We start from the raw sequence: 144179 nt of genomic DNA, 5'->3' as shown, positions 1-144179 counted from the left end.
CACAACACATGTGTGTGCGCTATTTGATGTCCAACAGGTGTGCTTCTGTTTGTGCGCCGGCTGCAAAGGTTGTAGAGACATAAAGCGATGTTTGCTTGGGGGCGCGCCTTAGCTTTTGGGGATTGGTAGGGGGAGTCGGCATCTGAAATACATGCGAAGTCGTGACGTCTCAAGGCGACTGGTGGATTTACAGTTTGAGCACAGTGACAGTTACGGTTAATAGTCTACACAATGACAGGTTAAATGAGTTGAACAAACAGCGCCGTGTGTGTCTTGGCATGGGGAAAGGTTTTAATGCTGCTTTTGAGCCACTTAACGTTGTCACGGGAGGTTAATCCCACAAGCATTCATTTTGTGTATTACGCCTCGATTATGAGGGCATCGTGAATGCACGAAAAGCATAATGAGCGAGCAATTAGTCAAATGAACACTTCAGACAAAACAAGGGTTCTTGATACTGGCTGTTGTCAGTCATACAATCGTCACTAAAAGACTATGAGCCTTTTTTGGTATAGTCACTATTGGAGAATGTGTCAAAATATTGCAGCATAAGTGGGAATCGCCTCATTTCACATTATTTTTGCCAGGGTATATTTAATGTGACACAACAATAGAGCTACAACTCATGATTGTTTTGATAACGGTTTGATGTGTCTTTTTGTTGTCTCTTTATCAGCAAACAACTAACTATCTATCTAGCTAACTAGCTATCTAAGTAGCTAGATAACTAACTAACCAACTTCCAGAATGACCGAAAGAATGACGAACTAGCTAGCTAACTATCTACCTAACTAACTGGCTAACTAGTTAGAAAACTAACTAACAAAACAAATAACTAAAAAAATCAATCATCTAAATAAATAGATAAATAGATACATACTGTATATAGATGTATACTGTAGATATCTAGATAAATAAAATAAAATAGACCGTAAAGCAAATGCACAAGGAGAAACTGATAATGATTTGGGTACTGGTTTTGGCCGTAATATAAAACATGTCGCGTGAATATATTAATATTAAAATATAATTACGTATAAATAAAATTAAAATATTAAAGATACTTAAATTCAAAGGAAAAACTAGTCAGCTGCGATTTTGAACCCATTTATACTGATTCATCCCTGGATGTGGATTTCCAACAGAAGAAGATTCGATATGTATCTCAATATTTTTTAAAGTTACATTTTAAAACCTAACCAGCCGATTGCAATTCAATCTTCTTCCCATTCTCACCGAATTTCCCGATCCGAGGCCACCGTGTGATCTTGACATTTTCCAAAACGTGGCCTTTTGACTTGTTGCACAAACAAACATAATTTCAGTGCAATACAAAAGCACTGTCAAAGGCGCTCTAATCTCATCAACCGTCAGTCTCAAGACTGGGGGATCCCCCCGACCCAATTAAACGTTGCTCGTTCCGAGATAATGACAACTTGAATAGAGCCGTCACTCTAGATCAGACAGACGTGTTGCCTCGGCAACAAGGGGGTCAGTGGGTTTGCTGCGGATGGGGTAGATGAGGATAAAAATACAGTTGCGTAACAAGAGTCATCCCATGTCACTCGTGTTTGACGTGTCAAAAAAAATATGAAAACAAGACACACTTGTCCCGAGAAGCACTACTCGCAATCGTTCACCTCGGTTTCCCCACTCGCTATATATAACTCCCCATTCGCTAAACCGGTTTGGCTTTGATATGGTGAGTCATTTAAGGCCTTTCAGCTCAATTCATTTGTCACACTGCTTCAAGGGAAACTGCATGTTGTCAGAATGGAATGAATACTGTCTCAAAATCTTACTTTGAAATAAACATGCTTGTATCTTCTGAGAAAAGGAAAAAAGGCCAAAATCCAGCAGACATTTAAACAGCTTCTTCCCCCAAGCCATTAACTCTTTGAACTCTTTCAACAGTAGCCAAAATGGAACTGTATAGTGCCACTTAGCAGTTTTTTTTGACAACGATACTAGTGCAGCGTGTTCTACCGGAAACAAATTCCTTGTGTGTTCTACATACTTGGCAATAAAGATGATTCTGATTCTGAGGGTATGGAAGCATGAGTTCGCCGGCTGGGGTGAAAAAAGCTCACCGTGTGCGTGTGGTAGTCACAGCACTCAAGCGGAACTTTTTTTTTGTTTGTTTTTTGTTTATCCTGCATGACACGTTTTGGCTTTCGCTTTCAAAATACAAATGTGGTGCCAGTTTTTACGATAATAAGATCTCGACAGCAAAGTGAAGAATGCAGCGTATCATAGTGCAATATTCAAAGATAAGGCTACAGGCTAACTTAAATTTGAAGAGGAGTAATGGTCGAACACGTGGTGTGAAATTGATATATATTAGCAGTCTTATACATAACTAGCCATTACAGAAAGAATCTGCACGAAAAGTTACACTTCAACACCAATTGGGTGGATCATAACAGTATAGTCTCAAAGATCCATGTTTGGAAAGTCGGCCATTTTTTGTTTGTAGCAGCCATTTTGGACGCGGTCTGGGCCTTTGACAAAGTCTGACAGCAAAGCATTGTCATAACCGTGGCTAATGAAAGATAAAATTAGGTCAAAGGCAACCCCCAGGGACCATTTTGACTGATTTCCCAAAATCTTAGTCTTAGAGTTTATTATTTTACTCGTTTGAGTCGAGTAAGCTTCATTCTAGTACTTGACTTTTGCTTTCAAACGTCTTGAACTACTTTCTATTTAAATGTGCTTACAGTATATTTATTGACTCTTAAATTTGTGAAGCGCATTGAGTTACCTGGTGTATGCAATCCGTTAAATCCATAAAACTCCCTTGCATGCCTAGAAATAGAACCCGCTTCTTCTTTGTCCTCTTTGTTTTGTCACAATAAATAAATAAATAAATAAATAAATACATATTAACAATAATTAAATACACAAATGAATAAATAAATCAACAATTCCTTAATAAAGAAGGACAATATAAAAAAATAGATGAATAAATACATTAATTAACCAACAATAAATAAATAAATAAATACAGAACGACATAGATCACATATTACAAATAAATAATTACATGGCTAAAAAATTAATTAAAAAAATTAACAAATATATAAATAAATAAATATAAGATATTAAAAAAATTAAATTGACAAATAAATACATTAATTAATACATTAATTAATCAACAAATAAAAAAAATAACAGATAAATAAATAAAATATTACAAATAAATAATTACATGGATAAAAGATAATGTAATAAATAATTAATTAAATAAATAAATAAAAGCACTAATAGGGAGCAAAGCCATTTTGTGCGTGTGGGTACCATGCGGGTGGAAAAGCATGCAACTGGCATGTTTTAGTGGATCACAATAGACTGTACAGTTGCAGTGATACAGCGGTGGAGTGGTGCCATGATACACCTTGGCACGAGTCCACAGCCATCGTTTTCCTCTGTGCGCACAGTGATCGCAGTCTTCATTGTGCTCAGATATCATATCGGAAAGCCGAACAGCTGCTGCTAAGCCACTACGGCTGCACTCAAATCGACTCCCAGCAGAGTCGTACAACTCTTGGTGTCTTTCATGACCTTCATCCCGCTGTCTCCTGACCCATCTTTGTTGCCTCTTTGGTGACTGTTTTAAGAAATTAAATTAGTCCCTGTCAAGTTGCAGAGAGGCAACGAGGTTGTGCAAACAAGAAACCCGGACAAAGAAGGCTCCTTTAGTATTTGGCCGTGCATTAAGTGCATTGACTACAGTTGTGTTAAAAACACACACAAAGACACACACAGAGGCGCATGCATTGCACCCCACCCCTTCAACCCTCTAATCTGCACGGTTCCACCCCGAGGGCTTGGGGCCAGGGCAGCTGCCACTGATGGAGCCACAGAGCCAGCTGTCCTCGCATACTGGAGCCCTCATCACGCACACACTCACGCCCCTCGACTCATTCATTTGGGACAATGGAGCCCGGGTTGTGGGCGCGTGCGAGGCTCATGATTTTGGAGTGTGCCGTTGTCAAAGGGAGGCGGCAGGGGCGGGTGGTTGACACAGTATGGCGGGGGTGGGGCATGGGGGTGGTCTGTGGTTTGGCAGGGCTTCACAGTCACTAAAATGGCTTTTTTTTTTAACGTTAGCTTTGTGTCACGGCAACAGTTGGCAGCACGTGTGCCGATGACACACCTCTCTGCTTTATTGTCCGTGCAGGCCGAGGGTTTAGCCCCGGTGACCCGGTATCAAGATACTGACAGGTTTACAGGAACCTAAAGAGGCTGGCAACAAACAAAAAAACACACAAGAAGCTGAAAGATGGGCGCATCTTTTTGCATCATTGATTGTCACGCCAGCATTTTGGGAGGAAATGAACTTCTGTGTTCAACTGTTGCAAAGCAATGCAAATTGATTTTCTTTTAGAAATGACTCCAGCTATTAACATCACACTCTGGATCATTTTTTATATCAAGGTCACAAAACCACATGGCGGTGAGCAGATTCCACTGCGATTTGAGATGGAGCTTTGGTCTGACCCATGATCCAACTGAGTTAATTTGGGTTAAAACAAAGATGAATGTACTGTCTTTTCTGCACTATACGGCACATCTAAAAGCCTTCTTTTTTTTCAAAAGCTGACCATTCAACTTATATTACAGTGTGCCTTATACATGGGAAATGTTTTTAAACATGTGATTCATTGAATGTGCGCTTTATAATCCGGTGCGCCTTATATATGGATTTTTTTTAATATGTCATTCATTGAAAATGTGCTTTATAATCCGGATATTACGGTACATACCAGTGACAATATGAGGATGTACCTATGACACATTTGGTTCCAACAGATCACAGAAAATCTGGTCTATGTCCAAAGCGTCATAACTTTATAGCAAAGCTTCATAGTCCTTTGTCCATATCTCGGTAATCTGGTGTCGTGGTTTGGGACGGTACTCCCGGAATTACTTTTTTTTGCACCTTGAACATTTTATTTTCTAATTTGAGTATGCACCTGTAGATTTTCAGCCCCTAAAACACGACACAAAATTAGCATGGTTTTAATTACCCTATATTGTTGACGACTGTAGTCCACAACGTCAATCGTTTGGCAGTGGAGGAACAGGGTGGTTCAAAAATGCAACCCAAAAAGATTTATTCCAACCAAGAAAAAAAGTCAAAGGAGCATAAAATTTAATGAGGGATTCCACAAAAGTAACCCAAACCTGAAGATGTCAAGACAAAATGACGGATTAGGAGGGAAGAGACAGCTGGCTCTGACACGAGGGCAGCAAAGTAACTGACTGAATGCAGTGGCGGGCATGTTACTACCTTGGCCTTCAATCATGCTATGTCTGAATCAATCTGCAGCTACCACTGTAAAAAAGTGCGGTGTGATTTACTACACGTCCTGTACTGTACTAGAGGGTAGAGTTAGCCAGGAAATAACCTGTGAAGAAAGGAATACTGTCATTAAACTGTTCAAGTTTTTACCATCAACGTGTGGATTCATGATAGAGTCAGAAGTCGCTCTTTCACACCACAGAGAAGACCATTGCCGATAGATGGCAAAGCCTCGATAAGAACCTCATAAAATTGCAGCATTATTTGCTATTTTTGCTAGTCCGACCTTTCTTAATGATCTCCAATTTTTCTTGAAAAGTCAGTCTTGAAAATGGCTTTAACAGTAAATCTGCAACCAAATCCATTTCTTCTCTTCCTTCAGACATTGTGGGTTGACATAACCTCTATTAAATATACACAACATATTTGCTTATGCAGCTCACGACCGATAAGGCTAGCTCTGGCCAATATTGGCTAGTGACCAGACAATCATTATTTGCGAAAACTCTGACGTTGACCAGCGCCTTCAAGAAGGCGTTGGTACCGCTTTTGGGTTGCCAACTCAAAATCTGATTGGTCGGAGCAACAGTTTGATTGACACATTGGATGCCACAGGGCCTGCTGAACTGATTGTGAAGGCGCCCAGGTAGATTTCTGACCCTGATAACAAATGATGGCTCAAATGTGATTGGTTCAATGTTTAAATTTGTAAACACACATCTGGAAGCAGCGCAACAGGGGGAAAGTATTGAAAGGAAGCTGAAAGACAATTTTGAATTATTTAATAATAATTCATGGACAAAATATAATTAACATCAGTCTGTTATGCTGATATTTTTAGGCCAGCAGAGAAGTCCTTGACGGTCTGCCACTGACTGAACGTGTGGAGGATACCTACTTTGATCACGAAAACGCTAAAAGACACTCTAAAGCTACTTCAGTCAAACCGGCACCTTTTGAGACAACCCTCATTCTTAACGTCCCCAGCTGCTTCGGCAGGTCCCAACCGAGTCTTTCAACTCTCGCCCGCCTTTTTATCAACTTTATCAACTTCCAGAAAGGCAACGATTCATGTTTTGATTGCTTTATCTGTCATCACCGACTGCTTTGCCAACACCGCCACCGGCCTCAAGCTCCATTCTTATCCCTAATTGGCTGAGCTGCTTTCAGCCCTCGCCACTTTGATTCGTTTGCCGTTAAGACGCCAAACGCTGCCATTCGCCGAGTGGAGCGTGGTTTCCCAATTGTGCAGCTGCTTAGGGGTGAAAGTGTGTGACGGGGAGGGGGTAGGTGTGTAGTTAGCAACTAAAAGGGACCATATGGCCGATGACACACTCAGGCACACCTGACGGCCGCCACACACCTGCTGTTCTTGTATATGGCTGAGTGAGATCCACATCAAAAGGAAACAAGCCCTCAGGGGATTGCGGGGGGCGTACGTGTTTGAAGAGGCATCCACTGACTCTTTGCCAACAAACAGAATTGTCTTTGAATGAGAGGCGACTCGTGTCTGCCGTGAAAGGACGTAGTAGAGAGAATATGCAACACACCACACTCGAACACAGCCCGCAAATACAGTCATGCACACCTACTCTTGCGGGGAGGTGGCGAGAGGGAGGGGGTGCAAGAAAGCATAGTAAGTAAGCAAGCTGTCATCGTGGCCCGCAAACACCTACGGACCGACGCACACGCAGCCAAGGAACGACGCTGCCAACACCCACACAGGCAACAAAGTGCGTCTTTGTCGTTCCTCTCTTGTTCAGAGTCAGACGTCAATGAGCGTTGCCGCTAGGTTCGGCGTGCAAAAGTCATTCACTGTGCATCCGTCAGCACGTTAGTAACCTCCCACGCTTTGGTTGTGTGCATAGTGGAAGCGACTGTAGTGGGAAGGGTTATTTAAGAACATTCCAAACAAAGACCAGCGGCTCATTGGTGCCGACAAAGATTTCAATGTTTTGATTACTGAGTGCGCACAGGGTCGCAGTTGCTGGGTAGAGCTGAGGAATCTCCAAGGGGAAGGGAGGGGGTGGGGTGTTATGGTTGGCTGAATCCTTCTTTGTTTACCCCACATTCCGAATTAGATCTTACACAAGAGTTTGGACAAAATCCGGACACGGATGTTGGTTGACCTACCTACCTTCTATGGCTTTTTTTTCAATAATTCTGAAATGAAAATACAGTGATACCTGGGCTTATGAACTTAATTGGTTCCCAGACAGTGTGTAAGGCCAAAAGTATGTATACCAAAAATTAATTTCCATTCTCAGATCCCTGTAAAACATAATTTTATACTTTCAAATGTTCCCTTGGAGGTGCTTTCTCTGAGATAATGTTACCTAGTTCCTCATCAATTGTGTTCTGTTTAGCTGGGTTGATAGCTTTTTGCATCAAGTGTACAGATGGCTTGTGCAGGTTATTTGTGGAGCCTGATTGATGGGAATTTTAACCTTGCAGTCGACACTCTGCATTTCAACTATCAAAGTTGAAACTCTCTCATTGTTGTCTGCCTGTGTCTTTAATATTTTAATTAATGCATAGATAAAAAATGAAATAATTATGTAAGATAAATAATTATAAAGAAATAAATAAAAATAAAAACATATATATTAAATAAATAAATTAATAAATACACAGATAAATAAACAAAAAATATATAATAATTATAAAAATAAATAACTAAATAAATAAATGGACACATAAACAAATGAAATAATTATGTAAAATAGATACAGTAAAGTCTCATTATATCGATATTCAAGGGAGTCCGAAAAAATATCGATATAACCGGGACTATCGATATATCCGACCCTGTTTGCATGTAATTTTCTCCCTGCGTGCATAGAAATAGTATCGATATAACCGGGACTATCGATATAACCGATATCGATATAACGAGACTTTACTGTAATTATAAAATATAAATAAATTGATCGATAAAAAATAAAACAATTATGTAAAATAAATAATTACAAAAAATAAACAACAAATATATATTAAATAATTACATAAATAAATAAACAGACAGATAAACAAATAAAATACTCATAAAAATTAATAATTACAACTAAATAAATAAATGGATGATGAAATCTCTGAGGGGTGAGGTGACCAGTAATTAATCAAATGGGGATTGCCTCCGATGCTCAGTGGGGGAAAATAAAGAAACCACTGATTGGATTAAGTCTCTCCCGTCGTTTTAGAAGTACAGCAAAGCGGATCGCGAAAGCTGATGACCGAGGCTGAAACTACAGTGCGCACGTTAGCGTGCACAAAAACGAAACCTGACGCATGAGGCACGGCCATAGATCCAAAATTTGATGAAAATGAAAAAAAACGTCAAAAAGAGCGCCCACTTTGCTTGTCGATATACATTTGTCGAACAATGTGTTTACAATATATGACAAAAAAATATGACAAAAAGTGACACATTTCACTTATTGTCAAATTCCCCAATGCTGCCTGTATTGAGCAATGCGTTGCTATCGTTTTATTTTCCTGATTCCTTTTTTTAAATCTTTTATTGAACTTTCCGGTTATTATCTAATCTAGCATGCAAACACTACGGTTATTCCTGTCCAGTGGGCTACCCGTGGAAAGTTTCTTTGACCTTTCCCAGGATTTTGCAAACCACTGGTCAAGATAAAAAAGTGAGTAGACAATACGCGCACAATGTTCCGTTCTAGTCAGAACAACATGGGAGACAACACGGCCGCTGCTATGTTCTTATGAATGATTTTACAACTGGTGGTAGTAAAACAACAACAACCCAACTGGCGGGTGTCGAACTTTGCCTCGATAACAAAAAAAAAAAAAAAAACAATAAAAACAGCATCGCGCGCAAAGAGCACATGTGCTGCCACTCTTCCCGCCAAGTGCACAAAACAAAACCGCACAAGAAAATGATTCGAGAAGCCGCATGTTAGCGAGCGCGCGTGCACTTTTCATAAAGGAGATTACACTGTTGTTTTTTAATTGGATTAGCGGTGTGTGCTTGTTTGATCCCGGTATTACAGAACAGTGTGTTTTCTTCCTTTAGTGAGCTGATTAAAAAAAAAAATCTCCTCCTGTCAACACATGGACAGATAGGCTGTTTGATTAATTCAAAAGCACATGTGATAACTCCCCCCCACCCCCCACCTTCTCATTGGCTGCCACTCTGGCACAGTCTCCAAAGCAAAATAGAAATGCCTAGCGTGTGTAGCGCCGCCTCTTTCAGGAAGGAGTCGAGTGTCAACAAAGAGCAGCATGTGAGGCGGCGGTGAGCTCCGCCTGACTCGGCGGTAAACAGACTTCAGCTACTACGATGCAACATGTTGTTGTAGTGCCGTTCAGAACACATTGTTGACCTCGTCTTGAATGGCCAAAACAAGGGGTGGGAGGAAATGTCATGTTTCACTCATTGGGGGGGGGACCTCATCTGACAATTATTTTGATTAGGTTGAAAGTCTTTTATATGCGCAAAGGTATATCTCCAAAGAAGAAGGAAGAACTTATAAGTAATATGACTTAAATGTTTTAAGGCAAATGAATACATTTTTGAAGTCAATGAATAAAAAAAATAAATAGGTTACCTATTAACACATAAATACATTAATAAATTAAAAATAAAGACAAATTATAAATGCATAAATAAATTAATCAATGTTTTAAGTGAATAAATAGCTAAATAAATACATATATAAATAACCAGGTATATAAATGAATAAATAAATAAATATACAGTCAAACCTCGGTTTTCGAACGTCTCGGTTCTCATCCCATTCGGTTTTCAACCAAAAATGTCATATTTTTTATGCCCCGGTATCTGCATAGATCACTCGACTACCCTGTGCTTCCTTATACGTCACTTCCTTATGTCACGTCTTCCTCATCTCCTGAATAGTATGATTCTAAAGCAAGCAGAGGATGGTTTGAAAAGTTAGTGTGCTCTGTGTTTGCCCAAGGACAGCTGGGATAGGTGCCAACACGCCCCATGGCAGAAAGATAGAGAGATTTTTATGTACAGATGTTAATGTTGATGTTAAAAATTGGTGAAAATAAGTTTGTTTTTATAGAATTTTATACATGACCTGCTCTATTATTACGTTTTTATCCGGTTTATGCGATGAAATAGTTAACAAGTTGTTTTTTAGACTCTGAACGGATTAAGATTTTTTACATTGATTTTAATGGAAAGTGCTGTTTCGGTTTTTGAACAAATCGGTTTTCGAACAGGTTTCTGAAACGGATTGTGGTCGAAAACCGAGGTATCACTGTATAGATAAACAGAAATATATATATTTTTTAACTGAATAAATAAACAGACAAATAAATAAGTTACCGATTGACACACAGATATGAAAAAATAAAAAAGGAAAAAATAAAAATATATATAAATATTGTAAATACATAAATAAATACATAAATAATGAATAATCTAGAGCGTATGGCGCACTTTTCCCATGACTGTAACGTGTCCTTGAGAGGTTTCAAAGGCGCTTAGAAATAAAATGTATTATTATTATTATTATTATTATTAATGTTTGAACAATAACAATCAGCTTTTACAAGAACAGTGTCATCAGTTGGGAAAAAAAAGACGCAACATGATAAGAGTGAAGTCATAGAGCCAAAATAAAGTTATTTGCAAAAATGCATTCCAAAAAAAGCAACGTATTATGAAAACAAAGCCATGTTTGTAAATGAATGTGTAATGTTGGGCAAAAAAAATAAATAAATACAAGAATGCATTTGTATGTTGCCAAGATAAGGTATGAAGTCATTATTAAGTGTTCCCGGAAACAAGTCACCATTACCGAAACAAAGAAAACAATGCGAGACGGAAAATGGAATCCTAAGTGAAAAGAAAATGTGTAAAATGAAACCTGGGAAAATAAACATGTTATGTTCCAAGAGTAAGTAATTTTGCAAGAATAGGCATTATAGAAGGGTGGGCTTGGGATGGGGGCTGCAGGATTAAAGTCGAGAGTGACGTTGTCCGAAGGCTGAGAAAACAGTGCAGGTGCGTCACGAACCGTGCGATGGTAACAACGACCTTTGCACTGATGCCACATCGTAACTCTTGCATGTGCGCGTTTGTGTTTTCACTGTACCGCCGCATTTTCCCTCTGCACTTTGGGTTACTTAAGTTCACAAATGGACACACTTTGTCGTGACGGATATTGGATGCAGGCCTGAGAAAATATGCCTTTTGGTGGCAGATGACAACAACAAAAGGGGATGGCAGCATAGGAGACAGGGGGCGGGGGGGTGTTTAACAAGGTTATTAAAGATCACAGCATCAAATAAACACATGGAAAACATCACCGGAGTGGCCCCTTACTCCGAGACACCTATCCCATTGAGCAAACCCGGCCGCGAGCCAATCACAATTCTGTTACCAGCAGCAACAGCTCCTGTTTATCCTTTCCTCAGCTTAATCCGGCGCTACCATTGGCTGGCGGTCGGGACCTGTGAGCGCTGTCCTCCCCTCAACCCACCCCCGCTTTCCTTCTCTGCCTGCTTTTCCATAGCTACAGATTAAGTAACACCGGCAAAAACAAAAAGGGCTTATTTTTGTTTTTCATCACATCAGGGTGAAGCCGGGCAAATAGGCGGGTTTATTCGGATCCAAACGTATTTGCCAGAATTGAGGGGAGAAATTGGTGCACAAAGTGAAAGATGATGACAGAAAGGGGAGCAGTAAAGGGAGAGTATACGCCTGTTGCCATGTACCTTCAGTGTGTTACTAGGTTAAGTATGGCGTGTTGCTAAGAAAAAAAAAGCATGTGCAAGAAAGAGGGGCAATTGCATCAGATCCCCTCCTTGCAAAGTCCTTGAAAAACATCTTGCGCTATGCAAATGTATATCGTCACTTCACGGAATTTCAACATGAAAGGCAGCAGCATGAAAAATAAATGTTCCCCTTGCGTGTGGCAAGTTCTGGGCAATAAGTTTTTCGGGAAGGGTCTTACAAGGCGCCCGAGGGTTTAAAAAGATTGGAGCATTTTATATTCATAGCCCAAATGTTTTGAATCTAAATATTTGCTGTCATTATGATTCCACATTTGCGCTAGTAAGGTTTAGCGCTGGAAAATTTGGATGTGCACAATCAGAATTTGGGAGCTGATCATGTTAAGCATGTTTAACTCATTCATTGCCATTCATGAATTGACTCAGTAATTGAAAATATGACATACAGCGCCATTCCCGAATTTATTGTTTGGGTGCCGATAAAGCAGTGGACTTGGCCTCTGGCAATGTTTTTCCCCTTCCACAAGTGGGCACCATGTCCCTTTTTTACATGTTAGTGCTTTGTTCCAGTATCTACTGTTGTTAAATTGCTATATAAACCAATATTTATGTATTGCATTGTATTATGGACAGCCGCACTCACTTCAAACTCATATAACTGTAGCCCATATCATTTAGGAATTAACTTTTTTTTCTAATGCAAGAAGAGAGTCTAAGGTTTCTTACGCAGCATTGAATGTATATGTAGCCCTTCAACTCAATATTTTGTGGGTCCTGGGTGATGATGACAAAAACCCTGGCACTGAATTGGACACATTTTTGCACATCTGGCCGTCAATTAGTTAATAAATAAATATGTAAAAAAATATAATAAATAAATATGAAATTATAATAAATAAATAAATAAATTGTCATAAATAAGTACATAGGTATGTTAATGAAATTAATAAATAAAAATAAAAAATACAATTCTATCAATGAATAAATACATACATAAATACCTAAATACACAAATATTTAAATACATTTGTAAATAAATAAATGGTCAGAAATAAATACTTAGAATTGATTAATAAAATAACAAATAAACTTTTATAAATAAATAAATACATAAATACTTAAATACACAAATATTTACATATATAAATCTTTAAATAAATACTTGCATACATGCACAAATAAATAAATAAATAAATAAATAAATAAATAAATAAATACATACATAAATAAATAAATAAATACATAAAAATAAATAAATAAATGATCTAGCTGGATAAATATTTATGGTAAATTTAATAAATGCATAGATGTTGATAAAATTAATAAATAAAAAATTGAGTTTTATAAATAAATACATGAATACCTAAATAAACAATTATGACATTAATAAATAAATACATACATAAACAAATAAATAAATAAATAAATAAATAAATAATAAATAAATAAATAAATAAATAAATAATCTAGCTAGATAAATAAATGGTAAATGTAATAAATGCATAGATATGTTGATAAAATTAATGAATAAAAAATTACGTTTTATAAATAAATACATGAATACCTAAATAAACAATTATGACATTAATAAATATTTAAATAAATACATACATAAACAAATAAATAAATACATACATAAATAACCATGGCACATTTTATTTGTTATTGAACATTGGGACTGGCCACGTTCATGAATGGGTATTGGAGAAAAAAATAGCTTGAATAGACGGAGAAACATTGAATTGAAAAAAAAAGCAGCACAGAACGTCCCTGAAGCAAAGTGAGACTATTTTTGCTTTCATCGTTTATTTTGCAGAACTGATCAATTACGTAACTGACTGATCAGCATATGATGACAATACTGCACGCCGACTGCAAGTTGGTTTCATCTGATCTGTCTGACATAACCAAAACTGCATCCGAGACTCGAAAGAGGTGGGACGGCGCCGAGGCGTGTAAAAGTATGAAGCAGTTATGTGACAGGGGTGTGCCTTTTAACAGCCGATACTCACGTCGCGCGCCGTGTTGTCATTGTGACGGTCTGACAAATATATTGTACTTCAGAACAAAAGCTAATTATTATATCGCAGGATTCGCTTGGTGTGGCCAATATCCCGTTCAACTGGTTTCCTAAGTTGAAGGTATTCATGTTGAATATTCACAGCAGATTTAAAAAGTTGTGTTTTTTTATTGTGTGTGTGTGAGGTTGATTTTTTTTCAGGGGGAAAAATGTTTTCACATGCCCGATATTTTTTTTTTAAATGATGGCTGTTTATTACAATGTAAAATTCAAGTAACACATTTAATGTGGCTGATATGATGTGAACTCAGGAAATAAGTTGCATGCACATTCCCACACTGGCTGTAAATGTTATCATCATAGCATCAATACCCGCCAGCGTCATAATATGAGAAAGCATTTTAACGCATTTAAAATTATGCAAATTGTTTTTGGGGTTGAAAATTGTCTTTGTGGAAAAAAGATTGATATTCAAATTATCTCAATCTAACTGCAAAATAAATAAATAAATAAATAAATAAACAAACAAATACCTAAATGATCTAGATAAATAAATAGTCGTAAATAAATACATGAAATTAATAAATAAAAATAAAAAATACAATTCTATCAATGAATAAATAAATACCTTAATACACAAATATTTAAATACATTTGTAAATAAATAAATGGTCATAAATAAATACTTAGAACTGTTCGATTAATAAAAATAAAAAATAAACTTCTATAAATACATAAATACACAAATATTTACGTATATAAATCTTTAAATAATTAAATACATGCATACGTACATGCCTACATGCAAACATGCATGCATACATACATACACAAATAAATAATTTTGATAGATAAATAAATGGTAAATTTAATAAATGCATATATATATATATATATATATATATATTATAAAATTAAATAAGAAAATAAACTTTTATAAATAAATAAATAAATGGTGTCAGTAATAATAATAATATAATCTGACATTTAATTTCTAAGCGCCTTTCAAAGCTCTCAAGGACACTTTACAGTCACTGGAATTTTTTTTCTGTGCGGGTGAGCAGCGGCAGCCATTTGCGCCAGCGTTCACTCTCCGTCAACCCGGAAGTAATAGTATTGGGTAGGTACAATTTTTCACGCAATTGTTTTGCAATAAGATGCTTGTTTGTATCTTTGGTTGCTGTTTGTTGAGTTAGAGTCATGGCACACTGAGATAAGATACCGTACGTCGCAACGAGGGTGGACACTCGGTCCAGGTCGAGTTGCTGTTATGTGACACCTGAGCTCGTTCAAGGAGGGTGTTTTGGAAATGATACTTGAAAACAAGCTGTGTATTCAATGTAATCTTTAACTTGTTATAATGGTTGGCTACTTTTGGACGTTGAGGGAGTTGAAGCATTTGTGCATGGACAGCAAAATGCAAGATTCTTTTAAGCAGGACAAAAACACAATATTGCGATAGGTGGCAGATGATGCATTGTTTAGTCGCATGGAGTTTTTGCAGAGAATTTAGCAAAGAGGCTATCTCACGCTAATGTATATTAGCATCTGGTGTGGTGTGTAAAATCTCCAAGCCACAGGTGTCAAAGTCAAGGCCCAGTGGCCAAATCTGGCCCGCCACATCATATTATTCGGCCCGCGAAAGCCAATCTCGCATAGCAAGTGCCATGATGCTTGCTCAAATCCGAACCAAAATTTCAAATTGTGGTATGTAAACGAGAAGAGGAGTCATTATTCTTGACTTCAAATTCGAAAAGTAGTTATTTATTAATTTTTTGTGCAGTCTATATGTAATATATGGAAGGGATTAAACATTCTAATGGCTTCCCCAAATTCATATCGGCCCCCGAGAGCAAACCGTAACTCCAACGTGGCCTGCAGCAAAAAAATAACTGACACACTTGCTCCACGCCATTCACCTCTCATTATCAAAAAAAAAAGTGCAGTTTTGGCAAAGTAACCACTCCGAAACAAACGGTAAAGACAAAACATCCACACAAAACCATCGCCCACAGAACTAACTCCTGAGTTCACTCCCACATCAGCGCAAATGCCTTTTTCGACCTTCATTTACACGAATCAAGTTATCCTACTAACACAGTCACACCGCTGGGAAACTGCTCAACCCTCCCCTCTCTGCTCGTAAAATAAAATAAATAAAAACACTGACCCCATTTAACTTCAAAGAGGCGACTCAACTCTGCAAGAAACATATTTGGCCCCGATTAGAAGCCCCTTCGGCTCATTACTGGTGACAGCCAGTCTTAGCGGTTATTGAAACTGTGACTTTTTAAAGCAACGCAAAACGGTTAAACTGATAATTGGCCCATGCCCGGTGGCAAAATCCTACTTTGCTGGATCGTGTGTCATATGACAAGGTGGTAAATTTGAGCTGTTACAATTTTTTTTCTGTTGCCGTTTTGCTGGAGCACTGTGTGAAAAAAAGCTTTCGGCTGTTTACGTCAAATTAAGTTCTGTACGTCGACTAACCCCGTTAACCCTGACCTGCGCACGCATGACGACAAACGGCGAGAAAACATGGCCTTCACATGCCCTCCCCATTTCGCTATTTTCTTCACTTTTCTGTCCCTTTTTACGGTCTCATTGGCTCCTCCTCGCAATCAGTCACTGACTGCTCTTCGCCTCAGGTCGCTTGACCTCTTTCGAGGTTTCGGCTGCAAGAGAGAGCCGTAAGCAGATAAATGCAGTGTGGAAGTCACGTGGTTGCTCAGCAGCCCCGCCTCCCCCCCCGCCACTCTCCCACCTTGCCTGACTTGCTCTCGAAGAAAAACGAGTCAGGCTGCTTTGATATATTTTTGTTGGCTCTGCAAAAATCACGACAAGCCTTAAGCAGGATTTTCACTGCACGTCCGAGTGCACAATTTCAATTGAATGCCTTTATTATATGTCATTAGACTGTCATTAGATTAACGGCCAGGGCACATCTACTTTTGATAGTGAAATGCATAGCGCACTGTGAACACGGCTAGCTAGCAATAAGCAACAGTTGAGTTCTGTTGAGCGTTCTGTTTTAAAAGGTTTCTCAGTCGATGAAGATACAGTATATGTGGAAAGTACCGTATTTTCCCGTGCACCCAAAAGCCGTAAAGGACAACCGACGGCTCCGGAAAAGTTGTGTCCATAATTTGTAAAATCACTTCAAATGACTTCTACTGAGCGTATTTTACAAAGATTCCACGGCATATAGCTATAGTTTACGTTTTAAGACTTGCGCTGAATATTCAGGAAGTCTTGTGTGACTATTCCTGACGTGACATCACATCAGGAACGCCCCTGACCGAGAAAGCAACACACAATGCATTTTGGGTACTTTGTTTGGTCTGAAAACTTCGTGTTGATCCGTGTTGATGGCGAAATTAGAAGGAAAACACATAAATAACGCGATGATGAATCGTGTGTTGCACCAAGACTACTATTTGATACTAGTTGACACAAATTCCCATCAGACAAATCAGCCCATTTCCAACGGAGCTTGGGTGCCATCTTGGCCATTTTCAGGGACGCTACATTGGAGTACTGATGGCTCAAATTGATACAGAAGGACTTCTTTAATCGATTGCAAACATTTATGCTTTTCTCTTTAGAACTACAGTAAAGTCTCGTTATATCGATATTCAAGGGAGTCCGAAAAAATATCGATATAACCGGGACTATCGATATATCCGACCCTGTTTGTATGTAATTTTCTCCGTGCGTGCATAGAAATAGTATCGATATAACCGGGACTATCGATATATCCGATATCGATATAACGAGACTTTATTGTATTTGAATCATATTCATAAGTGGATAACTAACAAGAAACCATCTTCTCCGAATCGGAAGCCATTGTTTTGATTCTAGAGCAAGGCAAGGCGTCCTGGCGTGACGTCACGAACAAGGGGGCGGGACCTTCTGAAACTCGCCATTTCCGAGGTCATTTTGAAGTAGTTTTGGGACACTAACTCATTTTTATTGATGTTTTGCATTTGACTAAAAATATCAGCCTGCGTGTTTTGGGTATTTTAGATGATATAAAACGTTTTTCTGATGTCAGTTAGAAAACAAAAAATGGTGTTGGTTGTCCTTTATTATTCTTCAAAGATATCTTATACGCAAGTGTGCTGATTTTCTACTGGCCCTCATGCATGTTCTTGAATTAATCTCTAAAAGGTAAAAAAAAAAAAACGAGTGTGACTATTGCAACTCCCCCACTTTGCAAGGCTGCAAATAACTGGCGTGATTGCATTAGGAATTTTACTGCAGCCATGCAAAGTGCGCTGGCATTTATTCCAAACACTTTCCAGCCTGTCCTTGAATTCATTCAATCAAGGCTCAGCATCTGTCCACATGCCAGGGTAGCAAAGTGCTTTTTGTTTCTATACGTCTGCACACAACAACGGCGAGTTAGTCCACGTCGCCTTCCTTCAAGTGTGTACCTTGTGTTCCGGGAATTCCAAGCGTGGCTCAGAGTCCATGTGCCCGTGGAACGATAAGCTCAGCTATGCCAGTAATGTGTCAGCCCTCTCAGAGGTTGCAGGCTACTCCCCATATTTGGCGAATCACTTAGCGTCGCTCCACCTCAGCCGGTCTGGTCTCTGTGCACTAACCACAAAAATATGAAAAGAATGTCAGAGCCCAAGCCGGAATGCGTGCACGGGAAAGAACATGCATTCATTAAATACTTTGCGGTTAATGATTGGAAACGTTCAAACGGTTTTTCTACCGGGCTCATCTTCTCATGTTACTTCTCTCATCTTGCATGTAAGTTTCATTTGCTCAAGTGCGCGACATGTTTACACACCTCGGTGGGATTCGGATCTCATTTCCTGTAATGTCCCTGCGTTTCACGCGAAACACAGAGGGGAGGGGCGGAAATGAGAACTCTTCAAACAGACTCACGTGATATTTTCTATGTATGAAACGAAGCGGGGAGGGAAACACACACTCACACACACACACACATACTCACACACACACACAATGTCCGCCAACAGTTTGCAAAACAGTCTCCTTTTCCAAAACAGAGCGATTGCACTGTAGTCGTCACACGTTACAATCCACTGGATTTATCCAGATGCCAGAGAACAAACAAGCGTGATGCAATCGCAAGACATAGCCAGCTTTTCCAAGTGAGATCAAGCAAAACACCTTCCACATATGCTGGCCCTGACCAGAATTTACTAGACAGTGAAACAAAAAAAAACACAAGGCACAAAAATTAGGACAGCAAACCCCCGAGACACCATATAAACATTTTCATAGTTGTGCACCTTCAACTTGCTTGAAGCATATTTTAACTAATTAAAACACCTGAAAACATATCCAAATCTTTTTTCTAATCATTTCTCTGTGCCCGTTTTCACTCCAACAACTGGTCAACAATTGTATCACATTAATTGGTAAAATTAATTACTGTCGCGGCTTGGAATTGAAGCGGATTTACATGGGACAGGAGATGTGAATCAATCTCTTATCGTCAATGGATGCTAAAGCTGCGTGTATGCTTTCAACATTTAGCTTGTAGTAGATGTGCACATTTCATCATGACGTCCCTGATCCACTGCTGAAAAGGATTTCAAAGGACTCGCTACCTGTCTCGCCATCTAGTTAGCTCGCTACTTTTCTCGCTATCTAGTTAGCTCGCTACCTGTCTGGTTAGCTAGTTAGCTCGCTAGCTGTCTGGCTATCTAGTTAGCTCGCTAGCTGTCTCGCTATCTAGTTAGCTCGCTAGCTGGATCGCTATCTAGATAGCTCGATATCTGTCTCGCTATCTAGTTAGCTCGCTTGCTGTCTCGCTATCGAGTTAGCTCTCTAGCTGTCTCGCTATCTAGTTAGATCGCTTGCCGTCTTGCTATCAAGTTAGCTCGCTAGCTGTCTCACTATCGAGTTAGCTCGCTAGCTGGATCGCTATCTAGATAGCTCGATATCTGTCTCGCTATCTAGTTAGCTCGCTAGCTGTCTCGCTATCTAGTTAGCTCACTAGCTTTCTCGCTATCTAGTTAGCTCGCTTGCTGTCTCGCTACCGAGTTAGCTCGCTAGCTGTCTCACTATCGAGTTTGCTCGCTAGCTGTCTTGGTATCTAGTTAGCTCGCTTGCTGTCTCGCTATGTAGTTAGCTCGCTATCAAGGTTAGCTCGCTAGCTCTCTTGCTATCCAGTTAGCTCACTAACAGTCTCACTATCTAGTTAGGTTGCAAGCTGTCTCGCTATCCAGTTACCTAGCTAGCACATAATATAGCATACAGCGATATTCAATAAACTTTGTTGTACTAAATTCATCCTGTCTACTTGATAACTAATGTTAAGCAGGCGAAGCCGGAAGTAGTCGCCGAAACATGTCAGGTATTTGAACACCTACAATACACTGTCTGTAAGTAAGGAATCTGCTTAACATCAATAAACTTTGGTTTACTTGGCTGACTTTATCTCCTTATCCATCTAAAAAAAAGCATCTCATTGCAAGATCAGTGTGTATCATGCCCTCATCGGCAATGACCTGCTGTGTGTATGTCACCTTATACCCTTCCAGGTACACAGTGGATCTCAGAGTGTAGGTCAGGTGTGTGTGTGTGGGTGTCTGTGTGTGTTTAACCGGGTCACCCTCTCCTCACAGCTGTTTAGCAGTGATTGTATGCTGTACCAAAACGAGTGTGATCATTTCCTTTGAATTCAGGTGTACGTCATGTGACCTCACCACACACAGTGTGGTGCAGTCATACCAGGTGCGTTGGAGGTGACGGGGGTCGCCATGCTCTGTCACGCTATAAGCACAACAAGAATTGCAAAACAAAAAAAAGAGGGAAAAAGAAAGAAGAATATGTCATGCTGACAAATGTGTGTACATCATTTATGGTACTTATGTCATTTATGATTGATGATTGGCTTTTACTCCTCATGCTTGCAAAAAGCTATCTGCACTTTCTTGAAACTGATTTGGCAAAACACGTTTGTTTTTTGCCCCCGAGGAATCAACCTCCTTCCTTCCACTATGGCCATGAGAGTGCAGGCTGGGTTAGAGTGGGGTCGGGGTGATTTGGGTTTAGGGGCGTGGGTCCGCTAGGTGGTTCTGCCTGTCCTGTAATCTCATCTCCCATGCGGTTACTCAAACTGATTTGCAGAAGTGGCAATGGGTCGCGGGGACCGCAGGAGAGCGAGGAGTCGGGGTAGGGCCGTGTATCGCCATAGCAACACACCACATAAGTGCGCCCCATTTACAGTCCAACCCCGACGTCTGGGAATCGGAGGTTTTCCCCAATAAAGAAGGAGCAGAAAATAGCACACATTCAGGGGTCCGTGGTGTGAGGCTGCGATGAATTAGATATAAATAAATCACTTTGATCTCATGAAGCACACAGCACGTCTAAGAAATTGCAACTACAATTCAGAACACAAATAAGACTATAAGGAATTCTATTCCAACTACCCGTCCATTCAGCTATCTGCTAGCTTTATTAGCTAGCTAGCTATAACTATGTACTGTATTTCGTTAGCGAGCTAGCGCACTAGCTCGCTCGCCGTCTCGCTATCCAGTTAGCTCGCTAGCCGTGGCGCTATCCAGTTGGCTCGCTAGCCGTCTCGCTATCCAGTTGGCTCGCTAGCCGTCGCGCTATCCAGTTATCTCACTAGCCGTCGCGCTATCCAGTTATCTCGCTAGCCGCCGCGCTATCCAGTTAGCTCGCTAGCCATCTCGCTATCCAGTTAGCTCGCTCGCCGTCTCGCTATGCAGTTTGCTCGCTAGCCATCTCGCTATCTAGTTAGCTCGCTAGCCGTCTCGCTATCCAGTTAGCTCGCTAGCCGTCTCGCTATCTAGTTTGCTCGCTGACAGAAAAACTAAGCGTGTGACTCTAAAATGACCTTGAGAGTTTTGAAAGGCAGGTATAAATGAAATGTATTATTATTATTAGCCGTCTCGCTATCGAATTTGCTCACGAGCTGTCTCGCTGTCTAGTTAGCTTGCTATCTGTCTCACTATCTAGCTAGCTATACTTTCACCATTCTATCACTTGATCCATCTTTCCTTCCTCCTTCCCTCTCACCCCTGTCCTTTCAGCCTTCCATTCTTCCATTCATCCACCCACATCCGTCTTTTGTTCCACTTTTGATTCATTCATTCCACAAATTTAGCCATCTATCCATCTAACAAGAAGCCCACAATCATCTACGATGTGGCTTCAGTCACTTTACCAGTTAACTCAGCCCTCCAGAAAGAGGTCTGCTTGCAATATTCTATTTCTAGCGGTGTTGAAGTCATCACCAAACAGGTCCAAATGGCCCAGTGGGCATTGTGTGCGTTTTTTTTAAGCCCTTGTGCTTTTTCTGCTTATTTCTACTTCTGAGAGTGTCAGTTGTTATGTGTGCTTTCTTCATTTGTGTAAGATGAATGTTGGTTTTGTTGACTTCCTCTTTGTGGAAAAAGAGAGCAGGCCCTCTCCCACCTGATGTTTACCATCTTTCTGGTCGCACTTAATAGAAAATGAGGTGTCTGCTGCATGGCTCACGCAGACGTCTAAGCCCGTCTCGCTGCAAGCTTTGGGATGCAAGCCATCAGAGGAGAAAAAAATGTTGGATTTGTATAAATCGCACTGGTTGTTTTTCGTCTCTGCTCGTCGAGCCAAAAGAACAAGGCCGGAGAATAACAGACAGCGGTGTTTACTCGTCTTGCGTCATGCTTGAGTTGTTCCCACACAAGTCAAATTGAGAGTGGTGCCAAGTTGAACCGTTAAATAAAACATGGGGCTGTCGTTGCATTTGTATGTCATAATGTAACATACAGTGATACCACGGTTTACAAACCCCTTGTCTTACGAACCTTTCGGTTTACGAACATTAAATTTATAAAAAAATTACCTTGGCATACAAACTATTTTTCGGGATACACACGGAGCTGCCACAATGAGTGATGTGTCGTTCGCGAACGAGCCCGTTCTCCTAAAAGAAAATGGCAGCCGGCTTGTTTTGGTCCTCTATTCCCCGCCCCCAGTCGTCGGTTAAAGCCACGTGATTGGTCAAGAACGCAGCAGTGAGGGGAGGTGGTTTAAACATTAAAGAGACAGGCAGACAACAGAAAGAGAGTGACAAAATGGATAGAAAACAGTGAAATTTGGACTCGTTTCAACTTTGATAGTTCAAAGGCAGAGTATAGACTGGAAGGTTAAAATTCCCATCAATCAGGCAAATAACCCGCACAAGCCATCTGTACAGTTGATGCAAAAAGCTATTAACCCAGCTAAACAGAACACAATTGATGAGAAACAAGGTAAAATTAGAAAGAAAGAAGAAGGCTACGTTGCTCATCAAGTGTTTAATGCTGATGAAAGCGGCCACTCTATTCAATCAAGCCATCAACGACCATCACAAAGGTAAATAAAACGACTTTATTATACAGTTCAGTTTATTTCTTTAATTAAAATTTTATTATACATAAAATTAGGTATATTTTGTGTAGTTTTAAGTCTTAAAAAGTAGAGAGTGATGTTTTATGGGGACCCGAAAACGGATTATTTTCATTTTAATGGTTTCCAATGGGAAATTGATTTTTGGGATACACACTTTTCGCCTTACACACTCTGTCTGGGAACCAATTAAGTTCGAAAGCTAAGGTATCACTGTAATTGAAAGCAGCAATTTCTGCAACCGTCAGCCAACGCTCTGATAAAAGTGAGGCAGGAGTCATGAAAGGCAGACGTGCAAAGGCAACATAATTTATAAAAATGACAATATCATGAGGATTACTGAATTGATTGTTTTAATACAATTTTGTCAAATATATGTACATGTATAGATAATTTTTTGCTGATGCCCCTTCAAACAAGATCTCTTCTGGAACTAGCTAGAAAGCTTTATCTAGCTTGATAGCTAGCTGTCGAGCTATATCTGCCTATCTCGAACAGCCTAGCTAGCTAGCTAGCTGTTGAGCTCGATCTGTCTAGCTAGCTAGCTGTCGAGCTCGATCTGTCTAGCTAGCTAGCTAGCTGTCGAGCTCGCTCTGCCTAGCTAGCTAGCTGTCGCAAGAGTATTCCAAAAAGCCCAACTGAAGCCCACATGAAATGTACACGGAAAGCCCCTTACTGCATGGTGGCACACTTTTTTCCCCTCATCTCCCCTTCAACAACCCCCCCAAGGAAAGTTTTTTTGTTGTTCTTAGAATATGACCTCAGTCTTGGTGAGGAGAAAGTGCTCCGTTTGCTAGTCGCAGCTTGCACATACAGGTGTGCATGAGTGTGTGTGACTGTATGTATGCACACACGGATAGCACGTGGCCAAGTGATTGGCTGGAGAGTGAGTACCTGCCAAGAAGAAAGTCAAGTTCCTGTGAATTGTGTTTTTTTTTTTCTTTGATGGGGCCGCTTTTTAGAGTCAACCACAACAAGCACCCACGCACACACACCCCTCACCTGCCCACTGTTCTGCCGTTAAACTTGAATCACCTTATATTTATGCACAGGGAGGTGTTTACCAGAAAAAGAACATACTCAAGAGTATTTGAAGTATGTTACTTTCCACTAATATTTGTCATTTCGCATGTGTCCAGTACAATCGTATCTACAAAATCACATTTCAACCCCCAACCCCCCTCCGATATATGTATCTAAATAAATAAATATCGCTGGCTAGCTAGCTAGACAGATCGAGCTCGACAGCTACCGAGCTAGATCAACCTCGACACCTAGCTAGATCGACCTCGACGACTAGCTAGCTCGATCTCGACACCTAGCTAGCTAGATCGGGCTCGACACCTAGCTAGCGAGATCGGGCTCGACAGCTAGCTACCTAGGCAGATCGAGCTCAACAGCAAGCTAGCTAGACAGACAGATCAAGCTCGACAGCTAGCTAGGCAGACAGGTCGAGCTCGACAGCGAGCTAGCTAGACAGATCGAGCTCTACAGAAAGCTAGCTAGACAGACAGATCGAGCTCAACAGCTAGCTAGACAGACAGACAGACAGATCGAACTCGACAGCCAACTAACTAGACAGAAAGATCGAGCTTGACAGCCAGCTAGCTAGACAGACAGATCGAGCTCGGCAGCCAGCTAGCAAGATAGGTAGAACTAGCTCTATATACCTAGCTAGCTAGAGCTGGCTCTAGCTAGCTCAATAGCTAGCTAGGTATATTGAGCTAGCTATAGCTAGTTCGATAGCTACCTCGCTCTACCCATCTAGCTCGATAGCTATTCAGCTAGATAGTTCTAACTAGCTGGATAGCTAGTTAGCTAGCTCGATATCTAGCTAGCTAGCTCTAGCAAGCTCGATAGCTATCTAGCTAGTTCAATAGCTAGCTAGGTAGATAGAGCTATATCTAGCTAGCTCTACCTATCTAGCTCGATAGCTATTTAGCTAGATAGTTGTATTTAGCTGAATAGCTAGCTAGCTTGTTCAATCTAGCTAGATAGCGAGATAGATCTCGCCTGATAGCTACATAAATAGATAAATAAATAAACACACAAACAGACCATGTTAAAAGATTGACAAATTGCATAGATTTTGTGAGGGGATTTTTTGGGGGATATTGATCAAATTGTAACAAAAGGGAGGTTGTGGCCCAAAGCCTGGAAGCTAAAGGCCTTGTGCTAAGACTAAAAATGGCTTATAAAAGATACAACAGATGCTCATTTCCACTTGGGTGCACAAGATCTCAGCTAAACACACAAAAAAGGCTTCTCGTGCCCACTCCGAACGTGCATTTAAATAACAACCACCTACTCAAAGTGCACTTTGCCACAAGCAGCACACCCTCCAACCGTATTGTTTTGAGAGCTGTTTTTCAAGGGGCAAAGTCTATTTTATATACAATGAGACAATTCCAACGTTATTTCGGGGCATTTTACACATTGCACGGCGAACCTCATACCCATTACATTTTATATAGAAGACCATCACGTGAGCGGCATTTTAAGCTAGCTCCTGTTTGACGGATGGTTGACGAGCTAAAGCAAAGGAGGACAGTGGAAAATAAAAAACATGATAACAGTGTAGAAGTGTTAATTCAAAGTGACAAAGTCGTCTACGGAGGAAAACCGCTAAGCCAGGTTGGTTGGAATTAATGAAAAAGACAATTAAAATATTACGCACCAAAATTCAAAATGGCAGGCATGTGCAGTCGTAATGGGTGTCATGTGGAAACCTCTTGCAGATCAGCAGAGGTCTTCTACACTTATACGGTGGCGATCGCTGATTAACTGCAGGTGTGGAAGCACCCTCTGGAAACCAACCCCGCCCTGCCTGATAAATTAAAGGACAACCGACACCATTTTTTTTGTTTCCTAACTGACATCAGAAAAACGTTTTATAGCATCTAAAATACCCAAAATACGCAGGGTGATTTTTTTTGTCGAATTCCCTGAATTTGCAGTGTAGTGTAAACAACAATAATCGTGCAAAAAAACTACCCCCCCCCCCCCCCCACCCCCCCCAAAAAAAATGCTCTTCCAGCATGACTGGCAACTTTTCGACTATGCAAGTTGCCTCGAAAGAGCACACGTCACAAGCACTGGTGCTGCTGTAACTCATGATCAATCACGTTGCTAAAATCTTGTATTTTTTTAAGACAGAGAAGGAAGAATGATGCCACGCCAACTTCCGGATTCATCAAAGTGAAACTCCCACGCTCCAAAACTCTTACTTGCTAAGTGAAAAGGAAGTAGATTGTTGGGTGGCATTTTATTGTCAAAACAAGCAATTATTTAGTCACTGTCCTACTCTTGCTGTATGTGTTCATAATATATTTTATTTCCTCATATAATCATGTCATCTATAATAAATGCCACACCCCAATTTGTCTCTTTTTTTCTCACAATTGCTTGCGGAAGAGTCTTTTATTCTGTCTTTTGTAATATCACTTGATCACATATTTCCTCAAATAATGACCTCGGTTTTCTTCAACGCCATACCTCAATAAGTCTTTTTTTTTTGCAGTACTGACAACAGCCAACATTATATTGCTTGACGAAAAGGTTTCTTCAGACGTCATCTGTACTTCTTTGAAGGTGTCAGACGTTTCGCTTCTTATCCAAGAGGCTTCGTCAGCAATTTTTTTTGCTGGTAGCTCTGGCGCTATATATATGTATCCCTACTGTCCAGGGGTGGTGGTGCCAGACCTCTGCTATGATAGGTCCCTGCACTAAGGTTGTGGGGGGAGCAGAGGACTATTTTCTGAGGCTACCCTGATTACTACTGTTGTCCTGACAGATTGCCTCTATTGTCCTAACAGATTATAGTCTACGACTGGCCTGATTGTCCCATTTGTCCTGGTATCACCTCATCAGCATAACTAAGCCTATGTGGTAACGATCTCAAAAGTGTGTTGTAAGCACGATCCGAATTAAACCTCACACCACCATGGCGATTTAGTGAAGGGTTTTGCTGTTTTATGAAAATAGCTTCTTTTACTCCCCTTTCAAACCATCTACTTTCTTTCGCTAATATTATAACTTCATTGTCATCAAATGAGTGGTTGCTAGCTTTTAGGTGCATATATACTGCAGATTGAGGCCCACTAGTATTTTCACTGCGATGTTGCTTGTGAATTTTTTGTAGTCTTTCAAAGACTACCCAAAATTTTAGGACTTATAGCCATGATGTCACTGATCCACTGGTGAAGAGACACTTTGATCCTCTCCTCTTTCATCTGGAACTGCTTCGTGTAACAAAGAGGGTACAGAAAGTGCTTAAGAATGAATGACTTTCTGTGCCTTTGTGTTGTCATGTTATTTGTTATTTCATATTGTTTTGTTCTTTTGACTTCAAGACGGCGCTGCGAGAGTGGCTGCCTTTTCAGCAGCTCCTGTATTTTGTTTTCTACTTTCATTCCTTTCATCACTTTACTACTGTCAAATGTAAATTTCTCAACTGCGAGACGAATAAAGGCAAATCCAATCCAATCCAAAGGCCATAAATTATAAATTACTAGCATTGCATAGCTTGCAGCTAATCCTTTTTTGACTATCTTAGGTGAATGCACAAGTGCATGTAACATCTTTTGCAATCGATGCCACACCTCAATTTGTATTTTCGTTAGACAAGAGAAAAAAGGAGCGTCAGTGCAACGCATATGTGGAATTGTCGTAGCTCGGAATTGAAGCGGATTTACATGGGACAGAAGATGTGAGACAATCTTTATTTGTCAATGAGTGCTCCAGCTTCGTGCTTGCTTTTAACATTTAGCTTGTAGCAGACGTGCATATTTCACCATGACGTCCCTGATCCACTGGTTAAAAGGAGGCTTTGCATTTGTGTTCGTTATTGTCATGGCATGTGTGACGGGTGTCACAACAGTGACTGTCTTCATCTCCACGATGCTGCCGTCTTAATAAGACCAGACGCGTGGATGTGTCTTTTTATTTTTTATTTCTGCAACACAGTATGGCATTATGGATGGGTGAAGTCGCATGGGTTTCGTCTTGTGATTGACCTAAATCTTGTCCAGATTGTTCTCAATATGCAAAACATTGTAGATAAAAAAACAGAATGAACAACGTGTGATCGTATAGTGGTTATTTACAGAAAAAGAGAATACATCACAAGTACTCTGTTATTTACATGATGTCCCTGAACTGTCCCTGTATGCGGAGACGCGGTGCGCTTGTAATGGTGCACAGTACAAACCGTCACGAACACTCACGTCCAAATGAAACACGACACAAGAAACTAAATATTATACAATAAAAACGAAATGAAGCAATTATTACCTGCAACACAGTATGGCAGAAGGGATGGATGAAATCGCATGGGTTTCGTCTGGTGATTAACTGTGCAACAGAAAAGCACTATGAAGCCACTGTGCTTCAAAATTCCACTCGACAAAACGTGAATTAAATAATGACACAAAAAGTAATCTGGACTCGAAATGAATAATAATAACTAAATAGATAACACTAGACAGTACAAAAGGGGGAACAAAATAAGATATTGTCATGAAAATTCGCGTTAATCCAGACCATCAGAGAAATGCGACTCACCCTAAATCTCTTCCAGATTCTTCTGGAAACTATGGGCGGGACCTGGTGCCACATTATAATAATAATAATAATAATACATTTAATTTCTTGCGCCGTTGCGTCACTTCCTTCATAATTTAATATAATCTTGTGCACAACTTCGTTACACGTGTTGCTTGCAAACCGCTACAGAATGAATGTCTGCATGTCCGTGTCCTCATATTCTGTACTCCTACAAATCCCCTGCAAAAATAGATGCCTTACCTCAATTTCTTTGTTCACAGGGCAAGTAATTAATGTAGTCTTGTGGTCTTACTCCGGGTGAATTTTTGCATATTGTCAGCACCACTTTCACCGGAATACACTTTAGTGTATATTATGCTTCCTTTGCTCAATTAGAAGCCGTACCTCAATTGGGCCCTTTGCATTTGGAGTCATGAGCACCACCATGGCGTTGCTTCCTGTGAAATTTTGCATACCGTCTGCCTTACTCTCTTTAGAATACGCTTTGATGTATAAATCTTTCTTCCGACAAGTTTTCTCTGCTCAAAATAAACACCACGCCTCCATTAAGGCAAATAATGAGCGTGTTGCATGTAGGTGCCCTTTTGCAAAGCATCTTGTTCATAATTTTTAGAGTAAACTGAATTTAATGCAATAGAGAGCTATGTTGTAAATGACACCACAGATAATATCAGTTTTGTGTCCTGCTCTAATCAAAGAGTTTCCTCACCTATTGTAATTTTTTTCTTGCATGAGTACTAATGACCAATTTGGTGTTGCTTCTTCCCGAGAGGATTTGCATTCCTCTCCGTAGGAGGCCGTTGGTGTGTATTCTTGCTCAAATAAACGTCACACCTCAGTTAGTCACATTGCATGACTAATAAGTGATTTGGTTACTTTTGTGTAGCCCTTTGTTATATTTTCTTATGAAGCTGCAGAAGAAAAAAAGAATAAAAAAAATATTCGGAAACAAGAAGTCATTTGATTTCAAACATTTATTCACAGATCAGGAACAAAATGTGTGCAAATTCAAATTATCGTCGCAGCGTTTTGCTTGCACAATTACCAAAAGAGTCATAAGTTACTAAAATGTCATTTTAGTGCAGCTCAAAGATTTTCCACAAGTCTTTCGCTCTTGATGTCTGCACATAAAGAAAATGTTCAGTCTTTGTTTGTTTTTCAGCCACTCTATTCTTGGATCAGCATCACTCCCATCTGATGAGCTCCCATTCGGCCTCCGCACGTTCTCACATCCACCTCTGCACAGTCTGATGCAGTCGTGCCCACACACCGCCGACGTCTTCTTGCTAATCATCGAGTGGGCCGTCACTGGCTTTTTGCAACGCCTCTCTTAGTGTCCGTTGTGGTGTCCTCACAGCACACCACCAAGCCGCCCCACATTACTGGCTTCTGAGCGCTTTTCCCCTCAGGGTATAATCCACAACGTCCTGACCCCAAAATGCACTGACTGGAAGGTTGCTTCAGAGGGGTGAGGGGGGGTAGAATAAGATGGTGAGTTTCCACCCCGGCCACGCAGCTCTTCTAATCCAGACAAACGTGAGGCAGAAAGGCCCGGAACACTTTCAAGTGAAGCCTTGGACTTTCTTTCTTTCTTTTATCATCATCGTCATCTTCACCGATGCGTTTTTCAAGGGACTGATGGAGGAATGGCTGACTCAGCGTTCCGGGAAAGTAATGGTGGGAACCCAGTCACACATGTTGCGGCTCTGCTCGCAGAAAAGACTCAGCTTGTCCAGTGCGGGATCTTTCCATGGATTGGCACTGGGGCTCTGGAATTGCAATACAGATGGAAATTGAATTAGAATACCAGCAGGCTATGAATTAAACAGAACTAGAAAGTGGGGAAATTTGCATTATATATTAGACATATATATTAAATATATATCGAAATGTATATTGAATCATCTGTTGCACTTTATATGGCAAGAAACTATTTTGGGTTACTGAAAGATAGTAGAACCACGTGATTTCCAGGTAGTGTATTGAAAGGGCATTTCCAATTGAGTGACGTCATCCATGTGACCAGTTTCGGTTTTCTTTTTTTTTTTAATCGCAATCAACTTGTGCCAAGCTCTTACCGTGACAAGGATGCAGTGGGCGTCCTTGGGCTCGCCGCCCTCGTCTGCACCCACGAGATCTGCGAGGCGTTCGATGTCGGTGACGCGCACCACGTTGATGTCGTTATCAAAGCAGAACGCCTGGATGAGCGTAAAGTGGATCTGCAAGGCGATGTCGCATGCGTGTTCCTGGTCGGTGGCGAGCACGCAGAATGCGACGCTATCAGGGTCGCTGTTGGGAAGACGAAGTGGACGGTTAGTTAAAAGCTGCATGACGATTTGTGTGCAAAAAAAAAATACGACAAAATTCATTAAAAAAAAAAAGGTCCAATGCGTGCAAAATACTTACACATTCATGACTTTAGCTGACTCGTAAACGCCGACTGTCAGGTAGTCTTGCTTCTTAGCGGCGAGCAGCAGTTCTTCTAGTGCCGTGCCTGCACTTTGCACCCTTTTCCAGCAGAAAATTAAAACACATTTAGACGACTGCACGCTTCCGGAAAAGAAAATCATCCATTAAGTTGGTTCCAAACTCACCTCTCATTGTGTTCCATCGTGTTTTCCTGTCCGCGAATCTCCTCAAGAGTCATAATTATAATCCACGCAAGTTGCGAATAAGCAAGGGTTCAAAAAAAGACAAGGCAAGTGGAGCTCAAATATTCCAGTGTGGTGTAGTCAGTTTGCTTCTCTGGCGTCATTCTGAGCTCAGAAAGAGCAGTTGGGGGATTTTATAGCCAGCCCGGCGTCGTTTCTCGGCAAGGGGCGGTCTTTTCCGCTCACGCTTTGCCCCGATTGGTGAACAGAAAGCCGGCCACGAGAAAAGCAAAAGTCCCCCCCTCCCTCCCTCCACCCTCGGCATTTACTGCTCAAGGTTTGTTGACAAGCCCACTCAGGGGAGGATTATGAACTTTCAAGAAATCACCCCCACCTCCTTTTGCCTTTGTCAACATAACCACCGTGTACAAAAAAAACGGGACAGTGAGGTTTGAACTCTACTTGGCTGATTACTCAGTAAAATCGATCAAAAGTGTCGTGTTGTCTCTGTGGGGGATTCGAAAGTTAAAAGGCAATGCGTTTGCAAAACATGTTTACGATCGACGTCTTAATTGTGTTTTTCCAAGAATTCCCTTAGACGTGTTTTTAACAGCCTATTTACACAACCTCACATCACAAAAGAAAAAAAGATAAAGTGTTACGGGTAATGTCCTTTGCTCTTGTTCTTTAAGGGGGTTATATAATTATCACGCATATCTTTCCCAAGACTTGTTGAGATTTTGAATGCACGAGAGAAGCAGAGAAAGGTTCACAGAGGTGATCTCAGTGCAACCTCCAAAGTGCAGGACTTTCCCAGCTCAGGGAATTAACAGTCTATAAATAGTGCATTTTTTAAAATAAAACTCACAGGCATCCAACAGAAGGTCAATAAATGAGTTATCTTGCATGAAAGTGGATTAGAAATGCGCGTGCAGTCCGGCTCGTCGCCTTTTTATGTTTTAATTGACCGGAGAGACAACGACTCTCACTTCCGGGTAGAAGCTCGACTTCCATCTGGGCGATTTGTGTACTCTCAATTCGTTAACAACCATCCAATTTTTAAAAAGTGTAATCATATTAAAATAGTAAATTAACAATATTTAAAATTGAGAAGTCGTTTTATTTAATTAACGAACGCTTAGTTAAAATTAATTACAAATAAAAACAATGGGAGAAAGAATGAGTATTCTGTACGTATTTTTATTCACCTCGTGTATGAAGCCTGGTTTAAAAACAAATAAAAAACAAAAGTTATATTGTTATATAGGGCACGTGCAGTGTAATGTTTTTTTTTATTGTTTGTTTGAAAGCACCTTCAACTCAAACTTGTTATTGCGAGGACTCCATTCTTTGTGTCGAATAGCCAGCCTTATATCCCCACCTTCAGGCGACTTAGAGAATGACATTTCATCCACACAAACAAGTCCAGGCTTGTTGCTTCGTAATAATGAGTCATGACTGCTGATGAGTCACCTGCCTTTATTTCCCCCTTCAAAAAAGGGCTGATGTCATGTCGAATGTATTACAAATTGTTTGCCGAGCACGGGACAGAGCAGAAATGTGCACGTGGCAAAGCAAACTTGGACCATTGGATTGAACATATTTTTTCCTGTCATTTGATTAGAGTCAGCAACATGCTCAATTGTTGGCCGTCTCTAAAAGATAATCACGAGCAATCATCCTGGGGTGTGAGATCAATAATGAGTTGTTTTTTTTCCTCATATGTCTGCTCAGAAAACAATTGGTGATGTTAGCTTATGTGGTAATTACAGTCTGGGTGAGATTTATAATTGTTGGTGGTAATATTGTGTGTTGTTATACAGAGTACATAATGTCTGAAAAGTTTGTTAATATCAAAATACAACCAAAGACAACACTTTGGTACATAAAAAAACTTTATTACCATACACGTAAAGATGTACAGAAAAGCTTACAATCATTTGAATTTATTTACATGCTATTCTTCTTGAATCAGTGCCTTTTCCCCTCCTCACATTTAAAATCTCATTTTATCACAATGCAGGGCAGTCACCCTTTATATGGCATTTCTATTCAAAGTAACATGGAAATACATTAAAAATGCCTCACTGACAGAACAGGTCATTACATCTTTGGGTACAGTTAACACATTTTTATTTTAGAGCATCATTATAGTTTGGATACATTTAAGAATAATCTGGATAGACATACAAAAAAAAGTTTCCTTATTTGAGACAAAAAAATGTATCACTGGGAATTGCGAGTTTATCACTTGACTGCCCAGACAAGGGGACGGAAACCCTTGTTACAAGGGAAACGCTGAACAAGTCATCTATGTACAAGGCCAAATGTCCTGCAATGGCTTCATGGTGCAAATGATCCAAAACACTCAAGTTAGGCGGCCTACCCTTCTATCAAAGCTATGAATGATGGAAGCTGATTCGCTATCATGCAGCTTTGTGTCATTTATCGACGAAATACAGTGATACCTTGGCTTATGAACTTAATTGGTTCCCAGACATAGTGTGTGAGGTGAAAAGTGTGTATCCCAAAAAATAATTTCCCATAGGAAACCATTAAAATGAGAATAATCAGTTCCCAGCTCGCCATAAAACATACTTTTCTACTTCATAATTTTCTAAGCCTTAAAACTACACAAAATATACCTTATTTTATGTATAATAAATGTGGTATGATATTATAAGTAAAGAAATGAACTGTACTATATAATAAAGTTGTTTTATTGACCTTTGTGATGGTCGTTGATGGCTTGATGGAATGGAGTGGCCGGTTTCATCGGCATTAAACACTTGATGAGGAACGTAACCTTCTTTCACCATCTTGAGGAATGGTCCCTTGTAGGTGATTTCTCTGTGATAATTCTATCTAGTTCGTCATGAATTGTGTTGTTTAGCTGGGTTGATAGCTTTTTGCATCAAGTGTACAGATGGCTTGTGCGGGTTGTTTGTGGAGCCTGATTGATGGGATATTTTAACCTTACAGTCTACACTCTGCCTTTGAACTATCAAAATTGAAACTGTGTCACTGTCGTCTGCCTGTCTCTTTAATATTGACCAATCACGTGGCTTTAACCGAAGACTGGGGGCGTGGAATAGAGGACAAAAAAAGTCGGCTGCCATTTTGTTGTTAGAAGAATGAGCTCATTCGCGAACGACACATCACTCATTGAGGCAGCTCCGTGTATGAAAAAAGTTCGTATGCCAAGGTAAAATTTTCATATATTTAACATTCGTAAACCGAAAAGTTCATGAGCCAAGGCGTTCGTAAACCGAGGTATCACTGTATTTCAATATTTTTATGACTGCGCAAGTCATTTTTGTCCTTTACGTGTTTAGAAAAGTGCAAATAAAGTAACAGTAGTATATCAAAAGGTCTCTAATATGACAGAAAATCCACCTCCTTTTCAAAGTCCAGCCAAATTTCAACATGACAGACTACATGACACTGTTTTACCGTATTTTCTGGTGTATAAGGCGCACCCAAAAGCCTTCATTTCTTTCAAAAGATGACCCTGCGTCTTATACTGTACGCCGGTATGCCTTATATGTGAAGTCATATTGAGCCGCAACAGGCCTCGCAACTACTGTCAGCAGCCACCGACTCCATTTGCCCCTGTAGAAGTAGGCATAACCCAAGCCTCTACTGTATAGCCTTATAACGTTGTGTGCCTTATATTTGGAAAACATTTATATATTTATAGATTATATTTGGTATTTTTTTTTTATTCATTGAGGGTGTAGTTTATAGTCCAGTGTGCTTTATATATGGAAAAAGTTTGAAAATACACCATTGATTGGGGGTGCACTTTATACTCCGGTGCGGTTTATACACTGGAAAATACTGATGCTTAAAATTAGCTTCAATTTCCCATTTTTTAAAAACATCGGAATATAAAGTGAAGTAATTTGAGGACACAAACTAAGTACAAACTACTACGCCACCGTGGAGACGTTCCAACTGTAGATATTCCGCCGTATTGAGAGCGGTACACAATATTTTCCACCATCAGATTATCGAATAGTCTCAAAAAAATAATCCCGAGAGATTATCCTGTGCAGTTTTTTCTTTCTTCCCAGCTAGGGTCAACAAAAGTAATATTAAACCAGTTTACAATAGCAAATCCCTTTTACAGTTAAGATTACAGTAATCCCCCAAATATTCACTAAAGGACACGTTTTTTTGTGCTTTATCAACATAAAAGACCATTATAAACATTTTTTGGGGAGGAAGGGAACAATTCTTTGCATTGTTCCACTGTGTGTGACCCATGATAGAAAAAAAATGAATCAAAATGTATACAGATGGATTCCAAGATCACGGTTCGGTCGGTCAGAAACTTCACCTCTGATTGATTAAATTAAAGGACAACCGACACCACCGGACAAGTTGTGTCCATAATTTGTAAAATCACTTCAAATGATTTCTACTGAGCGTATTTTACAAAGATTCCCTGGCATATAGCTATATTTTACATTTGAAGATTCGCGCTGATTAATCAGGAAGTCTTGTTTTCGAGTTGATGACGATGCCTGACGTGACGTCACGTCAGGAACGCCCCTGACCGAGAAAGCGACAATGCATTTTGGGTACTTTGGTCTGAAAACTTCGTGTTGAACTGTTGATGGCGAAATTAGAAGGGAAACACATAAATAACGCGATGATGAATCGTGTGTTGCACCAAGACTACTATTTGATACTAGCTGACACAAATTCCCAGCCGACAAATTAGCCCATTTACAACGTAGCTTGGGCGCCATCTTGTGCATTTTCTTGGACGCTACATTTCAGTCCTCAAAATGACACAGAAGGACTTCTTTAATCGATTGCAAACATTTATGCTTTCCTCTTCAGAACTATTTGAATCATATTCATAACTGGATGAGTAACAAGAAAGTATCTTCTCCGAATCTGAAGCCATTGTTTTGATTCTCGAGCAAGGCAAGACGTCATGGCGTGACGTCGAGAACGAGGGGGCGGGACCTTCTGAAACTCTAACTCATTTTTATTGGTGTCTTGCATTTGACCAAAAATATCAGCCTGCTTGTTTTGGGTATCTTAGATGCTATAAAATGTTTTTCTGATGTCAGTTAGGAAACAAAAAAATGGTGTCGGTTGTCCTTTAAGCAGTGAGCTCATTATGAGGAAGGGGCTGATTACCGTTTTGAATATGGTTTTAAAAAGTCATGATTTGAATTACTACAATTCAAATAGTGGGTGGGGTTATTCAATGTGTGACTGCATGTACCCTGTTTCAGCTTTCCTGTGCTACAAAATAAAATTATTATCTCGTCTTTAGCGCATCTGCAAAGTATTCACAGCGTTTTCACTTTTCCCCCACTTATTGCAGCCGCAACCCCATGACGGTCTGAGAGTCCGTTAGGTGCATTTCGGCTAATTCTACTGGATTTTACGTTAAAAAAAAAGCTGAATATTTTCTGTCACCTTTTACCTAGATTTCTTGCTTGAGATAATTTAATCTTGGAGCTCTTGATACATGACTTCATGCTTGGTTTGTGCTTCTGACATGTGCTGCCAACTCTAAGGAACTTATCTATATCGGTATGTGCCTTTCCAAATCATGTCCAATCAAGTGAATTATAACACAGGTAAACCTCAACTAAGCTTTTGGAAACCTGATCAGCGGAACCATGATGCATACCTGTGAATTTATACCTTATGCCCGTATTTTATACATTTTTTTATCATTTCAAATAATGTAGTAATACTTTTATACGGGGAAAAAACATTGTGAACCGATCTTACAAAGACCATTTTGGCTCAAATCCAGTTCGTCTCAACTGCTGGTAGCCAATGACAACGCTGCTGCCGATCGCTAGTATTGTCTCGTCAAACTAGCAAAAGTCATCCTCAATCGTATATATTTTTTTTAGCGCTGCGTAGTACGTATTTATAAAAGCATAACGTGCACATGCGCGGTAAGATGTCTGCATTTCCGCTTGTGTTAGCGCTGGTATTAGCGCTTGTGTTATAGCGCTTGTGTTATAGCGCCTGTGTTAGCGCCAGTGTTAGCACCTGCGTTAATGCCTGTGTTAGCGCCTGTGTTAGCACCTATGTTAGCGTTTCTTTATCAAATACTGTACAGCGTACTCCAACTTTTATACGGGGATTGTCATCATTTATAAGGGCAGCTCTTAGCGAAGGTTGTCAGGTATGATGATGCAGCTAAGATCAATGTTGAGCTTGGTGGCAAAAGCTGTGAATCCATATGTATAGGTGATTTTTTTTTCTAAAACAAGGTGGTAAGGGGGCGTTAGATTTGCAGTGATGTACACATTTTTGTCATGTTGTTATGACCAAGTGTGGAAAAAGTCAAGCACCGTGAATACCCGTGGAGGTGCTGTGTATACGTAACCACGCTACATCTCATCTGAACGGTGCTGCTGTAATATAACAGACGGGGGGTTCCGGTCTATCCAGTTCTCCTTGGATCCGGGGACCTCATACGCCACAGAGGCCACCACCACGGAGTCTAAAGAGCCTTCCTGTAACTCCCCGGCCCCCGTGCCCACCACCCCCGGCGTCACATCCGCCCCCTGTGGGGCGGCGGGGTAGTCGGCCGAAGAGTTGCCGTTGACGGCTGTCTCAGAGTCGGGCTGCTCCACGCGCTGGTAGTCGGGGGTGTGATTTTTCTTACCGCCCGCGAAGATGGCGTCCATGTTTTCGAGTTCAGCTTGGGGAAGCAGGTGAAGGTCTGGATCGTCATCCTCGAGTTCTAGGGAGGCCAAGGCGTCGGTGCTCTCTGACGGCAGTGAGCGCAAAGTTCGGGAAATGACTGTGAATGCAAAACAAAACACAAAGGACGATTATGGGAATGTTGAAGAATGGGTGATAACGTGACTAAAAAGTGAAGCCTGCTGAATTCAAGTTTCCCTTTTCATTGTTTTGATAACAATATGCATCATTTTTCCCCCACACATCAGTAATCAGTTACATTTGTAGATGAATGACATGTACACTGTCACAAAAAGTGCTGAGAGGAAAACAAAGGGCAATGAAATGAGGGAGTTTATGTCTCTATGTTAAATACGGCGTTAGAAAAAAATATTTTGAGGCATCTTGGTGCTACAGAACTATTTTGAAGTGACTGTAGGAGTTTCAATTTTCATCTTTTGGTAATGATTTTTTTTTCAGTGCAGGTATCTGTTACGCTTCATCCCAGGAAGCTATTTCATCAAATGGCCATGATTTTGCCATTCTCTCTTGCCCAATAAAAGTAATCCTTTCTTTATCACGGTTAATGCAGACCGGGACCACCCGCGATAAACAAAAAACTGCGATGTAGTGAACTGTACATGTATTGGTAAATTTACATGTGTATGAGTACAAAAAATATTTATAAGGCCAAATTTAGTGGAACACAGTATAGGACGTGCATAATGAAGGAGAGTAAATGTTTGTAGTACAGTACAAAACCTTAATGCAATAATGTAAACAGTCGACTATCAATACACAGTATATACAGTCTAATATTTGCAGGTACACTACTCGTCTTTCTTGACGTAACGGCCCGTAGATTCATGGATGTAGTAATGGCGTGCAAGAAAATGCACAGTACGCAAGTTGAACTAACGTGATGCAAGAACAGAAGGAGGGATAAGCATTCAGGTAGGTTGAATGCTGTCCAGTAGTGTCGTCCCTCGGCCAGTCGGTCGCAGCTTGGAATTGAAGCGGATTTACGTGGGACAAGAGATGTGAGACAATCTCTTTTCGTCAATGCATGGTACAGCTTCGTGTTTGCTTTCACCATTTAGCTTGAGACCTGTTGTGCCTCAATATTACTTGACATATAAGGCGTACCAGTGTATAAGGCGCAGGGTCATCTTTGGAAGAAAACCAAGGCTTTTGGGTGCGCCTTATACACTGGAAAATACGGTATCTATATCATTAACTTGGGGACAGAAGTAAATAAAAGCAAATGGGAGTTTGCAAAATGCCACTTTCTGACTATTAAGGATGAGATCTGCTTCTCGGTGTGGTGCGCAACACAAAAATATACATCGATTGCGATGCATATGTGGAACTGTCGCGGGTTGGAATTGAAGTGGATTTACGTGGGACAGGAGATGTGAGACAATCTCTTTCCGTCAATGGATGGTACTGCTATGTGTTTGCATTCAACGTTTAGATTGTAGCAGACGTGCACATTCCACCATGATCTCCCTGATCCACTGGTGAAAATGACACTTTGATCCTCTCATTTTTTATCTAGAACTTCTTCATGCGGAAAAGAGGGTGCAGAAACTGCTTAAGATTGATTGAATGACTGTGTGTCTTTTGCGTTGTGTCACATTATTTGTTATCTAATTTTTATTTTTTTAACTTCAAGATGGCGTCGCGAGAGTAGCTACGTTTACAGCAGCTCCTGTATTTGTTTATACTTCTTTTCCTTTCCCCTTACTTTCATCACTTTGCTGCTGTGAAATGTAAATGTCTCCACTGCGAGACTAATAAAGGCTAATCTAATCCAATCCAATCAGTTTTGGCCCGAGTCAGCACAAAAAAAAAAAAAAAAACTCGAGTTGACAGCGACGACATCACATGAATGTAAACAAGACGATTAACATAACAGCAAGCAAAGTGATGAAGATTTTGTTTACATTCATTGTCGACTCCTTGTCAGGTGTGACCAAATGAAACCGATGTTCTTGGTGACTGAACTTATGTTCGGTTTTGTGCGTTTAGAGCACAGTAATGCCTCAAAATGGATGACTAAATTCTAAAATAACAACAGTAAATCTACTGAATGCTGTACACTGCTCTCTGTGACCCGCTGTTGTTTTATAGTACTGCACTGCAGTTACTTTCGCTGCTATTTGCGACTTAAAAAAAAGGTTAAAAAAAATTCTGCGATGCATCAAGGGCCGCGATAATCAAACCGCACAGTAGGGATTACTGTACAACAGAAAGCGGGCGCAGTTGGGAAAACGCTTACTGGATGAAGGATGGTAGAGTTCCTTCTTCTCCGTGTTGCTGCCGAAAGGGTTCACCGACGGGAAGACAATCAGACAAAAGGAGAGCAGGAACACCTGGAAGAGTACAAAGCACATTGCATGAAGAAAAAAAAAAATCAAATCAAATAAATAAGGGATTTTTTTTTCTCCTCACCATGACACACGTGCTGGTCGTGCTGGCTTTCAGGGTGGACATTTTCACCACGGCCTGCAGTCTCCTTAGCTGCTCTATTAAAGACCTGCGAGGACGACCATGTTAATTTTATGCAAATCTTTGCTTGGGCGTCACCGAATCTTCTTACATGTTTTGTTTTTGGAGCATTTGGACTTTCTTCTGCAGTTCCACGTTGTGTGCGGTGCAGACGGCGACCCTAAAAGGGGGCAAGGGGCAAGACGAGTTTCAGTCACTTCATCATGATCACGTCGCTAATTAGCACTAGCGCTCTTTAATTTAGGATAATGGGATTTACGTATGGATGAACCCTCTTTCATGAGAGTTTTTTTTTTTTGCATTTGAATGGAAACTAAAGAGTGAGGTGGCTGTAAAACAATCAGCTCACATGAGTGGCTTTCATTGTTTAGGCCAGGCGGGAATGGGGGTTTTTGGTGCTACAAGGTTTTCAGTCTCCTGTCTGGCTCTCATTCCAAAGTACAAACAGAGCAAACAAAGAAGGAATTCATCTCACCTGCTCTCTAAGCCGTCGACGTACACCTTTTTCTTCTTGCGACTCTCTTGTGCTGATTGCTTGTTGCGGATCTTCCTCCGAACCCTCTTCAGGGTCCTCTCCTCAGCCTGCGTCCGCAGAAACAGCATGATATGCAAATTGAGGTTGTGGCGTTTGTTAGGCAGCGACTAACAATCGTCAAGTTGTTAAAGAAATCTGTCGCACAGCGATGACTTTATCATACAGTTCCATATATCAAATGGTTTTTATACTTTGAAATATTTTTATTCTTTGCAGTATGTACAGTTCTTTTTATGATTTTTTTGTGCAGTTGTACATTTCAGTCTCCTGACATTTTCTTTTGTGCATAGAATACTTTGTTTTATCTCTTTCAATTTTGCTGCTGTAGATTGCACATTTCCCTATTGTGGGACTATTAAAGTCTTTCTGATTCTGATCCGTACGACTTTCAATGACATGACACACTAAACCAACAACATGAGGTAGAACCCAAACTGGCAAAATTCAAAAATTAACTCATTCACTGCCATTCATAAATGTATTCAAGAATTGAAAATATGACAGAGCGCCATTCCCGAATTTGTTCGGGTTTTGGTTTTTCTTGCTGGGGGTGCCGATAAAGCGCTGGCTATGGCCTCTGGAAATCGTTTTCCCTTCCACAAGGGGTTAGCATTTCCCCTTTTCTCCATGTTAGCGCTTTGTTCCAGCTTCAGCTGTTGTTAAAGCGCTATGTAAACCAATATGTATTGCATTGTATTTTGTACAGCCGCCCCCGTTTCAAACTCAGATAACTCCAAACCACATAACTTAAGAATTAACTCTTTTCCTGATGAAAGAAGAGAGTCTAAGCTTTCTGACGCTGTATTGAATGTTTATGTGGTCCTAAAACTCAAAATTCTGTGGGTCCTGCAATTTGAGTGAAAAATGACAAAAACCCTGGCACTGCAGTGGACACATTCTTGCACATCTGGCAGTGAATGAGCTATATGACATTAATCCCGAGTTTGTAACCATCTCGCATGTCAGTGAGATTCATGTCGTGTGTTTATTACCGTTGTGGGTGTCGTGTGCCTTGATTGGTGCGTGTGATGCTGACATTGTTGCTAATCCGACCCTTGTTAGTTATTATGTTTTTTTTCTCCACTGGGTGTGGTTACCTTCGTAAGAGGCATATGAGAAGGAATAGTTGCTCCTTCTTTCGCCAAAAGCCGTTTTTCCTCCTCGGACAGCACAATCTCCTTGAACTGAAACTGTAAAAGGAAAAAAAAGGCCAAAGAGCAGTTTATGAGTACCGTCCTGCAAATTGCGATGAAGATGGAAATTGGAAATTGGATTTGCCTTTATTAGTCTCACAATGGAGAAATTTCACAGCAGCAAAGTGATGAAAGGAATGAAAGTAGAAAAAACAAATACATGAGCTAAAAGATCACGAATGGCATCTGAATGAACTGACCTGTTCCATGTAGTCGTGCTGCGTGGTTTCCAGTGGCGAGTCCTCGATGGCCAGTGTGCATGGCAGCTCGCCGTCATAATCATTGGCAAAATTCTCCTCCATTTCCTCAGTCACCAGATTATCTGTGGCCGTGATTGAAGGTAGGTCAGTTTTGCAGCTTTATACTATATAAATGTATTGGGCACATACTGACACATACCCAGATCGATGAAGACATCCATGTCAGGCTTCTCGGCCCACACACTTTGCAGGGCATCCACGTCTTCACATCTGGCCCCGAGCAACGAGTAACTATGATCCGCATGGACTTGCAAGGCCTCGGGGTTCTCTGCTTGCAGCTCCTCAGCAACCAAGGGGGGTTCAGAGCACACTGGGCTTGAAGTGGAGTTAGTGTGGCTGCAAAAGACGTCGACGTCAACGTCCTCGGGGCTTAGGCAACCCACGGGGGTGCCGTTGTGGATGCGGCAGGTGTTGCTGCTAGAGTCGGAGATTCCGCTGTCGCTGCCCATTGGGGAATGGGAGGGGCTGTGAGTCCCTATTTTTTCCTCTTCCTGAAACAAGCTGAGCACCTGAGTGGGGAAAACAAAGACCAATGACAAACGTATACAACGGACACATGTCAAGTAAATCAATCACTCATGCATCCTGTATTTTGTTTTCTACTTCTTTCTTTCCTTTCATCACTTTGCTGCTGTGAAATGTAAATTTCTCCACTGCGAGACAAATATAGGTAATTCCAATCCAATCCAATGCTTGAGTTAATGATACAATGTTTATGCATGTGACACAGAGTTCATAACCCTCATATTATGTTGAAAAAAACCATGTTAATTATGTTGTGGGTCATTTTTACCAGTATGTAAAAATCCACACAAGACAGTCAAATAACTGTTTTTTTTGTTTCTGAGATGTTGTAAACATACTTGAAAAGAGAGAAATCAGATTTTATATCCCATTGGGATAATTTAGAACTGTTTTGAAGAAAGGAAAAAGAAAGGATATCCAGTGCTTTAGTCAACACAAAAACAGAAATGGGTAAAATTGACCCGTAACATCATATGAGGGTGAAGAATTTGATGATGTGAAATAGCAATCAACAACAGTTATGGCAACGTTTCAACAATTGAAATATCTGTAACGTCATGTAAGAGAAATCAATCAATGCCACATAAAATGAGATGAATAAATCGCAATATGTAAAACCAGTTTGACTTTAGTGGAGTCAAAAGGAGTGTTTGTAAAGTAATACTGTCACCTAGTGGCGCTTTACAGGTATTACAGGCAGTCATACGAGTAGTAAATACAATAATTACATTGCCATCTACCTAATGAAATGAATTTGTAATTGTAATTAAAATTGCATGAGTCCTAATTACCATATTGTATTGAACAATCAATTTATTTTGAGTGCCACACAAGTGCCATTTCTGGCTTGGTTTCCCATCATGAACACACATTTTCAAATGAATAAACAAATCATTTGTTTTTAGCGTGCAAAAGATACATTGTTTATAAATATTCAAAGTGAATCACAACCCTCTGAGTTATAATGAAATCGTGAGGTGGCTACTGGCAAAATAAAAAGCAACATTTGTGCCGTGCCTCAGCATTTTTTTCCATTTTTAGATGTCAGTTCATACATAAAAAAGCCATTTCGGAAGCCTTACATCCTGTTCGGAGTGCCAAGAATCAATGAGCGTACTGACAAAGTCAAATAACTGCCCCTCAGATGTTCCATCCAGGCCGTCATCAAACTCCAACCCAAGCAGGTCATCCAGGTTTGTGTGGTCTCCTGTGATGGCCATCTGTAAAGGACATATTTCAAATTAGGTATTGTCACAAAATAAGGCATAATTCACCTGCAATGTGAGGGGAATTAAGTATGGAATGTTGCAGGAATCAAAACTTTACACACGATATAGTGAACGAAGACGTTTCTTCATGTTGCATCACTCTGAGAATGATCTCATCTACTAGTGTGCCACGCCCCCTCCCGCCTCTCCTGATGTGCAAGCAATGTCAACACAAAGGCGACATTCATCATAACATGCAGATAATTATGATTTCACGACCGAATGCTTTTCACCTTAGATTTACGTTGTTAAATAGCGGATGACAAGTGTCGTGGAAAACAAACTCTTACGTTTTTGGTATTGTAATGTCTATATGATGGTCTGGTGACGGCAGACGGGTGGGTCAAAATTATGAAAGTGACACGCATTATTTGCACTCTTAATTAATGGCTTAGATTTAAAAAAAACACCTTATTATAAGGACGATTGGAATGCTAAAGCAATATCTGTAAGCCATTGGAGCTAATTAGCATTAGCTTGATAAGCAAGGTACGATAATCAGTTCAATGTTCGAAAGCAATACGCCGCAAACTTCCTTCAGGACACTGACTTTGTATGAGAATCAGGTTTCTTACCACAGAATATAAAATTCCACTTCAAACGTATCTGGGTTTCGCCGTCTTTGTTCTTATTTTCGTCGTCAGGCTATGCTCAATCGTTGCTGTCAGTCACTGCGTTTCCGGTTCCTGTGAAAAGCGTCCTGCTTCCAACAAGGCAAAAATTGCATCATCACTTCAAGGCGGAAGTAGAAGAATACGTCACCCGTAAATTTTACGCAACGCATTATGGGAAATGGAGGCCTTCCAGCGCTCTCAGCATTCCAATTAGAACTCCCAATTACGATCGAAAAGCAGAGACATACACATATGTTTGTTACATTTGATATTCATAATCTGCTACTCGAAATTAATGATGTCAAATAAAATAAAAAGGCAAAAAAGATGACACCCTGTAATATGCCCACACTGTAATATGCCCACACTGTGAAGCTTTTTTTTCACATATGCATTAACCCTAACCCTAACCCTTGACAACAGTGAATTAAAAGCAGAGTCAAAACAAATTACAAGTAATTTATTGGCTTTTCCAAAACTTTGGACAATCTCATAGAGATACATCAGGTATGATAGCAATTAAGCGTCTCTGAAGACATTGCAAACTGAAAGCTGAAAACTGAAAACACACTCTACTGTGACATGATTATTATTACGGAATGTTTTGTGCTACATAATGCCAAAAGTCAAGTGTCAGCTACATTCACCCATTCAAAATGAACCAAAATCTTTGATGAAATGCATACCTGTCAAGTTGTATGGATTTGGCGTAATTTGTACAAGTGAGCAGTGATTTTTAAATGCGTACGACGCACATTTTCCTTCCATTGTTTTTTTTTTTCCTCGTGTTTTGTCAGTTCTAGCAACAAGACAAGGAACCGAATTGGTCTGCAGCCATTTCATTGCGAGAATCTCGCGTTGCTATTAGCGTCTGTTGCTTCCGGTCACGTGACTGCACATGCACTTCCGCCGAAATTTGTGACAATTTTTTGCTTCATTTTACATTCGCTATATTAAATGTAAGATTAGTCACCATTTTGTAAGGGCATATGGCATTTCAGTAATACCTTGACTTACGAACTTAATTGGTTCCCAGACAGTGCCTAAGCTGAAAAGTGTGTATCCCAAAAATGAATTTCCCATAGGAAACCATTAAAATAAGAATAATCCGTTCCGAGGTTCCCATAAAACAATCTTCTTTCTAATTGGCTAAGCCTTAAAACTACACAAAATATACCTTATTTTATGTATCATAAATGTGCTATGGTATTATCATTAAAGAAATAAACTGTACAGTATAATAAAGTCGTTTTATTTACCTTTGTGATGGTCATTGATGGCTTGATGTAATGGAGTGGCCGCTTTCATCAGCATTAAACACATGATGAGGACCGTAGCCTTCTTCTTTCACCATCTTGACGAATGATCCCTTGTAGGTGCTTTCTCTGCGATCATTTGGCCTAGTTCATCATCAATTGTGTTCTTTTTAGCTTTTTGCATCAAGTGTACAGATGGCTTTTTTAGCTTTGCAGTCTCCACTCTGCCATGAACTATCAAAGTTGAAACTGTCGTCTGCCTGTCTCTTTAATGTTTAAACCACCCCCACTCACTGCTGCGTTCTTAACCAATCACGTGGCTTTAACCGAAGACTGGGGGCGGGGAATAGAGGACAAAACCGTCGGCTGCCATTTTCTTGTTAGGAGAACGGGCTCGTTCGTGAACGACACATCACTCATTGTGGCAGCTCCGTGTGTATCCCGAAAAATAGTTCGTAAACCAATGTAAAAATGTCATAAATTTAACGTTTGTCAACTGAAAGGTTCGGAAACCAAGGGGTTCGTAAACCGAGGTATCACTGTATTTGTAATCAAACCTCTGAAGATGGAAGACACTAATTCGCTGTGGCGACCTCTGAAGGGAAAAGCCGAAAGGAAAAGAAGATATGGCATTATTATATATTATATATGTAAGATTGTCAACCGCCTCGAGTTGACAGGTATGGAAATCATTCTTTTCAAATCATGTGGATTAGATCAAGTCTGAGTCAAAAATAAATTAGGTACAGTAATTAATTCCACATTCTCAGAGATTTCACCAGCTAAAGGGAAAATATAAAAATAAGAAATCAGATTTTCTATTTTCCGATTGGGGTAATGTACCACAATTTTAAGTGACTGTCTTAACTAACTGCCGGACATTTTTGTTCCCTAACCATAATGCATCTCTCCAAATGTGGACAACGCTGAATCTAAAATTTGATCTAGCTTCATGTCACAGGATCATACAGAGTTTGGATGTGTGTCGTAAACTGCGGTACGCCTTGAGGCGCTCTTTTTTCATCGCTTTTGGTCCAGCTGCCTGCTTGACCGTTGGTATGCTCTCGAGTGCGCGTCTCCTGTGAGCTCCATGCAGCAGGATTCTATACACCCCCGTGATGGAACTCCTGCAGTCCTTTCCTTGATTGTTCAGGATGTGTTCCGAGGTGATGCCAAGTGTCCCTAATGCTGAAATGACTTCCATCTCCTCCAGTCCTAACTCTGATGGATCATTCTCAGCGAGGTGAGACGGTTCCAGCTTGAAGGGTTCCATGGGCCGCGGGAAATCAACATGATGCATCCAGTCGCTGCCCATCACCTGTTCTACGGAGCAGCGGTCAGCCGGTAAGGGTTGGAGAATCGCCCGGATCAGCTTCTGGCATGTTTCCGGCAACCAAGCAGGCAGCGTGAAGGCACCTTCCAGGATGCAGCGCTTGAGTTTAGCCACAGTATCCGCCCTGAACGGCATGGTGCCCGTCACCATGAAGAACAGCATCACTCCCAGGGCCCAGATGTCCACAAACACACCCACGTAGTTTTCATCCCGGAAGAGCTCGGGGGCAGCGTAAGGCGGGGAGCCGCAAAAAGTGTTGAGCATTTCGTCTCGGCGGCTCATCGTGCTGAAGCCGAAGTCACCAACCTTGATGCAAGAGCTGCTGGTGTAGAAGACGTTTTCGGCTTTCAGGTCCCGGTGAATGATGTTGTTTTCGTGCTGTTGGCCCCCCCCAAAAAAAACAACAACGGGTGGATGAAATATTTAGTCAATGATCACGCAATGAGGAGCAAGCATCAACTAGAAAAGCATGGAGTAGGCAGCTTTCAGCAAGTGTTCTCTTGAGCCTTGCTTTTTGTTGTTGTTGTTGTTTTTGTGTCGTCTTTGTTTTTTTGTTACTTTGTGATGTTGTGCGTTGTGTGGAATGGATGCGGATTGTTTTTCAGCATTTTTGGCCACGACATTCATCGAGGAGACTGTGCTGAGCCGTTCCGCCTTCTCGGTAACACAATGCTGTATGCCATGCATATTAGTATATTTGACAATAAAGCTAGCTTTGACTTTGATATGCCAGCACTGTTTTTGATTGGGAGGAATATCGGTGCCATTTGACTTATCGCTGGACAGCTCTGGGGCGATTGTGCTTTTTTGCGCCTGTAATGGGTAGCATTTTCACAAGCCCGCTTTGTTCAGCGGACAGGTTGGTGCTGTTGCACAGTCTGCGGCCGGATGGATGCATGGCGTGAGGAGCCCGCGATGAGAAGAAAGGAGTGTTAGCGCAGAGCGCAGATGTAGAACTGTCGCGCCTTGGAATTGAAGCGGATCTACGCAGGACAGGAGACATGCATGTTCCACCCTGATGTCCTTGATCTACTGTTGAAAAGGAGGCTTTGATCTTCTCTTTCATCTAGAACTGTTTCATGCACAAATAGGGTGCAGAAAGTGCTTAAGATTGAATGACTGTCTTTTGTGTTGTCACATGATTTGTTATTTTGTGTTTTGACTTCAAAATGGTGGCGTGAGAGTGGCTGCCTTGACAGCAGATCTGTATTTTGTTTTTCTACTTCTTCCTTTCCTCTTACTTTAATCACTTTGTTGCTGTGAAATGTAAATGTCCCCGCTGAGAGACTAATAAAGCTAATGTTGGGGTAATTCGCTATACGAACATCTTTAAACATCTTTTTGCATCGTTTGTTTACGTTTTGGACCATTAGCTAATCCAACCCAATTTAATCCACACTCGGATAGCAAGATTTCCACATGTATGATACCAACCATGTGTTTCACGGCAGACAGAATTTGAGCAAAAACAATTTTGCTGTCTGCGTCAGAGAGTTTCCCTTCCGTTGTGATTTTGCTGTAGAGCTCCCCACCGCCGGCGTACTCCAACACCAGGTGTAACCGTGACAATGTCTCCACCACCTCGGGATTTGAAAAAGAGGGCAAAAGATGATCACAGTTTGAATGCCGAATACCTCTGAAGATATAAACACGTCAATTTAAAAATTGCAAGTGAGTTCTAAACCTCATAGAGGCGTATGATGTTTGGGTGATGTAGTTGCTCCATGCTGGAGATTTCCCTGGACAACAGACGCTGGGTCTTTTGATCCAGCTTGGTTTTGTCAAGGATTTTGATGGCTACTTTGTCTGGTGATGTCAAGAAAAAAATGGCAATAAAGACACAGGGTTGTAAAAGGACGAAGGCTGGGCGATATGAAGTTTTTCGAAATCGGAACATTCAAAGTATTCATACCAAAATAAGGACGATATCAGTCACAGGCCAATGCAATAATTTCATCAATGGGGCAAAATCATGAATGCCATTATTATTAACCACTGTACCTTTTGTGAGTGCGTGGATACCCAGTTTGACATGGGAAAAATTTCCACATCCGATCTCTCCTCGAATTTTGTAGAAGCTGATTCTTCTGCCCACTGTAAGTTCACGGACCACCCTGTTGCCAAACCACAAAACAACAAATGGAGTAAAAATCATGGTGGCAAGCACAGGTGTCAAAGTTATGGCCCAGGAGCCAAATCTGGCCCGACACATTATTTTACTTTGCCCACGAAAGCAAATCAAGCATGTCAAGTGCCATGATGCTTGTTAAAGTCCGAAACAAAATTTCAAATTGTCGCATGTAAACCACAATAACAGTCTTTTTTTTTAACTTCAAATTTGAAAACTAGTTACCGTATTTTCTGGTGTATAAGGTGCACCAGAGTATAAGGCGCACCCCCAATGAAAGGTGTATTTTCAAACTTTCCACATATAAGGCACACCGGGCTATAAGGCCTCAGTATTACTTCACAAATAAGGCGCACCTGTGTATAAGACGCAGGGTCATTTTTTAAGAAAATTAAGGCTTTGGGTGCGGTTTACACATTGGAAAATACTGTATTAATTAATTTCTTGTGTGTTCTGTATGTAGTATGTGGAGGGGATGGTTTCCTCAAATTCATAAAAGCCCAGAGAAGAAACCATAACTACAATGTGGCCCGAGGCAAAAAATGAGTTTGATACCCTTGGTGTAGAGAGAAAGTCAAGGGGAAAAAAAATCTGAGCCTCACCTCTCATCTTGGCACATATCCAGGTTGAGCCTCTCCAGCGGAGTAAGACGACGGACGGCGACACCTTCGTCATCCGTGTTGATGTCGGAGCTGTCCTGGGTGCAGTCCTTCTGCCCGTGAGCATCGACCGCTGAGTCTCCGACAGAACTTACGACAGAATCCTCAACGGACTCCCCGGTGTCGCACTCCGTGGCTGCGGCGGCCCCGGCCTCCGCTTCGGCCCCCTCTGGGCTACTCTCTGAGGGGCAGACGGCGGTCATCCTGCCAACGGACGCCCTGGGTGGGGAGGGAGGGGGACGAGCTTACCTCATGGCAGCTGATGAAACAAACCGTTTCAGTTTTATATTGCACTTGAGGACAATAATGTCAGAAACAGTTGTCGTTATTTCAATTCAAGGGTATTCTCTGCTGCGCCTTTATGAAGTTGGAATTTACTAATGCAAAAATGGGATTATAAAAGACATATTTTCCGGTGTATAAGACGCACACAAAAGCCTTTATTTTATTGAAAAGATGACCCTGCACCTTATACGCAGGTGCGCATTTTATGTGAAGTATACCATTCATTGGGGGTTCGCCTTATACTCAGTTTGCCTTATACTCAGATGCGCCTTATACACCGGAAAATACGGTACATTACAATGACACTCGGTTTCAGAGGTATTAACACTAAATAATACAAAGTGTAATCTGATCAATAGGTTGCGCCCTATGATTAATAATAATAATAATAATAATAATAATAATAATAATAATAATAATAATAATAATAATAATAATAATAACACATTACATTTTAAGCGCCTTTCAAAGCTCTCAAGGACACTTTACAGTCACAGACAAGCATAGGTACTATAATAAAATACAATCACGAATAGAATGCAGTAAATAAAATACAATTATAAATAGAAACAAGAGAGAGAGCTACACAGAAAATGTCATTTATTTTGAGATGGAGGTTGCTCCAATTTCACAAGCAATTTTCTCACTTGTGTCTAGGAAAATGCATCAAGTTAATTTGCTCCTGGCTAATTAGCTTAACTCATTCACTGCCATTAACAAATTCATTTGGGAATTAAAAATATGACATGGAGGGCCATTCCAGAATTTGTTTGGGTTTTGGTTTTTCTTGTGGAAGGTAACACGCTGGTCAGACCCCTGGCAATGTTTTTCCCGCCCACAAGGAGACAGCATTTGCCTTTTGGACAGCCGGCCGCCCCAATTTCAAGCTCAGACCCATATAACTGAGTGATTAACTATTTTTTTTTCTGATGAAAGAAGAGAGTCTAAGGTTTCTTACGCTACATTGAATGTTTATGTAGTCGTAAAACTCAATATTCTGTGGGTCCTGCAATTTGAGAGAAAATGACAAAAACCCTGGCACTGGAGTGGACACATTTTTGCATACCGTCTGGTAGTGAATGAGTTAAAAAAAATCAAAATAAGCTTGAATACGTCCATTAATAATCATTAGAGACATGGTATTTGATCTTTTATTTTCTAAAATTTGGTAAAATTCCTGAAAAAAAAAATGTTTTATGCCTGCATTTTTTTTCCGTTTATCTTGATGCCTTTTTTTAAAGCGATATCTTAAGGAAGATGCTTCAGGCTCACAAGGCTAAAACCAGACAAATAAGTCGGTTTGGTTAAATCCTAGTAAGTAAGTAATAAGTACAATAAGTACCTAGTAATAAAAGAAGAATAAGTACAATGCAACAAATCTGGAGTGGACACATTTTTGCTCACGTTTGGCAGTGAATGAGTTAATTACTCTACAGACTCGGTGTGAAGTCATATTTAACCGTTATCAACTGACAAACAACATAAAAACAAATACAAGTAAAACCATGGCTTCTCGTTGGATTTTGAGCTTCCCACTCCAATATCATACACATATACATACATACATACAGCTGTTGTTAAAGCGCTATATAAATTAATATGTATTGTATTGTATAATACAATCTGTATGTTTATAGAACAACATTGAACAACGATGGACGAGAAAATGTTGCAAACGGTATGAAAAAAAAACCCTTACCTTGAGCTTTATGTGCCATTCGCATGTGAATCGTGTCAGTGTCCAAATCCAAATGTCTGGCCCTAAAAAAAAAAAAAAAAGTTGTCAAATTAATAAAAATGTTCACACTCCCAAAGTGTTAGCAGCACTTTTCCTTTTAATTTTAAATTAAAAAATAAATAATAAGTATTTATAATCAAGATGAGTCAGCGACAGACGGTCAGTCGTAACCTTTGCTTCGTGGGCGAAGAACCTGGAGACAGGCGAGAGTTAAGAGTCATCCACAATAGAGGCATTGACCAAAGAGGTCAGTGTGGCTTAAAATGGGCTCATTTGAGTGTCCGGGGGTTTAAATATAACACAGATTGAAGACGAGGTTGAGAGGGGATGGGCGGGGGGGACGGAGTAGGGGAGGGTGTAGCAAAAAGATGGAACAGATGATAGTGTCAGCGCTGTGGACATTTATTTTCACGATTGGGAACAAATCCAAAACCGTGAAGTCAGGATTTTAATTTGTAATCCAGACATTAATGGTAATTAGAGATCAGCGCTGGTGTGAAGGTGTGGTTGACACCGTCCAACGTCAACAGCGGGCTAAGGTTGCTATGAGAGCCAGAACAAACAAAAGATACGACTTAACTAGCCTCTTGTTTACACACTCCGTTAGGGGAAATTCATCATGTGATACAATTAAAATACAAGTCAAAGACCATTGCTGGTTCCGACACAAAATTAAGGTGAGACATTGTTTTTTCCCCATCATCTTGATCTGGAATTGAGGCTTAGTGCTTTGGAGAATGACTGGAAAAAAAAGATGTGAGAGCAGATCGACTACCCAGGCAAGCTCAGGTTTGTTTCGATGACAATTTCTGAGTTCCTCACTTGGTGCTCTTTGCTTGGTTTCGGCTAAGTGGAGACATTCGAGATCCCCAGTGACTTGTTTTGGGTATAAACAGTCAATACAATTCAAACTGTGACCATCTTAAGAGTCGCATTGTCAAGGCCTGCAAAGCCTTCTCTGCTGGCTAATTATATTTTATCAATGAATTCTTATTAAATAATTCCACATTGTCTTTCAGCTTCCTTTAATTACTTTTCCATTGTTGCGCTGCTTCCAGATATGTGTTTTTGTGCTTAAGCATGTAACCAAACACATTTCAGCTATCATTTGTAACCAGGGTCAGAAATATACATGAACGCCTTCACAATCAGTTTTGCGGGCCCTGTCGCATGAAATGTGTCAATCAAACTGTTGCTATAGCCAATCAGATTTCGAGATGGCAACCCAAAAGGGGTATCAACGTCAGAGAACTGCTCTGATCACAAGCCGCTAGTGACAAGAGCCTACTGGCCAGAGCTAGCACACTATCGGTAGCGGGCTGCATAAGCAAATATAGTGTGTTGATTTAATAGCAGTTTTGACAACCCACAATGGCTGAAAGAGAATAAATTGATTTGGTTGCAGATTTACTGGTAAAGCCATTTTCAAGACGGAAAACATCATTAACATTATTAAGATAGGTCGGTCAGTTATTAAACTGGGTGATAGCACCCTCTAATGGACTTGTAGTAAATCACACCACACTTTTTTTCAGTCTGGATTGATTCAGACGTAGCACTATTGAAGGCGATAAATTCCACTGCTTCAGAGGTCTAAAATTCACCAATCCGTGTACAGTAAAACACACGGATCAAAACAGACAATTTACACAACCATCTATTTAAAATGCCATATACTTGATGAAAACAACAAAATGTATTGTTTGTTTGCTACATGAGTCGTGGAAAAAGACAAGATAAAGGGAGATTCTCTCATTCATCTCCATATTAAAATGAGCCCATGTTACAACTGTGCCACAAAAATCAAAGGGTCTTTTTTTAGATGCTCAGTCTCTCCGCAATCAAACACCGCGGATGAATATTTCAGCATTGATCTCAAGCAACCCGACAAAGGACATGAAAAGAGAATAACCGGCCTTTTGTGTGTGTAAATATAAAGAACTAAAAAGGAGCTTGGGGGAAATGAGATGTTCTTGAGGATTGCCACTATTAAGACAAAAAAAGGAATATGAGGGTGGGTGTATTTTTGCAATAATGGTTTCAAATAGCACTCCACACACCCGCTGCATGCAGATGAGGAGCATTCTCCGTGCCGTCCGGTGCTCGATCCCTCCGAAACAACAGGTTGCTTGGCAAGGGTGTTTGCCTTTGTCAAGCTGAGGACCCAATGCCCACCATTAGGGAGTGTGTCAAGAAAGAGAGCACACAGCGCCATGTTTGTCGTCGCACGTCGCTGCATTTAACCGCAGCGTTTTTCTTTTTTAACGTTAAATATAGCAGATGGTGGATTAGTGCAAACCAACAAAGCATCCGGGATGTGATGTTGAAATCCACAACTCCATTCAAACGAGCATTAGTGAAAGAGATGCAAGTGGCGCTGATTTTGATGCAAAACAAGGTTTCACTTTCACCATTGCAATGGATATTAAAAATAGATTGAATCAAAAAAAAGTGTTTTGGGGACTCGTCAAAAAGAAGATTTGAGAAACATGTTCAATGATAATGACGAATAAAATCAAAACAGTAAAGAAAGTAAAACGGCTACCAGTCCAGCACATACTGTACCTCTGCTGAAATTGAACTTTATTTTGCTCAATTATCAAGAAATTTCTGGCAGAAAATCTGCATTAACTCATTCACTGCCATTTCCGAATTTATTCGGGAATTGAAAATATGACGTGGAGCTCCATTCCCGAATTTGTTCAGGTTTTGGTTTTTCTTCCGGGGCCAGGGGGCGTGCGATAAAGGGCTGGTCAGACCGATGGCAATGTTTTTTCCCCTCCACGAAAGGACAGCATTTGCCATCTGTACAGCCGCCCTCATTTCAAGCTCAGATAACCCCAGACCCATGTCATTTAGGAATGAACTCTAGAGAGTCTAAGGTTTCTTACGTTGCATTGAATGTTTATGCAGTCCTAAAACTCAATATTCTGTGGGTCCTGGAATTTGCCTGAAAACAACAAAAAACCCTGGCACTGGAGTGGACATATTTTTGCACTTGTCTGGCAGTGAATGAGTTAATAGAAAAATCACCAACTGATTATAACAATTCGACAAATTCCCACCATGCCGGTCACATGTAAACATGTCATGGTTAATTGGTTGTAATTGGTTCCCAGAAAGTGTGTGTAAAGTGAAAAGTGTGTCTTCCAAACATTCATTTCCCATAGGAACCATTAATAATGAGAATAAACCGTTTCCAGGTCACTATAAAAAATAAATTTCTACTAAATAAGCCTTAAAACTACACAAAATACCTTGTTTTATGTATTATAAATGTGCTATTGTATTGTCATGCAAGAAATAAACTGTACTGTATATTAAAGTTGTTTTATTTACCTTTGTGATGGTCAGTGATGTAGTTGCCTCTTGATGATATCCAAATGAAGTTGCCATGCTTTCTCGCCGATAATACCCTCACTCACTGTCCCCTGCTAGCTGCTTTTTGTTAATCCAAATCAACAGAAGTTTTTCAACCTCTTCTATTGCCTGAGACTGTTGCTTAGACAACACAGAAACACCCCTAGCCACACATAGCAATGGCCGACTTAGCATACTGGTACTGGGACGCTAAGTCACACAGACGCACACCTTGTTCGTGTTTCTCGATGATCTCCTTCTTCTGCTCGACCGTCATTTTCTTTTGTGTCCTCTTTGGCTTAACACTAGCCTGTGGTGGGGTCTTTTTCGGTCCCAAAAGAGTAACCACCAAACCACCAAAAAACAAACCACGTCTGCACTGAGTGCACTCAAAGAAAGTGGGTGCGGAAAACTAGTCCGGCAGCCACTGCGGCGCTGTTCGGCCATGTGGTTTGGTGTTCTTCCGCCAAAAAGTAGTCCGCCAGCCATTGTGGCGCTCCGTGTGTTTCTCGAAAACCAGTTTGTTTGCCAAGATTGTATTCTTGCGAATTTAATGTACGTAAAGTGAAAAGTTTGTTAGCTAAAGCGTTCGTAAGCCGAGGTATCACTGTAACCCGAATTTGGATGCAAAACAGAACCCTGTAACTAACCTACACGAAAGCAAAAGTCATAATTAGAGTCGAAATTTGTTTGAAGAATTTTTCTCTGTCAAAAACACAAAATAAATGACCAAAAAAAATCTATGCCGTTGTGCAAAGTACAGGAGTCAATTTCACACCAAACTGTCTCAAAAACTAATGTCTGCAGCAGATTTTATGATAAAGGATTCTGTAATATACCTTCCGACTGACTGCAAACGTTTCTGACGACCACTTGTGATGGCACACAAATAGTGTCCACTTGTCCTTCATCAGCCAAGAAGGGCTCCTTACTCACCAGGTGATTTGTTTGAGGTTCCCCCGAGGGGGGTTTGCGCGGTGCTGCTGAACACACTGCTGGCATCAGCAGCCTCTTCACACACTTCAACAATGGAAAACACTAGAGCCCATCCGTCGCAGCTGTGGATCAAAAAAGAAGCAGAGTTTCCATTTCAGCCTAATGTTCCATTTGTATTATTTTGCTTTCATTCCCTCTGTGTAAATTGGATCTGTTTTTGCGCCAGTGTACTTTTAGCAATCATTCCAATATTTCCACACCACAGGTATGCATCTGGGTGTAAAGGAAACACACACGCATTTGGATGCTGAATAAGTGCACTTGAGTAAATATAGACACCAAAGTGCTCTTGCTAGCACACACATGCAGCAGGCGCTCTTAATGCCAAAGCTCCTTGTTGTGTTAATTGAAATGCACGGACGACAAAGGTTGAGAGCTCAGAGGTGCAACAATGGAGACTTCACAGAAGGGGAAGGAAAGCCCCTTTGGAATCCATAGTGACACGTCAAGCTACACGGTGAGCAATGACACTGAAGCATTTGCAAGAACTATCTTGTGCAAAAAAAGTGACCCTCGAACTTAGCAAGGCAGTGCAGCAACATCTAGCATCCATTTGGACATGAGAGACTTCTGTGCTTGCATGTCATGCATTCAAAAGGTTTTGAATCAAACAACAAACGGAAATATACTTGGCAAACCATACAGTGCAGAAAAAAAAACTGAATATGAACCACATGTGATACCATATTTTCCAGTGTATAAGGCACACCGGAGTATAAGGCGTGTATTTTCAAACTTTTTCCGTATATCAGGCGCACCTTCAATGAATGAAAAAAAGTTTTCCAAATATAATATACAAATATATAAAAGGCACACCACATTATAAGGTGCTACAGTAGAGGCTGGGGTTATGCACTACTTATTTTACAGTGTGGTGCGCAACACAAAAATATACATCTATTGCGATGCGTATGTGGAACTGTCGCGGGTTGGAATTGAAGCGGATTTATGTGGGACAGGAGATGTGAGACAATCTCTTTTAGTCAATGGATGCTACAGCCGCGTGTTTGCTTTCAACATTTAGCTTGTAGTCGACGTGCACATTCCACTATGATGTCCCTGATCCACTGGTGAAGAGACGCTTTGATCATCTCCTCTTTCATGTGGAAATGCTTTGTGTTTTTTTTTTTGTTCTTGTCTTGTTTTGTGTTTTCTTTGGTCACTTTGTGTTGTTGTGCGTCGTGTGGAACGGATATGGATTGTTGTTCAGCATTTTTGGCTACAACATTCATCAAGGAGGAGACTGTGCTGAGCGGTTGCGCCTTTTCGGCAGCATGAATATGCCAATACTGTTTTTGAATGGGAGGAATGTCGATACCATTCGACTGACATCGCTGGACAGCTCTGGGGCCATTGTGCTTTTTTGCACCTGTAATGGGCAGCATCTTCACAGCCCCGCTTTGTTCAGCGGAAAGGTTGATGCTGTTGGACAGTTTGCAGCTGGATTGGATTGGATTTGCCTTTATTAGTCTCGCAGTGGAGGAAATTAACATTTGCACATCGACTACAACCTAAATGTTGAAAGCAAACACGCAGCTGTAGCATCCATTGACGAAAAGAGATTGTTTTACATCTCCTGTCCCTTATAAATCCGCTTCAATTCCAAACCGCGACAGTTGACTTCAAGACGGCGCCGCGAGAGTGGCTGCCTTTCCAGCAGCTCATGTATTTTGTTTTTCTACTTTAATTCCTTTCATAACTTTGCTGCTGTGAAATGTAAATTTCTCCACTGCAAGACTAATAAAGGCAAATCCAATCCAATCTCATATTACATATTACATTGACATGCAGGTCACCACATTCAGGCAATAATTTTATTGGGGTGGGAGGGTGATTTGAATCCTAACATATCTGAGAAAAAAGTACTGGAAATAAGTTTCACATTGTAGATGTGTGTCTTAAATATGGTCAGAAATGCCTTGCTGGTTCTGACCGAACACCAATGATTGTATAGGAAGTCATAATCAAGGTAAGGACTTTTTAGTCCTCTTCAACTCTTCTTGTGATTAAAAAATAAAAACTATAAATACTTGTCGTGTTTTATTGTGGAATTATACTTGACAAAAGAGGACACTGAGTGGCATCCATTTCAAAATGAAATCAACAGGTTTTACAGGTGTCAGACCAGCTTCTTGAATCATTTACATGTCGACTCTTGTAAACTTAGAAAACAGACATCGATTAATGTTTTCTAATATTTTCAGTATTTCTGGCGAATTAGAATAAAATAAAAATAAAGCGAACATTTTTATTATGAAGTCTGTTGAAGCCTCCGGGGAAGCAACAGGTGCCGGAGACCAACTGTTCCCACCAAGGTAGCTTGAAAATCACTCTGATCCGCAATTAGATTAGTGTGCGTGTGCCAGGTGATGATGCATACAAGTCGATTACATATTCTGTGGTAAAAAAAAATACGACAGGCGGCTTGTCAACGTCTTCAGTATTTAAAAAAAATAATAAAGATTAATTGATTTCACGCAGTGTGACAACACGCATCAAAGTACATTACTATTGCGCCCGGTGAGTCAACTGTTAGCACCCACACGCAGTGGCCGTTGCCCGTGTGTCTCCAGTGCTTCTACTCAAAACACAAACAATCGGGTCAATTCGTGATCGTTCCACAAAAAGCGGTTACCTTAATGTATTTGTTTGGGAAAGCTCCACTGGATTTCCCGAAGAATCATTTTGCCGTCCGGGTGGTGACATTGGGTGCCGCGGCTGCAACCAACCCGGGTTGATTCTGTTGCCAAGGGGAAATTGTTTTGAGCGGCTGCCGGGTGAGCCAATCAGAGCAAACTTCCGGAATGTGTCAAGGGCGTATTTTTTTGCGTTCGACCAATAAGGATGGCTGAATTGTCAGGAGGCAGTCTCTGCTGATGTAGGGAATTAAAACAAACGCCACCAATCTTTGATTAAAAACATTACATCTGATTATCATTATACATTACTCACATTGGAAACATTTGTGTACTGCTGCAAATGATCTAAATTCACCCACTTTTATTTATTAATCACCAGAGTATGTTTTACTACTTCCCTTTCCTCTTCCTTTCATCACTTTGGTCCTGTGAAATTTAAATTTCTCCACTGCGAGACTCATAAAGGCTAATCGATAAAGCATCTTGTTCATATATTAATATATCATTGTTCATATATCATATATTAATCGATAAAGCATACTGTTCAATGCGCTTTCTCGATGAGATGGCAGGAGGTATCGTAAACGTTTTGGATTCACCGTTGCCCTTCATTTACCAGGCGCCGAGATCACATTGAGACCAGATTATTATTTCAGTAAAGTGATACCTTGGTTTACAAACCTGGTTCCCAGACACTGTGTAAGGCGAGAAGTGTGTATTCCCAAAAATAATTTCCCATAGGAAACCATTAAAATGAGAATAATCCGTTCCCAGGTCCCCATAAAACAATTTTCTACTTTCTAACCCTTAAAACTACACAAAATATACATTCTTTTATGTATAATAAATGTGCTATGGTATTATAATTAAAGAAATAAACGATGATCCCTTGTAGGTGCTTTCTCTGTTTCTAGTTCATCAATTGTGTTCTGTTTAGCTGGGTTGATAGCTTTTTGCATGAAGTATACCGATGGCTTGTGTGGGTTGTTTGTGGAGCCTGATTGATGGGATATTTTAAAGTTCAAAGTTGAAAATCTCTCACTGTCGTCTGCCTGTCTCTTTAATGTTTAAACCACCTCACTGCTGCGTTCTTGACCAAGCACGTAGCTTTAACCAAAGACTGGGGGCGGGGAATAGAGGAAAAAAAAAAAAGTTGGCAGCCATTTTGTTTTTGGAGAACGGCTTCACTCTCTCTATCTGTAAACCCCACCCCCCCCCACACTGCTGCGTTCTTGACCAATCACGTGGCTTTAACCGAAGACTGGGCGCGGGGAATAGAGGAATAAAAGCAGTCGGCTGCCATTTTGTTGTTAGAAGAACGGGCTCATTTGCGAACGACACATCACTCATTGAGGCAGCGCTGTGTGTATCCCCAAAAAAGTTCGTATGACAATTTTGTTTGGTTGTATGTCAAAAGTGTGGGAAAGAAACTCTTATGAATTTGAGTATATCAGTTTTATTTCTACAAAAAAAATGTTTGTTATAGCTTGAAAAAAACTGCAGCATAATCACTGAGAAATACTAAGATGTAAAGCAAAATCTTTTTACCAGGTTAGGAAAAAAAAGCTGAAAATGAATATCACTCAAAGCTCCAATTGTGATAAGATGCCAGCTTTTAAATAAATACAACAGGGCGAATCAACAATAGGCCAGTTGTCAGAGTTCGAGGGGTAAGAACACGATCGCTAAAAAAAAAATGGGAAATTGGAATTCATCATCCTTCATGCGTTGTTCAACTCATGCTTTCATACGACCACAGCTTGTACGGTTTCCTCCATGTTCATCATCTCTTCCTCCAACTCAACTTCCACCTGAGGGTGGGCCTCCTGCTGCTCGTCCATTTCGTTGGAGGACACGCGCACCATCTGGATCCGGACGCCGGCCTGTTTCAGTCTCTCCACATCTTCCTCGCACATGTCGGCCACGCCTCCGTCCTCCACCACCATCGTGGCCGTCTCCTCCATTTCCATCACTTCGATCGGGTTCACCGTGATGTTTTCTACCTGGATGCCATCTTCCAGCAGCACGGTTTCCGTAGCCCCGATGGTCTGCGTGGTGATGGTGAGCGCCGCCGTCGCCGTGTCGTCGGTGATGGCCAGTTCGTCCATTGACTTTTCATCCTCGATGGAGTGAACATCTTTGAGGTGCGCCTTAAGCTCTTGGGGGTCCGTGAACCACAAGTCACACATGGTGCAGTGGTTGGGCTTATCTCCCGTGTGGCTCACGAGATGATCTTTGAATTGGTCCCAGCTGTTGAACACACTGCTGCATACCTAGTGAACAGGGACAACAGGGTACACGGAAACTGCATATTAGGTTAATTCTTACAAACAATTTGTGAAAAACACTACCTCATCAACTTTTGTTTGTGTTTCTAAAGGTGGCACTGATCAGGGATTCCAGCCAAGGGAAATTAAAATAGAGGAAAATGAAATATTGACATATGTATTTACATAATGATACAAATACCATTTAACATGTTTTCGAGGTTTTTAACCAACTTTGGTCATCCCCCATCAGGTCTTATTCAAGCTAGAGAGCATGCCGACTCAAGTACATTTTGCATTCGGATCATCTTATCACCCTTCAAAACCAATATTCTCGCGCTTGTATATGGAACTAAAAGAACTTTTAAGTGAAAGTAGAAAATATCACTTGGGTGGAAAACAAATAGCAGAATTCCACTAAACAGCGGACGTCTGGGATCCCTGACTGATGCAATTGCATTGATTTGCACCATGTTGACATTTTATTTTGAAAAGAAGGGTACCTGAAATACTATGTGCAATCAACCAAACCATTCATTGACATTTCCAAATTTATTCTGGAATTTAAAAACAGGACATGGAGTGCCATGTTACAGCTTCAACTGTTCTTAAAGCGCTTTATAAATCAATCTGTAATGTATTATGAACAGCCACCCCCATTTCACACTCAGATAACTCCAGACCCCTATAACTTAGGAATTAACTTTTTATTTGATGAAAGAAGAGTCTAAAACTCAATGTTCTCTGGGTGCTGCAATTTGAGCGAAAATAAGAAAAATCCTGGCACTGGAGTGGACACATTTTTGCACACAGTTTGACAGTGAATCAGTTAAAAAAAATCAAAATAAGCTTGAATATGTCCATTTATAATCGTTAGAGACAGCTTTATGTATCCCTAAATGTATTAATGTTGATTTCAATTTTTTTTAACCTTTTCAAACACATTAGGGGGAGGGCAGACAAAGAGCTGCACTTGTAATTTATAACTATGACGCTTCAGGGGGTTATTTGCTGCTGAACCTAACCCTTAATTTAGAAAAATGGCTAAATATATTCCATATTTAATTATGATATTGTCATAATTATGAAAAAACGCAGATTAAGAATCAAAAGGGAAAAAAAAATCCTGAAAAGTTTAGTGAGATTGATTTAAAAAAATAAATAAACAAAAGTTAAAAAATGTTTTTACCATGACCAAGAAAAATGTAAAAATATTTTGTGATACAGATTTTTACTAATAAATAAACAAATAAATAAATGTACAAGATTTGTTTGGCCGTGTTATTTGAACTCACTTCCTCCCAACATTTGTAACATCGATTTTCTTCCCACCTTCAAGTCCCATCTCAAAACCCACCTATTTAAAATTGCCTTTTCTGTGTATCTCTCTCTTGTTTCTATTTCTAATTGTATTTTATTTATTGCATTTTATTTGTGATTGTATTTTATTTATTATAGTACCTATGCAAATTGATATATAATTATAATTGTATTTTATTTATTGCATTCTATTTGTGATTGTATTTTATTTATTATAGTACCTATGCTTGTCTGTGACTAAAGTGTCCTCGAGAGCTTTGAAAGACGCTTCAAATATAATGTATTATTATTAATTATTATTATTATTATTGTTATTAGTATTATTATTATTATGCTTATGATATGATGATGATTATTATTATTATTATTATTATAAGTAACAATGCAACAAATCTAAGGCTCCATCTTCACTTATGTGGGATCTCAATGTGGGGTAGTACCTGGCATTCATAGAGTTTCTTGCGTCCTTTCTTGGCTCCAGCTCCGTTTTGACAGGCCGCCATATGACACTTCAGCGTGCTGTTCCTCGCAAAGCGTTCATGACAGTCAGGACATTCGTACGGTTTTTCACCTACAGATTCCACGCAGAAAAGCAAGCAATGTAACACAAAGTCACGAAACGTCAACATTATTGACAACCCATTTCTGCCTCACCCGTATGCTTTCGTAGATGCTCCTTAAAGTGTCCAACGTGGTCAAAATGCTTCTTACAGTACTCGCAAACATGAACTCTCTTTGGGGTTTTTTGGTTCTGAGCCTGCTCCTCCGCATCAAAATGGAAGGAGGTCAGGTGCTGATTCAAGGCGCCCTCTCGCGTGTACGCTTTGCCGCAATGGCTGCACACATGCGGCTTCTTCAGCAGACCGAGGTGCGTTTTCATGTGCTGCTTGAGGTGGTAGTACAACTTGAAGGTTCGGTTGCATTTGCTACACCGGAACGCGTTGTCCACTTGAGAAATTTGGACTTCCACCACTTCCACATTCTCCAGTACCTTGGAGGCTGTCACCGTTTCTTCCTGATAGAGGACTTCCTGTACCAATATCAACAAAGCATCTTCATAATGATCACAATGATCATTATAGCGGAAATGACGACATCGCTGCTGGACAAAATGAAGCTCAACGCACCTCTTCGATGTCTCCCTTCTTAATGACCTGGAGTGAAGGTTCCCCCTGCTGATACTTGCTGGTGATGTCTGCAAGCAGAGCCAACGCGGAGTCGTTTGATTGGGCGTTTTTTGCGGCGTCCACCACCTCCTCCAGCCCCGAGTCCTCCACCTCGATGGCACCGTCAGCTAGCATCTCGATCTCCACCTGCGACAACATACATCTTGTTAACCAACTTCATACCATTTCAGCGTTTAGAAATTAATTGCACAAAAAGTGGTACAGTGATACCTCGGTTTACGAACCAGCTTGGCTTACGAACTTTTCGGTTCGCGAACGTTAAATTTATGACAATTTTACCTTGGCATACGAACTTTTTTTGTGCACGGAGCTGCCTCAATGAATGATGTGTCAAAATGGCAGCCAACTGTTTTTGTCCTCTATTCCCCGCCCCCAGTCTTCGGTTAAAGCCACGTGATTAGTCAAGAATGCAGCAGTGAGGAGAGGTGGTTAAACATTAAAGAGACAGGCAGACGACAGTGAGAGTTTCAACAGAGTGTAGACTGCAAGGTTAAAATATCCCATCAATCAGGCTACACAAACAATTCGCACAAGCCATCTGTACACTTGATTAAAAAAGCTATCAAACCAGCTAAACAGAACACAATTGATGAGGAAAAAGGTAAAATTATCGCAGAGAAAACACCTCCAAGGGATCATTCCTCAAGATGGTGAAAGAAGAAGGCCATGTTCCTCATCAAGTGTTCAATGCTGATGAAACCGGCCACTCCATTCCAGCAAGTCATCAACGCCCATCACAAAGGTAAATAAAACGACATTATTATATAGTAGTGTTTTTTTCTTTAATTATAATACCATAACACATTTATTATACATAAAATAAGGTATATTTTGTGTAGTTTTAAGGCTAAGAAAATTAGAAAGTAGAAAATTATGTTTTATGGGGACCAGGGAAAGGATTATTCTCATTTTAATGGTTTCCTATGGGAAATACATTTTTGGGATACACACTTTTCGCCTTACACACTCTGTCTGGGAACCAATTAAGTTCGTAAGCCAATGTATCACTGTAACTCTTGACAATTAAAGGACACGAACCGGTTCCCCTTCCACCGTGGGTAGGGCTTCTGTGATGACACAAGATGTCTCTGCAATCTTCCTCTTTTTGTTGTTGCTCTTTGGCATGACTGAAGAATTGTCATTTATCCTGCAAGAAAACAAGCTCGTTTGATCTTGTGAACTCAACAACAAAGTTAACGAATCACTGGTTTTCAAATTTGAAGTCAGAAATAATGACAGTTATTATAGTTTACATACGACAATTTCAAAGTTTGGTTCCAACACCATGAAATTTCACGTTTGATTTCGCGGGCCGAATAAAATGAGCGCTGTACAAACCAATATCTATGAAGCGTTGTATAAACCAATATCTATGTATTATTGCATTGTATTTTGGACAGCCGCCCTCATTTCAAGCTCATATAACTCCAGACCGATATAATTTAGGAATTAACTCTTTTTTCCTGAGGAAAAAAAAGATTCTAACATTTCTTACGCTGCATTGAATGTTTATGTAGTCCCAAAACTCAATATTTCGTGCGTCCTAGAATTCAAGTGACAATGACAAAATCCCTGGCAATGGTGTGGCAATGAATGAGTTTAAAAAAATCCAAATAATCTTGAATATGTCCATTATTAATCATCACAGATGGCTTTGTATATCCCTAAATGTATTTTTGATGTTGATTTTTTTTTTACCCTTTTCAAACAAATTTGGGGTAGGGGGACTAAGAGCTGCACTTGTAATTTATAACTATGGCGCTTCAGGGGTGTTATCTGTTGCTGAACCTAACCCTTAATTCAGAAATATGAAGAAATACATTGAATATGTAATTATTAGTTTCATTATTGTGAAAAAATGTAGATTAAGAATCAAAAGGAAAAAAAATCCTGAAATGTTTAGCGATATTCTTAAAAATAAATAAATGGTAAAAATGTTTTTACCATGACCAAAAAATACATATAGAAATCATTACTGATACTGATTTTTTAAAATAAATAAATAGATGAGTGAATGAATTAGTTCATCAAGTCTCACTTGTTTGCGAGAGCCTTTATGGCTTCCTGCATCTGGAGGTATTCCGCAGCCTTCCAGACGTCAAAGGCTTCTTCTTTACACGCTACGGCTAACGTGGCCGTGTACGTGAACTCCATCAGTTGCCTGAATGCCATGTTACTCACTCCTGAAAAAGAACAAGAACTTGACAGTGGTCGTTCATTTTTAAGAATTTTATTTTCATATTTCCCATCAGATTAAAAAGATTTACAACAAATAGACACAAGCGATATTTGCAAAGTATCAAAAAGCGAACCTTCGATCTCCACCAGCGGTTCCTGTGTAAAATCTTGGAAAAAATTGTGAAAAAATTGACTGCAGGCTGCCAACACCGCCTTATGTGCACGAAACTGGTGCCCTAAAGGAAAGACACTTGTTTAGGACATTGCAGCAGCACAAACTTTAAGACTTGCATGACACAGTTATTTATTTTAAGTCATATGGAAATCATTGTTGACCACTTGGGCCTGCAATGAAATTTCAACCACAAAGGATGTATCCATGATTCACCCACCATCTACAATCAAAGTGATATCTGTGAACTGATCCAATTGTCGCTGTTCATTCAGTTTGTCCATCATGACTTTATAGTGAGCAGGGAACTCACTGCCACTGATGACTTCAGCCGCCATTATTCACCAAATTCTTTCCTATTAGGAAAAAAATAAACACATTCATGTAGGAAAATTAAAAAAAAATCACCTAAATTGGAATATCTATAGACAGGATCTCAATGTGTAACAGTCCTACTTGACTTGCACAATGGAGTACAGTGAGACCTCAACTTACAAACACCTTATCTTACAAACTTTTCGTCTTACAAATGTCAAATTTATGAAAATTAAACCTTATAATAAGCACTATTTTCATAATACACACCCACCACGGCTGGCGGAGTGATCTTCGGCGGAAGCACACGACCGAACAGCACCAGAGGTTAAGTTAACAACAGTCCCTATGGAAGGTGACTCTCCTTCCATAAGCCATCAACAACCATCAAAAAGGTAAATAAAACTTTATTTTACAGCCCAGTTTATTTCTTTAATTACAGTACTCATGTAATGCGCCTCTCTTTCCAAACAGCAATTCCCTTTGACCTCCAACGCCATTCCATCAAGCCATCAAAAATGTAAATAAAGTGACTTTATGATACAATGCAGTGTATTTCTTTCATTATAATACAATAACACATTTATTATACATAGAATAAGGTATGTTGTGTGTAGTTGTAAGGCTTATTTAGTTGAAAAGTATATTTTATGGAAACCCAGGAACGGATTATTCCCATTTTAATGGTTTCCTATGGGTATTTTTTTTTTTATAGATACACACTTTTCATCTTACACACTCTGTCTGGGAATCAATTAAGTTCGTAAGTTGAGGTCTCACTGTATTTATTTTTTGTATAAGATGTTATTATTTCTACTGTACTTTCATTTGAAAATTGATATGTGAACGTTGTCACAATGGGCATCTATTTTTCCAACTGTGGATCAAGATACGACGTAGAAAAACAGACACAGTTAAAATCCATCACGGCGGCGATCCAAAATGATTTATTTAGATCAGGGGACTTAAAGATGTAAAGAAAGGGAGCAGTAACCAAAACAACATTGGGAAAAGCAGTGAGCATATAAACGTTAATAAGAGGGAAATTATTGTGTGTATAATTATTTGTATGATTTTTAAATCGCGCGACTACATTTACCACCTGTTTAGGTCACCTACCAGAATATGCGTAGTATTTATATACTGTCCCGCGATAAGAAATACGGTTAAGTGGAATGGTATACAAACAAACGAGACCCTGGTCGTAAATCAGGAAAGTGTTGTTTCCACAGGGGTTAAAAAATATCGGATTAAACTTAAAACTAGACTATTTAAAACCTGTGTGTCTTGGCTGTCAAGAGACAAGAAGGATTTAATTATGGCGCGACATATTTAATACCACCGTGCTAGTATGACAGCACTTTCACGTTAGCGCGGCCGAATACAAAACAACATCCAAGTAACTTTCCATAATAAGATCATCCAAATGGACTCACCTGTGTGCAACTCGTTTATGCCATCATCCCCGTAACTGCCCATGGTCAAAATAACCATCGTGCACCAGCTAAGTATTCAGGATAACATGCACAGGCCCCTTAGCATGCTCGACATTTTGCGTTTGACAATCAGCATTACGTCATCAAACCGCGCATTAAAATGCACTTTTTCCCGGACACACATTCCGATTCCGACCGCCACAGATCACAACACGCGACGAAACGCATCGTTAAGCATACCTCGGGGGTCGTTTATGGTGCTTTAGAGAATTCTTTGTCGGTGATCATTCCTTCGACGCATGTAGCGCTGGCTATGCTTGTCTCCCTTGCTCCAAAAAGGGCGGTCGTTGGACGCAAAGGCCTCCGATTCCCAGAAGCATTTGCGGCCTTAAAGGACGCCTCGTTGCTTGGCGACAACTTTGTATTGTTTACCTTGAATGAATCAAATCGAGATGCTAGATTTGACCCACCGTTAATTTGCTGACTGCTTAGTTTTTAAACCAACAAACCGTGTTGAGCGTAAAACATTAACCAGTTCTTCCATTTTTTAAATCTGCTAATCTCCAGTAGTCTGTTAAGGGCAGCAGAGAGAAATGTTTCAATGAAAACACTTTCATATTCTAACATTATCTGTTGCCTATTCAGCTTATTATTGGATATCCTATGGTTGTAATCAGCTTCCACATGTAAATGATATTAAAGGTTTTTAAGGTGTACAGTTGTTGAGATTCTTGATAATTTTGAAAGTTGCTATATTTCTATTATTTCTCATAGTCACATATTACACATAACAACATGACATTCTAATACTTTTTTTTTGACGAAAGATTAATGTTAGTGCGGCCCGCATGATTGATATGAATAAAACTTGTGTGTGGAGCTGAACAAGAAGGCAAAAGAAGCCATGTTTAGTTCATGTTCAATATTTTCTTTGTTAAGAAAGTTAAAGGTTAAAGAACTGTGAATACAGACATTTGAAACTTTATTAAAATAATTAGTTATAATGAGTTTTTTTCAGTCCTCTGTATCTGCCTTATGATCATTATAATTATTTTATTTATTTATTACTGGTTAATTTATTTGTTATTCATTTTTCCATTTAATTAATTTTTTGTGTGTTAAAAATAAAGATTTTGAGAACATTGGAATGTTTTATCTGTGATTTTCTTGTGGAAATCCTGATGCGGCCCAGCCTCACCCAGACTCTGCCTCCAGCGGCCCCCGGGTAAATTGTGTTTGAGACCCCTGCTTTAAACCAAAGGCCGGTGTCTCTGATGAGCAGAGGGGCTTTTTTCAAGGTATGAGAAAGCACTGACGTCGAACAAATGGCCACAGATGTGCTGAATGTGATGCTTGTTTGGTCAATGTGGCCTGTGCGATGCCAACCTTTGTCAATGAGTGACATTCAAATTCAGGAGTTATCTTGTTCTGGCATGGAAAGCTTGGATCATGTCATGCACTGCTGTCTCTTTTATTCTCATTGGACTAATCTCTTTTATGATCCAAATAAACTCAGACAAGAACTTTGATTGTCTGTGCAGGAAAGTTGCATAATTTTACACCAAGTGTCCTCGTTCACCTTCTAATCAGTTACACTGGGTCAACTTGAGTGATACGCAATACTTTGGTAAAATTCACGAGGCTTCATAATGACTCCCAGCTTGGAATAAATGAATTCTCTGGAACATCTAATCCAGCAATGGCTTAAAAAAATAAAATAAAATAATGATGCTGTAGAATTTCACAAGTCAACCACTGTAGTTAGAAAAGTCAGAAGCAAGACGCCATATTGTCCGCACGTCATCGTCAAGGTTTAGCGCAATGTCTACTTTCACTTGCTGATGTCTTCGTTTATCGCTTCTGCTGTAAAAAAAGGGTCGAACACAGTTCTTATATTTGACTGCAGTTAAGCCTCCACCCCCTTCCATTACTTCATCGTAGCCTGCCTCTGCATGCACTTAACATGTCAGCTCAGACTTTGAGCCCATTTATGACAACGAAAAAAATTACGTTTTTGGTATTTTAATGCTTTTAAGATCAAACGTTTTTGTCTAAATAAATCCATTTATATGTCATATGTTCTGGTATATAAGGCGCACCGGAGTATAAGGCACACCCCAAGGAACTGTGTACGGTATTTTTAAAACCTTTTGATGTATAAGGCGTACCGACCGCACTATAAGGTGCACAATCAATGAATGAAAAAAGTTTTCCAAATATAATAAACAAAAATATAAAACTTTATCAAACTTTACAATAGAAGAGGTTGAAAAACTACTTTTGATTTGGATTAACGAAAAGCAGCTTGCAGGGGACAGTGTGAGTGAGGGTATTCTCGCCGAGAAAGCACGGCAACTTCACTCGGACATCAAGAGGCAACTACATCAACGACCATCACAAAGGTAAATAAAATGACTTTATTATACAGTACAGTTTATTTCTTTAATTACAATACAATAGACCATTTAGCATACATAAAATAAGGTATATTTTGTGTAGTTTTAAGGCTTATATAGTAGAAAATTGTGTCTTATGTGGACCTAGGAACAGATTATTCTCATTTTTAATGGTTTCTTATGGGAAATAAATGTTCGGCAGATGAACTTTTTGCCTTACACACTTCTGGGAAGAAATTAACTTTGTGAGCTGAGGTATCACTGTATACCAGAAAATACGTAATTGTACCACAAGTTGAGGAGTTGAATCTGCCTGTCTTTATATGGACTTTGCACACAAATTCTGGCCACCCACCAGAGATCCACCCCCATGTTCTTTTCCAGCTGTCCTCTCTACAAACGTGTTGCACAACTTGTTTTTTAACAACCTCCATGCCTACAAAAAGCTGAATAGTCAAGATATTGCTTCTAAAATCGCAAAGCAAATGCATGCATTGTATGCAGCACCGACGTCTTCTTGTCTTACTTATTTGTTAGCCTGCTAGCGATTGTTGATCATATTATGTTTGTTAACGTAATTAGTAATAAGTGCCTTGCATGTTGGGTCCGAGAGGACAGTAATTTCATCTGTGCTGTATGTCATACATATTAGCATATTTGACAATAAAGTTGACTTTGGCTTTGATTTTCAACCAAAAGTGATGTTCACGGTCACACTGATGTGATTTACAAGGTAAATAAAAAAGTGTTGCGCTCAGCAAAAAAAAAAAAGGAAAAAAAAGAAAAGAAAAAAAGAAGCTCAGATTGACCTTTGTTCTGCTTTTGGTGGGACGAAAACAGGCAGAGTATAAAACGAGGGGGGAGCAGCTGAAGGGCGTACTTGTTTCTGTAAAAGGGGCTGCTGCAACTCAACGCTGCGTAGAGGCAAACCTTCCACTAAAAGGTAAAATACACTTTTTTTGTGAATGATGTGAATGAACATATGTAGCTTTGCGGATTTTGCCACATGTGAAATATATATAGTATATTTTTTTGGCACATGGGGCATTTTAGGACTCATTTGTTCGGATTATTTGCATGGAAAGAACAGAAAAACAGATGGCTTGCCGAAAGTAATCCGTGTGGCATGGTAGTTTCTTGAGTGGGGTTTTTGCATGTTCTCTCCTTGTTGCTCTGGAATTTGTTTCACTTTGTAGCAACTTACATGTTGGATTCCTGTCAGAGATGTTTGTTCAGACACTGTGAACAAAGGCTCGAACACAGGAAGATTGTCTTTTACTGCCAGCAGGGGGCGCAATTTTCACGAAGCCACTATGTGTGCGCTTCTTTGACCGAAGCCCAACCTGTGTAGCCCTCTGCCAAGCTATTTATTGAGTGTACGGTTACTTGGCTTACGAACCTTTCGGTTTACGAACGTTAAATTTATGAACATTTTAACTTGACATACAAACTATTTTTCGGGATACACACAGAGCTGACACAATGAGTGATGTGTCGTTCGCTAACGAGCCCGTTCTCCTAACAAGAAAATGGCAGCCGGCTTGATTTGGTCCTCTATTCCCCGCCCCCAGTCGCCGCTTAAAGCCACATGATTGGTCAAGAACGCAGCAGTGAGGGGAGGTGGTTTAAACATTAAAGAGACAGGCAGACGACAGAGAGCGTGACAAAATGGATAGAAAACTGAAATTAGGACTCGTTTCAACTTTGATAGTTCAAAGGCAGAGTGTAGACTGCTAGGTTAAAATAATAATAATAATAATACATTACATTTCTATCCCATCAATCAGGCTCCTTAAATAACCCACACATGTCATCTGTACACTTGATGCAAAAAGCTATCAACTCAGCTAAACAGAACGTAATTGATGAGGAACTAGGTAAAATTATCGCAGATAAAGCACCTACAAGGGATCATTCCTCAAGATGGTGAAAGAAGGCTACGTTCCTCATCAAGTGTTTAATGCTGATGAAATTACAACCACACATTATTCAGTTTACGGAAGACCATTCACCAGAGTTTCAGTTATTTCTGTCAATTTTTAGTCAATTTATGGCTTTCCCAAGGTGTGTTCCAAATATCCACCATTACGTTGCACGCAAACCTGTCCTCGTCTGACAAAGTTGTCAATCACTTTTACACACTCCTCTTTCGGGAGAAAACATTGCTGCAGTGAGGGACTCAGTAGGACGCATCTTTTTGGGTCAACCTCCCGAAAGAGAGGGAAAGACCCTTTTTACAGGTTTGCTTGCAACAAAATGGTGGACATTTGGAACACATCTTGGGAAAGCCATAAATTGATTGATTGAAAGCGACAGAATTAGCTGAAACTTCCATAAACCGAATAATGTGTGGTTGTAATTTGAAATAAATAGCTTTTTAATCAAAGCTACAATTACATTTTTCATGGGTATGAAATGATCATTGTCAGATTATATCAACTTCAAGGTGAATATTATGGTGCCGCACTAATTTCCATCCCACACCCTAAAAATACGCTTCACTCTACATGAGGGCTATTTATCACAAAGAGTCATCTAATCTCCCATGTTCTCTTTCTCTCTCTGCAGATAAGGGAGGCGAGGAGGCGCAAGAGGAATGTGGGCCATCCTCAGCCTGCTCCTCACTCTCGGCCTGCTCCAGGGGGGCGCGGCAGAGAGCGGGGAGGGCATCGGCAATCGCTGTCAGCCCCCGCCCGAATGGAGGATCGATGGGGTGGAACCCATGAGGGCGACAATGGGGCGTGTGACGGTGGTGGCCCTTTTGCAGGCCAGCTGACTGTTCTGTTTGGTGCAGGCGTCCAGGTATGTATCATGGTTGAACTCGTCTTGTACATAGACAGATGCTTCCCTACTTACGAACAGCCGAGCTACGAACAATGGTACATATAAACATTTTTGCAGGTACAGTGATACCTCAGCTGACGAACTTAATTGGTTCCCAGAAAGTGTGTGTTAGGCGAAAAGATTGTCTGCCAAACATTTACAGTAAAGTCTCGTTATATCGATATCGGATATATCGATAGTCCCGGATATATCGATACTATTTCTATGCACGCACGGAGAAAATTACATGCAAACAGGGTCGGATATATCGATAGTCCCGGTTATATCGATATTTTTTCGGACTCCCTTGAATATCGATATAACGAGACTTTATTGTATTTCCCATAAGAAACCATAAAAAATGAGAATAATCTGTTCCCAGGTCACCACAAAACCCAATATTCTACTAAATAAGGCTTAAAACTACACAAAATATACCTAATTTTATGTATAATAAATGTGCTATTGTATTGTAATTAAATAAATAAACTGTACTGAATAATAAAGTCGTTTTATTTACCTTAGTGATGGTCATTGATGTAGTTGCCTCTTGATGGTATCCGAGTGAAATTGCCGTGCTTTCTCGGTGATAATACCCTCGATCACACTGTCGCCTGCTAGATGCTTTTCATTAATCCAAATCAACAGAAGTTTTTCATCCTTTTCTATTGCCTGAGACCATTGCTTAGCCAACACAGAAACATCCTTAGCCCCATGTAGCAATGGTCGACTTAGCATGCTGGTACTGGGACGCTAAGTCACACAAATGCACACCTCGTTCGTCTTTTTCGATGATCTCCTACTTCTGCTCGATTGTAATATACTTTTGTGTCCTCCATTCGGCTTAATATTAGCCTGTGGCGGGTCTTTTTCGGGCCCATAATAGCAAAAGTACTCCACTCGATAACAAACCACATCTGCACTCAAAGAAAGTATGTGTGGAAAACTAGTCCGCCAGCCACCGTGGCGCTGTTGGACCGTTTGGTTTGGTGTTCATCCACCGAAAACTAGTCCGCCAGCCACCGTGGCGCTGTGTGGTTTGGTTCGTCCGCCGAAAACTAGTTCGTCAGCCAAGATTATATCCTCGCGAATTTAATGTTTGTGAGGCAAAAAGTTCATGAGCTAAAGCGTTCGTAAGCTGAGGTATCACTTTATGTTGACAAATGTTCGGACAGTGATGCTGTAAGTTAGATTTTGTATTGCGTGCCTTTTTCCGCCGCTAATTCCGACGTGGGGCCCTGTGATAGACATTGACATTTGAATTGTTAAATATCGTTCAACCATCTCTCTCTATCTCTCTCACATATCTTTATACAGCATATATTCTTTTCAATATTTATTTTTCAGTACAAACTAATACATGTTACTTATACAAGCCTCAAATATATTTATATAAACCTTAAACATACCTATATAAGCCTTAAACATACATTCCAGACAAAATATAGCACTGAAGCAACTTACGAACGAATTCACCTCACGAACGACCTTTTGAAACCTATCTCGTTCGTAAGTTGGGGATAGTCTGTGTATATTTTTAATTCATTCTCTTTCCCCTCTAGAATGGATAACCTGCGCCTACAGATGGAGAGTCAGGGTTTGAAAGATGTGACCTACATGGTGGTCAACCATCAGGGAGCGCAAGCACAACAGCTGCACCCTATGCTAGCGCAGAGGTTGTCCGCTAACATCGCACTCTACAAACAAGAAGAGCAGCAGTCGGATGTTTGGCAGCTGCTGAATGGATCCAAGGATGACTTTTTCATCTATGACAGGTTTCAACACGTAGATGTGATACATTTGTAAAATACAATTTTACATTAGTGTTTTTGAGCAGATTTTGAGCTAATATGCATACATGTGGCACACTATGTATCATGCTATCATCTGGAGGTACTCTTGTTTTTTATTAAATTAAAAACACTATGATTTAACCACTATATTAGTGTCATATATTATAGTACCAATAGGAATAGCACTCTTTGTATGCATATTCATAATCATGTCCCTTTTTTTTAACCTATTGATCATCAGATGTGGACGCCTTGCGCGCAAAATCTCCCTTCCGTATTCCATCATTGGCCAGGGCGACATTGAGAATGCCATCAAAGACACTTACTGCAAGCGATTGTGTGGCACTTGCACATATGAGGTATTATTATTATTATCATTATATATGTGTATATCTTCTTCTTATCTTTCAGCTTTTTCCTTCAAGGGTTCGCCACAGCGAATCAGTGTCCTCCATCTTCAGAGGTTTAATTCGCATGTTTGTTTTGGCCAAGCTTATACGTCTCTTTCTTAATGTCTCTCTCTCTCTCTCTCTCTCTCTCTCTCTCTCTCTCTCTCTCTCTCTCTCTCTCTCTCTCTCTCTCTCTCTCTCTCTCTCTCTCTCTCTCTCTCTTAATCTCTCTCTTAATGTCTCTCTTTCACAATCACTCTCTCTCTTTATTAAACTGTCTGTCTCTCTCTTTCTCAATGTCTCTCTCTCTCAATGTCTCACTCTCTCAATCTCCCTCTTTCTCAACGTCTCTCTAGCTTTTTCACAATGGCTCTCTCTTTCTTTCTCAAAATCTCTCTCTTTCTCAATGTCTCTCACTCCCTTTCTCAATGTCTCTGTCTCTTTCTGAATCTCTAGCTCTCTTTCTTTGTCAATCTCTCTCTCTCTCTCTCTCTCTCTCTCTCACTCGCTTTCAAAGGCTCACCAATTTCATATGGAATTTCCACAGAGTGCTGAAATCCCATCAGAGTGTCAAGTAACTACAGAAGAAGAACGTCCCGATGCTGCCCCAGCAGTTGATGCAGAAACTGGACACCATGGTCAACACCATCATGGTCATCACCATCATCATCAGCATGTTCAGCACGGGCACCACAGCCATGATCATAGTCTGGGTCATAACCAGCATGGAAACCAGCAGATGCAAAGCCAAAGTCACCACAGTTTAGGGCCAGAAGCTAGTCAGGTGCACTCACACGTGGCTCCCCAAGAGGCGCAAGGGATGCCGGTGATGCAGCGACCGTGAGCACCCGAGAAGTCAGGGTGAAAATCAAAACACGAATGACATTGGGCCGCCGCATCCGACAGTGATGCCGCTACTGCGGCCAGCTGATGCTGACACTGACGGAGGCTGTTGGGCGAGACAGGCGAGCCGAGCTTGTGACGCTGTCAGGAGGCGCTTCCCGCCACATGACAGTGACACGGGCAGATCGAGGCCAATCACGTCAGCGAGACCTGACAGTGACGTTCGCCTCCGGCCGACTGACAGCCACCTCAGCCGGACCAGTGAGCCTGACCTCCGGGGGTCGTGAGCTGAGAATGAGGCCAGCTGTAAAGCTGGTCGTGATGTCATTCTCGAGTAAGAACACCAGCTCACTTCACCCATGGTCCAGATAGGCCACCATGTTTCAAAAATGACTCTTTCCTACTTTTGGACCTTTCCATCTTTTATGAAATCAGGCGCATAAACTATGCTCTAGTGGCGTCTGGTTGAAGTCAGGATGGCAGGGATGGGAGATGAGTTCTTCTGGAACATGGTGGACTCAGTTTTTTGAGTGGAGTTTTCCAACCTATATTCAGCCAAAGCACATATTTCATTTGGAAAGTCTCACAACATACCACCAAATAAAAATGTAAACACTTTATTCTCCACCTTGTCAAAGATTGCAAATTAAACAATTTGTTTGTAGGGTATTTCTTTTTAGACACACACACACACCGAGCGCTATTCATTGAAAACCTCTGGTGTTTTTGTGTATTTTATGAAAACATCCAAAGATGCCACAAAGGTATGACACCACTCTGGAAGGGGAAGATGTTTTTTTGCAATATGTTCCATACAATCCACTAGTCTAAACATGGTATTCTGATTAAAATATGTATTAAGTAGCAACATTCATCCATTATTTTATTTTTTTTAGTCATCTCAAAGCGAAACGTTTTTTTTTTTCTTTCTTTCATTTACTGGCGCCATCACAGTGCAAAGCATTCATGTAATAGTCACCTATTTTCTGGGCTTGGTCATGTGATGTTGAGCATCTGATGTCGTTTTCACTTACCGGCATGCATCAGTATACGGTACAATCGCCATCCCTTCATTGGAGACAATTGCTTTGATTTTTCTGATAAATCTGCAAATACAAAATAAATTGGATTACCGTGATTAGACTAGTGGGGGCGCATCGACGATATTGTGAAGAAAAATTTGTCTTGACTTCCCCTTTTAAGTTTTTTTTTTTTTTAAGATTTTCTTGTAAACAGTTCTTGGGGTCTTACAGAAAGGGCACAAAAAGTTTAGTAGTGATGGGTGTAGGATAGACACCCCTGTATCATTCATCATACCTCCATACACCTACACTTAAAATGACTACATACCACACACCACGAAAGAACATCAAACCCACTTAGGGACATTCATTTAAAGGTTAAATATTGTTTTTTTTTTTCATACCCAGGACTCAACCTCCCCCTTTCTTGAACTGTATTTTCTTGCAAATTGCACACATTAAAACAACGCTAAACGACTCCACTGTCATAAAGAGAGAAGAATAGATCAAGAATTACTTTTTTTAATACACCCTGTGATTCATGACGGTTTCTGCGGGAAGGTTTTGAAATACTACCTAGAAATCTGATGCCACCACAGAGCAATGTATTGAAAATTGAGTGTATGAATTATACAGTACGTGAATGGACAGTGGAATAAACTTTGAATGGATCGCTTGTGTTTCTGCGTTTTGGATCAATATGGCAATTCATGAATTGTTTAAATATGTTCACAAAAAGTAGTCTCAAAGAAATTTGTAATTTTGTTTAAAAATAACACTGGTAAACAAAATAGTTTTATCTCAAGGCTTTGTGTGTTGAGTATTATGACTAACAACCACGACTACAATTACATATACCTGTATTTTATATCCGAATTGATAACATGACAAACGTACCGAAATTGTCCAGCAGATGGCAAGAAAGTTTCACAAAAGAGACATCAACATCTCATCTCATTTTCCGTACCGCTTATTCCTCATTAGGGTCGCGGGGGTTGCTGGAGCCTATCTCAGCTGTCTTCGGGCACGAGGCGGGGGACACCCTGAATTGGTTGCCAGCCAATCGCAGGGCACACAAAGACATACAACAGTCACTCTCACACTCACACCTAGGGACAATTTGGAGTGGCCAATCTGCCTGCCATGCATGTTTTTGGAGTGTGGGAGGAAACCGGAGTACCCGGAGAAAACCCACGCGGGTCCGGGGAGAACATGCAAACTCCACACAGGGAAGCCGAACCGGGACACGAACCGGCGACCTCTGCACTGTGAAGCCAGTGTGCTAACCACTCGACTACCGGGCCGCCCTGACATCAACATCATTTGCTCAAATAAAACGTTTCAGGATCTTTAAAAAAAAATGGGTTCGCAAAGCACTTTATTTTAGGTACACTTGTAATTTATAATGAGATTGAAAAAGCCATTTTATTTGTTGGTTTTGGTCATATTTTGCTGTCCACTAAACGCACAAGAGAGAGGACACAGTGCAATTCTACAAACAACACAATGTATTTATAACCACAATTTTAAAAAAAGCACGTTTACGATTATATACTTTTTTAATAGTTGAGATTTTTTTGGGAGCTCACCAAGTAATTTTTTTAAACATTTCTGAGTATACACAAAAATTATTATAATGGTTACTTTTTGCTGTTTGAATGGAAGACTGCATCGAGTGATTATTAAAAGTAACCTTTCAGTGTTAAATTATTTTACTCATAAAAAAGAGGTTCCTTTTTATCCAATTAGTGACAGCTAAGCCTTACTTTTTTTTAAATCATTTTAGTAATGATACACTCTATAAAGGCAAAGTACATCATGTTCAGCTTGGATTCGTGCACCTGAATGCCCTGAAAAATTGGATATCCAAAAAGGTCAACAAACAAAGAGAGGCGATGAGTTAAACCAATGTGCCTTGCCTATGTGGGTGTAATTGGGCTGAAGATCTAATACAAGGGGGAGAGTGACTTATGGGTAATTAGCCTCAATGTTCTGTGAGTGGCGGTCAGTGTGATTCAATCAGCCCCCCACACAGAGCACCGGTATACAGCCTCCATCTTAATTGGCCAATAAGCTTTCTCCAGCTGGCTGCTGCTCCCTTCTTCCATGTTCTCCACCAACACTCTGGACTGGGAGTGAGAATGAAGCACACACACAATACGTGAACCCATTCGCACAATGTTCCTCTATGTGCATCACAAACAAGCCTGTATTCTTATAACACAACTGAAGACTCTGACATCTCCATTCATGACAAATGCCCGGACAAAAAAAAGTATCAGTTTGATTAAAATGAGGCAAATTTACATTTATTGTATCACAAGCTAATCAAGCACAGATATACCACTGACAAGGTTTAACTGCTAAGAATGTCATATAAATGAAGTCCAACATTGTTCTTAGCGGTCCAGTCCCCCTCAAGATGGATGCTACAAATATGAATGCAATTGTAAAAAAAGCTACAATGGTACTTGTGAGAAGTTTCCCAATTTAAATAGGGTATTTTTGCAAGAAAAAATAATGGATTTACGAGTGAGTTTCTCTCTAACCATGATGTCTATTCTGCCTCCCCGGAGCATGCTGTGTGCGGTTTGGCAGTTACAGTAGTAAGGCGTTCTTTCAACAACAAAAAAAGGAGTCTGCTAGTTTCATGACTTTCTTTCCAATCTCAGCTGTTAACTGTTAAACGAAACATTAAACATAGACAGTTCATGATGTGTATTTAACTAAACAACATAAATTTACTCACGAAGGTCTGCTAGCTTGCTGCTAGAAGATCATGCTAATCACCCACAGAAATAGCTAACAAAATCAGCATTGTTCTGTTGTGGTTGTATCATAAATTTTGAACATCTGTTATTTAGACAAAAATGTTGCAAACACAGAAAACATAGTACTCACATTCTTTTTATTTTGCGAATAATGACGACTATTAGCCAAGTCGCGAGCACACCACCAGGAGCCGCACATCCACTGAATGAAGCGCCCCCCCCCAATCCATTCTTTTTTTTTTTTTTTTTTTTATGAAATGGATTTTCATTCATGTCATTGGGGAACGTTTCTACGAGATCTTAGTGATTTAAAATTTAAATTGTGGACAAGGAGCAAATTAAATTTGAGTCAAGATACTATTGATGAACAATGTTGCTGAGCACGAACCTGGTTGGCATAATCATGAAGCAACAACAGAAAAAAAACGGCCAAATTGCACAATATGTCATCAATAAAAGGCTGGAGCTCCAAACATGTCACTCAGCCTCACGACAAAAAGCCAATGTGGAAACAATAATAATAACCAAGCAGAATAAGGACGTAAGAATGCTTGCAGTGTAACTATATTGAAACTAAAGCATTTACAAAAACAAAAACAAAAACAAACAAACAAAACAAAAAACAAACAAACAGAAAAGTGAGATATTGACACAATCACATAGTATTTGTGACATCAAATACTATCTGGATGGGAGACGTCAGTGTCAAGTTGTTTTATTTCAGAGAGAGCCCACTGCCAGTGCCCCCCGGGATTACCTTAATTCCACATCGTTTTGCCCCACGGCAAAATGCTGGCTTCGAAAATTCGTGTGAAAGCAGATTACACTTCCATCCAACTATTCATTCATATTTGAAGCAAATTATTATGTACATACATACATCACAGTATAGGATTCCATTAATCTGGTAGTATAAAATTTTGTGTGCAAAAACAAACTCGAAGGCTTACAATTGAAGTTTATTGATAATAAAGTTTCCTCATTCTATCATGATTTTAAAAAAAGGCAAACATGTCAACGTCAAAATATTATTTAAGCATGTGTTGATGGACATGTCTCATTGTGAATTTAGCATGATAATATTAAAACAACAGTAAATGACAAGACGGCCAAAAAACATAAACAATTAAAAACTAAATCACCTAACACAATGGGGACATGATTTCAAAATTCTAAATAAAGATAACGTTTTTCACTGAATACAAACTGTACATTATTATTACAATTCTTATGAGAATCAATCTAAAAATAATACCCTCCATCTACACACACAAGTACCAGTTTTCAATAATCGATAATATAATCTAAAAGTAAACCAAGCTGGCATTTTTGTAAAACTATTTCATTAAAAAAAACTTTTCCCTCTACATTTCAGGTAAACCTGGTCGTGTTTTCACAACATATTGAATTCAGATGGTTTGTAATCCAACGTCGTGACTACGAGTACATAAGTAAACCCTCTCAGGAAAACCACATACAAATGTTCCCAACAATTTCGAAACCAATTGAGTATTGTGGAAAAATGGCAAACCAAATGAATTCTCATGACAGTGGAAACATGTAGACATTGAATAACTCCATTTGACAAAATGTAGTATTTCCTAATGTCTCAAAGTCGTGATCCACTTCGTTAGAATTTAAGAACAATACTCATGGAGGCTCAAAAATACTCGCCCTGAAACCAAATGTACAACGTATGATTTTTTTTTTTTTAAACAAAACGAGTTCCATGTGGCACCAAAAGCATATTGCCAGCCAAGACTTCACACCGAATTTGTTTACAGACTATAGCTGCTAGAGCACCAGAAAGTAACATTTCTCGCCTTTACGTGATTATTTTGTGTGGAAACGTGATAGCGCAAATTCTTTAAAAAAGAAAATGAATATATGCAACGTTTTAAACTGTATACGATCCATCAATTTGAGAACTCTCAAATAGAAAACCATTAAAAATAGAAAGTAAATAAAAATAGAAAAACGAACAAAACCACATTTAATTAAAAAACGTTCTTGAAAAATCAACCCTTTGTATATAAACCTACTAAATTCTCACGCGAACGCATTGTCTGTCGAATGTGTACAAAGTGCTCAGTCTAACAAAGTGTCCGTCACATTTTGAAAAAAAATGCTATGACCATCTGCACGAGGCTAAAATGAACACGTTGTGGGTTGGCACCCCCCACCTCCTCACACACGAACAGTTAAAAATTGCCCACCGATCTCGAAGAAATGATCTATAGACTGCTCGTCATTGATTGCATTGCATATATACAGTATTCTACTGTATTCCAGTTAACACACGTGCATACTGACTACCCTGAACAGAAACTGCAGCCAACAGGAATCCCTGTTGGGAACTTCCTCCATTTTTTGGGGTGGGTAGGTGGATATTAGCCATACAATGGAAAACTGATCCACATGTATCTTGCGAATGACAAGCTTGTCAAAGTCCACTGACATACGCACATGGTCCTATTTTAGCATACGTACATACACTTCCGCATGTATTTAGTATAGGTACGCATCGTTGGCGGAGATAAAGGGAATGAAGAAGGGTCGGAGGAAGTGCTAGCCATGGGATCTGCTTGGAGACACCCAGGTGCCACTCCAGATACAGTGGGACCTTGGCTTACAAACTTAATTGTTTCCCAGACAGAGTATGTAAGGCGAAAAGTGTGTATCCCAAAAATTAATTTCCCATAGGAAACCATTAAAATGAGAATAATCTGTTCCCAGGTTCCCATAAAACATAATTTTCTACTTTCTAATTTTCTAAGCCTTAAAACTACACAAAATATACCTTATTTTATGTATAATAAATGTGATATAGTATTATGATTAAAGAAATAAACTGTAGTGTACAATGAAGTCATTTTATTTACCTTTGTGATGGTCGTTAATGGCTTGATGGAATGGAGTGTCCGGTTTCCTCAGCATTAAACACTTGATGCGGAACATAGCCTTCTTTCACCATCTTGATGAATGATCCTTGTAGGTGCTTTCTCTGTGATAATTCTATCTAGTTCTTCATCAATTGTGATCTGTTTAGCTGGGTTGATAGCTTTTTGCATCAAGTGTACAGATGACTTGTGTGGGTTATTTGTGGAGCCTGATTGATGCGATATTTAAACCTTCCAGTCTACACTCTGCTTTTGAATTATCAAAGTTGAAATGGGTTCAAATTTCACTGTTTTCTGTCCATGTTCTCACTATTTCACTTTTGTTTGTTTTTTGTCATCTTTTGTCATCACACACACCCTTTCGGGTGTGTGTGTGTGTTTTCTCTCTGTCTGCCTGTCTCTTTAATGTTTAACCCCCCACCCCCCCACTGCTGGGTTCTTGACCAATCACGTGGCTTTAACCAAAGACGCCATTTTGTTTTTGGGAGAACGGCCTCACTCTCTCTCTGTAATGCCATCCCCCACTGCCGCGTTCTTGACCAATCACGTGGCTTTAACCGAAGACCGGAGGCGGGGAATAGAGGACAAAAACAGTGGCCACCATTTTCTTGTTAGGAGAATGGGCTCGTTCGCGAAGGACACATCACTCATTGTGGCAGCTCCGTATGTATCCCGAAAAATAGTTCGTATGCCAAGGTAAAATTTTCATAAATGTTTGTAAACCAAAAAGTTCGTAAGCCAAGGGGTTCGTAAACCGAGGTTTCACTGTAATTGACATGTCAGAATGACGCTAGGTTTATTTATATGTTGAAAATGTGAAGATGAGGATTATTCGGCACTGAGTTACTGTATATGTATGTTAGCACCCTCTACTGGCGAGAAGTTGGTACAACTGAAAGAAAATTCTTTCAATTTAACAACAGTGAACTATTTTCGGATTTTTTTAGGTGACAGTGAATGTCAATGATGACATTGTCGAATTAAAAGTAAAAGATAGACCCGGGGGCACTGAATGCTCCTCTCAAGAGAAGCAACATAAATACAACTTCTGTATTTTACTATTTCTTTTATAGCAGGGGGTGCACAATACGTCGATCTGATTGAGCATACCTGTCAATTCATACGTTTCCCCCTTATTGTATACGTTTTTTAATTTAAAATAATGTACGGCGTAATACAACTTTGATACAGGGGAGAACTGCAATTGTGAACCGATCTTACAAAGACCTGCTTCTGGTAGCAAACGACAATAATGTCGCTACTATTGTACTGTATTTTTAATCGCTGCTACAGTTGGATTAATAAAAACTCAAGTTCATCCTGTCTACTTGATTTAATTTAAAGCAGAAGGCGGAAGTATACGCCGAAACATGTCAGGTATTTTTTTTTTTTTTTTTTTTTTTTTTTTTTTGTAAGCTCTCAGTCGTACAGGAGTGGTCCATCGATGAGAAGGTTTCTTCAGCCGTCATCTGTACAAAAGTGAAGGTTTCGGACGTTTCGCCTCCTATCCAAGAGACTTCGTCAGCGAACTAAAGTCTGACTGGTCGTATCGGCCCCATTTATATATAAATGGGGCCGATACGACCAGTCAGACATTTATATATAAATGGGGCCGATACGACCAGTCAGACTTTAGTTCGCTGACGAAGTCTCTTGGATAGGAGGCGAAACGTCCGAAACCTTCACTTTTGTACAGATGACGGCTGAAGAAACCTTCTCATCGATGGACCACTCCTGTACGACTGAGAGCTTACAAAAAAAAAAAAAAAACAGGGATATATAAATGGGGCCGATACGACCAGTCAGACTTTAGTTCGCTGACGAAGTCTCTTGGATAGGAGGCGAAACGTCCGAAACCTTCACTTTTGTACAGATGACGGCTGAAGAAACCTTCTCATCGATGTCAGGTATTTGAACACCTGAAATACACTGTCTGTAAGTAAAGAATCTGCTTTAAATTCGCTGTGACGTTGTCATGAACTGACGCTGTACAAAGTTGCTATACAGTTGAGTTGTTTGGAATTAAACTACACGTCAGCCAATCAGCCATCCCTTCACTTGATTGATACACCAGACAACCAATCAGATTACACTGCGTGTTAAAACGCCCAAGAGCGTTGCAAAGAACTAAACTCGTCGTTAGTTACATCCTATTTTTTTCGATCGTTTTTTTCCTCTTAATATAGCAATATAGGGTATAAAAATGAGTGGGGAGCTGGACTAAATAAGAAGAAAAAAGTATCACTTTCATACGGAATGGAAGTCGGACGTTTTTTCACGATGACATTTTCAAAGTGCATTTGTCTCGTTTGCTAGTTATCAGAGTGAATGGACTCAGGTCATGGCAAAAAATGTACATAATTACAGTATATTGTGTTGTGCAACATGTGCGGTTATACATCAAAATAGGTTGCAAGATTCCTCAATATATTTCTCAATAAATATAGAGGGTGGATTCTTTTGACTTGGTCATTTCAAAAGTATGCTGAAAAAGTGTGAGCACCCCCCGATTTACAGTAACAAAAACCTGTTCAGAACTGATTTTTTTTTGTACAGTATTTGTATATTTGTAACAGCGGTTGCCAATTTTTAGACCAACATTCAGGTTTCCGTGTGTTGGTTTTCTCCGGGTGCTCCGGTTCCTTCCCACATAACGAAAAATGCATGGTAGATTAATGCAACACTCTAAATTGTCCCTGGGTGTGATTGTGACTGTGGTTGTTTGTTTTATCATTGTGAGCCCAGACTGGCAACCAATTCAGGGTGTAACCCACCGACTGGGCCAAGAAAGTCTGGGAATGGCTACAGAACGGCCTCGGATCTCATTAGATTAAATGGCGGATGGATGTATTTTATGAACATGTACGCAAAGATGCTTCACCAGTTCACCTTAACACATTGCCGCCTCTGCAATTATTATTTTTCCAGCCTATAGTCTAAAGCCCCTAACAATTACTACAACTTAAACATTTGTTAAAACAGGCATGACAAGCATTGAACGCAACCATGGAAAAAGCAGTTGTTCACGCTGTGTCGACTGGCACACCTTCACATTCTTTCGACTCAATCTATTCGCCATCCCTGAATTATTTGACATAAACACATATGAGCACATTAAAAAAAACATTGTATGGATGTAGTAGCTGGTGTAGGTTGGTAGTATGTGTGTGTGTGTCCATTGGCTTCATGTACAGCAGCTGTCAATGTATAGTTTTATTTTTTCCATTCCAGTCCGTGAACCACATTTCAGGATTTCCCTTTGGTCATCCTCCAAGGATATTTCCTTAGCGTCACGGAATACCTCAAGGAGTGACCTCTTGCAAGGCTCGATGACGCCACACAGAAGCTCCTTTATCACAGTTAATGTTGAAAAAAAAGCACTGATGAATAATGTTTATCATTCCCAGTCTATGTTTTAAAGGAGAACCGACACCTCCGGACAAGTTATGTCCATAATTTGTAAAATCACTACAAATGACTTCTACTGAGCGTAGTTTGCAAAGATTCCACTGCTTATAGGTATATTTTACATTTTAAGACTTACACTGAATATTCAGGAATTCTTGTTTTCGAGTTGATGACGATGCCTGACGAGACGTCACATCTGGAACGCCCCTGACCGAGAAAGTGACACGCAATGCATTTTGGGTACTTTGTTTGGTCTGAAAACATCGTGATGATCTGTGTTGATGGCGAAATTAGAAGGAAAAACACATAAATAACGCGATGGTGAATCGTTGTGTGTCGCACCAAGACTACCAATTGCGGTAACACCATATAGAAGGGGCCACAAATTCCCAGCAGACAAATCAGCCCATTTCCAGCACAGCTTGTGCGCCATCTTGTGCATTTTCTGGGACGCTACATTGGAGTCCAGACGGCTCGAATTGATACGGAAGGACTTCTTTAATCGATTGCAAACATTTATGCTTTCCTCTTCAGAACTATTTGAATCATATTCATAACTGGATGAGTAACAAGAAAGCATCTTCTCCAAATCTGAACTCCGTGATGCCATTGTTTTGATTCTGGAGCAAGGCAAGACGTCCTGGCGTGACATCACGAGCTGGGGTAGGGACTTTCTGAAAATCCCCAGTTTCAAGGTCATTGTGGCAGTTTTGGGACACTTTAAGTCATTTTTATTGGTGTTTTGCATTTGACTAAAAATATCAGCCTGAGTGTTTTGGGTATTTTAGATGCTATAAAACGTTTTTGTGTTGTCAGTTAGCAAACAAAAAAATGGTGTCGGTTGTCCTTTAAACGTGAAGGTTTCGGCTGTGATTTTGGCTAAAATCAACAAGCGCAATAGGAAAAACATGATGGAATAACAATCCTTTAGCTGGATCATTTGTTGTCACATTATTCACAAAAAAAAAACAATAAAATAAAATCACAAATCCAACAAAAACACTACCTTGACATTTGGCCAGCCCAGGGATAATGACCAAAAAAATAATGCAGTTTTGCATTATGAGGAGGAAAACCTCCTTGTTTCTTGCTCGATGTGAGCTATTAACAAGGAATCATTTGACATGTCTTAAAGGACAACCGACGTCTCCGGACAAGTTGTGTCCATAATTTGTAAAATGGCTTCACATGACTTCTACTGGGCGTATTTTAATAAGATTCCACCGCATATAGCTATATTTTACGTTTTGAGACTCGCGCTGAACATTCAGGAAGTCTTGTTTTTGAATTGGTGACGAGTCCGTACGTGACGTCAGAAAAGGACCGCCTCCTCACCGTAAAAGCATTGTAGCGTCTTTCCATCACGTCAATGTATTTTGCTGTACTGTTTTTTTTAAACCATGTCTTACAACCAAAAGCCGCCTGCAGAGGGAGGCAAACTCCATGGAAAGAATGTATCAGAGCTGTGGAAATGAGCTGATTCAGTCCTCACAGGAACTGGTCGCCATTTTTCTGCCTCTTTTTGAGACCCCCCCCCCCCCCCCCCGCCCGTTTGCCTCAAAATGGCCCAAATAAATTCTTTAATCGATTGCAAACATGTATGCTTTGCTCATCAGGACTATTTGAATCATATTCATAACTGGGTGTGTAACAAGAAAGCATATTCTCTGAATCTGAAGCCATTGTTTTGTTTCTTGAGCAATGCAAGACGTCTTGGCGTGACGGCACGAAAGGGGGGCGGGACTTTCTGAAAATGCCCTATTCGCAGCTCAATTTTTGGCAGATTTTGGACACTTTAAGTCATTTTTATTGGTGTTTTGCATTTGACTAAAAATATCATACTGCATGTTTTGGGTATTTTAGATGCTATAAAACGTTGTTCTGGTTTTTCTGGTGTCAGTTAAAAAACAAAAAAGTGACGTTGGTTGTCCTTTAAGAGTTATAAGGTTGTGTCAATTATGTGCACTATTTAAAAGTAAACAATGACAAACGCTTCTTCTCCCACCGTGGACGAGGCCGGCCGGGGCAACCGCACTACTTGTTGCACTGTTAAGACTTCGGCGATGACCTAAGGAAGCGTCAAAATGATTAGCTTCTTGAAAAACGTCTCCCACGTCGCTTGCGAGGAAACACACGAAGCGTATGAAATACATTTCGGCGGCGCGAATGTAAAGACGGCGGGGGTGGCAAGTTCAACTCCCCTTTAATCGGCTTCCGATGGGAGTCCGCTAACTTCCGAGTCAAAATGTGTCTCGTTCAAGGTGAGAGCGCCCCCTGCAGGTCTGGGGTGACGTACCCCAAGGGCATGGCGGGGAGGGCTTTGAGGGGGCGTTGCGACAGGCACAATGGCGCTGAATGGACGGGAGGCGGGTCCAGCAGAACGCTACGCTGGCTATCAAGCTCCTGTACAACCGTGTAGTCCGCTACGGGGGAAAAAAGCTGCACCTGCGGGGACTCGGGGGATACGTAAGGTGACGGATAGGCTTCATTCGGCCGAGGCTCGCTCTGCTGATGGCTGTCGTCGGGCATGGAGCAGTAAGACGGGGGGCTGCTTTCGCCCTCCGGTTCCAAATCCAAGAGTTGAAACGGAAGCTCCTTTTGCTTCTCCTCCTCCTCCGCGCAGTCTTTCTTCCCCTCCTCTGCGTCTTCATTGGAAGCCGGGCCGCCTTCCTGCGTTCGTAGTTGCTGGCCGGGCGACAGCACCACCCCCCCGAAAGGCATGACGTTGCTGACCTGGGCGTAGAAATCCGTGTTGACCCAAGTTTGAGGAACTCCGTTTTGAGAGCGCGTCGGGGGTCTCTCCTCTCGCGCCGAGTCCACGTAGGGGGAAGGTTCCCTGTCGTCGGGTTGGCCCGGTAGTAGCGTGGACGTGAGTGCCGCGCCGTCTTCATCGGGATCATTCGAGGCGTAAGGGCGGTCGCTGTCATCATCGGGAAAGCTGATGGGAGAGCAGCATAGATGCATGTTAACTCATTCACTGCCATTCCTAAATTTATTCAGGAATTGAAAATATGATGTAGAGCGCCATTCCCGAATTTGTTCAGGGTTGTTTTTCATGCATGGGTCCCGATAAAGCACGGGTCAGACCTCTGGCAATGTTTTTTCCCTTCCTCGAGTGGCAGCATTTCTCTTTTTTCCATGTTAGAGCTTTGTTCCAGCTTCAGCTCTGGTTAATGTACAACGGACACCATTTTTTTGTTTCCTAACTGATATCAGAAAAACGTTTTATAGCATCTAAAATACCCAAAACACGCAGGCCGATATTTTTAGTCAAATGCAAAACACCAATACAAATTATTTAAAGTGTCCCAAAACTATTTCAAAATGACCTCGGAGATGCTGAGTCTCAGAAGGTCCCCTTGTTCGTGACGTCACACCAGGACGTCTTGCCTTGCTCAAGAATCAAAACAATGGCTTCAGATTCGAAGAAGATGCTTTCTTGTTACTCAGCCTCATGATGGCGAAATTAGAAGGAAAACACATAAATAATGCGATGGTGAATCATTGTGTATTGCAAAAAGACTACTATTTGATACTAGTTGATAAAAATTCCCAGCAGACAAATCAGCCCATTTCCAATGGAGCTTGGGTGCCATCTCGTGCATTTTCTGGGATGCTACATTTCAGTCCAGATGCCTCAAAATGACACGGAATAACTTCTTTAATCGATTGCAAACATTTATGCTTTCCTCTTCAGAACTATTTGAATCATATTAATAAGTGGATGAGTAACAAGAAATCATCTTCTCTGAATCTGAAGCCATTGTTTAGATTCAAGAGCAAGGCTAGACGTCCTGGCGTGACGTCACGAACAAGGGGGCGGGACCTTCTGAAACTCGCCATTTTTGGGGTCATTTTGAAGTAGTTTTGGGACACTTGAACTCATTTTTATTGGTGTTTTTCATTTGACTAAAAATATCAGCCTGCGTGTTTTGGGTATTTTAGATGCTATAAAACATTTTTCTGATGTCAGTTAGGAAACAAAAAAATGTAGTCGGTTGTCCTTTAAAGGTGGTCCTCACCTTCAAGACAAACAGCGATAGGCTACAGCACGACCTTCAACCTCATGATGGATTTTTTTTCTCCCCAAAAATGTACTTAAAGTGGCGACGATACGAATAAACATTTGGTTTGCTTTTACATGAACATTTGGGCCTAGTACACTACTGTATTAGAATCTTTGCCTTATGGTGCGACTTGGAGTTTTCAAGGCCTTTTTTGTGTCTTCAAAATTATAAAACTCTGACTTTGGTTCTCTGTAGAAATGATTAAAAAGTACCTGAAAGTAGCGGAGCACCCGTCTCGGTGTCCGCCTGAATGAGAACCCCCTAATAGCCTCTCGGTATCCGAAGCCTGGTTGTCTTCCTTCTCCCCAGTGTCCGGATCCTTCACGTCCACCTCAATGAATTCCACCCAAGGCTCATCTTGGTAAAAGTCTGGCGAATACGTTTGGCCGCCAACAAGACCTCCACCGCCAAGAATGAAATTCAGCTCATCCAGCTTCCCTTTCTACACGGAAACAAACAATAATATTCGGTCCACTTGCAAAATCAAATATACAGATGTCACGGCTAACGAACGCTTTACCTCACGAACTTTTCACCTCACGAATATTAAATTTGCGAGCATATAGTCTTGGCTAATGAACCAGTTTTTGGTGTATGAACACCAAACCACACAGTCGAACAGCGCCACGGTGGCTGGCAGACTAGTTTTCCACACCCACTTTCTTTGAGTGCAGACATGGTTTGTTATCGAGTGGAGTACTTTTTCTGATATTGGGACCGAAAAAGAACCTATCACAGGCTAGTGCCGAAGACGACACAAAAGAAAACACGAAGGAGGTGTGCGTTTGTGTGACTTAGCATCCCAGTAGCTAGCGTCCCAGTACCAGTATGCTAAATCGACCATTGCTACGTGTGGCTATGGGTGTTTCTGTGTTGTCTATAAGCAACGTTCTCAGGCAATAGAGGAGGTTGAAAAACTTCTGTTGATTTGGATTAACGAACAGCAGATAGCAAGGGACCGTGTTAGTGAGGATATTATCACAGAGAAAGCACGGCAACTTCACGCGGATATCATCAAGAGGCAACTACATCTATAACCATCACAAAGGTAAATAAAACGACTTTATTATATAGGACAGTTTATTTCTGTAATTACAATACAATAGCACAATTATTACACATAAAATAATGTATATTTTGTGTAGTTTTAAATCTTATTCAGTAGAAAGTTATATTTTTTATGGGTACCTGGAAATGGATTATTCTCATTTTTAATGGTTCCAATGGGAAATTAGTGTTTGGAATACACACTTTTCACCTTACACACATTCTGGGAACCAATTAAGTAAGTAAGCTGAGGTATCACTGTAGATCCAGTGATGAGAAGGTTTCTTCAGCCGTCATCTGTACTTTTTGAAGGCCTCTTGGATAGGAGGCGAAACGTCCGACACCTTCAAAAAGTACAGATGACGGCTGAAGAAACCTTCTCATCGATGGACCACTCCTGTACGACAGAGAGCTTACACAGATGCAAATATTTGGCAAAATGTGTGTTATTATGGTTTTACACTGAGAGCTGCACAATGTGAAACTTTATTTATTCATTTTCATTCCTCACAATTAAAAACAGAGCTGTCCAAAAGAACGTGTTTTATAACAAATTTCGTTCTATTCGGTTTTTTTTTTTGCTTAATAACAGGCCTCACACAATAAACAGCGAGTGATGTGGTGAGCGAGGATAAGTGGGCATTGTGATGAACAATGATACCAGCCAATCAATAGAAATGCTATTTACAAAACGCGTTACATAACACATTTTATGTTTCATCTTCACTTAGTAATGAGGCATTGGAGATTCAGTCATTTGTTTCGAAATATGTTTGAAGAAAGTGATTGCTGGAAACGTGCCAGGAATGAGAACGACAGTCTTCACTTGTGGAGCTACAACATAAAATGTTTTTTCATTATTTTTGGTTTTCCCAGATTGTTTTGGGGCAGAGTGGGGCTATAACAAAAAGTGTGCTGCATGACTAACTTTAGAGGGTGGCAGGAGTTATCCTCCTTCCGCAATATGTCAGAACTTGCGCATCATCTGGCGCAATTGAGACAAGCTAGCTAGACCTGCAGCCTAAATAAAAAGCAGCCATTTTCCCGATGTATTTGATTGACAGTTGAAGGTTGAGTGTGGTAGAGTTAAAGCACATTGAGGAGACACAGGCCTGTAGCGTTTGAGAGGGGGGGCAACGGCATGATTTTTAAATTTGAATTAAGGGGGCATAAAGTACATACATGATAATTACCCAAAAAAATGACATGAATAAATAAATAAACACCGACAAATCAACAAAGTCAAATAAATAAATCAATAAATAAACAAAAACACTAACAAATAAACAAAATAGATAACCGAGTAACAAAGTAACTAACTAAATAAATAACTATATTTTCCGGTGTATAAGGCGCAGCCTTGATTTTCTTCAAAAGATGACCCTTGCATTTTATATGCAGGTGTGCCTTATATGTGAAGTAATATTGAGGCACAACAGGTCTCGCAACGACTGTCACAAGCCACCAACTCCATTTCCCCCTGGAGAAGAAGTAGTGCGTAACCCCAGCCTCTACTGTAGCACCTTATAATGTGGTGTGCCTTATATTTGGAAAACATTTATATATTTATGTATTATATTTGTAAAATGTTTTTCATTCATTGAAGGTGCGCCTTATACTACAGTGCGCCTTATATTTGGAAAAGGTATGAAAACACACCATTCATTGGGGATGCGCCATATACTCCGGAAAATATGGTAAATAAATAACTAAACAAAACTGAGGTACCTTTAGCAGCTCGGGATCCACACCTTTAATTTTCGGCGCCGGAACCGGCGGCAATAAAATGACCATTAATCTGCAAAGACAGGAAATCCCATTTGGTTAAACATCAAAATATGTTTTATATGACTGCGCATCGGAGTTCCTACCTGTGCTGCTGTGAGACAACAACCCACATGATGAGTATGACGGCGGCCACAACCCCCAAAACAATCACCAAAGTGAGCAGGGAAAATGCATCTAACAAAGATGAACAAAATGAAAAAAAAATGTATCGCAACCCATCCAAGGAAGCAAAACTACAAATGCAGCAAATTTTGCGGGGCAGGTTACCTTTGTTGGGACTACCAGAGACTTGAATGAAAACAGATTCACTGAAGTCTCCGAATTTGGTGAAGGCCTTCATCCTGCAGCGGATGTGCACCTCGTATACTTTGTCTACATGGAGTCCGTAGATAGTCTGCTGGGTTTGAGGCTGCAGCTGAACCTCCATCTGTAATTTGGAGCAGAGATCAAAGTCAAAGTCAGCTTTATTGTCAAATATGCTAATATGCATGACATACAGCACAGATGAAATGACTGTCCTCTCGGACCCAACAAACATGATGAACACGAAAACGCCAATTTCCACAACATGGTGTGAAACTCAAGGCCCGGGGACCAGATTTGGCACACGAGATCAGTTTAGGCGGCCCATAAAAATAAATAAACATGAAACTACTCTTCCACTTTACGGTTGGAGTGTACGTTTGTTGCACCGAAGTGTTATGGAATTTACAACAGACAACTCACTGTCTCCCAGGTGGTGCTGTTCTTCTCTCTGTACTGGACCTCGTACACGATGTTCATCCAGCCCACCCCGACGTCAGCCGAGGCGGGTGGCTCCCATGTCACCATGACGTCATAAGTCAGCCCAGAGGGACTCACATTCAGGCAGGTCCAGTTGAGAGCCACAGGAGGGTCAGGACGCACTGCCAGAAAAAATTGCAGAGAAATTTCAGCAAAGAAAATTTGGGAAGATGCCATGGCACCCGATGCAGCCAGACATCATTTGGATTGGATTGGATGTGCCTTTATTCGTCTCACAATGGAGAAATTTACATTTCACAGCAGCAAAGTGATGAAAGGAATGAAAGATGCCATTTTAGATGCCAGGAATCAACATTTGCTGTAAAATATGTTGAGCTGTACATTTGAATTCTATTGTATCATCTGCAATTCAATACAACAAACCAATTACCGTATTTTCCGGTGTATAAGGCGCACCCAAACGTCTTGATTTTTTTCAAAAGATGACCCTGGAGCTTCTACGCAGGTGCGCTTTATATGTGAAGTAATATTGAGCCATAACAGGTCTCGCAACTACTGTCAGCAGCCGCCGACTCCATTTGCCCCTGTACACGAACAAGTGGTAACCCCACTGTGTACTGTAGTGCCTTATAATGCGGTGTGCTTTATATTTGGAAAACTTTTATATATTTATATATTATACAGTAAAGTCTCATTATATCGATATTCTCGGAAGTCGGAAAAAATATCGATATAACCGGACTATCGATATATCCGATTCTGAGACATGTAAATTTTCTCCTTGCGTTCATAGAAATAGTACCGTAATAAGCAGTACTATCGATATAACCGATATCGATATAATGAGACTTTACTGTAGTATCGTAATAAGCAGTACTATCGATATAACCGATATCGATATAACGAGACTTTACTGTACTTCGAAAACTTTTTTCATTCATTGAAGGTGCGCCTTATAATCCGGTGTGCCTTATATATGGGAAAAAATGAAAATACACCATTCATTGGGGTGCGCCTTATACTCCGGCGCACCTTATACACCGGAAAATACGGTATTGAAACTAAATAAATAAATAAACATCTTACATGTTCAAATCACGACATTCAATTCTGACTTACACCCACCTCTTTCAGCGACGTGCAGTGATAAGCATAACAATGAAGTACTCTTCATTACAATCGCAAAAATCTGCATATATTGAAGGGACACTGATTTCAGTGTCCCTCCATATTATGAATTGGAAATTGTGTTTACTTATTTTAAACCCCCAACCCCAAAAATAGATTGTAGATTGAATAATAATTTTGACTTCAAGATGGCGTCGAGAGAGTGGCTCCTTGTTTTGTTTTTCTACTTCTTCCTTTCCTTTCCTTTCCTTTCCTTTCCTTTCCTTTCCTTTCCTTTCCTTTTCTTTCCTCTTTCATCACTTTGCTGCTGTGAAATATAAACGTCTCCACTGTGAGATGTATAAAGGTTAATCCAATCCAATCCAATCAAAAAAATGATAAAACATGAAATATACATTTTCCAGAAGAAATTGAGGCCCCCCCATTCAAAAAAAGAGAAATCATGAGGGAATATTTCAACACCATACATATTGAGCAATGAAAATGCGAGAGTCGACTGTCCTACCAATAAATAAGTTTATAATTTAAAAGCAAAATTTAGGATGCGCATTGATCACTTTGAACTTAAAGAAAAAAATCAGAGATCGAAATTCGATAAATTTGCGATACGAACCAATGTTTTCCACAGAGAAGCAGTCATCCGTGTTGAAATAGGTAACGTTGTCTCGGCTGCGGAGTTGCAAGCAGTAGGTGGTCCAAATGGCTGTGTGCTTCCGATCAAAGAAGCACTCTCGCCTCGAGTGGAAATACTCTGGACACTCTTTCCACTCGTTCTTAGTGGAGGAGCTTGAGGCAGGAAAAAAAGCCGCATGACAGTCACAGTTAAGTTGTCCGCTTCATGGCAGACAATTTTTAGTTTTTTGGCAGGGTCAGTTTTTCTCTCACTCTATAATGCGCTTCTGATAGAAGACCCTCAGTGCTCCGGCGTCAGACAGATTATGGAAACTGCCGGGACTCCACCAGCAGCTGAATGTCACTTGATCTTGGGATGTACACTTGGTGAAGTGTGGTTCAACAGGAGCTGAAGAACGCAATGACAACAGGGGTGGGGGGAATCCATAACAATACATTAAAACAACTTCATTCACCTGCGTGAACTACAAAACGTTTTAACATTCAAATCTGTACTAAATTAAGAGATAGATCACATATATTGTTTTTACTCATGAATTAAAAGTGCAGATAATCTAGAGTGAATAAAAATCAATAAGCAAATAATAGCTAGCTAGCGAGCTATTTAGCGTGCTAGCGATTTAGCGAGCTAGCGATTTAGCGAGCTAGCAAGATAGATAGATAGATAGATAGATAGATAGATAGATAGATAGATAGATAGATAGATAGATAGATAGAAAAAAGTAATATCATAATAAATAACTGAAGAAATACCTTGAAAATAAAGTATGTGAAATTCCTGTTAACTCATTGACTGTCAGACGTGCAAAAATGTGTCCACTTCAGTGCTAGGGTTTTTGTCATTGTTACTTAAATTCCAGGACTCACAGAATATTGAGTTTTAGGACTACATAAACGTTCAATCCAGCGTTATAAACCTTAGACCAGGGGTGTCAAAGTAATTTTTTGCCGCGGGCCAGGTTGTAGTTATGGTTTCCTCTCGAGGGCCGTTATAAATTTGGGGAAGCCATTAGAATGTTTAATCCCCTCCACATATTACATATAGAGAGCACAACAAAGTAATGAAGCACTAGTTTTCAAATCTGAAGTCAACAATAATGACTGTTATTGTGGTTTACATCCAAAAATATGAATTTTAGTTTAGGGTTTTAGCAAGCATCATGGAATTGCACAAGTTTGATATGCTTTCGCAGGCCGAAAAAAATGATGTGGTGGGCCGGATTTAGCCCCCGGGCCTTGACTTTGACACACGTGCCTTAGACTCTCTTCTTTCATCACAAAAAAAGAGTTAATTCCTCGATTATATAGGTCTGGAGTTACATGAGCTTGAAATGAGGGTGGCTGTCCAAAATATAGTGCAATACATACATATTGGTTTATATAGTGCTTTAACAACAGCTGGAGCTATAATGAAGCAGTTACATGAAAAATAGGGAAATTCTGCCCCCTTGTGGAAGAGAAAAAACATTGCCAGAGGCCATGGCCAGCGTTTATTCGGCACCCAAGCATGAAAAAACAAAACCCAAACAAATTCGGGAATGGCGCTCTACGTCCTATGTTCAATTCACGAATACATTTGTGAATGGCAGTGAATGAGTTAACATTCCTGGAATTCATGCACAAATGTAATCACAAAACAAACATGTACGTGTCAAAGTTATGCTATTGGGGTTGTCGGCAAAGTAACCCAAATTTATATCAAGCTTAAATACGACATAATACCAACCTTTAGCAATCTTTATTACTGTAAATATTTAGATGAAAAACACAGTTGAAGCAACACAATGAAAAACAGTATAAAGGTAGCTTTGCACCTTTGAACATAATAAGACTACTACTACTACTAAGACGACTACTACTACTACTACTACTAATAATAATAATAATATATTTATGAGTGCCTTTCAAAACTCTCAAGGTCACATTACAGTCACACGATAAGTTTTTCTGTGGGTGAGCAGTGGCAGTCACACGCGCCAGCGTTCACTCAACCCAGAAGTAACTCAGATAGAAAAGCTAGCTAGCTAATAGATAACTAGCTACATAGCTAATAGCTAGCTAGCTAGATACAGAGAGTCCCGGTACTTCTATTTCCGTCATCTCCTTTGAAAAATCTGAGGTCACCCCGCAACGTCTCGTCTTCAACCTCAATGGTTATTCACAAAATGCTGTTCCTTAAAAAGGACAGACTACAAATGTTTACAAACGTTTGGAGCTGCCGGTTGCTGGGAGAGAACATACATGCAAGTCTGACCATAATGATGATGATGAGTTGATTCTTTTGACAACTTTCATGTGTGTAGCTGACTCTGATTATTCTCCTCTCAACCAATTTAATAAAAGACCTGAACGAAAGAGCCTTTTGGTGTATTCCACTAAATGGAGCCTTTTATGACAAATGGCTTTGTTGAAGTACTTTTTTTTCTCTTTCTTTCTCTCGCACGCTCAAGCGCACATTGATTTGGTTCACAAACCCCTCACCACAACTCACCACCGCCACCGCCTTGTTTCTCATCAAGCGCAGAAACGTTGAACTTGTTTGCAGCCATTAATAAGCAAGTGAAGGCATCATTGATTTCTTCCGTGGCCGCTTTCTACTTTTGGTGGCCGCAGCTTGTATGAATCACACACGAGCAGGAACAGAAACATGTTACGCCCAACACAAAAACATTTCAAAATGTCTTTGAGATGCCACTCGAAGAGGATGAAATAGCATTTTATGAGAAAAAATGGCTTGAGGATAACTTGTAAAACAATCCTCTTGTAACTCTTTCATGCACCAACAATGAAAACATGGAACCTAACATGATCACCTGTCCACTGTACGAATCATTGTTATTTTTGGATGCATTTTTTTTGCATTTTTATACATCACCCAGACCTAGGTGCAGTCTACAGTTGGACAGTCTGCGGCTGGATGGATGCATGGCTTGAGGAGCCCGCGATGAACAGAAAGGGGCGAAAGGAAGCATATGTGGAACTGTTGCTACTTGGAATTGAAGCGGATTTCAGTGGAACAGGAGATGTGAAACAATGTTTTTGCTAATGGATGCTACGGCTTTGTGTTTGCTTTCAACATTTAACTTCATAGCAGACGTACACATTTTACGATGACGTATCTGATCCACTGGTGAAAAGGATGCTTTGATCCTCTCTTTGATCTAGAACTGCTTCATACAAGAAAGAGGGTGCCGAAAGTGCTTAAGATTGAATGAACTCGTCACTTCCGGGACGAGCGGACGCTGGCGCGCTTTGGCTGCCGCTGCTTTCCCGCGTAATGTTTTTTACCTGTTTTTTACCTTCTTTTAGCCTTTTAAACCTCTTTTTAGCTTTTTTATGGTTCACGAACCTCTGGAATTACCAGACAGTCACCAAACGAACGTTGGCTATCGATCCATCTCATGATTCCGGTCGCTTATCCGGATCACTGACGAAGCCGCGTTATCATCTCCACCCACCTGTTCCCGCTGTCGAGGGCTACCTGGCCGCTGCCTCCCTCTGGGTGTTGCTGGTGAATATCATGGCGCTTTTCCATCGACCTGTTGGGCGGCTACAGTACTCGGCGGCGGAGCTGCTGAAGTTCCGCTCCCGATGGACGAGCGTGCCACCGGCGATTCTCCGGTTTCCGGAAATCGCTCGTCGCCCTTCACGGAGGTATATCCACCGCGGATCACGTCGAGGCTTTCACCTCGATGGCTCCAAGGATATCACCTCCCTGTGGTCATCCGTCCGCCAGCCGCGCAGAGGGAGTAGCCGCACGATCGACCACCGTATGTTAGCCGGCCTGGCTAGGTCGGCTAATGCGCCTCGTCGTGGGGACGCCACCAGCGTCAACTTCGGCCTCCTCAACGTCCGCTCGCTTACGGGAAAGGGGTGTCTTATCCAAGACATTCTAATTGACCGTAAGCTTGACTTTTTTTGTATAACTGAGACTTGGCAAACGGCGGGAGACTTCTCCGAGCTCAATGGCGCAACTCCACCAGGCTTTGTTTACATTGCTAAGCCCCGCCTCTCAGGCCGCGGAGGTGGACTTGCGATACTTTACCGCAAGAACTGGAGAATCCTTCAAGTTTCTATCCAGGAAACCCAATCTTTTGAATGTCTTGCGTGTAAAATTTCTGGACCCTCACCCACCATCATAGCCACTGTATACCGTGCACCAAAACCACTTTGTGACTTTCTAAAAGAATTCTCTGAGGTCCTCACACACCTCTCCACCCTGTCACCGAATGTAATTATTCTCGGAGACTTCAACATCCACATGGACAATTCCACTCTTCCCCTCACTAAAGACTTCACCTCCTCACTCGACAGCCTTGGTCTGCACCAATTCTCGGATTTTCCCACCCACATAAAAGGCCACACCCTGGACCTCATCTGCATGTCTGGCCTTACCCCTAAGAATTGCACAGCTGATGAAATCCCTATAACAGACCATTTCCTGGTTTCATTCAATGTTTCCATCACTCTCTCTCTCCCCAAACCACCCCGTGTCATCACATATCGCAACATCAAGGACATCAACGTTGCCACCCTTGCTGAGATGATTGCCACCCTGACTCTGGACCACAACTCTTCTCCTGATGAACTTGTCTCCCGGTACAACGCGGACCTCACGAACACCCTCAACGCCCTTGCTCCTGTAAAGTCCCGGTCTGTTCAATTTACCCGACCTGCACCCTGGTTCACCCCCCATCTCCGCTCCATCAAGACAAAGACTCGCCAACTTGAAAGACTTTACAGAAAGTCCGGGCTCACTATCCACAAGGACATGTATGCAACTCACCTTACCCTTTATAAGGACTCTATCTCACGCGCAAAATCGCTTTATTACTCTGGACTCATTGATTCAAATTCTGGTAACTCACGGGCCCTCTTTTCCCTCTATCACAAAATCACACAATCTCCTATCTCTCTCCCCTCACACTTTTATTCCTCTGAGACATGCAACACTCTGCTGATGTTTTTTAGCGAAAAGATCAACAAAATCCATCAGCACCTCGGGTCCTCTGTCCGCCCCCCTTCTCCCAGCCTTTCTACTCCTTCCAAACTTTTTTCCGCTTTTGCACTCCCCCATCCCTCTATAATCTCAGACATTATCACTAAATCCAAGAACTCCTCCTGTCAACTCGACCCCCTCCCCACTATCCTTATCAAGTCCTGCCTACCCTCTCTTCTCCCATTTATTTCTACTATTATTCACTCCTCATTATCAACTGGAATTGTTCCTATCCCACTCAAAACCGCAGCTGTCACTCCAATCTTGAAAAAACCTGGCTCAGACCCAAACGATTTCAATAACCTACGTCCAATTTCCCACCTTCCATTCATCGCCAAAATTCTTGAAAAGACAGTTGTTTCCCAGCTTCACTCACACCTCACTCACAATAACCTCTACGAACAATTCCAGTCTGGTTTCCGCCCCCGCCACAGTACTGAATCGGCTCTCATAAAAATCACGAATGATCTTTTTATGGCAGCCGATGCCGGTTCACTCTCCATCCTCATTCTTCTCGACCTGACCTCAGCTTTTGACACCATTTCCCACCCTATCCTTCTCGACAGACTTTCCACCCTAGGCATCACCCACATCCCACTCCGCTGGTTTCACTCCTATCTCTCTGATCGCGCACAATTCATCCAAATCAACTCGTTCACCTCACGGTCCTCTCCGGTGTCCTCTGGTGTGCCTCAAGGGTCTGTCCTGGGGCCACTTCTCTTTATTATCTACCTACTTCCTCTTGGCAATATTTTCCGTAAGTTTGGCATTCACTTTCACTGCTTCGCGGATGACACCCAACTCTACCTCTCCAGCAAACCCGACGCTTCTCTTCCACCTTCATCCCTCTCATGTTGCCTCTCAGAAATTAAATCCTGGCTTTCCCATAACTTTCTCAAGCTCAACAGTGAAAAAACTGAACTTCTTCTTGTCGGTACCAAATCCACCCTCCACAAAACTAACAATTTCTCCCTCACCATTGACAGTTCTACCGTGTCCCCCTCCCCTCAGGTCAAGAGTCTGGGTGTCATCCTCGATAGCTCACTTTCCTTTCACTCCCATATTAATAACATTACTCGGTCTGCTTATTTCCACCTCCGTAATATTAATCGTCTCCGTCCCTCACTCACCCCTCACTCCGCTGCTATCCTTATCCACAGTCTTGTCACCTCCCGCATCGATTATTGCAACGCACTTCTCTTCGGTGTCAATCAGAAATTTCTCCATAAACTCCAACTCGTCCAAAATTCTTCAGCCCGGATCATCACCAAAACCCCCTCCTTTCACCACATCACCCCTGTACTCCAGCAACTCCACTGGCTACCGGTTAAACATCGTATCGAATTCAAAATACTTCTGTTTACTTTCAAAGCCATCCATAACCTTGCTCCTCCCTATCTTTCTGACCTCCTTCAAATCTCTGTTCCCTCTCGGTCCCTCAGATCCTCATCCTCCCTTCACCTCTATGTGCCCTCTGCCCGTCTCACCACGATGGGATGCAGAGCTTTCAGCCGCTCTGCTCCCAAACTCTGGAATTCACTCCCACCCAACATCCGTAATATTGACTCCCTCCCTATTTTCAAGGCTCATCTCAAAACCCATTTGTTTAAAATTGCTTTCAATGTCTAATTCTCTCTGCTATTTTATTATTTATCATTTTACTTATGGTTTTATTGTTATGTGCTGTGTTCTATTGTTTTTATTGTAAAGTGTCCTTGGGTGTTTTGAAAGGCGCTTGAAATAAAATGTATTATTATTATATAATGACTGTGGCTTTGTGGTGTCATATTTTGTTTTTGTTGTTGTTTTGACTTCAAGATGGCGCCACATTTCTCCACCGCGAGACTAATAAAGGCTAATCCAATCCAGTCCTATATCGGCAATGTGATTGACAGAGAGATTGACGGAGAGATAACACAACAAATCAGAGCTTTTATCTTATCACATTTCATGTTTACACTTCACTACACGTCACTTGTTGCTAAGCAGCATTCACAGGACAAGTGACAATTTCTCTGTATTTCTGCCTCCAAAAAATAAAATAAAAACTCAAGAACTTCAAGCAAGTCATGCTATCCTCTCTGCAACGTGTTAACATCACAACGCAGGGGGAAAGAGAAAAAACAGGAAAATCAGGAATTCACGAATAAGCCTAAAAAATTCCTCCACTAGGCCATAAATTTAAGCAGCCTGTTTCTCAGGAGAATTCATAATGGCTTCCATTTTCTCATGAGTGTATTTGAGTGAAAAAAAGGCACTAGGTTGTCATAATGTAACACGCTGACTTTAATGCCAACTTTTATTCCAGTTCAAATAGGGTAACATGTGGGGAGGGAGGTTGCAGTCAACACCATCCAAGCTTGTTGAACCTGTTTCCACAAGAATTGAGGAGTTTGTACAAAAAGTGACTTGACCAGGAGGTTGATTGCCTTCAAAATATCAGGCAAAGCCGGAAATGTAAAACAGCGAATATGCAACTGTAATTTAAAGGACAACCAACACATTTTTTTGGTTTCCTAAGTGACATCAGAAAAATGTTTTATATAATCTAAAATACCCAAAACACGCAGGCAGATATTTTTAGTCAAATGAAAAACACCAATAAAAACGACTTAAAGTGTGCCAAAACTACTTCAAAATGACCTCAGAAAGTTTCAGTTTCAGAAGGTACCGCCCCCTTGTTAGTGACGTAATGCCAAGACGTCTTGCCTTGCTCGAGAATCAAAACAATGGCTTCAGATTCGGAGAAGATGCTTTCTTATTACTCATCCAGTTATGAATATGATTCAAATAATTCTGAAGAGGACAGCATAAATGTTTGCAATCGATTAAAGTAGTCCTCCCATGTCATTTTGAAGTGTCTGGACTGCAATGTAGCGTCCCAGAAAATGCACAAGATGGCGCCCAAACTCTGTTGGAAATGGGCTGATTTTTCTGCTGGGAATTTGTGTCAGCTAGGATCAAATAGTAGTCTTGGTGCAACACACAACGATTCACCATCGCGTTATTTATGTGTTTTCCTTCTAATTTCACCATCAACACGGATCAACACGAACTTTTCAGACCAAACAAAGTATCCAAAATGCATTGTGTGTCGCTTTCTCGGTCAGGGGCGTTGTAGACGTGACGTCACGTCAGGAATCGTCACCAACTCGAAAACAAGACTTCCTTAATATTCAGTGTGAGTCTTAAAACGTAAAATATAGCTATATGTGTCATGATCTGGTTGGCGACCAACGGGGGGCGCTGTCGGCCCCGCCTGCACCTGCACAGGTGCTGGTCGTCCCGATCAGATTGGCGACCAACGGGTAGCGACGTCAGCCCTGCCGGCAGCCTCGCAGGTGCTGGTCGTTATAATCAATGTCACTTAAAAGGACACCCAGCACGACCATCCGGTGTCGGTTCATTGTTTGCTGCTTGTTTGCTGCATGCATTGTGTATGTGTTTGTTTAACCTTGGCGGACTTTTACTTTTGGTCTTCTTTTGATACTTTGTATTTTTTTTGTTCAGATGATTTTGACGTTTTACATTTTGTTCCTGCTGACCTTTAATTTAATACAATTTGTCAAACAACCTCCTGCTCCCTCCTGCCTGCTTCTTGACAATATGTGGTGGAATCTTTGTAAAATACGCTCAGTAGAAGTCATTTGAAGTGATTTTACAAATTATGGACACAACTTGTCCGGACGCGTCGGTTGTCCTTTTAGTGGTCATATCACAAATCACTACTAGATGAAATGTTAGTTAGCTGCGATCAGAGTGAGTCCTTCATTGCCCGAAATAAAAAAAAAAAATCAGTACACCTCAAATGAAAACTGCCATCTTGCTCCAACATGAAGTTCCCATCCCCAATGTAGTTAATTTATGAGTCGTTCAATCAATTAAAGTAGCCAGGAAGCCACTTTTCACCTGAGCGGTTGCCTTTTACCCATTAAGTGCCACACTTTGAAAGGCCCTAATGAGGCACTTCCTCCACCACAGTCAGGCTACATCGGTCGCCATATTGTGAAATGGTCCGTGGTAGCGGGTGAGGCACCGCCGGCATACATTATATTCATCTTCTGGCTCATTTTGCAGGTTGAAGTCAAACACGAGGTCATGGCATGTCGGAAGAAAAAAAATCTGGAGCTGACGAAGGTCGATTGAATAACAGAAATATGTTGAAAGAGCCATGTTGGACCAAAATAAACAAAAAACAAATATGTCTGGAGCAGTAAAAAATAAAAAGCGTTATAATGAATGCAACACATGCTCTAAGTATCTATATGACCTCTGTTAGCATGCTATCAACATACAATGATACCTTGGCTTCGGAACTTAATTGGTTCCCAGACAGAGTGTGTAAGGCGAAAAGTGTGTATCCCAAATGTTGAGATCTTCAGCGCTTTCGCGATGCATTTGGGAGAATAAAGAGTCAAGATGGTCCTCTTATTTAGATCATACAAGTAGGATATTTATTTGCCGGAGCACAGAGAGCAGCCGCTGCGCTCATCGTCGTACGAAAAGTCAAACACATACAAATAAACTGGCTTTAATCGCTGTTAAATCATGTGATGTCACGTAGTAGCTGGGTTGCCAGATCAGCTTAGTATTACAGCATTTCACAAAATGAGGATACAATCTAACTTTCCTAACACCAAAAATTACTGTATAGTCCGAACTACAAGGCTTTTTCAAAAGCTGACGATGCACCTTTTAATCCGGTGCGCCGTATATATGGATCAATATTGAGCCGCAACAGGTCTCGTAACTACAGTTTTATTATTAGTATTATTTTTTTTATTTATTAATTTTTTTCGTAACTACAGTAAGCGGCCGAGATTCCATTCTCCCCCGTAGAAGAAGTAGTGCGCGGTGCATGCTGCATTCAAAGCTAGACTGCTAACTGCGTGGCAGCAGTGGATGCACAAGGCTAACACACGTTCACCAAAACGGGGAAACAGCGCCAGACGACATACGCCACTATCTGCCAGTGGATCGTAAATGCCTGAGCTGATAGGAAGGCAGCAATTGTCACTCAACGCCCGACAACAACAGTGACACTGACTCCATGAATGATGACTTGGATGAGACGGATGCCACATTCGTCCAGCCGTTCAATTCGAACACAGAAGAAATAGAATTATTTCCAGGGATTCGAACATGAGGAATGAACTGATAAAGTGAGCTTTACGTGTTTCCTTTGTGTGTTTACAGTTCAACAAGGTTGGTCATATTGTGAATATGGACATTAACGTGTGAACAACAGTTATTATGCTATTGATTTCGAGTTATTATTGTTATTGCTTTGAACTATTAAGAGTGTTAGTATATTGTGATTGCACTTACGTTTAATTTACCGTAACAGCATCAGAATGTTTTTTACATGTTTACTGAATTACTAGTGCAGCGTGTTCTACCGGAAACAAATTCCTTGTGTGTTCTACATACTTGGCAATAAAGATGATTCTGAATGGAGGAAACGTTGCCCTCCACTACTAGAACGACCTAGCTGTTGTTAAAAGATAAACTGTGTCATGTAAATACGAATACTTTACCTCAAAAAAAAAATAATAAAACAGTTGTTTATTCATTTTGGGAGTGAATGGAGTTGTCAGAAAGCTGATTTGTAATCTATTAATAAAGTTTGACTGACCTCTCTGACTGTTTTGTTGACATTCCGTTTAGCGCTGCACCGACGAAGCAGAATCTAGCAACGAATGCATAACGTAACTCCAGCCTGTCACGGTTTTGCGAGGTGGTGATGGCGGGTTCGGATCCCAAAAAGCAGGCAGGAGGGAGCAGGAGGTTGTTTGACAAATTGTATTAAAATAAAGTCAGCAGGAACAAAATGTAAAACATCAAAAATCTGAATGGAAAAAATGTAGCAACAGAAAACCAGTGTAAAAGTCCGCCAAACGTACACAATGCATGCTGCAACCAAGCAGCAAACAAACAATGAATCGGCACCGGATGATCGTGCCAGGTGTCTTTTTAAGTGTCATTGATTATAACGACCAGCACCTGCGAGGCTGCCGGCAGGGCTGACGTCGCTACCCGCTGGTCGCCAATTTGATCGGGACGACCAGCACCTGTGCAGGTGCAGGCGGGGCCGACAGCGCCCCCCGTTGGTCGCCAACCAGATCATGACAGTACCCCCCCTTCAAGGGGCTGCTTCCAGAAGTCCCAACAGTCTCCCAAAAGGTCCACTCGCCAGGGAACGGTCGGTGGAGAGGGCAACCGCTGCCTCTCCAGCATACGACGGGCGGCGGCCTGATGGGAACGGGACTCGGCCTGGGGTGGACGAAGACGCGGCACGGATCGCCGTGGGCGTGAGCGCGATCCCTCTCGCACGTTCACGCGACGGCGCATGGCTCTGCGTGGACGTCGACTGCCAGGCGCAGAATGGCACCCCGTACGGCCGTATGGGACCAGGTCTCGGCCGGACGCCGACGTGGGCGTGAACTGCCCGGCTCCGGGGTAACGAGACGGGTCCAGAGCCGCTCCGGGATCCAGCGGTGAGTGGGGTCTCGGACTGACGTTGACGCGGACGTTGCACGGCTCGTCGTGGATGAGAATCAATTCGTCATGCACGACGACAGCGTGGCTGGACGTGGGCGTGCAATGCCAGTCACCCAGTTTCACCCTGGACGGCCACCTGGAAGGAGGTCTCGGCCGGACGTTTACGTGGACGTTGCGGCTCGTCGAGTGACGCGATTCAAACGCGACGAGGCTTTCGCTAACGTGGACGTAGCATTGCCAGGCACAGGGTGGAAATGAGACGGGTCCGATGTACCTGCGGGATCCGATGGTTGGCCGATTCATTCTGTCACGGTTTTGCGAGGTGGTGACTCCCAAAAAGCAGGCAGGAGGGAGCAGGAGGTTGTTTGACAAATTGTATTAAAATAAAGTCAGCAGGAACAAAATGTAAAACATCAAAATGATCTGAATGGAAAAAATACAAAGTAGCAACAGAAAACCAAGTGTAAAAGTCCGCCAAGGTTAAACAAACACGTACACAATGCATGCTGCAACCAAGCAGCAAACAAACAATGAATCGGCACCGGATGATCGTGCCAGGTGTCTTTTTAAGTGTCATTGATTATAACGACCAGCACCTGCGAGGCTGCCGGCAGGGCTGACGTCGCTACCCGCTGGTCGCCAATTTGATCGGGACGACCAGCACCTGTGCAGGTGCAGGCGGGGCCGACAGCGCCCCCCGTTGGTCGCCAACCAGATCATGACACAGCCTCTACTGCCTTATAATTCGGTGCGCCGTATATATGGAAAACGTAAAATGTCATTCACTGAAGGTGCGCCTTATAATGCAGTGCGCCTTATAGTGCGGAAAGTACGATAATTTCCCATAGGAAACCATTAAAATGAGAATAATCCATTCCCAGGGTCCCCATAAAACATAATTTTTCTACTTTCTACTTTTCTCAGCCTTAAAACGACAAAAATATACCGTATTTTATGGATAATAAATGTGCTCTGGTACCAGTGATGTGCGGTGAGGTTCATGGCTGGTGAGGCACTGACGTCATCAATGATGTCACCACTCGTCTCTACGTAGTATTTGAACGGTAAATTCAGCGATTTTGAAAAAAATCCTAAAACAGTGAAGTTAAATGGACAAGAACTTTAAAGTACAAATCACTCAATACATCTAACGGTTTAATTTATTTTTTCATTTGATATTTCCATGACAGCTTTCCATGATGGCAGGTGAGGCACTGCCTCACCTGCCTCCACTGACTGCACGTCACTGTCTGGTACTATAATTAAATAAATAAACTGTACTGTATAATCAAGTTGTTTTATTTACCTTTGTGATGGTCGTTCATGGCTTGATGGAATGGAGTGACCGGTTTCATCAGCATTAAACACTTCATGAGGAACGTAACCTTCTTTTACCATCTTGAGGAATGATCCCTTGTAGGTGTTTTCTCTGTGATAATTGTATCTAGTTCCTCATCAATTGTGTTCAGTTTAGCTGGGTTGATAGCTTTTTTAATCAAGTGTACAGATGGCTTGTACAAATTGTTTGTGGAGCCTGATTGATGGGATATTTTAACCTTGCAGTCTACACTCTGCCTTTGAACTATGAAAGTTGAAACTCTATCACTGTCGTCTGCTTGTCTCTTTAATGTTTAAACCACCCCAAGATGCCCATGCAGATTTATTTGTTTATGTTACATCAGTAAGGCAATGACGTAAATATTTATTGACGAAATGGTGATAAATTTCCAATTTCCTCCAATCATTTTCCATTTGCTAAAATCTTTGAAAAAAACTCTAAAGGACCACTAGGGGGGTGTTAAAAAGCCGCATGCAGCTCTTGAGCCACGTGTTGCCAGCCCCCGAGTTAACAGATGCATACTAGTTGACAAAAGTGACATGAAAGAATCGCCCGTCCAACTCTCACCACTTGGCTGGCCAAAGTGCATTCTTGTACATTTAGAAGGGATTTGTGAATGGAAAAGACTGGGAAGATTTGATCAACGAGAAATTACAAGGACAAAGAAAAAAATCATTTAAAGTGCTATAAAGGTCAAGAAAAGGTCCTGCGAACGAACAAACGAAAAAACATAAGGCAACATAAACAAGTGATATAAATAGATGTCAGCATGATGTGAATTTGCCCCTTCAAAACAAAAGGCCGTGATGAACATTAAAGTCCCATTGTGCAAATGCCGAAATACCTTTGGAGGGCGGGCGAGGGGCCAAAGGGAGGTTGGGAAGGCCCCCCACCAACAACAACTGCTACATTGTTTCTTTTACAATAGTGGACCATAATGCAATTACCGGTACAGTATATGAATATGTTAAGGCAGAGAAAAAAATGCCACTTGTGGAGCAAATCACTTGTGAACTGGCTCCAACAAATGTTTTTAGCTTTCAGGAACATGTCGGTGTTAGAATTGGTCGATGCACTCATTTTCCTTGACGATGCAGTCGCCACGTAACATGAAATCAGCTTGCAATACGTTTCAATGGAAACAGACATTACAACACTTTAATTCATCCACAAACTGTTGACGAGCCCATGTCGGTGCTGCTTTTTTTTTGGTTCGCAAGTGAGTTCAAATAGCCACAGATGCTACGTGCTAATGATACAGTGATACCTCGGTTTACACTCGGTAACGCTTTAGCTAACGAACTTTTCGCCTTACGAACATTAAATTTGCGAGAATATAATCTTCGCATACGAACTAGTTTTCGGGAAACACACGGAGCGCCACAATGGTTGGCGGACTAGTTTTCGGCAGAAGAACACCAAACCCCACGACCGAACAGCGCCACTGTGGCTGCCGCACTACTTTTCCAGACCCACTTTCTTTGAGTGCAGACATGGTTTGTTATCGAGTGGAGTACTTTTGCTGTTATGGGACTGAAAAAGACCCCACCACAGGCTAGTGTGAAGCCGAAGGGGACACAAAAGAAAACACAAATGAGGTTTTTGTGACTTAGCGTCCCAGTAGTTAGCGTCCCAGAACCAGTATGCTCAGTCGACCATTGCTACGTGTGGCTATGGCCGTTTCTGTGTTGTCTAAGCAACGGTCTCAGGCAATAGAAGAGGTTGAAACACTTCTGTTGATTTGGATTAACGAAAAGCAGCTCGCAGGCGACCATGTTAGTGAGGATATTATCACCGAGAAAGCATGGCAACTTTACTCGGATAATATCAAAAAGCAATTACATCAATGACCATCACAAAGGTAAATAAAACGACTTTATTATACAGTAGAGTTAATTTCTTTAATTACAATACAAAGGCACAATTATTATACATAAAATAAATAACGTATATTTTGTGTAGTTTTAAGGCTTATTTAGTCCAAAATTATATTTTATGGGGACCTGGAAACAGATTATTCTCATTTTTAATGGTTTTCTATGGGAAATTGATGTTTGGAAGACACACTTCACCTTACACACACTTTCTGGGAACCAATTAAGTTCGTAAGCTGAGGTATCACTTTATGTGCAGTTTCTCGCCGGTAAATTTTCATGCTGAGTAAATAGATGCCTCGTATCTGAGGAGTGTTTATTTGTCTTTCCCAGTGACTGACCCATGGGGCAGGGCATCTATTAGCTTAAAAGCCACCAATTGAAGAAAATCAGGTTTGTTAATTACCTCTGTTACCTTAAAAGTTCCCCGCATACATTTACTTTGATCACATCGACGGGAACATTTTAAACATACCACCTGCTCCTGCACACACAATGCGTGCAGTACATTCCTCTTGGCGTCGCGCAGCAGAATGTGTGACATCATCGCACAAGACAAGCAACCGTTTTAAATGTAGCTAGCATCACACTTAAAGGACAACCGACGTCTCCGGACAAGTTGTGTCCATAATTTGTAAAATGGCTTCAAATGACTTCTACTGAACGTATTTTACAAAGATTCCACCTCATATAGCTATATTTTACATTTTAAGACTCTAAAGACCACCCACCAACTTGCAAATCGTGACAATCGTGTATAATAATAATAATAATAATAATAATAATAATAATAAAACATTTCATTTATAAGCGCCTTTCAAAACTCTCAAGGTCACTTTACAGTCCCAGGGTAAGTAACTCAGATAGATAGAAAACTAGCTAGGTAGCCAATTGATAGCTAACAGAGAGCTATCTAGGCCTTCACACAACCCGGAAGTAACTCAGATAGAAAGCTAGCTAGCTAATAGCCAGCTAATAGATAGCTAGGTCTCTCAGATAGAAACCTAGCTAGCTAATAGATAGCTAACAGATAGCTAGCTAGGCCTTCACTCAACCCAGAAGTAACTCAGATAGAAAACTAGCTAGCTAAAAGACAGCTTATAGATACCTAAGTAACTCGGATAGAAAGCTAGCTAGCTAACAGATAGTTAACAGACAGCGAGCGAGGCCTTCACTCAACCCGGAAGTAACTCAGATAGAAACCTAGCGAGCTAATTAGTTAAGACTGAATGACTGTCTTGGCTTTTGTGTCCTGTCACATTATTTATTTTGTTGTTGTTTTGACTTTAAAATGGCGCCGTGAGTGTTTGCCTTTACAGCAGCTCCTGTATTTTGTTTTTCTACTTCTTCCTTTCCTTTTTACTTCCATCACTTTTTTGCTGTGAACTGTAAATTTCTCCACTGCAAGACTAATAAAGGCTAATCCAATTAGCAATTAGCGTGTGACGGGGGGGAAAAAAGCGACCTAGGTCGGAAGAAGAGAAAAGGGTTGCTGACAAGGAATACGAGACAGAAAAATTCCAAAGGCTTTCCAAGTCTGCATAACAACCCAGAATAACTCAAATAGATAGTCTTGCAGTACTCTGTGATTAGCCACTTTCTCAGCTTTTGCAACCATCTGTGTGTATATACAGATAAAATTTTTATTATTTTGTACTTGTTGTCAACGCACACCCCAAAACACGTCTGTGTGGAAATGCATTCACAGGCCGGGTCTAGTGACCGTGTCTGTGGTTGCTGCTGGTTACCACCTCTGTGGTGTGGAACACAGTGTCATGCAGCAGCATCAATCATTAGGCTTGACAAACAGAGGGTGGGGGTTGAAAAGAAAAAAAAAGGAAAAAAGGCAAGCGTTAACTGGATATTTCTCCACGTCTTCCAGCTCTGGGACTGATTTGAGAATAAGTTTGCATGACAACGTCCAAATCAAATTGGGGAGACATTTTTTGGTGTGTTTTTGGGAATATTTCACATACAAACAACACAATGACAAATACAGTGATACCTTGGCTTACAAACTTAATTGGTTTCCAGACAGAGTGTGTAAGGCGAATAGTGTGTATTCCAAAAAATAATTTCCCATAGGAAACAATTAAAATGGAAATAATCCGTTCCCAGGTCCCCATAAAACATAATTTTCTACTTTCTAATTTTCTAAGCCTTAAAACTACACAAAATATACGTTATTTGATGTATTGTTGTATTATATTAGAGAAATAAAGTGTACTTTAAAATAAAGTCGTTTTATTTACCTTCTTGAGGAATGATCCCTTGTAGGTGCTTTCTCTGCGATAATTTTATCTAGTTCCTTATCAATTGTGTTCTGTTTAGCAGGGTTGATAGCCTTTTGCATCAAGTATACAGATGGCTTGTGCGGGTTGTTTGATTGATGGGATATTTAAACCTTGCAGTCGACACTCTGCCTTTGAACTATCAAAGTTGAAACACTCTCACTGTCGTCTGCCTGTCTCTTTAATGTTTAAACCACCTCCCCTCACTGCTGAGTTCTTGACCAATTACGTGGCTTTAACCGAAGACTGGGGGCGGGCAATAGAGGACAAAAAACGTCGGCATCCATTATCTTTTTGGAGAACGGCTTCACTCTCTATCTGTAAACTCCACCCCCTCTCACTGCTACGTTCTTGACCAATCACATGGCTTTAACCGAAGACTGGGAGCGGGGAATAGAGGACCAAAACAAGCAGGCTGCCATTTTGTTGTTAGAAAAACGGGCTCATTCGCAAACGACACATCACTCATGGGAAGTTAATTTTTGGGATACACACTTTTCGCCTCACACACTCTGTCTGAGTGTCACTGTATACCGATTTTTGTTCTTCATCATGTGTGCCGTTTTTGTTTGTTTGTTTGTTTGTTTGTTTGTTTTTTTGAAGGGTGTGCAAGAGCGGCACACCATCTTGCTCAAACTGATCTTATAAGGAAAAAAACACGTGGGTTGGACAGGCATAAGGTTGGGAAAAGTACAAGCTGTGCTTTTTTGTTTGCTCGCCCTATCAGTGTCGACGACTTGTTTACAGATGCTTTAACGCTTGTTAAGGAACGTCAGCACAGAACAGCGATTGATGGACACCATTTTAACCAACAACGGTCGATTCGTTCCAGGTGTTATCATGGTTTGTCTGAAGGCTGATCGGAGAAGCTAACGCAAGCTGGAGATAAGGATAAGTGTGCTGCAGTTTAGGGAAAAAGTACAGTTGGGTGCTGATGTGTTTCCAGCTAAAACATTTTCCACCTACATTTTCAAGACTCAAGTTGTCAATCGCTAATGTTGTTTTTCGCACGGCAACATGAAATAATGAACTGTGAAGCCCATTTGGATTCTGTTGCTAACAAAAACAGTGGCACCTAATGAGGTATACAAACGGTTTGGAAGACGAATCCAAAGGGCCTAGTAAGACGTCAGATTTATCTGAATGATTTAAACCAGTGGTTCTTGAACGTTTAACGCCAAGTACAGTCAATTAACAGACTCTCCATACAATACCATCATAATAAAGATTAAAAGTCGCCTAGTAGGCCTAAGCGTTCATTGAAAATAAAATGAAGCAGGGGTTTGTTCATCATTCCTCCATACATTTTCCAATCCACTTTATTCTCACAAGGATCGTGAGAAGTGCAGGAGTTATCCCAGCTGTATTCGGGCAGAGGGCGGGGGACACCCTGAACTAATTGCAAGCCAATCGCAGGGTACACATACACAAACAGCTATCCGCGCTCACAATCACAGCTAAGGACAATTTTGACTGAGTATTTGATCAGCCTGCCTGGAAACCAGAGTACCTGAAGAAATATGCAAACTCCGCACAGGAAGGTCAAAGGTCAAACACTGCATTTCTGCATCGTGAGGGCGACGCGCTAACCCCTGGGCCGCCTTTACTTATAATATTTAATATGACTGCACAGCGTGCAAGACACGAACATTTATGTTTGCATTCCAATCAAACTGTGGCAGTCTTCTTTCTGCCTCCGGTTTCACTTCCTCAGTCCCCGCCCCTTCGACTACCTCATCCAATCATAGATCAGCCTCAGTTACTTTCATGATCACGCAGACAATCGGAAATGACAGATCTCATAAATATTTTGCTGGACCCAATTGTAGGCTAGTAACAATCAGTTTAGCCCAGTCTCTTTCAGTCAAGCTTGCCTTTGGTCCTGTCATTTCTTTGCATTCTTTCTGAAAATACTCTCTACATAATTTTTTATTTAATCTCTGGAGTTCAACTCGATTTTAAAGGTGCCGGCCGCGTCCTCTCTGCAAGGAGGCAGCTGGTAAATTTAAAAATGTGTCTGAAAAGGGGGCCAAATTCTAAAATTAATGGACATGATTGAATTAATTTGTCGAATTATACAAAACTGTTTGAACTAAACCAAAACACATTAAAGGCCAACCGACACCATTTTATTGTTTCCTAACTGACATCAGAAAAACATTTTATAGCATATAAAATACCCAAAACACGCAGGCTGATATTTTTATTCAAATGAAAAACACCAATAAAAATGAGTTAAAGTGTCCGAAAACTACTTCAAAATGACCTCGGAGATGTCGAGTTTCAGAATCCCCCCCCTTGTTCGTGACGTCACGTCTTGCCTTGCTCTAGAATCAAACCAATGGCTTCAGATTCGGAGAAGATGCGTTCTTGTTACTCAACCAGTTCAGAATATGATTCAAATAGTTCTGAAGAGGAAAGCATAAATGTTTGCAATCGATAAAAGAAGTCCTTCCGTATCAATTCGAGCCGTCAGGACTCCAATGTAGCGTCCCAGAAAATGCACAAGATGGCGCCCAAGCTCCGTTGGAAATGGGCTGATTTGTCTGATGGGAATTTGTGTCAACTAGTATCAAATACAGTAAAGTCTCGTTATATCGATATTCAAGGGAGTCCGAAAAAATATCGATATAACCGGGACTATCGATATATCCGACCCTGTTCGCATGTAATTTTCTCTGTGCGTGCATAGAAATAGTATCGATATAACTGCGACTATCGATATATCCGATATCGATATAACGAGACTTTACTGTAGTAGTCTTGGTGCAACACACAATGATTCACCATCGTGTTAGTTATGTTTTCTTTCTAATTTCACCATCAACATGGATCAACACGAAGTTTTTAGACCAAACAAAGTACCCAAAGTGTGTCGCTTTCTCGGTCAGGGGCGTTCCAGACGTGACGTCACGTCAGGCATTCTCATCAACTCGAAAACAAGACTTCCTGAATATTCAGCGTAAAATATAGCTATATGCCATGGAATCTTTGTAAAATACGCTCAGTAGAAGTCATTTGAAGTGATTTTACAAATTATGGACACAACTTGTCCGAAGGCGTCGCTCGTCCTTTAATTGGAGCATATTTCTAAATTCCAAATGAAAAAACATTATTTGACTAAAATCTATTTTTCTAATATATTAAAAAAAAAAATTAAGTCACAGAATTTATTCAGACATAAAATAAACACACATTTTAAATTTTCTTTAGTTACTACACAATCAATCCTGTGCTATTTTGATATTCTATGGTGTTACAGAGAAGACAGAGAGAACAGACTTAAGACAATATTTCTTACTAGTGTCGACTTTAAAAAAATATTGGAAGATTTACAATGTGCTGCAACACCTCTGAAATCATTCCCATTAGCCACTAAATTGGAATCATTAACAGCAGTTTGCTGGCACGTGTTTTCACTATTCTCTGCAAACTTATTTGATTGGTGCTTAAAAAATGAGAATATGTTTGTTTGGTAACTATTTTTAATATATTTTAGAGTTTTACTCCTGTTCTAACGCTCCATATTGGAACCATCCGCCATGTTCAATGAAAATACTGCAATGCATCATGGGTAAAAGAATGTTTAATTATCTCCTACGGCAGTTTCCGACTGATCACGGAAAAGCGCAAAATATCCTCTACCACGACTTTGGAAAGCATTGAAACAAATACAAGGTGATTATGGCTCAATATTGGTAAGGCTAGATGTCAGCAGACGACGAAAGGTAAAACCTCTGAAGGAAAACAAACAGTTTTCAATTGCTGTTTAACTAAATTTGTTTCTTTAGCTATTTGAACATAAGTATCTCATATATGCCGCAGAACACAGAAATATGCGATAATCGTCGTAGACTTGTGCCGGTATTGGCGCAGTGGAGTTACAAAGTTGCATCTGTGGCTGTCAAAATGCGTCAATGGCGCAAGGTGGAAAAAAAACACCCCATCTATAAAACATAGAAATATTTTTGTACATTCAGAGAGGTTGGCATACAGTGATACCTTGGCTTACGAGCTTAATTGGTTCCCAGACAGAGTGTGGAAGGTGAAAAGTGTGTATCCCAAAAATTAATTTCCCATAGGAAACCATTAAAATGAGAATAATCAGTTCCCAGGTCGCCATAAAACATACTTTTCTACTTCGTAATTTTCTAAGCCTTAAAACTACACAAAATATACCTTATTTTATGTATAATAAATGTGGTATGATATTATAAGTAAAGAAATGAACTGTACTATATAATAAAGTTGTTTTATTGACCTTTGTGATGGTCGTTGATGGATTGATGGAATGGAGTGGCCGGTTTCATCAGCATTACACACTTGATATGGAACCCAGCCTTCTTCTTTCACCATTTTGAGGAATGATCCCTTGTAGGTACTTTCTCTGCGATAATTTGACCTTGTTCCTCATCAATTGAGTTGTGTTTAGCTGGGTTGATAGCTTTTTGCATCAAGTGTACAGATGGTTTGTGGAGCCTGATTGAAGGTATATTTTAACCTTGCAGTAGACACAGGCCTTTGAACTATCAAAGTTCTAACGAGTCCAAATGTCACTGCTTTATTTCAATTTTCTCACTCTCTCTCTGTCTCTCTCTGTCTGTAACCCCCACCCCCTCACTGCTGCGTTCTTGACCAATCATGTGGCTTTAACCGAAGACTGGGGGCGGGGAATAGAGGACAAAAACAGCCGGCTGCCATTTTGTTGTCAGGACAACGGGCTCGTTAGCGAACGACACATCACTCATTGTGGCGCTCCGTGTGTATCCCGAAAAAAAGTTTGTATGCCAAGGTAAAATTTTCATAAATTTAACATTCGTGAACCGAAACGTTCGTAAGCCAAGGGGTTTGTAAACCGAGGTATGACTGTATTTCAGTTGTTTTCCCTCCTAACGTTAAAATGTGCTTTTCTTCAGTAAATATTCTGTTCTTTTGTATATATAAATAGTGAGGTCCGACAAACACATCCACCTTTGGCTCAAATCTTAACTATAAAAAAAAAACAATTTATCCTCACCCAGAATGCGCTGTGCGTGCCATATGGAGTCAAAGCCACCGTAGTTAGGACTATTTCATCTTGGCACTTCGGATCAAGAAAAAACCCCTCCTCAGCACATTCTTCCAAAAGCTCAACACCATATCAGCCCAAAAGCTTCACCATATTTCATAAGAAACATGTCTACTTTCCATTTTCCCTCATGACAACAAAGTCGTTCGTTCGTCTTTGGCACTAAAATCTGCTTGGCTGACAAGTGTGTAGAACTTTGCCAGTGAGGCAAATTTGCCAGTAAGGCCCTGTAAGAACGTGGATTAATCATCCTACTTGATCCTCGCACATTTACGCCGTACTATAAATAGTTTTCAGGTGCGGGTGTGTCTCATACCTCCACAGCGCAAACGCTCAAATCCAGAAAAACCGGCATTTGAACCAGCTGTTTGACAGTTTTGCTATCGGGGATCCGATAGTTACAAAGATGCAAAGGTGCATTTGTGCAACTAAAAAGAAGACGAGTCGCAGAACATGCATGCTCAAACTCAAGTCATTTTTTTATGGGTGTGGACATGCTGTCTTGAAATAAATATTCAACTTCGACTAACTTTGCATAATCACGCGCACAATTTTGATAAGCCAAATCAGTGTCGTATTGTGGGAGTGTTTTTATTGATTTATTTATTTATTTATTGTAATTGTGCAAAGTCTCGCATTAATAATAATAATAATAATAATAATAATAATAATAATAATAATAATAATAATGACAGTGATACCTCTGTTTACGAAGCCCTTGGCTTACGAACTTTTCGGTTTACGAACGTGACATTTATGCAAATTTACGAACTTTACCTTGGCATACACACTTTTTCGTACACGGAGCTGCCTCAATGAGTGATGTGTCGTTCGCGAACGAGCCCGTTCTTCCAACAACAAAATGGAAGCCGACTGTTTTTGTCCTCTATTATCCGCCCCCAGTTTTCAGTTAAAGCCACGTGATTGGTCAAGAATGCAGCAGTGAGGGGGGTGGTTTAAATATTAAAGAGACAGGCAGATGACAGTGAGAGTTTCAACTTTGATACTTTGATTTGTTCAAAGGCAGAATGTAGACTGCAAGGTTAAAATATCCCATCAATCAGGCTCCACAAAAAAAAACGCACACGCCATCTGTACACTTGATGCAAAAGCTATCAACCCAGCTAAACAGAACACAATTGATGAGGAACTAGATAACATTATCACAGAGAAAACACCTACAGGGGATCATGGGAAGGTTATGATCCTCATCAAGTGTTCCATTCTATCAAGCCATCAACAACCATCACAAAGGTAAATAAAATGACTTTATTATACAGTAGTTTATTTCTTTAATTATAATACCATAGCACATTTATTATACATAAAATAAGGTATATTTTGTGTAGTTTTAAGGCTTCGAAAATTAGAAAATAGAAAATTATGTTTTATGGGGACCTGGGAACGGATTGTTCTCATTTTACTGGTTTCCAATGGGAAATTAATTTTTGGGATACACAATTTTCACCTTACACACTCTGGCTGGGAACCAATTAAGTTCGTAAGCCAAGATATCACTGTGCATTTCATTTTCAGCGCCTTTCACTGGGAATGAGCAAATGCCCACTTTTGGTATTATACTGGTCAGAAAAACAATTGACAGGAATCAAGAACAAACTTTTTATGTAGCGCTTCTTAGCCTGTGATTCTAAAAAAACACTGAACTTTTAACTGGAAACGAGTGACAAAAAAACAGAAGGAACAAAAAAATAAAAGAACAGCCAAACCACTAAATTGAACAGCATTTCCTTTGTGTGTGTGTGTGTGTGTGTGTGTGTTTGTGTGTGTGTTTTGTGTTTGTTTTGTTGCACCAATCGCCTGCACAACACAATGCCAACAAATTCCAAGAAAATTGTCCCGGTAAAGTTTGTGTAATCCTGTTGCAAGTCCAGCAGACAAACAGACAGCAAAACCAACATAACCTCTATGGCCATGTTGTTCTAACTTGTATTGATTTTGTCCAATGGGAAAATGACCTCCAATCTGCATTCGAAGCACTTGTAGCTAAAAGCGTTATTCTTTGTTCTTCACCAAAGCAATCAATCCAAAACTTTGAGGAATGAACACGCGAGACAAATTGAACTTTAAATTATTTTGAAGTTGTTCTTTTAGTACCTTACACCGTTGCTAAATGAAATGCGTCAAGGTTGCAATTATTGTAATCACTGTGGAATGTTCTCATCATGATGTCGATTGATCAAATAATTTGATTAAAAATATGTTTTAATTTCCACCCTTTTACTCAAAAACAGACATTATTTTCCAAAGTAAAAGCAAATATTTGCATTTTATTATTTATTTATTTGTATTTTTAGTTATTATTCATTTAGTAACTTATTTGTGTATTTATTTGCGTGCTTATTCATTTCCGTGTTTAAATATGTATTCATTTAGTTGTTAATCTATTTCTCTATCTATCTATTTATTTATTTATTTAAGTGTTTATTTATCTACTTGTGTGCTTATTTCTTTGTGTTTATTATTTATGTATTTATTTATTCATTTTTTCAGTCATTTATTCATTCATTTATTCATTTCTTCAGTCATTTATTTATTTATTTATTTATTTATTTATTTATTTATTTATTTATTTATTCATGTGTTCATTTATGTATTTAGGTGTTTGTTTATTTACTCATTTGGTTGCTAATCTATTTATTTGTTTGTTTATCTACTTATTTGTGTGCTTATTTATTTGTGTTTATTTATTTATTTATGTATTTGTTAATATACCAATTTATGTATTAACAAATTAATTTATCTACTTATTTGTATATTTATTTATTTATTTGTGTATTCATTTATGTATTTATGTGTTTGTTTATTTACTCATTTGGTTGCTAATCTATTTATTTGTTTGTTTCTCTACTTATTTGTGTACTTATTTATTTGTGTTTGTTTGTTTATTTATTTATTTATTTATGTATTTGTTAATATACCAATGTATGTATTAACTAATTAATGTATCTACTTATTTGTATATTTATTTGTGTTTATTTATTTAAAATGGCATTTTATGTGTAGCTCTATCTCTTGTTTCTATTCATAATTGTATTTTATTTATTGTATTCGTTTTATAATTGTATTTTATTTATTATAGTATCTATGCTTGTCTGTGACTGAAAAGTGTCCTTGAGAGCTTTGAAAGGCGCTTGAAATAAAATGTATTATTATTATTATTATTATTATTATTATTATTATTATGTATTCATTTATTTATCTATTTAATTTTGCATTTATTCGTTTATTTGGAGGTTGGTTCAACACCAAGTAAATAAGATGCAGGGTTCCTGGACAGAAATTCAAAATATTTACTAGTTAAAGACAATTCAGAAGATTTGGACAATTTGAAATGAAAGTAGGTCTTGAAAAAAGTAGTCAATGATTAAAATTGATGATCAATTTGTTTCATTACCTACCATCAAGAAAGATGGCAGTTCTAAAATGGCAATTGCAGTTCTAAAATGTTGAAAAATATTCATATATTTGAACATGACACCATATTTCATCATCGTTGTTATATTCATATGTTGCGGCGCAAACTGAAATTTAAACTGTGCAGAGCAGCAAAGAGTATTTTCCTGTCAAGAAATATTGTTAAATGAAATTTTGGGCTATGAGACGAAAGTGATGCCAAGCCACACTCGAGGGACTCGCACACTGTGACCATTATGCTCGAAAATGCCCCCATCTCATTTATGTGTGTGCGTGTGTGAATATGTGTGTATGTGTGTGTGGTAGAAATTTAATCTGGTCGCACTGACACGATAGCATGTTTTAATGCTCTTGCCTGTACTTGGGGTTTTTGGTGGAAATTTAAAACCCACACGCATGTACAGTGCTCTCTCCACTCACTGTCTGCACCCCCAGCCCTCCAGACATTGACGTTGTCAAGGCAATGCCAAATCACAAACTTTTTCCCCTCCGTGCAGAATCCCATCATTCTTTTATGTAAATGTTTCAACTGGCTGAGTGACATTTACCCCCGCACCGTGTACCCGAATTGAGCAGTCCCTGGACTTTGATCGTGCGGACTGGGGGGGCCGTCTGTGCGTTTACCCCCGAGGCAATACTATCGATCAGGAAATCGCTGCGTTTGCTCAACGCTCAACCTTTCCACATGCATCGGCGCAAACATAGCATTCTGCAATTCACGGCTGACATAAGCGTTGCCCTTAAACGGGTGTGTTAATGTTTGATAAGTCACGTGCAGACAGTCTGACACATTCACTGTTTATTTAGAACCAGGTGCTAACATATAACCTCGAGCAGGAAGGTTCGGTTTCACCTACAATAAATTAGATTAACCAGACATGTGATTAGCACAATTAACTCATTCACTGCCATTCACAAATTTATTACGGAATTGAAAATATGACGTAGAACGCCATACCCGAATTTGTTCGGGTTTTGTTTTTTCATGCTTGGGTGCCAATAAAGCGCTGGCCATGGCCTCTGGTTAATGTTTTGTTTTTTTTTTTCCACAAGGGGGCAGCATTTACCCTTTTTCCATATTAGCGCTTTGTTCCAGCTTCAGCCGTTGTTAAAGCGCTATATAAACAGATATGTATGTATTGCATTGTATTTTGGACAGCTGCCCTCATTTCAAGCTCATATAATTCCAGACCCATATAATTTTGGAATTAACTCTTTTTTGTGATGAAAGAAGAGAGTCTAAGGCACAGGTGTCAAAGTCAAGCCACTTAATTTTTTTTTCCGCCCGCGAAAGCATTTGCTTTTTAAACAGCCACCCCAATTTCAAGCTCAGATAACTGCAGACCCATACAACTTGAGAATTAACTCTTTTTTTGCTGATGAAAGAAGAGAGTCTAAGGTTGCATTGAATGCTTATGTAGTCCTAAAACTCAATATTCTCTGGGTTCTGAAATTCAAGTGACAATGACAAAAACCCTAGCACTGGAGTGGACACATTTTTGCACATGTCTGGCAGTGAATGAGTTAATATAATCAAGGTATTTTTTTAAAAGGTATCTCACAATATTTTTTAAGTTGTTCAAAACCTGCCCAATATTTGGTAGATTTCACTGGGTAATTTCCGACAACTTTACATACTTGTGACATAGAAAACGTGAAATAAACTACCAAAAAATGAGTCAAAATGAAAGGTACACAAAAAATTAAATACACAAAAAAAAACTGCAGTTGCCTACCCGATGGTGTCATGTCGTGCCAGTCGGTGACAAAGGCCGAGGCCGGAGACAAAAGCCAGGGTGTGAGGATCAAAAGCAGGAGGCCCAAGGAGGGCGAGGACGCTGTTGCCATGATGCTGGGGACAGAGAGAAGAGTGAATGGGTAACACAGTAATTATAATTACCTTCAAGATGGCATGTGCATGTGAAAAAAACTTTGGTGCTGCAACTAAAACTGATTTTTTTTGTGGATATGCCAGAGAGAGAGAGAGAGAGAGAGAGAGAGAGAGAGAGAGATTGAGAGAGAGAGAGAGAGAGAGAGAGAGAGAGAGAGAGAGAGAGAGAGAGAGAGAGAGAGAGAGAGAGAGAGAGAGAGAGAGAGAGAGAGAGAGAGAGAGAGAGAGAGAGAGAGAGAGAGAGAGAGAGAGAGAGAGAGAGAGAGAGAGAGAGAGAGACATAGAGAGAGAGAGAGAGAGAGAGAGAGAGAGAGAGAGAGAGAGAGAGAGAGAGAGAGAGAGAGAGAGAGAGAGAGAGAGAGAGATAGAGAGAGAGAGAGAGGGGCAGAGAGACATAGTGATTGAGACAGAGAGATTGAGACAGAGAGACAAGGACTTTGAGACAGAGAGAGAGAGAGAGAGAGAGAGAGAGAGAGAGAGAGAGAGAGAGAGAGAGAGAGAGAGAGAGAGAGAGAGAGAGAGAGAGAGAGAGAGACAGAGAGACAGACAGAGATAGAGAGAGAAAAGAGAGAAAAAAAGAGAGAAAGAGAGAGAAAAAGAGAGAGAGACTAATTGCCATAAATCCATCCATCTCTTTAATGTGATCCCCTTCTCTCTGTGGTTTGGCAATCAACTCCTACCAAACTGATGACAGGCCATTTCTGGCTATGGGGCAACATCCCCTGTGTCTCCCCAAAAACAAACCAAATGGCTTTCTCAAAGCTGCGTTGCCACGGACTTGTGGGTGTTGCTTTCTGATGAAGCCCGTATTCATTGATAACAAGTGAGATGGAGTTTTTGGAACACTGAAGTGTAACTTGCTGTGCTCTGTAGTCTTTAGGACAGAATACAAATCCCCCATAGCAGTTATTAAGATGAAGTCACCAGTATATGTATACATTTAGTCTTATAGCATTGTCATTTGCGGATTTTAATCAGGTGCATGTTGTCGTCTGCAAATTATGGTTCTTCATTCAAGTCAAGAGTATGTATTTATTCAAGTTTAATTGCCGCATAAACATAACAGCTTAACTTCATTGCCTGATGTTGTCAATATGTCCTATGGTATATGGAGTTTTGGAATTTATTCGGGAATTGAAAATATGACGTAGAGCGCCATTCCCAAATTTGTTCGGGTTTTGTTTTTTCTTGTTTGGGTGCCGATAAAGCGCTGGCCATGGCCTATGGCAATGTGTTTTTCCTTTACACAAGGGGCAGCATTTCCCTTTTTTCCATGTTCGCGTTCTGTTACAGCTTCGGCTGTTGTTAAAGTGCTATATAAACCAATTTGTATGTATTGCATTGTATTTTGGATAGTTGCCCAAATTTCAGGCTCATATAACTCCAGAAACCAAATAATTTAGGAATTAACTCTATTTTCTGATCAAAGAAGAGAGTCTAAAGTTTCTTTCTTTCTTCAAGTTGCATTGAATATGTCTGTGTAAGCTCTCAGTCGTACAGGAGTGGTCCATCGATGAAAAGGTTTCTTCAGCAGTTATCTGTACTTCTTTGAAGGTGTCGGACATTTCGCTTCTCATCCAAGAGGCTTCATCAGCAAACTAAAACCAGCAACATTTTAGTTCACTGACGAAGCCTCTTGGATGAGAAGCAAAACATCCGACACCTTCAAAGAAGTACAGATAACTGCTGAAGAAACCTTTTCATTGCTGCATTTAATGTTTGTGTAGTCCTAAAACGCAATATTCTGTGAGTCCTGGAATTCGAGTGACAATGACAAAAACCCTGGCACTGGAGTGGACACGTTTTTGCACATCTGGCAGTGAATGAGTTAAAGACTAACACTTCTTATATTCCATGTAAACATTTAGTCCTTGTTATGGCCATTGTCTGGGCAATGACTGGTCATTTTGAACCTCAATACGTGAAACATAACACTGTTAAACGTAATTGTATAGCATCAGTCATCAATATAGACAGGCAGTGCCTGGTCCAAGTAAATAAACGTCTGCTTACAGAGTCCGAGTTCAATCAGTCAAATCCAAATATAGGCCAAACTCTGCCCACACCCATGGCTATTTACAGCCTTGTCCCCGCGACTTGTTTCTGTGGAGGTAAAAAAAAGGGCATCCAAGAGGCGCACTTTCTTAAACACCAATCACCAATTAATTCTCTCAGAGCACCCTTTTCATTCTCACCACAGACAGTCACTGTTTGCGGGTAAAAATATAGCGCCATATACATCCTGTTACAATGTGATGAACAGAGACACATTTTCCAAACATGGAGGCACCCCCCAAAAAAATTCTTTCTCTAAAGCATGAGCAAAATACAAAATTTACACTGGCTCAGCACAGCAGTTTGTATGCAGACCGTGAAAACGAATACGGTGCCCAGAAACAAAACATAAAAATGCAATTCATTTGACATTGATAAATCATTTAAAGCAAGAAATCTGTCAGTCAACCATGAAAGAAACAAAGCAATAAATCATCGAATGTGTGTGTCTGTGTGAGGGAGGCAGTGTGGAAAGATTCCAGAGTCATACAATACAAGAATTCCAGCCAGAAAGCTATCCAGCCATTAACTCATCTGTCCTGACAGTGAAGCTCCGTTTAAGAACAATTATTTTCCAAATTAGTCTGCAGCTCTTTTTAATCCTTGGGCTCATTAAGGTTTCATCAATCTCACTGTCACTTTTACTCAGCGGATGACAAAAAAAAAGATGTCAAATGATGCATATATGGACAGAAAAAAAGCTAGAATAACATTCACTTTTTCAAAGATCGGACAGAAGATTTTATTAGCCGATGTCCAGAAACATCGACTATCGAATGCCCATGAGTCCAAGACAAATGATCTGATGCCATCAGAAAACTAAGTCATGTTTATATGGGTGGCCATTGAAATAGTTTCGTCAAAGTTGTGTGTGTGTGTATGCGTGTGTGAGAGAGAGACGGGATGTACTCTCACGTGGATCCACACAGCTGCCGCTCACCTCTGCACGATCCTAAATTTAGTCTTCAGGGGCACTACGTACGGTGGTGGCTAAGTAATCATAAGCCATTTTTAATGGCTTATTTCGCCCCAATGACAACATATTGTCACCCTAGACCAGGGGTGTCAAAGTCATTTTTTGCCGCGGGCCACATTGTAGTTATGGTTTCCTCTCGAGGGCCGTTATGAATTTGGGGAACCCATTAGAATGTTTAAATCCCTTCAAATATTACATATAGAGCACACAGCAAATTAATGAATAACTCGTTTTCAAATCTGAAGTCAAGAATAATGACTTTTATTGTGGTTGACATCCAAAAATATGAAATGTTAGCTCAGATTTTAGCAATCATCATGGAATTTAACAAGTTTGACTTGCTTTCGCGGGCCGAAAAATATGATGTGGCGGGCCGGATTTGGCCCGCGGGCCTTGACTTTGACACCAGTGCCCTAGACAGACTCATTAACCCCAATCCTTATCGTGTAGTAAAAAATGACAACACCAGGTCACTATTGTCATGATCTGGTTGGCGACCAACGGGGGGCGCTGTCGGCCCCTCCTGCACCTGCACAGGTGCTGGTCGTCCCGATCAGATTGGCGACCAGCGGGTAGCGACGTCAGCCCTGCCGGCAGCCTCGCAGGTGCTGGTCGTTATAATCAATGACACTTAAAAGGACACCGGGCACGATCATCCGGGGCCGATTCATTGTTTGTTTGCTGCTTGGTTGCAGCATGCATCGTGTACGTGTTTGTTTAACCTTGGCGGGCTTTAACTTTTGGTCTTCTTTTGCTACTTTGTATTTTTTCCATTCAGATCATTTTGATGTTTTACATTTTGTTCCTGCTGACTTTATTTTAATACAATTTGTCAAACAACCTCCTGCTCCCTCCTGCCTGCTTTTTGGGATCCGAACCCGCCATCACCACCTCGCAAAACGTGACAACTATAAGGTATGTTAACACTATAATGTATGTAACCGGTTCAGGGTGTCTACCACCTATTGCCTGAAGATAGCTGGGATATGCTCCAGCAACCCCCCCCCCCCACCCTAACCGCTGTGAGAATAAAGCCGATCAGAAAATGAATGGATGGATGGATGTTTAAGAACCATGCGAAGTGCCAGATGAAGAGAAACATAATACTAGGGTTGGGCGGTATTTAGGTGATATAGTATCGTGCTGTGCCTAAAATTAGCAAGGGGGTCACTTTCAATACGGTCATAAATAAATGCAGTGGGTGGGGACCTAATATGATATAAAATATAGGGACAATTCTTTAGAGAAAGAAAACAAAATCTGTACATTTCAGGCAAGCTGCTGATATTGGCAGATATATTGATCGGTATAGCATAGTTATCGAGAAATTATACATTATAAAATAATGCTATTAAGCAGTGGCGGGCGGTGGATTTCATTGCGGGGCCTTCAGTAGTGCTACGTCTGAATCAATCCAGACTGAAAAAAAGTATGTTGTGATTTACTACAAGTCTACGACAGGGTACCATTAGCCAGGAAATAACTGACTGACCTTTCTTAAAGATATCCATATTTTCCTTGAAAAGAAAATGGCTTTAACAGTAAATCTCCAACAAAATCCATTTCTTCTCCTTTGCCATTATGCCTGCTATTAAATCAACACAATATATTTGCTTATACAGCTCGCTACCTCTACAGTGTGCTAGCTCTGGCCAGTATGCTCTTGTCACTAGCGGCTTGTGATAAGAGCAGTTTTCGCAAACAATATTTTGCAAGTGACTAGCCAATCATAGAGTCTTAAACAGTCACAGAAGTTGGGAAAATAAGTTTATTGATAGCTTTGCCTGCTGGGATCTCAAAGAAAAATACAAAGAATGTTTGGTAACAGGCGACGAAAATACTTGGGTTAGCTTAGCGCTATATAGTACCTTGAGAGCAGGCAAATAGATTTTAAATTAGTCCAAAAGGTAAATGCTTCAAAAAATGTTTTTTACTGTTTGACAGTTGAAGGTGAGGGATCGTGGAGTTATTTTCGACCAATGGTGTTCGGATCCCAAAAAGCAGGCAGGAGCAGGAGGTTGTTTGACAAATTGTATTAAAATAAAGGTCAGCAGTAACAAAATGTAAAACATCAAAATGATAAGAATACAAAGTAGCAAAAGAAGACCAAAAGTACACGATGCATGCTGCAACCAAGCAGCAAACAAACAATGAATCGGCACCGGATGATCGTGCCAGGTGTCCTTTTAAGTGTCATTGATTATAACAACCAGCACCTGCGAGGCTGCGTTGTCGCCAACCAGATCATGACAAATGGTTGATGCTGTATCATTGTTAGCGCATTGGTATATTTAAAAAAATCACTTTGGACTACATACTATGTAGTTATCCCACTGTAAAAGTGAACTTAATTTACGATTCCGATAAAATTGGGTGGTTATTTTTGTTTTTTTGATGATGACACATTTTTCAACAAAACTATAATTAAAAATCCATTCAAACTCGATTGCGTAGTTAGGCTACTCAGCCAGATGCAGTGGCGACCACACGCTATAAAATAAGTCTAAAATTAGCCATGCAACCCGGTGTGATGAGGAGACATTGAAACGGTATCAAAATCTTAAAGGACAACCAACGTCCCCGGACAAGTTGTGTCCATAATTTGTAAAATCACTTCAAATGACTTCTACTGAGCGTATTTTAATAAGATTCCACCGCATATAGCTATATTTTACGTTTTAAGACTTGCGCTGAACATTCAGGAAGTCTTGTTTTTGAGTTGGTGACGAGTCCTCACGTGACGTCAGAAAAGGACCGCCTGCTGACCGTGAAAAGGACGCATTGTCCTTCCATCACGTCAATGTATTTTGCTGTAGTTGTTTGGTCTGGGGACATCGTGTTGCACCCAAAAGCCGACAGAGGGCGTCCAAGCGCCATTTAACAATTTATCAGCCTGTGGAAACGGAGGTGGCCACAGGATGTCGCCATTTTGTGCCTCTTTTTTTGTGAGAGATTTCCTCCCAATGTTGCCTCAAAATGGCCCAAATACATTCTTTAATCGATTGCAAGCATGTATGCTTTCCTCTTCAGAACTATTTGAATCATATTCATAACTGGATGTGGAACAAGAAAGCATATTCTCCGAATCTGAAGCCATTGTTTTGATTCACAAGCAATGCAAGACGTCTTGGAGTGACGTCACAAAATGGGGGCGGGACTTTCTGAAAATGCCCAATTCGCAGCTCAATTTTTTGCAGATTTTGGACACTTTTAATCATTTTTATTGGTGTTTTGCCTTTGACTAAAAATATCATACTGCGTGTTTTGGGTATTTTAGATGCTATAAAAAGTTGTTCTGGTGTCGGTTAAAAAACAAAAAAGTGACGTCGGTTGTCCTTTAATTCATTCACTGCCAGACATGTGCAAAAATGTGTCCACTCCAGTACCAGGGTTTTTGTCATTTTCATTCAAATTGCAGGACCCACAGAATATTGAGTTTTAGGATGACATAAACATTCAATGCAGCATAAAAAACCTGAGAATCTCTTCTTTCCGAAGAAAAAAAAAGTTAATTCCTAAATTATATGGGTCTGGAATTATACGAGCTCGAAATGCCGGTGGCTTTCCAAAATGCAATGGAATACATACATATTCGTTTATATAGTGCTTTAACAACAGCTGAAGTTGGAACAAAGTGCTAACATGGAAACATGGGAAACACTGCTCACTCGTGGAAGGGAAAATAACATTGCCAGAGGTATGACCAGCGCTTTATCAGGAAGAAAAACCAAAACGCGAAAAAAATTGGAAATGGCGCTCTAGGTCATATTTTCAATTCACAAATAAATTCGGGAATGGCAGTGAATGAGTTACAGTAAAGTCTCGTTATATCGATATCGGTTATATCGATAGTACTGCTTATTACGATACTATTTCTATGACCACAAGGAGAAAATTTACATGCCGCAGGATCGAATATATCGATAGTCCGGTTATATCGATATTTTTTCCAACTCCCGAGAATATCGATATAACGAGACTTTACTGTAATTATCTCCTGATCCAACATTACATGATCCTCCGCAAATTGACTCGATTTACAATGTCTGCGTGTGTTGGCAGGTAAGAAATGTTGTTCGTGTTATCAGCCGAACACAGAATTGTAGACATTGACAATAAAATGATTGGCCAACTCTATTTCTTTGTCACAGCAGCAACAGCTCAATAAAACATAACGATCAAATTATTTTATTCATCGGTCCATCTAAAAACCCCAATCACTGCAGTCAGTTTTCTCGAAACAAAAATATGACGCTAGAGTTATAACTACTGCTTGCACACAAACTGGCAGAGTTGTGCTTTTGCATGCAGATCTCTGCCAGCGACAAATCCCAACGCCCCTCCCCAAAAAAAGTCTGCCAGAGCCAATCAGAGAAGAGGGAGGCATTGCATGGGTCTCATGGGCTCCTTCTGTAAACAGGACAGTCAACTTTATCCTAACACACACACACACACACACACACACACACGCACACACACACACAGCCTAATTAATCATCTGTGTTTACACAGGACGAGATGACATGAACGGGGGAGGGTACCAGTGAGATGTAAAATGGAGCAAGAGTGAAAAGATGGATTAAAGGTTATAAGGGGAAGAAGTCACATCATTCATGTGTCAGTAAAGTGCATGCAGTCATACACGCAAAATGGCCCAAAGTTGGATTCATATTTGATTTGTCTTGTAATGGACATAGAAAGTACTTTCAAATGTTCCATTTTTTTTCCCAGAAGTTCACATGGTATACAGACGCTCCCCAACTTACGAACAAGATAGGTTCCGAACAGTCGTTCATAAAGTGAATTTGTTCGTAAGTTGCTTCAGTGCCATATTTTGTATGGAATGTATGTTTAAGGCATATATAAGTATTTTTAAGGCTAGTAACCTGTATTGGTTTGTACTGAAAAATAAACATTTAGTAAAATATATGCTCTATAAAGATATGTATATGTACAACTGGAGAGAATACTACATACAGTGATAGCTTGGCTTAAGAACTTAATTGTTTCCCAGACAGAGTGTGTAAGGCGAAAAGTGTGTATCCCAAAAATGAATTTCGCATAGGACACCATTAAAATGAGAATAATCCGTTCCCAGGTCCTCATAAAACATAATGTTCTACTTTCTAATGTTCTAAGCCTTAAAATTACACAAAATATACCTTATTTTATGTATAATAAAAAATGTGCTATGGTATTATATTAAAGAAATAAACTGTACTATATAATAAAGTCGTTTTATTTACGTGGTCGTTGATGGCTTGATGGAATGGAGTAGCCGGTTTCCTCAGCACTTAATGAGGAACGTAACCTTCTTCTTTTACCATCTTGAGGAATGATCCCTTGTAGGAGCTTTTCTCTGTGATAATTTTATCTAGTTCCTCATCAATTGTGTTTTGTTAAGCTGGGTTGATAGCTTTTTGCATCAAGTGTACAGATGTCTTGTGCGGGTTGTTTGTGGAGCCTGATTGATGGGCTATTTTAAACTTGCAGTCTACACTCTGCCTTTGAACTTTGAATTTTCACCAGAGGTTCTCACGATTTTGATCATCCAGAGTCTCAAAACTGATAAAATGTCTGCATGATATTGAGCAACAACTTCACTGCACATGTAGGCGTTCTGGTGTGCTTGGAGAAGCCAATGTCACGCATAAGACACACTTTTCGCAGCGTGTTAAGAGCAGAAACAATCGCACGTGTAACGTTTTAAAATGCTTATTTCCCGGTGTTGCAGATTGTCATTTTTTGGTCGTGGCATCGGTGAATTGCAGATGAAACAAATTTTGGATGAGGACAAAATAAATATAAATAAATAAATATATATTCCAAAAATTACCAACAGATTTTTCTCTCAGAAAAAGACATCTGCATTGCAGTCGTTAGCAGAATAAAAAATGTCACGAACATTACCCCGCGATAAACGAGGGTTAGTTGTATTTATTATTATTATTATTATTATTGGTGTGTCATTAATTCATTCGCTGCCATTCCCGAACGCATTCGGGAATTGAAAAATGCGACAGAGCACCATTCCCGAATTTGTTTTGGTTTTTCTGGCGGGAGGGGTGCCGATAAAGCGCTAGTCAGACCTCGGGCAATGTTTTTCCCTTCCTAGTGGCGGCAGTATTTGCCTTTTGTCCATGTTAGTGCTTTGTTACAGCTTCAGTTGTTGTTAAAGCGCTATATAAATCAATGTGTAAGTATTGTGCTTTGTACAGCTGCCCCCATTTCAAGCTCAGAAAAATCCAGACCCATATAACTTAACTCTTTTTTCTGATGAAAGAAGAGAGTCTAAGGTTTCTTATGCTGAATTGATTATGTAGTCCTAAAACTCAATATTCTGTGGGCCCTGCAATTTGAGTGAAAAATGACAAAAACCCCGGCACTGGAGTGGATACATTTTTGCACATCATCTGGCAGTGAATGAGTTTAAATAAATAAATAAATAAATAAATACATAAATATATAAATAAATAAACAACAATCTGGCATCCACTGTGCTTTGCATGCGACCGGGCAGAAATAATCTGATTTATTCTTCTTTCTGCTTCTTTTCATGCTAATTTGCACTTTCCTCAACGTAATAAAATTGATTCACCAAATTAACATGGTCGCTTAGAATCGCTAGATTGATTAAAAAAAAAAAACAAAGATGTTATTTTTAGACCTATCGTGTATATCCCAAAATTCTCCTTCAGTGCCTTTGGTGACAACGATGCGTATAACATTTTTTTATCCCATTTTGAATCACAAACAGAGGAAAGTGATGGCAGACCATGTGATCATTTAGTCTGCATTCATGACTCTGCAGTCTTATTTTGATGTGGATGCACACTGCGAGGTGATAAACGGTTAAGCCGCCAACTGAACACTGTCTGAGAAGGCGGCGCTAATGTGTGAAGTAGTTTAATCATGTGCCAGTAAAGTCTGCAGACCGGTAGATTAATTTAAACATCTTGGCATATAATTTGATGTACTTGTTAGAAAAAAAGATAATCTTGAAAGTAAATTAAAATAAGCATCAGATAGAAGAGAAAAACCACAGCAATGTACAAATAATTACAGTCAAAGCTTTCCACTGGACGTCACCATTCGTTAACATAATTATACGACTAATGAGTAACGTGCATGCACACGACAAAACTGGGCCAGGTTCTTATCAGATGAAAGCTGCGCGACATCTCTCGGCGCTGTGAATTACGATTTCCCAATAAACACACTGTGACCAAAGACGAATGAGAAAGCACCTCTCCATTTTCAAGAAAAATCAATTGCATTTTGCCACAGGCAAAAACGAGGGAGGAACATTAACACTGAGTAAATATTTACTGATAACTGGGTTCAATTTGAGTATTCTTGAACGTTCGATTCAAAGTCAGCAAATGCGGATTGTTCGAGGTTTTTAAAAGAGTATCCAGAGTAATTTTATTGTAGCGTGATTTTCCTAATTTACTCAAAAACAGTCAGGGCCAAAGATCAGAGGTGATAACTCAAGTCGACTCAACTCAACTGTATTTATGGTGCACTTTCAAACACACCGAACCATAGACTCCAAGATTATAATCGAATGTCAGCCAATTAGAATCACCTAAAAGTGCTCTTATAAATAGACACTCCCCAACTTACGAACGAGATACATTCCGAACGGTTGTTCATAAGGTGAATTGGTTCGTAAGTTGCTTCAGTGCTATATTTTGTATAGAATGTTTGTTTAAGGCCTATATAAGTATTTAAGGCTTGTATAAATACCTGTATTAATTTGTACTGAAAAATAAACATGTAATAAAATATACGCTGGATAAAGATATGTAGATGTACTGTACAACTGGAGAGAATATTACATATGTCAGACAGAGAGAGAGAGGGAGAGAGAGAGAGACAGAGAGAGAAAGAGAGATAGTTGAATGATATTTAGCAATAAAAATGTCAAAGTTCTTAGCACGCTGAAGGTACGTTTACACACTCGGGCACTGCCACGAACTGGGCAGAGGAAGCCGGATGCGAGGTGGATGCTGAATGAGGTCTCACAGCGCCTTACGTCGGTATTAGTCGCGGAAAGAAGCGCTACTCTGAAAAAGCCGCACAATATAAAATCTAATTTATAGAAGCTCTGTCTGAACATCTTTCGACATACCCACAAAAATGCTCGTTGTTCGTAACTTGAATGTTTGTAAGTAGGGGAATGTCTGTACTAATACAATGAGACCTCAACTTACAAACACCTTATCTTACAAACTTTTCGTCTTACAAACGTCAAATTTCTGAAAATTAAACCTTACAATAAGCACTATTTTCATAATACACACCCACCACGGCTGGCGGAGTGATCTTCGGCGGAAGCACACGACCGAACAGCACCAGAGGTTAAGTTACCAACAGTCCTTATGGAAGGTGACTCTCCTTCCATAAACCATCAACGACCATCAAAAAGGTAAATAAAACTTTATTTTACAGCACAGTTTATTTATTTAATTACAGTCCTCATGTAATGTGCCTCTCTTTCCAAACAGCAATTCCCTTTGACCTTCGACTTCCAATGCCATTCCATCAAGCCATCAATGACCATCACAAATGTAAATAAAGTGACTTTATGATACAATGCAGTGTATTTCTTTCATTACAATACAATAGCACATGTATTATACATAGAATAAGGTATGTTGTGTGTAGTTTTTTAGGCTTATTTAGTTGAAAAGTATATTTTATGGAAACCCGGGAACGGATTATTCCCATTTTAATGGTTTCCTATGGGAATTTTTTTTCGAGATACACACTTTTCGCCTTACACACTCTGTCTGGGAAACAATTAAGTTCGTAAATTGAGGTCTCACTGTATATAAGTAAGCCATCACACAAGTCAGTCACCACAAGGACAAGAAGTTGCAACTGCTATGCATATTTACTGTATCAGATAAGCTAACTGTTAGCCTACCTTAGAAAAAGTGCTCTGCATGAAATAAATATATCAAGCCTTGTCGAAATATGTCTTTTGCCCTCCGTTAACCCCTGACATGTAGGGTTTGGCCTGTTTTCGTGCCCATTCTCATCTCTACTCTAATCCCTCTCAAAGAGGGGGCTAGGTGGTATTAACCTGTAGTACATTTCATTAAATGAATTTTCAATGAAATTTCAAACTAACAATCCACAGCGTCATCCTGGAAGGGGGATTCTCTGTGATCCTTCTTGAGGTTCTTGCTATTTTCTTCCAAATGGGTTTTCTCCAAGTATTTAACAACAGCGGGCCTGAAAACATGTATGAGACTCCTCTGATTAAGATCAACAGAAATAAACCCGACTTGACATGCATGACCTGAACAACAACAACAACAACAACAACAAAAGCAAAGACGTCAAAACACTCCCTCTTTGCACAGGCCTGAATGCCGCCAGGCCTGTAGTTGATAATGAAATGTTTTTTTTTTTAACTCATTCACTGCCATTCCCGAATTTATTCAGGAATTGAAAATATGACATGGAGCGCGATTCCAGAATTTGTTCAGGTTTTGTTTTTTCTTGCTTGCCGAGAAAGCGTGAATGGCAGTGAATGAGTTAACATACTACATGTTAATTGGACTTGCATTACATTTAGCGTCATTGGTCAAGGGCTGGAGTTAATTCAACCATTCTTATTTGAAAATTTGAATCAGTAGCCCATAAAAGTTGTTCGATCGGGCTGTGGTTGAATGTTCCGTCGCAAAATTACTCCAATCGTGCCTTTGTGGACTTGACAGAAGAGGCTTTTCCTCAAACCGTTGCAGAAACAAAAACAAATGTAAACGCAGAATACAGCGTCAGGGCAGAGCGCCAATGCGCTTGTAGAATGGTCGCGGCTTGGAATTGAAGCGGATTTACGTGGGACGGGAGATGTGAGACAATCTCTTTTCGTCAATGGATGCTACAGCTTTGTGTTTTTTTTTTCAACATTTAGCATGTAGCAGATGTGCACATTTCACCATGGCGTCCCTGATCTACTGGTGAAAAAGACGCTTTGATCCTCTCCTCTTTTATCTAAAACTGCTTCATGCAACAAAGAGGGTGCATAAAATGCTTAATATTGAATGACTGTCATTGGCTTTTGTGCTGTGTCACATTATTTGTTATTTTGTTATATTGGTTGTTTTGACTTCAAGATGGCGCCATGAGAGAGGCTGCCTTTACAGCAGCTACGTATTTTGTTTTTCTATTTCTTCCTTTCCTTTCCTCTTACTTTCATCCCTTTGCTTCTGTGAAATGTCAATTTCTGCACGTCGAGACTCATAAAGGCTAATCCAATCCAATTCGATGTCGATCTATTAAGGTGAAGATCATCATGAGGTACAGAATAAAAATAGTCAAACCTCCGCTTGCTTAAATGACTGATTGGGATGTCTGCGTGGATATGTGAGCCACCAAAATCGCATACAGACGCCACAAACTGTGAACGTGAGCCTGCATGTTGCAGCAGGGAAGCTTCAGGAGTTGTAGGAGGAGTCTGGAAGGGAAGCAACAAGCAGCTTTGCCTTGTTCCAAGTCCCTCAACCCCCCTTCGCCTTCAGACACGCATTCTGCGCAGATAGCACGTACATGTGTTTTATACGGATGTGAACACAGGAAGAGGTTTTTTAACCTGCTCAAATAATTCGGATCCCGGAAAGGTTCGATGTTTCTTCCCGTTTGAAAAGAAAGAGTGGAAAACTCAGAGTCAGCCCGCTGGCATAAGAGCAGCCACAGCTGGAAGGAGAGCAGCATACACATCTGCAGAGCACCCTGGAGTGAGTGTCTGTGCGCAAAATCAAGTGTGCGTACCAGAGCAAGTGTGCACTCTTCCAAAGTAAAAAATCAACTTGGCGAGCACAGACTTGCAACGAGTTCAATTTCAAACCAGGACCTGATAAATACAATTTGAAATGATAATAATTCCTCCTGCCTCCACCCCGCACCTCCCCTCCTTCGGCCTGGCTTTTTTACAATTAACAGGCAGACGGAATCTGCAATTTCAGAGAGAGTTATCCTTAATTATGGAGATTTAAAATGTCATGTATGATCGATGTCGGAATTTCAATTGAGCAGTTTAATTTGATGTGAGTGATGCACATTAAAGGACAACCGAAATCACTTTTTGTTTCCTAACTGACATCAGAAAAACGTTTTATAGCATCTAAAATACCCAAATCACGCAGAATGATATTTTTAGTCAAATGCAAAACACCAATAAAAATGACTTAAAGTGTGCTGAAACTGAAAAAAAAAAAAAATGAAACCGGAAGTGGCCAGTTTCAGAAGGTCCCGCCCCCTTGTTCGTGCTGTCACCCCAAGACGTCTTGCCTTGCTGGAAAATCAAAACAATGGCTTCAGATTCGGAAAATATGCTTTCTGTTACTCATCCAGTTATGAATATGATTCAAATAGTTCTGAAGAGGAAAGCATACATGTTTGCAATCGATTAAAGAATTTATTCCGTGCCATTTTGAGGTATCTGGGGGCGGGAAATGTAGCATCAAAAAGAGGCAGAAGATGGCGTGTAATTAATCAGCCTGTGGAAAGGGGCTGATTAATCCTGACACGGAGCTTTGTCGCCATCTTGTGCCTCTTTTTGGTGTTACACGAAGTTTTCAGACCAAACAAAGTACAGCAAAATGCATTGACGTGATGGAAGGACTGCTACAATGTGTCGTTTTTTCGGTCAGGGGCGTTCCTTCAGTGACGTAATGTGAGGACTCGTCACCAACTTAATAACAAGACTTCCAGAATATTCAGCACGAGTCTTAAAACGTAAAATATAGCTATATGCGGTGGAATCTTTGTAAAATAGCTCAGTAGAAGTCATTTGAAGCGATTTTACAAATTATGGACACAACTTGTCCGGAGACGTCGGTTGTCCTTTAAAGCTGAATCCAACACAGCGTAGATTTTTTTTAGTATGCCGTAAAAAAAAAAAAAAAATCTATCTATCTATCTATCTATCTATCTATCTATCTATCTATCTATCTAGCCATCCATCCATCCATCCTATCTATCCATTGAGCCTGGTTTGTTAAAAAGCGTTCAGGAGGAACGGCAACTGTGCCAGGCTATCGACTTCCAACCGTGGTTGGGAGCTATCTGGTGTTTTGTTTGAATTTTAAAACATAGAGGGTTATTGTCAAAGATTAAAAAAAGAAATCATTTAAGTTTTGAAGTTGCTTTCAAAATTCTCACTGCAATATTTTACCACTTATTGCAAATTAATGTTGGCTCCAAATATCAGTTTGCTTAGCTAATAATCTGTGTGACCACCCTAAAAAAAGACATTGCTTTTTCTCTTGAGAACATGCAAATTCAACACAGGAAGGCAGAGATTAAAACATCCAACCTCAGAACTCTTCGGCAAATGTACAAACCACTACATGCCACAATGGTAGCAAAGACATTTTGGAGGGAAAAAAACTACAAACCCCCATTGTTACAAAAACAGTTGGGGAAAAAAGCTGTAATCCGATAAAATCTTCAGAAAAGTGCCAAAAGACAATTCAACCAAGCATACACTTGAAAAGAAACTAAAGTATGAATATTAATACTATTATTAGACATCCCTTGCAATCCACACCTTATTTCAAGACCAGCAGCCAGCACAATGACACTATTAATCATTATAAGGAACAACAAAGAGCAATAATACTCAACAATAATATTAGCTTGGCAGCCAGCTAGCTCGTTAGCGAAAGGAATCATAATTAAGTTTGTGGACAGCTTCATTGAACCTATTATAAAGAATGGGAAAATACAAATGAAAAAATGTAAACAAACATTTATGGACAATAGAGGAAGATAATATGGGTATGATATTAGAAAAGGTTTGCTATAAGGCAACACAAAAAGTTAGCTTGAAGTTGAAACTCATAGATAAGCTAACTTTAGCTTATCTGTGCTTAACATTGTTTTATTTTCAGTGAGTTCAATGAGACAATTGGCTAAGTTAAAATATGTTTCCATGTTTTCTGACATACTCGACATTTTAATGAATCTGAAAAATATTGAGAATCATAACGGCCCCACCAAAACGGCACCCCAGAAAGCAAATTTAGAAAAAGGGGTATGGCATAGACATAACATGAACATTAACTATAAAAAAATAGAATACCTTACTTTCATTCCCAGCATGAAATAACTGTGTGCCTTGATAAAATAAAAAATGTCAATGACCAATTTTGGGTCCCATCTTAATTTTACTAGACCCAAATATGCAACATGTGCTGTCATAATATCAACATATAGTCCACCGTACTTGAATAGTTAGTTAGGAAGCTAAGATACATACATTCACTGAGAACATATCAACCACGTGCATGTTTAATGATTTACCTCCAGAGACCCCTGACCTTTGGTTTGAACAACTCTGGAGTCCAATATCTTAAGTCAGCTTCAACAATGAAAGGGAAACATACGCTGCCTTCCATCCTAAAACAAGCAGTTTATAACGCTACAGTATTTCCTCCATAAATTGATTCACAAAATCAATTGTTATTGTATTTATTTTTGTTGTAATCAATATACCCAGGTAACTTCATAATGTATAATGCATTCTGTGCTTTACCTGAAATGCGAAATTTAAGTTGGAATGGGGTGAGTGAGAGCGTGAGTTAGCATATAGCCCGTCTTTAAAGACAAATTAAAGTTTTGTCACAGTTACAAAAGTGTAATGATGTAGAGATAAAGAGAGACACGTTTAAAATGTATTGAATCTTTGGATATACCACATTGCAATCATCTTCATGCCATGTCTCATATCGTGTTATCATAACACCATCACATCACTATAGAAAGTTCATGAATCCAGCTGCTTCATAATGCACATTCGTGGACCCAATCAAAACTGACCAGTGACCCATTTTGGCCCCCCAATCCTCACTTGGGACAACCCAAAGTCCACAAATAGGAGTAGGATTTGTTGAGGCCAGATGACAAAATAAAAGAGAAACACATGTTGCTGTGCATCGCAACCAAAACAGCATGAAATCCCATCCAGTATTGACTCATTATTTCTAATAAATTCAACCACGTTTTCGACTAATATTCGATTTGTTGCCACACAGTTACACAAATAGTTGAATACATTTTGTACGGTTATCGTGCAAAACTCAAATTCTAAATGGGGATTATGTGCGTGAATGACAGTTACAGCCGCCGTTCTTTAGGTTCGACAATATGAACCAACATAGCGAAAAACTACGAAAAGTGACGAACGGCGTGAAAAACACACACTTAAGCGCTAATAAAACAACAACAAAGTGCTTACTTTGCACGAAGCGTCAAGCTGGAATCCTGCAAGGGCTAGATGGACTTTCTTTCCACGACAACACAACTTGCTCATTTACACACACACACAATGCGCTTCAAGTCTCCTTCGCTGGGTTAAAGCATGACTCCCCCTTTAACTTCCACTCGCTTGTTTCCATGCAGGACAGACTTGCTTCTGCTTCTTCTATTCCTTTCGGGAAAACCCACGCACAAGTACGAGTCCACATCTAATCGACCACGTCCACGGTGATCGGTGAGCCTCACATGGCAGTGAGGCGCCCCCATCCGCCCAAAAGAAGTCCGACCTCCTTCCTAAAACGAGCTGCCAATTCTCGGCGGAGGCCAACCTCGGCGAAATACATCCGCCTCTTAAAGCGCTGCGCACACACTCACGCAAAAAAAAATCCTGTCGTTGCATCCTTACGTCTATGCTTCCAGTTCGTTTACAAGATAGTTATTTATTATCCCCTAAAAAATAACAGATTAACGACAGCGAAGTAGATATAGGTAAATGACGTTAATTTCGCCGCTATAACAATTTCATTGAGTTTAATTTGCTACATCTGTGTAGGCTCTCAGTCGTACAGGAGTGGTCCATCGATGAAAAGGTTCCTTCAGCCGTCATCTGTACTTCTTTGAAGGTGTCGGACGTGTTGTGTCCAGAGGATTCGACCTGTCGCAACATTCTGGAGCAGTGTGACATCCGCGACAGGACGTTTCGCTTCTTATCCAAGATGCTTCGTCAGCGAACTAAAGTATTTTGCTGGTAGTTTCGGCCCTGTATATATCCCTACTGTCCAGACGTGGCAGTGCCGGACTCTGCTATAATTGGTCCCTGCTCTCAAGTTGCAATACATTGGGGAGACTAAACAAATTCTCAAAAAAAGACTTTATCAACGTCGCATGGATAATACGAATGGGCCTTGATCAGCAGTACATATGCACCTAAAAGCTAGCAACCACTCATTTGACGACAATGCGAAAGAAAATGGATGGTTTGAAAGGGGAGTAAAAGAAGCTATTTTCATAAAACAGCAAAATCCTTCACCAAACCGCCATCGTGGGGTGAGGTTCAATTTGGATCGTTCGTACAACAGCCTTCTTAGGCCACGTAGGCTTTGTTATGCTGATGAGGTGATACCAGTGCTAATAGGGCAATCAGGACAGTTGTAGACCTCATACTCAGGCAGGACAATAAAAGTAATCAGTCAGGACAATAGAATTAATTTGATACAGTAAAAAAATAGTAGAAATGAGCTATCATTATGCTAGCTAACTACTATATGCTGCATATAGTAGTAGAAGTACTCTCGTCCTAGTCGATAGTGTAAATAATAGATGCTACGGTAACTTTTTGAATGAATACATTATGTTTCAAATGTGATAAGTATTAATTTTGTAGAACAATCACGAACATCGCCAAAATTAATATTGATTCCAATTTTCAATGCTAATGCTAGTGTAAAAGTGGCCATAGTCGCCAGACTCGCCACACCAAAGCTCAATCACCCAGTTGGATGTCAATTGCGCCGACTGCTCCATTCTCACCTCGCCAAGCAAAAAAAAAAAAAAAAAACAAGTTCACACTTTGAAGGAAAATTATATGTGAATAATATTGTTAATTGTTGCAGATGCTAGCAAGTGGCTATCTTGCTTTTATAATGAATTGTGCTAGGAGGAAACTCAATTTCACCTTTAACTCATTCGCTGCCATTCCCGAATTTATTCGGGAATGGAAAAGTGTGACGTGGAGAGCCATTCCCGGATTTTTTCGGGTTTTATTTTTTTCTTGCGGGAGCTGCTGATGAAGCTTTGGTCAGACCTCTGGAAATGTTTTTTCACTTCTACGAGGGGGCGGCATTTGCCTTTTGTCCATGTTAGTGCTTTGTTACAGCTTCACATGTTGTTAAAGCACCCTATAAATCAATATGTATGTATTGTATTGAATTTTGTAAAGCAGCCCCCATTTCAAGCACAGATAACTCCAGACCCATATAACTTAGGAATTAACTTTTTTTTTCTGGTGAAATAAGAATCTAAGGTTTCTTACACTGAATTGAGTGTTTTTGTAGCCATAAAACTCAATATTCTGTGGGTTCTACAATTTAAGTTAAAATGACATAAACCCTGGCACTGGAGTGGACACATTTTTGCACATTGTCTGGTAGTGAATGAGTTAATATAACAAAGTGAAAATGTGTTTTGAGTAGAAAGTACAACCAACTACAGTACAGTACAAGTACAGTTATAATGGCCAGGCTACCTTGCTAGTTTGATAAAAGCAACTAAACTGAGACAGTCATAGATGTTCTCTTTTGAGACTCACGTGGAACTTCCACACCAGTGACGCCGTCTGAGGCTCGCTTGGAATTTCAGCTGTCAATGGAAGAGCCAGTTCCCCCCGAAAACAGTCCCACCCCCTTTCTCTGATCCCCCAGTCGACCCAAAAGCCATCAATTGGTGTGGAAGCGCTCGCCTTGACACATGAGAAGGAAGCTCGGTCGCTATTCACACTGAATTGCAAGATGTTTTTTTTCTTTCATGTATCTTTGCCTGTGTGAATTTACTGTAGATTATGGAATTTCAGTGATAAGAAAAAAATCTTGGCTATTTGGGGGGAAAAATGTATATGTAATGTCGTTCAACGCTGAAGCATTTTTGATGCTACTGCTCTTTCTCTAATTAGGTGGGGCATATGTTCAAAAGAGTTCTTTTGTTATGGAGTAGGAATCCCTCTCATTTTAATAATAATAATAATAATACAGTAAAGTCTCGTTATATCGATATTCAAGGGAGTCCGAAAAAATATCGATATAACCGGGACTATCGATATATCCGACCCTGTTTGCATGTAATTTTCTCCGTGCGTGCATAGAAATAGTATCGATATAACCGGGACTATCGATATATCCGATATCGATATAACGAGACTTTACTGTACGTACATTTCATTTACAAGCGCCTTTCAAAACACTCAAGGTCACTTTACAGTCACAGGATCAGTTTTGCTGTGGGTGAGCAGCGGCAGCCACATGCTCCAGCGTTCATTCAACCGGGAATAACTCAAATAGATCAAGTTACCTAGCTAGTTAATAGATAACTAATAGATAGATAGCTAGCTGGTGAGACAGCTAATAGATAGGAAATAGATAGCTAACTAGGTTGCCAGCAACAGTGACCCCGTTCAATCGGGAATAACTCAAATAGATCAAGTTAGCCTGCTAGCTAATAGATAACTATTTTGTGCCCCCTTAGAAGGTAATAATCTAGCTCAATGGACAAAATGTCG

The 144179-nt window shown here is 40.3% G+C and overlaps 6 protein-coding genes and 1 long non-coding RNA gene across 14 annotated transcripts in view; 1 reads left to right on the top strand and 6 right to left on the bottom strand.

Annotated features, from left to right (window-relative positions):
- LOC148898896 (uncharacterized) overlaps positions 1-18929 on the bottom strand; it is a 22470-nt gene extending 3541 nt beyond the window's left edge. Inside the window, exons 1-2 of one of the 2 annotated variants that reach the window (XR_016114844.1) lie at positions 18743-18929; positions 18497-18662 (exon numbers count right to left, since the gene is read on the bottom strand). This is a non-coding gene — a long non-coding RNA (uncharacterized LOC148898896). The remainder of the gene's footprint in view (positions 1-18496; positions 18663-18742) is intronic. The other variant, XR_016114845.1, reaches the window with a different exon arrangement.
- Positions 18930-29971: 11042 nt separating this feature from the next.
- gadd45ga (growth arrest and DNA damage inducible gamma a) lies at positions 29972-31775 on the bottom strand. Its single transcript, XM_088993869.1, has 4 exons — positions 31610-31775; positions 31422-31523; positions 31094-31304; positions 29972-30784 (listed from the first exon to the last, which is right to left on the bottom strand). Exons 1-4 carry the CDS (start codon positions 31660-31662, stop codon positions 30671-30673), a joined length of 480 nt encoding a protein of 159 aa, XP_088849995.1. The 5' UTR covers positions 31663-31775; the 3' UTR covers positions 29972-30670.
- Positions 31776-33747: 1972 nt separating this feature from the next.
- Positions 33748-45303, bottom strand: creb3l3l (cAMP responsive element binding protein 3-like 3 like). The gene is made up of 10 exons (XM_088993868.1): positions 45146-45303; positions 44385-44522; positions 42917-43286; positions 42718-42839; positions 42422-42514; positions 41265-41371; positions 40881-40949; positions 40733-40817; positions 40560-40653; positions 33748-38399 (listed from the first exon to the last, which is right to left on the bottom strand). Exons 2-10 carry the CDS (start codon positions 44520-44522, stop codon positions 37984-37986), a joined length of 1494 nt encoding a protein of 497 aa, XP_088849994.1. The 5' UTR covers positions 45146-45303; the 3' UTR covers positions 33748-37983.
- Positions 45304-45739: 436 nt separating this feature from the next.
- On the bottom strand, positions 45740-59685 carry nim1ka (NIM1 serine/threonine protein kinase a). Of its 6 annotated transcripts, none has more exons than XM_088993862.1 (8): positions 59575-59685; positions 56880-57001; positions 52545-52606; positions 50504-50819; positions 49775-49887; positions 49458-49579; positions 49208-49354; positions 45740-48151 (listed from the first exon to the last, which is right to left on the bottom strand). In XM_088993862.1, the coding sequence occupies exons 4-8, from the start codon at positions 50761-50763 to the stop codon at positions 47396-47398; spliced, it is 1398 nt and encodes a 465-aa protein (XP_088849988.1). In that variant the 5' UTR covers positions 50764-50819; positions 52545-52606; positions 56880-57001; positions 59575-59685; the 3' UTR covers positions 45740-47395. The 6 variants fall into 6 exon arrangements, with proteins under 6 accessions (XP_088849988.1, XP_088849989.1, XP_088849993.1 ...); XM_088993863.1 differs by having other exon boundaries at positions 50504-50779; XM_088993867.1 differs by lacking the exon at positions 56880-57001 and having other exon boundaries at positions 50504-50779; positions 59575-59666.
- Positions 59686-61024: 1339 nt separating this feature from the next.
- On the bottom strand, positions 61025-68830 carry zbtb35 (zinc finger and BTB domain containing 35). 2 transcript variants are annotated; one of them, XM_088993859.1, is made up of 9 exons: positions 68694-68830; positions 66923-67058; positions 66665-66766; positions 66391-66535; positions 65391-65499; positions 64293-64478; positions 63820-64195; positions 63606-63736; positions 61025-61851 (listed from the first exon to the last, which is right to left on the bottom strand). In XM_088993859.1, the coding sequence occupies exons 2-9, from the start codon at positions 67038-67040 to the stop codon at positions 61324-61326; spliced, it is 1695 nt and encodes a 564-aa protein (XP_088849985.1). In that variant the 5' UTR covers positions 67041-67058; positions 68694-68830; the 3' UTR covers positions 61025-61323. The 2 variants fall into 2 exon arrangements, with proteins under 2 accessions (XP_088849985.1, XP_088849986.1); XM_088993860.1 differs by lacking the exon at positions 68694-68830 and adding an exon at positions 68454-68651.
- A 2843-nt stretch (positions 68831-71673) lies between these two features.
- Positions 71674-78391, top strand: selenop (selenoprotein P). The gene is made up of 5 exons (XM_088993858.1): positions 71674-71792; positions 73418-73651; positions 75235-75447; positions 75707-75824; positions 76402-78391. Exons 2-5 carry the CDS (start codon positions 73446-73448, stop codon positions 76696-76698), a joined length of 834 nt encoding a protein of 277 aa, XP_088849984.1. The 5' UTR covers positions 71674-71792; positions 73418-73445; the 3' UTR covers positions 76699-78391.
- Positions 78392-85329: 6938 nt separating this feature from the next.
- On the bottom strand, positions 85330-141178 carry ghra (growth hormone receptor a). The gene is made up of 10 exons (XM_088993856.1): positions 140889-141178; positions 123449-123564; positions 96458-96593; positions 96186-96358; positions 94427-94605; positions 93968-94127; positions 93784-93874; positions 93641-93710; positions 91078-91307; positions 85330-89736 (listed from the first exon to the last, which is right to left on the bottom strand). The coding sequence occupies exons 2-10, from the start codon at positions 123558-123560 to the stop codon at positions 89055-89057; spliced, it is 1833 nt and encodes a 610-aa protein (XP_088849982.1). The 5' UTR covers positions 123561-123564; positions 140889-141178; the 3' UTR covers positions 85330-89054.
- Between the last annotated feature and the right edge of the window lie 3001 nt (positions 141179-144179).

The sequence above is a fragment of the Hippocampus bargibanti genome, linkage group LG04 (assembly GCF_051943395.1).
Source record: "Hippocampus bargibanti isolate YZ-2025 linkage group LG04, ASM5194339v1, whole genome shotgun sequence".
Lineage (NCBI taxonomy): Eukaryota > Metazoa > Chordata > Actinopteri > Syngnathiformes > Syngnathidae > Hippocampus > Hippocampus bargibanti.
Note: the sequence above shows the minus strand (reverse complement) of the source record. Positions and strands in the feature narration are given on the sequence as shown.

Coding starts and splice junctions, on each gene's coding strand:
- gadd45ga (XM_088993869.1), bottom strand. CDS start 31,662: ATGACTCTTGAGGAGATTCGCGGACAGGAAAACACGATGGAACACAAT. Junction 31,305..31,421: donor TCAGCTAAAGTCATGAATGT/GTAAGTATTTTG, acceptor TCTTCCCAACAG/CGACCCTGATAGCGTCGCAT. Junction 30,785..31,093: donor CCCACTGCATCCTTGTCACG/GTAAGAGCTTGG, acceptor TTGCAATTCCAG/AGCCCCAGTGCCAATCCATG.
- creb3l3l (XM_088993868.1), bottom strand. CDS start 44,522: ATGGCCATCACAGGAGACCACACAAACCTGGATGACCTGCTTGGGTTG. Junction 43,287..44,384: donor CTTGGCACTCCGAACAGGAT/GTAAGGCTTCCG, acceptor TTCCCCACTCAG/GTGCTCAGCTTGTTTCAGGA. Junction 40,950..41,264: donor GTCGACGGCTTAGAGAGCAG/GTGAGATGAATT, acceptor GCCCCCTTTTAG/GGTCGCCGTCTGCACCGCAC.
- nim1ka (XM_088993862.1), bottom strand. CDS start 50,763: ATGACCGCCGTCTGCCCCTCAGAGAGTAGCCCAGAGGGGGCCGAAGCG. Junction 49,355..49,457: donor ACATCATACGCCTCTATGAG/GTTTAGAACTCA, acceptor TCAAATCCCGAG/GTGGTGGAGACATTGTCACG. Junction 48,152..49,207: donor TGTCTGCCGTGAAACACATG/GTTGGTATCATA, acceptor GGGGGCCAACAG/CACGAAAACAACATCATTCA.
- zbtb35 (XM_088993859.1), bottom strand. CDS start 67,040: ATGGCGGCTGAAGTCATCAGTGGCAGTGAGTTCCCTGCTCACTATAAA. Junction 66,536..66,664: donor ACCGCTGGTGGAGATCGAAG/GTTCGCTTTTTG, acceptor GTTCTTTTTCAG/GAGTGAGTAACATGGCATTC. Junction 63,737..63,819: donor GCATCTACGAAAGCATACGG/GTGAGGCAGAAA, acceptor TGGAATCTGTAG/GTGAAAAACCGTACGAATGT.
- ghra (XM_088993856.1), bottom strand. CDS start 123,560: ATGGCAACAGCGTCCTCGCCCTCCTTGGGCCTCCTGCTTTTGATCCTC. Junction 93,875..93,967: donor CTCTGGTAGTCCCAACAAAG/GTAACCTGCCCC, acceptor CATCTTTGTTAG/ATGCATTTTCCCTGCTCACT. Junction 91,308..93,640: donor TGGATCCCGAGCTGCTAAAG/GTACCTCAGTTT, acceptor GTTTCCGTGTAG/AAAGGGAAGCTGGATGAGCT.